The sequence below is a fragment of the Candoia aspera genome, chromosome 4 (assembly GCF_035149785.1).
Source record: "Candoia aspera isolate rCanAsp1 chromosome 4, rCanAsp1.hap2, whole genome shotgun sequence".
Classification (NCBI taxonomy): domain Eukaryota; kingdom Metazoa; phylum Chordata; class Lepidosauria; order Squamata; family Boidae; genus Candoia; species Candoia aspera.
In genome coordinates, this window is record NC_086156.1 from 119136971 (window position 1) to 119273184 (window position 136214).

The 136214-nt window shown below is 54.3% G+C and overlaps 10 protein-coding genes and 2 non-coding genes across 13 annotated transcripts; 6 read left to right on the forward strand and 6 right to left on the reverse strand.

The window, feature by feature from the left end:
• Positions 1 to 11526: 11526 nt before the first annotated feature.
• On the reverse strand, positions 11527 to 16018 carry NAT16 (N-acetyltransferase 16 (putative)). The gene is made up of 3 exons (XM_063301831.1): positions 15825 to 16018; positions 13321 to 13545; positions 11527 to 12108 (listed from the first exon to the last, which is right to left on the reverse strand). Exons 1-3 carry the CDS (start codon positions 16014 to 16016, stop codon positions 11554 to 11556), a joined length of 972 nt encoding a protein of 323 aa, XP_063157901.1. The 5' UTR covers positions 16017 to 16018; the 3' UTR covers positions 11527 to 11553.
• Positions 16019 to 32868: 16850 nt separating this feature from the next.
• TRNAW-CCA (transfer RNA tryptophan (anticodon CCA)) lies at positions 32869 to 32940 on the forward strand. Its single transcript has one exon. It is a non-coding gene; the product is annotated as a tRNA-Trp (tRNA).
• A 603-nt stretch (positions 32941 to 33543) lies between these two features.
• On the forward strand, positions 33544 to 33617 carry TRNAT-AGU (transfer RNA threonine (anticodon AGU)). Its single transcript has one exon. It is a non-coding gene; the product is annotated as a tRNA-Thr (tRNA).
• A 1018-nt stretch (positions 33618 to 34635) lies between these two features.
• MOGAT3 (monoacylglycerol O-acyltransferase 3) lies at positions 34636 to 38557 on the reverse strand. Its single transcript, XM_063301810.1, has 9 exons — positions 38431 to 38557; positions 38171 to 38300; positions 37858 to 37958; positions 37538 to 37645; positions 36857 to 36927; positions 36153 to 36357; positions 35458 to 35629; positions 35010 to 35212; positions 34636 to 34905 (listed from the first exon to the last, which is right to left on the reverse strand). Exons 1-9 carry the CDS (start codon positions 38459 to 38461, stop codon positions 34751 to 34753), a joined length of 1176 nt encoding a protein of 391 aa, XP_063157880.1. The 5' UTR covers positions 38462 to 38557; the 3' UTR covers positions 34636 to 34750.
• A 4324-nt stretch (positions 38558 to 42881) lies between these two features.
• Positions 42882 to 48159, reverse strand: LOC134496036 (2-acylglycerol O-acyltransferase 2-B-like). Its single transcript, XM_063301776.1, has 6 exons — positions 47983 to 48159; positions 47400 to 47578; positions 45101 to 45305; positions 44804 to 44978; positions 44456 to 44655; positions 42882 to 43465 (listed from the first exon to the last, which is right to left on the reverse strand). The coding sequence occupies exons 1-6, from the start codon at positions 48074 to 48076 to the stop codon at positions 43311 to 43313; spliced, it is 1008 nt and encodes a 335-aa protein (XP_063157846.1). The 5' UTR covers positions 48077 to 48159; the 3' UTR covers positions 42882 to 43310.
• Positions 48160 to 55673: 7514 nt separating this feature from the next.
• On the reverse strand, positions 55674 to 61885 carry TAF6 (TATA-box binding protein associated factor 6). Its single transcript, XM_063301777.1, has 14 exons — positions 61730 to 61885; positions 61566 to 61652; positions 61294 to 61447; positions 60286 to 60342; positions 60043 to 60162; positions 59291 to 59433; positions 58821 to 58898; positions 57693 to 57794; positions 57416 to 57598; positions 57258 to 57332; positions 57040 to 57165; positions 56662 to 56835; positions 56354 to 56560; positions 55674 to 56276 (listed from the first exon to the last, which is right to left on the reverse strand). The coding sequence occupies exons 1-14, from the start codon at positions 61883 to 61885 to the stop codon at positions 55896 to 55898; spliced, it is 2043 nt and encodes a 680-aa protein (XP_063157847.1). The 3' UTR covers positions 55674 to 55895.
• Positions 61886 to 62043: 158 nt separating this feature from the next.
• On the forward strand, positions 62044 to 62915 carry MBLAC1 (metallo-beta-lactamase domain containing 1). Its single transcript, XM_063301778.1, has one exon. The coding sequence runs from the start codon at positions 62224 to 62226 to the stop codon at positions 62905 to 62907; it is 684 nt and encodes a 227-aa protein (XP_063157848.1). The 5' UTR covers positions 62044 to 62223; the 3' UTR covers positions 62908 to 62915.
• A 1927-nt stretch (positions 62916 to 64842) lies between these two features.
• Positions 64843 to 70836, forward strand: LOC134497272 (uncharacterized). Its single transcript, XM_063302939.1, has 5 exons — positions 64843 to 64915; positions 68234 to 68458; positions 68547 to 68597; positions 69510 to 69701; positions 70555 to 70836. The coding sequence occupies exons 1-5, from the start codon at positions 64843 to 64845 to the stop codon at positions 70773 to 70775; spliced, it is 762 nt and encodes a 253-aa protein (XP_063159009.1). The 3' UTR covers positions 70776 to 70836.
• A 945-nt stretch (positions 70837 to 71781) lies between these two features.
• Positions 71782 to 73157, forward strand: LAMTOR4 (late endosomal/lysosomal adaptor, MAPK and MTOR activator 4). The gene is made up of 3 exons (XM_063301781.1): positions 71782 to 71858; positions 72153 to 72270; positions 72359 to 73157. Exons 1-3 carry the CDS (start codon positions 71856 to 71858, stop codon positions 72454 to 72456), a joined length of 219 nt encoding a protein of 72 aa, XP_063157851.1. The 5' UTR covers positions 71782 to 71855; the 3' UTR covers positions 72457 to 73157.
• A 221-nt stretch (positions 73158 to 73378) lies between these two features.
• TRAPPC14 (trafficking protein particle complex subunit 14) lies at positions 73379 to 82570 on the reverse strand. Of its 2 annotated transcripts, XM_063301779.1 has the most exons (11): positions 81927 to 82570; positions 81757 to 81852; positions 81541 to 81670; positions 81334 to 81420; positions 81051 to 81171; positions 80209 to 80356; positions 80005 to 80087; positions 75239 to 75402; positions 74864 to 75018; positions 74477 to 74670; positions 73379 to 74311 (listed from the first exon to the last, which is right to left on the reverse strand). In XM_063301779.1, the coding sequence occupies exons 1-11, from the start codon at positions 82332 to 82334 to the stop codon at positions 74158 to 74160; spliced, it is 1740 nt and encodes a 579-aa protein (XP_063157849.1). In that variant the 5' UTR covers positions 82335 to 82570; the 3' UTR covers positions 73379 to 74157. The 2 variants fall into 2 exon arrangements, with proteins under 2 accessions (XP_063157849.1, XP_063157850.1); XM_063301780.1 differs by lacking the exon at positions 80005 to 80087.
• Positions 82333 to 82932, forward strand: LOC134497273 (spidroin-1-like). Its single transcript, XM_063302941.1, has one exon. The coding sequence runs from the start codon at positions 82333 to 82335 to the stop codon at positions 82930 to 82932; it is 600 nt and encodes a 199-aa protein (XP_063159011.1).
• Positions 82933 to 96909: 13977 nt separating this feature from the next.
• On the reverse strand, positions 96910 to 100706 carry GAL3ST4 (galactose-3-O-sulfotransferase 4). The gene is made up of 3 exons (XM_063301782.1): positions 99997 to 100706; positions 99214 to 99538; positions 96910 to 98716 (listed from the first exon to the last, which is right to left on the reverse strand). Exons 1-3 carry the CDS (start codon positions 100131 to 100133, stop codon positions 97865 to 97867), a joined length of 1314 nt encoding a protein of 437 aa, XP_063157852.1. The 5' UTR covers positions 100134 to 100706; the 3' UTR covers positions 96910 to 97864.
• Positions 100707 to 136214: the final 35508 nt, after the last annotated feature.

A 136214-nucleotide genomic window follows, 5' to 3' on the forward strand; every position in this document is an offset into this window, starting at 1 on the left:
GACTGGTCAGCCACGCTTCTTTTCCTTGCAAAGGGATCACTGAGCTGGTGGATCCGAAAGATTCCACCAGGGCTTCCGTGAATCGTCAGATGAAGGGGTCACTAACGGGGGGGGGGGGACATACATTCCTTCCCCTTCTGAGCACTATGCTCTGGGTTCCCAGGACCTGTGCAACCAGATTGGTTAAGGGATCCACTTGTACATTGGTCAAACTGGGTCAGTTTTGATTCTACTTCTTGGCCTGTTGCCTGACTTAGCAGTGGGAATCCAACTTTGTCTTCTCTGCTTTTTGGAGAGGCCAGGCATACAGGCTTCCTCTACCTCACCCCCTCCCTTTCCCCAGTTTCAACCACGCCCACCCGTAGGCTAGGCCAAGAGAAGCAAGCCATGGCTGCTGCATATAAGCAGCTGCTGCAACCTGTTTTACAACCCGTTTTTGAGAACAACCTGGGAAATAAAGCTCCATTGTTAATACAATTTCCCAGGTGGGGAGCCAAGTTGAGAGAAAACCAGCCTCGACAACACACGCTGAGAGCTGTTGTCCTCAGTGAGTTGTCTTAAAGGACAACCATGTTGATGGCCGCCATGACAGTCAGTTCCATAGGTAAAGGCGATGCAGTGTAAGGAACCTCTTTATCTGCTTTGAATCCCCCCTTATGGAACACTTCTGTATTTGCAGTGTGTCTCTCTCCATCTCTTTGTAAATCCTTCCATCCTGACCCCCAACACTCACCTTGCTCATAAGCCCCTTCTAAGATTGCATCCATCACCCCTTCAAGGATGGGAACTGATCCCAGCTTGTCTGGATCTTATTCCTACCCAGATGGTTGCTTGGATGTATGAACTATAGGAATCTGGATCTTCCTTTGCATACAAACACAACCCTGCCTGCCGCCCCCACACATACACATAAAGATCGCTAGCTCCAGACGGCTTTTCTCCTTTCCAATCCCCTGCCTGCATGCTTGTGTGCATACTCTTAACCACATAAATTCTCTCCTGACAACCAGGTAAATGCTGGGGCATGCAGAGAGTGCTTATGTGGGTGTATATGCACAACCCTCATGACCCTTGGGGGGGTGTCCTAGCTTAAATGCTTTCAGCTTTTTGTCCCTCCCCTCCAATTTTGCCCAAAGGGCAGTCTTGGGCTGAGCTGCCCAGGTGCTCTCTTCACCTCCCACATAACCCTCATGGCACATCTGGAGTTATGATGCCCTCTTGGTGATTTTAGGAGGCTGTGTGGAAGCTGACTGTGGCTGTTTCACATATTTGGCCCTTTCTGCATGTCCTTCCAGCTCTGAAGGAAGCACTGGTATGCCCCCTCCTCAAGAAGCCATTGCTGGACCCAACAATTCTGGACGACATTCTCCCTTTTTAGGGAAGGTTGTTAAGAAAATGCTCAGGCAACAGCTCCAGAGGGTCCTGGAGGAAACAGATTATCTGGATCCATCCCACTTAGGTTTCAGGCCAGGATATAGTACTGAGATGGCATTGGTTACACTTGTTGATGATCTTTGCAGGGCCAGAATGGGAGTTGGTGCCTCTGTCCTTGACTTCTGAGTAACTGTCAGTATGACCAATCACAGCATCTTTCTGGACTGGTTGCAGGGACTGGGGGCACCATATTATTGTCATTCTCCTCTTTTATCTATGGCCAGTTTCAATCAGTTCTGATCAGGTGGTGGAGAAGAGGCCAAGTCCATGGCCTCTGACTTGTGGGGTGCCACAGGGCTCTATACTGTCCCCCTCCTGTTCAACATCTGCATGAAACCACTGGGTGAGGCTCAATCTGGCTATGGATCTTTGGAACCACTGGTCCTGGGGTGTTACCACCTGTAGCCTTCAATGGGGCAGCACTCCCCCATTCAAGGTGGGTGTGCAATCTGAGGAGTCATCTTGGACTCACAGTTCCTGCTCAAGGAGCAGGTGGCAGCTGTGGCTAGAAGGTGCACAGATCCATCTAGTGTGCCACTCGCACCCATTACTGGATTGGGAAGCCCTCCAGATAGTCATACATGCTCTAGTCACCTCATGAATGGACTATTGCATTGTATACTATATGGGGCTGCCCTCGAAAACCACTCAGGAGCTACAGCTGGTCCAGAATGTGGCATCACAGGCAGTAGCAGTCATGTCTTGATATGCCATTGTGATATTACTGCTCTGCAAGCTGGACAGGTTGCCAATTGGCTTCCGGGTGCAAGTCAAGGTGCTGCTTATCCCATATAAAGCCCTCCATGGTGTAAGGCCTAACCTGACCATTTGATGGACCACCTACTGTATCTCTGATCATTTCTGCCTGTCTGGTTAGATCGAGCCAAATGGGCACACTTTGGTCCCCTTGATCAAACAAGATAATCTATTGGGGCCTTGGAGGCATGTCGGAAACAGCCTCCCCCCAGAGATTGGTATAGCTCCCCCCACCCGGATGTTCCACAAGGTATTGAAAATGGGACAGGATGCGGGGGGCGGGGTGAGCCCCTGTAAGATTTTGCCTGGTATATTCTGGATCTGATTTATAGGGTTGTTCTGGAAGCTTATCGATTATGTTGCTTTTTCATTATGTAAAATTATCTGGAACTGGTCCCAGTTAAATTATGTAAATAACTAAAAGCCCTCTTTTCACAGGGGGGCTGGTGAGGGGAGCCTCTCCTCTTGGCTGCCTGGGATTAAGTGAAGGGGTCCCAGATGGACAGCCTGGCTCAGGAGCCTTCCTCCTAGGGCCCTCCAGGCTGGCCTTCTTGGCCTGGAGATTTCACAGCCAGCCCTTCCCCGGGGCCGGCTGTGTTAAGGGCAGTGAGGGCGTTCTGCAGAACCTTCGTTGAGCTGCTGGAGAGGAAGCCAGACAGATTGGGGGTGGTGGTGGCTGAGCTGGAGGCCTTGTCGAGAGAGGGTGGGAGGGAGGGTCTGGGGGGCCTGGAGTTGAACCATTTTTCAGGGGCTTTTGCAGGGTCCTCCAACACTAAGCCCTGAGAAGGCAGGTTTGCACTCTCCAGTTGCAGGCTCTGCAGTCCTGATATGCTGGAGAGATTTCCTTCCCATCAAGTGCTCACTTTGCGGTGCCAATTCCTTCGATGGGGTGGTGGGGAAGCTAATGCAAGGGGAGGCCCAAGAACAAACGCCCAGCCCATTCCTGCCCCCTCCCCTTGTTCACATTATTTTAAATGAAAGCTAGAGAGCTTAATCTCCTGCTCTCCTTGGGTGGGGGGAGCCTCTGTCCAAATTCTCAGGATGAGCTCCTGGACCCTAATCCTGGAATCTGGGTTCTGGAGCTTGGGAGGCCTCTGGAGCTACACTGCTGCATTCCCCTGACCAGTTCCAGGTGAAGGAAAGAGGGTTTGGCCAAGCCAGTCCTTCAAAGCAGAAGGAAAGCAGAGCCCCCACCCCACCCCCCTTTCTTCTGCTGGAATCTAAAACATCTTGAGATACCCTCCCAGAAAGGATCTTGAGCAGAGGGACACTCAATGTATCCCACTTGGCCAGCAGGTTGGGAGTTGCGGTGTTGCCGCTGCCTTGGAGCATTACGTGTCTTCTGAGCCTTCTCCCCAAGGAGCAGCCTCTGCAAAAGAAGGCCCAGGGAAGAAGCCTCACAGCCATGGACCAAGGGGTGCCTGCTGTGCAGGTTTTCAGGGAAAGTGGAGGAGAAGGGCAGGTGAGGTGACCACTGGCTGTGGCAGAGGGCTCCTCCTCCAGAGGCTCTCACAGGTGCACAAGCTTGCCCTTGCTAGGCACAAAGGCTGGGTGGTGGTGGTGGGGGCAGATCCCACCCTTGCTACCAGAGGCGTGCAGCAGGCCCTTGCCTATCAAGGCCCTCAAGCCCAGGCCTCTTGAACAAAGAATCCCGCTTTCAGGCTCTGCAGCTTCTAGTCCAGGCCTGCAAGGGGGGAATTTGGGGTGCAGCAATGAAGGGGTGGGGCATCTGCAATCCCAATTTTGGTCAGGGAAATGGTGCCAAATGTTCTGGACTGTAGAAATAAGTCTTCATTTGAGGCAGGAAACAGCCAAGGCAGGGGGGGTGAGATAGTTCTGCTTCGCGTTGAACTCCTTTGCTATGGAGCGATGAAACCTGGCCTGCCCCCCCTCCAGCCCCTGAAGAAAGCCCAAGCCAGAGCATGAGAGCCGGCAGTGGCCATGACCCCTGGCAGCATTTGTAAAGCTGGAGGCAAAAGGCTGCACTCAGTGTTACAGGAAAATGTTTCACTCCATCTATTTCCCCAAAATTTGTTTGAAATGGGGATCAGCACACAATTCCTTGGAAGCACAGACTGTTGATTCCAGTGCCAGAGGCAGCACAGGCCATCCTGGAGAGCGGGGATGCAACCCTCTGTGTGGAATTATGCACACTGAACACAGCAAAGAAATTGACTGGATATAGCAGCATCTCATGCATTTAATAAGGTGGATTCTATGAGCCAATGGGGTAGAATGACACTGAGAGAAGAAAGAGGCCGCGCTCTACAGACAAAGTTGTTTTCTCAGGAGCCACCTTTACCAGCTTACAGTACCTTATACCAGCTCAGCTTCCTGGAAACTGTGCTCACGCCCAGTTCTTTCTCCCAGCTTTGTCAACAGACCTGGCCTTTTAAAAGTGTTTTCTGGTTGGGCTGACAGGGTGCATTGTTCTCCAAGCCCTGGAAGGTGACTGGGGAGGAGGATGTTTGCTGTTCTGAGACCCCTTTCTCCGACAACATCTCCCCAGAGCCAGGGCAGTGCAGAGGCTCGAGGGCTTGGCTGGCCTGGAGTAGCCCCGGTTCCTCTCCCTCCCTCATCATGGGAGCTGGGGTCAGGCCCTCTCCCTTGGCCCAGGGAGGTGGGGCTCCTGAAGGAAAGGTGGGATTGAAATCTAAGCAAAGCGGATAAGTGCCTTCCGCCCAGTTCTGCCACCACAACAAATGCCTTCCAGCGTGAGGGTTACAGTGCGGGGCATCGGCCACAGAGACTCAGGTTCAGAAGGCCCTGCCCCCAGCTTGCTTTTGGGGTTTCTATGGAGAGAAGCCAGCAAGGAGGCCCTGGGCTAGCTCCCCGCTTCCCCTTTGAAGAATTATCCTGGGGGCAGAATGAGGGGGGAGAGGTTGCTTAGAGGGGAGCCCCCTGGCATCTCAAAATCCAAAGACCCTGGTTGAATCTTTGTTCAGAAAAATATCTCTTTCTTTCAAATACGTGGTTTCTGTGCATACATATGCATAGGAAATGAATGAGTCTAAAAGTAAGATTGATTTGATGATGATGAAACATTGAAAGTAGAATAGCTTCAGGAAGATGAAATATCAGTCCTAACCAAATAACTGTTAGAAGGTAGATTGATTTCTGAACAGAATGAGTGAAAGGAGGATATAAAGAAAAAGGATGTGGAACAGAATGAAAAGTATTACAGCACAAACTACCCAGAAAGGTGTGGAGTTATGCTAATAGGAAGTGCAAGAAAGAGGCCAGGAATGAGCAAAAATGCCCGTAAGAAAAGAGCTGCTACAGAAAACGAGAATGAGAAAAATATTGCACAATGAGAGCAAAAGATGTCTGCGAAGATTGTAGTCAGAAAGAGCAAAGAACAAGCGAGACAGAAAAATTTGAGATTGAAATAAAAGTTATTTTGGAAGTGGGCATAAGGGACTGAACAAGGAACCCAAAACTGTGAATGAAAGTCAAAGTGATGAAATTTGGAATAAAATTGAAGTGAGGGAATGCTGGAAGGAATATTTTAGAGGTTTGCATGGGAATGATGGTATGTGAAGGAGTGGAACTGGATTAATGTTAGCCAAATAAATAAATGGACAACCAACAATGCTGGCATCCAGCATTTTTAATATTATTAATGTTAGCTTCCAGCAAAAGAATAATGGAAATGAAGTCATAAATACTGTGAGAACGTTGGGAATGGTTAAGCCTGAGGTGTAGATGATGTAACTGGAGAAATGTTAAAATGGGGATGTGGTTTGCTTATGGCTGTGTGACTTGTTTAACACGTGTGCAAAGACTGCATCTGCACATGGTGATTGGAAGAATGAATGCCATGCTTGTTCTTTTACCAAAAGGAAAAGGTAACAACAGTCAGTGCAGAAATTTCAGGGGAGTTAGCTTAAGTGTACCTGGACAGGTGTTTGTAGAATTATGATAAAAAAGATACCAGAGGTGATCATGAAGAAATTTGGGAAGTGAGGTGTGCTTTTATGCAGGCAGGCTGTGTGTGTAGACCAGATTTTTGCTCTTCAGATCACTTAGAAAGTAAATGGTTTAGGGAAAATATATAATATAGTGTATTATGGAATGTTTTGCACAAATATGGCACTGATATTGGTTGCTGAATACAGTATATGGTGGAAGTGAAGTATGTCTGAGAATAAATGGTCTGCTGAGTGAATGTTTCAAGATTGAGCAGAGAGTGAACCAAGGAGACATGATGCCCTCTTGTATACATAGCACAGTTATGGATACCTGCATAAGGAATACCTGTGGTGATGCTTGAGGGGCACTGATTAGGGGTACGAATGTGCCTGAAGTTTTGTATGCAGAGCACAGAGTGACAGAATTTGAAGGCTGGACGGGAATCTGAGGGCTGGGGATGATCCGGCCCAACTCCTTGGCCAGGGCAGGAATCTGATATCCCTGACAGAGGCCATCCTGTTCCTCTTTAAACACCTCCACAAAGGAGATTCACCTGTTTCCAAGTGTTACTGTGTTGTTGGCAGACAATCTGTATTATTGTATTGTTGGCAAACAGACCTGACTGATTTGCAGTGCACGTTACATTGTAAAGCGTGAGGAGTATATTAATCTAAGACTTAACCTATCAAAGACTAAGATAGTTGTGTCTGACAGGAAAACTGAACAAATAATTGCAAATCATACATGAATGAAAAACGAGAATAGATTAAATTGTGTGCTTTGACAGAATGCTTACTAAAGGTGTCAAATGGAGAAATTTTAAGAGTAGCAAATGCTGATAGAAGGGTAGTTGGTGGTTGTTGCAAGGAAAGAATATTTGTTGAAAGAAGTTAAAGTGCCAGTGTATAAAAGTTTGTTTGCACCCACTATTATTTTGATGCGTCAGGAAAAGCACAGAAGCAAGTGGGAAGGCAGATCTAGTAAAACAAGAAGAGATAAAATCAAGGCGGTTGGGTCATACAGACAGAAGGAAAGAGGATCGCATCCCAACTAGACTGAAGAAGAGGGAAGAATTGGGTGGGGGGCAGGTGGGGAAGACTGAGAAAATCATGGTTGGATGGAGCTGATGAGCTCCTCAAAAAGAGGTTCGAAGAACAAAAGATAAATTATTAATTGGTGTGTGGATTTGGTGGAAACCAGGATGGTTCTCGAGGAGAGAAAGGTGAATGGGGTGGGTGTAAACTAGATTGAGCTATATTTCCCTTTTCTTTTTTCTTATGCCTTTAATTTCTTCCGGTGTTTCTTATGGCTTTTCTGCACTTTGCAAACACCTCAGAAGTTATTGCCTGTTCATGTATTTCAAACAAGCCAGCAACCACAACCCTTTCATCTTGATGGGGTATTTGGAGGTGGACCGTCAAGCAACCAGTAAGATATATAGTTTTTGTTCTATTTTGTGTCCTCAACAAAGTTGAGCAACAAGCAGGCTGGAAAAGGTCTGCAGATCCAGTTCACGGGCACTGTGAGAGTCTGCTCGCTTTTTCTGACAGTTTCCAGCTGAACAAGCCATGCTCAGCCCTGTGTCCTGCTGTCCCACAATGTCTCTGGCGCAGTGTTTCTCAACCTTGGCCATTTTAAGATATGTGGCTGGCTGGGGAATTCTGGGAGTTGAAGTCCACCTATCATAAAGTGGCCAAGGTAGAGAAACACTGCTCTGGAGGAAAACCAGCCCTGTGGTGCAGGCCCAGAATACTCCATCCTAGGGAATTAGATGGAGAGGCTGCACAAACTGAATTCGAAGGCACCTTCTCCCCTAAATGGCCTCCAGCATTATGTCAAGAAATGAACCAGGGACTCTGCAGTCATGAGGGAGGGGCATGCCCTCCCCACCCCCTCCTCCTCCCCAAGATGATTTAGTTGCAAACTAAACTCTTGCTTCATCTTGCCTTGGCGGTGGAATGGTCTGCCCCTCCCCAAATTAACACAAAGCTAAGAGGGGCGAGGAAAGGGAGGGGGTGCTGGGTGGTGGGTCAGGGGAGGGAGCGATACAGCACAGGTGGGGCCAAAAGGATTTGCACTGCATTTACAGGCTTCTCTTTGAACGTGACACTTGGGAAAACCGGGGAGGGGGCTCAGGAAGAGGGGACGTCCCTCCATAGGGCACAGTGACCTTGTGCCACCCCTCCCACCCTCCTCACACTGGCACATTAACCGTTGCCAGGAGCAGCCTTGCACGTCAGCCCGGTTGCCAGGCTCCCTCGCTGCAGCCATGCAGCCGTTGCCAAGGGGCTGTTGCCAGGGAGGGGTGCAGCAGAAGCAGCTGTGTCCCTTGGGGTCGCACCCCCAACCCTGATGCAGCCTTGGCCCCAGACCTGCGAAGCCACACCTGCTGCTTCCTCCTGAACCTGGAGGTAGATGATGCCCCCCCAGGGGTTGGTGGTGGACAAAGAGGCAGGCCCGGGGGTGGGGGGTTCTCGAAGCCCAGCTGTGTGAAGGTGTTGTCCTTTCAGGGCTGGGGGCAGGGCTGATCTATGCAAGACCTTTTTGTGACCTGGATCAAAGAGGTGGTGCATGTCTTTGTGTTAGGCTGGGCCCTGCTGCCCACCTGGATCCCTTCCTGGTCCCCTGGAGCTAGCAATGGAGATGGCAGTTGAGCCCCCCACCTTTGGTGCAAGCTCTATGCAGGGCGGCCTGAGCCCAGGGGTTCGTGGCTTCCCTGGGTGTCTCACAGGTAGCCTCAGCCCTGACCGGCATTGCCTCATTTCCCATCAGAGCAGTTGTCTTGTGATCTGGGTAAGGAGGGTGTCCATCACCCCTTTGTCATGGTCAGACTGTTTCCTGGTCCAGCAGTGACTGACGGCCACCCACCTGCAGGGTTTGGTTGTTTGTGTGATGAGCCCCAGACACCCATGGATCAGGATGGCTTCCAATGGGTGCTTGGGGACTTTCCCGGCAATCTGACAGGGAAGACCATCAAGGGCCCAGTTCACTGCTGGCAACAAGTGTGCCTGAGGCCCTTGACAAAATTCGTTCTGAATGGCCTCTCTCCATTGGCCAGTCCCGGGCAGCCCCTGGGTTTCTGGGGGGCCTCTGGAAAGGAAGTCATCAGCTGAGCACGGGTGTGTGGCCGGTTCCAGCCCCACTCAGTGGCAGGAAGGGAGGCAAGGCATTCTTACCTCTCCTCTCTTATTGAATCCGTGGGCTGCTGTCCGGCGACCTTGTTTAGGTTAGTCAATCCTTTTCTGTGAAGGCGCCTATTGCAAGAGCGCCCCTTTAGCCACTGTGACCAGCTAGCACGATGCTGTGCTGGCCAAGTCACTCACTTTCACTGGAGTCTTGGCTCCACTTGACCTGCCGGCCATCGGGGCTTCTTTTTGGCAGGTCACCTCTGAGGAAGTGGGCAGGGGGCTCTCTGGGATGTCCTCTGCTGCCTGCAGCTTGGATCCTCGCCCCTTGTGGCTTCTTTGGGTAGCTGAGGGAGCCTGTTCCCTCAGTCTGGGTGACTGTCAGCATCCCTTTGCAGAAGGGGCTATTTTTGGTGGCCTTGAAGGAACCTGTGGTGTGCCTCCTCCATTTCCTGGATCCAGAGAAGCTAGGTAACTGTTGCTTGGTCTCCTGTCTTCCTTTCCTAATTAAGGTGGTTGAAATGGTGGCAAACCACCATGTACAGAATGTCCTAGGTGAGACAGATTATCTGGATCCTTGTCAGGACTCAGACCTGAGCATGGGATGGAAGCAGCTTTGATTGCACTAATGGAGGACCCTTGTGGGGATCTGGATGGGAGTAGTGCACCCATCCTGTTTGCTTTAGCCCTCTCACCAGCGTTCAGTGCCATCCACACATGTCCTTACGGACTTACTTTGGAGTTGGGGGCACCACTCTGCAGAAGTTCTGCTCCTCAGTCGAAGGCCAGTTCCAGCCAGGGTGACAGGAGGGAAGAAGTTGGCTTGGTGGCTCCTCCCTCCCTTGCGGGGTGCCGCAGAGTTGGATCTCTCCCTTGCCCCTGTTTACCATCTACGTGAAACCACTGGGTGGGTGAGTTCTAGGTTGGTTTGGGGCTCAATAGCATCAGTATGCAGTATGATGTCCAGCTTTACATCTTTGCTGCAGGCTGTGCTGGTGGGGCTCTCAAGGTCTCCTCCCAGGGTCTGGTGCCTGTGAGGGTCTCGATGGGAAAGAACAGGCTAAAACCAAATTCTAGCAAGGAGGAGTTGCTACTTGTCTGTCAGGGTGCTCAGGAGGCCCCAGTAGCACGTCTTGGAGAACCCCTGCCTCTGGAGTAGCAGGCCTGTGACTTAGGGGTCCTCCTGGACTCACAGCTCCTGCTCAGACAGCAGGTGAAAACCACGACCAACGGGGCCTCTGGCTAGTGTGCCAGTTGCGGCCCTACTTGGGGCAAGAGGATTTGCTACAGAGAACGATGCCCTTGTCACCACCTGGTGAGATCAGTTTTATGAGCTGTACATGGGTCTGACTTTGAAGGTAACTCAGAAGCTTCATTTGGCCCTGGATGCAGTGCCCTGTGTATTATCCAGCGTTCACTGGTAGGAGCACATTATGCCTGTGCCGTTGGCTTCTTGGCTTCCAGGTGCTAACCTATGAAGTGCTACCTATAAAACCTTTTACGCCTGGGCACCCGGATACCTCCTGGGCTGTGTTCGCCCACTAGAATCAGCCCAATGTATTGAGACTTGCTGGCAAGGCAGCTGAGGTTTCTCCCTTGGAGGCCCTGGGGGGGAGGGGGGGCAAGACTCAGAGCTGCTGCTTTTCTGTCCTTGCGCTGGCCGTCTGGCCTGGCCTCCCACGAGATGGATAGCTCTGACTTTGGCCCCATTCTGGAAGCTGCTGAAGACAGAGCTGTTCTGGAGGGCTTTGGGACTTGACATCTGTTTGTTTTAAATTGTTTTTGGATTTTCTGATTTGAACATCTCAGGTGTTGTATGATTTTAACTGGATGTTAACCATGGATATTTTAATCCTTTTTTAACTCCTGTCAAGAGGCCAAGAGTCCTGTGGGACTGCAGTGGGGTATAAATGTAATAAATATGAGTAGCTAAATCATCTGCCATCAGCCGGAGGGCAAACTGGCAGGGCAGGAAGCCTCCCCAGAGCATTGCGTGGAAAGAGCAATGAGCAAATCTCAGCTGATGCTGCTTTATTGCCGAAAGCTCTGAGGGCGCTGTTTGGAGCTGCCCAGCTGGGGAGACTGCCTTTCCTACCCTTTCCTGGGGGTTGCCCCAGACCAGTGGCTTCCAAGAGGAAGACGGTAGCTACAGGCCTGGCCCCAGAGCCAACTTGGGCTGGGCCCCTTCCTGGGGGCTCTTGCCTCTGCCACCCACATTCCTAGACCCTTTGGGGTCTGTGGTGGCCCAGCCTGAGAGAACAGGCAAGGGGGAAGCCACGGTGAGGCAAGCAGGGCAGCGTTTCGGGGGGAGGGAGGCCCCTGTCCCTCAGATGTCTGCCTCCAGCAGACACTGCTCTGTGTAATCCTTGGCCAGCTCCAGGCCCAGGGCCCCCTGGCAGAAGGCAGCCATCTCCAGCCACAGGCAGGGCTCCAGGAAGAGCTGGCACATGACGCTGCCCTGCAGGGCTGGCACCTGGAGGCGCAGGTGGTGGATCAGCTGGCTCTTGAGGTGGGCCAGGTTGCAGCCAAAGGCATCGATGTTCAGGTAGTGCCAGTCTTTGCCCAGCGGGATGGAGAAGGGCTGGGTGCTCAGGGTGGCCACGGTGGGATGGGCCTTCTGATCCACCACCCAGCAGAGGCTCTTCTTCTTCAGGAGGCTGAGGTTGCTCTCGGTGGCCTTGAAGGGCTGCCAGTCCTGGATTATGGTCTGGTTGGGCAGGACCTCTCTCCGAAAGGCCTCCTTCAGGATGACCTGTGGCACCTCATTCTCCAAGAGCACCTCCGAAGGCTCTGGGCTGAAGCCACCCTCCGCCAGCACCAGCATGGCGACCTCCAGCCGGGAGAGCAGCTCCTGGGCCTGGAAGCGCACCAGAAGGATCCCCTGGAAGGGAGGAGGGTTTCAAGGGGGCAGAAAGGGCCTGGGCAGGTCAGCACTGCGCCCCCACAGTGGCACTGCCTGCAAAGGAGCATCCCTGGCAGGGTTAGGGTTAGGGTTGCTGGCCTCCTGCCTGAGGAGACCCTGGGGCTGGGGTGGGAGCAGCCCTGCTTCCTCTGGCCATGTGGGGCCCTTGGGCAGGTCCCCTCCAAGAGACACTCGGCCAGCCGCTTCTCCTCCCTGAAGCGGTTCTGGCTGGCTTGACCCCATGACTTCTGTGCCTCCAGGCAGCTTAGAAAGGGGGAGCCAGGTCCGCAGGCATGGCTGATGGGGAGGGAAGGCAACCGGGGTGGGGGTGGGGCTTCCCAGGCAGGTTGCAGAGAGAAGACTGCCCCCCCTGAGTGATCTCTGGGGCCTTGTCAAGAGGAATGGAAAGAAGGGAGCAGAGAGAAATGGGCCTGGCCATAAGGGGCGAGGCCTCTGCAGGAAAGGTGGTCCTGGAGGCAGGTTTGGCCAGCAGCTGCAGCCAGCCCCTCCTGGGCCCCGCTTGGCCCTGCATCTCGGAAGGGGTCCAGACTCAGCAGAGGCACCCCTGGACTCCTGTGAGAAGCCCTCTATTTCTGAGGTGCTGAAGGATTTTCCTGCGAGGATTATGCCCATTTGAAGGAAGTCTAAACAGGGCTGGCATCGTTCCTGGAAAAGCAGTCCTGGTACCAGTCCCCTGAGGCCTCCCCTGCCTCGTACTCAACTCAGGGTGGCTGCAGTGGTTTCTGAGACTCAGTCATAATCAGCAGTGGTTCTATCAACTGCTCCCTGGGCAGCAGCTGTCCCCTCTGCCCCAGGGGTGGCCTCCCCCCATCTCCTCCTCCTTGTTTACAGCCCAACAGAGACCTCAGCCTCCTCCCCAAATAGCTGAGGGGGCCAGCAACATCAGGTGGCAGCTCAGCCCTCCCTCATGTGAGCTTGTGAGCATGCCAGCTGGCAGTGCCCCTGGGCCTGGGCTGAAGGGTCCAGTCCTTGCCTTTGTCTTGCCAGGCAGCCCAAGGTCTTGAGCCCTGAGCAAGCACGCTCTCTCCCAAGGGTCCGGAATCCATCCATCATATGTCCAGGGCAAACAGTGTAGCAGGTCCAGGCAGAGAGCCCCAAACACCTCATCCTGCCCCCCACCTCTGCCCCCCCATGGAAGGGACAGGCCTTTCCAGAGCAAGGGTCCTTCACCTGTTTGGCAATGATGCGATACTTCCTCAAATCCTTGGGACCCAGCTGGTCATCCCGGGTCAAGCGTGACACTTTGACTTCTGGGTGCTTCTCCTTCACCATGGCTGAGCAGAAGCGCTGCAAGACCCCAGCCACGCCTTTGCCACGCTCCCAGGGCGCCACGCGCAGTCCCTCCACCAGTGCGGTCTCTCCTGCGTCAATGATGTAGACGGACTGGAGCCCAATCTGGGGGCAGATCGGCAGGGGCAGCGGGGGGAAAGAAAAGCAGAGAGGTAACTTTCAAGGGGTTGAATGGGCAGAGCAGGCAGGCATCGCACCGGTTGCACCGGAGGGGCCCTGGTCCCACACAGACCATTACTTTGTGTGCTGAGGTTTTGGGATCCACACCCCAGCAGACCCAGCATATTCCTCCAAGGAAGCCCCTCAGGTTCCTTGAGGGGGCCCGAGCACTACCAGACACCTACATGAATAATCCAGGGAAAATCTAACTGCAGCTTGCCTTGAGGGAGGAGGAGGAGGAGGAAGCATGAAGCAAGAAAGCTGGAGACCCCAAATTCTGCACAATCCCAAGTGGGGGGGACTGGAGTTGGGTGGCATGAGGTGGCAATGCCTCCTCCCTCTAGAGGACAGGGGTGCCCTGGAGGCAACCCGTTTCCATTCATACTGGACCCTGACATGTTGGGATTTCACCCCAGCCCAGGGGGTTCTTTCTGCAAGGACAGGAGCTCCTCGAGGCCACCAGCTGGACGTCAGCTGGCCACAGCTCGGACCAAAGGGCTGACTACCTCCAAACAGACGTGATCCCAGACCCACACTGCAGGAATCTGGCAGGGCTCCCTTGTGCCCTCCACAGCGGGCAAAGCTAGGAAGGGAACTGGAGGAACCCCCAGCCCACTGCACTCAACCAGGCTGTGACACCCCTTGCCAAGTCCAATAAAAGCTGTGAATTGTGGCACGGGCCTCTGTTTCAGGGGATTCAGTGCTGGTCCTTGGGACAGAGTGTGACACTGGAACCATCGCCTGATTGCATTAGGTTCTCCAAAGTTTGGCCCAGGCTGTTTTTAAGTACACGGGCTTCCTCATTCTCAAAAGATCACAGGAATGGGGACCTCTGGGGGCAAACACAGACTGGTTCCAGCATTAGAGTTTCAACCTTCTGCTTCAGAGCCCCCCCCCCCCCATCCCTGCTGCACCCTTGATCAAATGCAAGGGGGAAAAGAAAGGAATGCAAAAAAGGACGCAGGGGAGCATGATAAATGACCCCGCCCCTCCCAGAAGGGAGGCAGCACCAAGGGGTCTCATTCTGCAGGGGATGTTACCCAAGAGAGAGGGAGGGGCTCCTGAGACAGTAGCCATCAGACGTGGGTCCTTCTTTCCCTGGGTGAGATGCAACTGGACCATGCCCAGCAATCGTGCTGCTTTCTCCAAAGATCGAGGGGCCACCTTCTCCCTTAACCTCCAACAGCTGTGCTCACCAGCAAGCCACCTCAGAGGGAGGGAACAGCCTTTGCCTGGAGAAGCTGCTGGGGGGTTGGTATTGCAGGATGCATCTGCCAGTCCTGCAGGAGGCATTGATCCAACTGCTTCTACTGGCACGAATCAGGCAGAGACTGACAGCCTGCAAGGGGCTTCCTGCCCCCCCGCCCCCTGTCCGGGCTGCCCTGGCTGGTCTGCAAGGAAGGGCAAAGACTCCATGAAAGAGGGCTGGTGGCCCTTTCGATTGGGGGTCCTTCCTCTCCAGCTTCTGAACTGCCTTGGCCTGAGGTGGGTCCCTGCCTTGGCCTAAGCCATCCTCCCCGAAGGCCTCTGGGGGTCCCGAGCAGGGCACATTTACCGAAGTTAGGGTGAGAAGCCCACACTGGATGTTCAGAAACATTTTGAGCTCTTGTTTCAGAAATGTCTCTTCTTCCATTCTGAAGAGCCCAGAACTGACTGCAGGACTAGCCCCATCTGGGGTTTTGTTAACTTTCTCAAACTCACAGCCTGCCTGCCTTCCTTCCTCTCACAGCCTGACAAAAGGAACTGGGGAGCGTTGCTGGATACGAGAATAAGAATGGGCCAACCCATTTGCTCCCCTTTCGCTTAGGAGTTGCCTCCCACACATTAACTTCCATTCTCGGGGCAGATTCTTTGTCTGGACGCCAAGCGCAGCTGCAGGAAGATGCACCAACAACTCTGCAAACCCCTCTTAAGAATAACTGGCAAGCCACAACCCTGTACAACACCGGCGCTCTTGGAAACAGATGGAGGTGACAAAGTGCACCTTGAACATTCGGAGGCTGGGCGCTCTGGACCGTCCCCTTCAACAGACAATAGTGGGGCCGGCAAGCAACTGCCAGATGTCCTCTTCACTCAGACAGAAGTGCAGCCCCTCTGTTTCAGGGAGGGGGAGTCCACGCCAGCCTTCCCCAAGGCCCCTCCCTCCCGGGCGGCAAAGGCCTCTCCCCACAGCCTCCCACTGCCCGGCTTCAGTTCCAGCCAGCCCGCGTCCCCCTGGCCCTTACCACCACACCATTCTTCTTGGCCAGCACGACGGTGCGGTTTGGCTCATGGATCCAGGCATGGTAGCGGCTTGGGAGGTAGTCGAGGCCCCCGTAGATGCCCTTGGAGATGGCCAACATAGCCTCAAAATCTCTCTCTGTGGCAACGGCGAACTCCAGCGGCGAGTCGGCTGCACTGGGGCTTTCCAGTTTCATGGCTCACAGGGGAAACTGCTGCTGTGGGGACACGGACTTCCATGAAAACGCCAGGGAGGGTCATGTGACGGGAGTCACGGCAGGGGGGTGGGGCTGGTTCTCAAGCCCTCCGCAAGCAATCAAGTTAGCCTCCCGTAGTGTGCAGGAGATGACGACGGCCTGTGGCAGTGCTATCTGGGGTGGGCTGGGGTGGAGAATGAGGGGTGGACAGGGACACTTGCTGATCAAGAGGAATCGGGGATGGGCATGAGCCTGGCCAGAGAAGATGCTTCCATGATCCTGTGAGTCACTTGGTCATCTCCATCCAGCTGCTCTTCCCTGCTTCCCTTACTCAGCGGAAGCCCTGCCTGGCACCCTACAGGCCAGGTGGGGACGGAGGCAAGTTGGAGATGGCTTGTTGGGCGCCCAGGCTTTGGAGCCCACTACTCTGGGGTGTCTGTTCAACTCCTCACCCCCCAGCCCATGCACCGTCCCTCTCCATCTGGCCCAGAAAAATCCTTCTGGTTAAGAGGCTCTCAAGGTTGGTGCGAGGACATTAGTTTGTGGCCCCCTCTCTTAGTCGCCTTGATTTGTAGGAGCAACAGCAGTAGTAATAGCAACAACAACAGCAGCAAGAGCAACAACCAGGGCTTAGCCCGGTAGGATTACTGGAAGAACAACCACAGAAAAGACAAAAGTACACACTGTGTTTGAACACCATGCCATTGTGGCCTGCTATTATAAATTGGAACCAACAAAGCGGGGCTACTTAAAGTGATTGTTTGAACCACGGAAAGGCATTTATCTAGACTCAGATGTCACTGAACAACAATTAGTAGTTCAAAGGAGATTCATTACCAGAAATAAAATATTCAGGGATGTAGAACCAGAAGAGATTCAGAAAAATTGTGAAAATGGAAGACCCCAAAACAATAATAGAAAAGTAGAAGAAACTCAGATAACAACAATTGGAAATATAGAGGAAACAGCTGATATGAACCACAGAAATGATGACTTAGAAGTATTAACAACAGAACCAGTACAGGTTGGCATTGAAACAACCTATGAACTGACCCCCTGACAAGAAGAATTAAAAGAGAAAATTATGGCATATGCACAATTACCAGCAGAAAGACAAAGACTGCCAGCACTGAAAGAAGTGCCCCAAAAAGTCCTGGCACCTCTAACGAAGGGTGTGAACAAGGCGCTTGCAAGGATTAAAGTAACATCTACCAAACAGACTGGAGGCCACTTGCCTGCAGTACAGCGTGGTGGTTACAGAAGAACTGGGTATTGAAATTAGAAAACCAAAAGCAAAATCATATTCAATCCGAAAGTGGACGATCAGACAGGAGGCCAAGTTAAAGAAATTAAGAGCAGATGCGAGTAATTTAAAGAACACAAAAGCGCAAAACTGGAAGAATGTAAGGTTCAAGACAAGGCTAATGAAAAAATACTGGCTCCGCACCAGAAAAAGCTGTCAGGATGAAGCCTACAAGTATTGGGGCATTTTACAGTTGGATAACAGTAAGCATGGACAAGTTAAAATGTGATCAGTAAAAAACACATTCAAAAAGTGAGAAAATTGCTAAAGACAAAATTGAATGGTGGAAACACCATCAAAGCCATCAATACCTGGCCCATACCTGTGATACGATACACTGCTGGAATGGTTAACTGGACACAAGCTGAACTGGACAGTTTGGACCGAAAAACAAGACAACTCATGACTATTCACTATGCATTACATCCCTGTAGTGATATTGATAGATCATACCTGCCCCGCAAAAATGAAGGCAGGGATTTACTTTGAGTCAAACAAACTGTTGAAGACAAAGAAAAGCATGCATTGGCCGATGGTGTAAAAGACAGCCAAGGACAACCGCCAATTTTGAACGCAGGGCTCCTGGGGCTGGGTGGCTGCTGACAAACAACCCCAGCAGTGGACCCTGCTCTGTGCTGAGCAAGGGTTAGGGTTAGCCCAGAAGAACTTCAGTTGGGCCCTTCCCAACTACAATTCCAAGGGAGACAAGGTCACACTGTAGGATCTAGAGAAACAAAAAGCCAATGGTCTAAAATGGGCATTTCAGAGATTCCCTACATCCCTGCAGCTTCTCATATATTGGCTAGATCCAGAGCCCTTCGGTGATGGGGTTGGGGAGGGAACCAAATGGCTGGCTCAGAAAGAGGGGGGTCATAGCCATTGCCCAACATCTGGGTTTCCATTTGACTCAAGTGTGGCTCCATGAAAGAAACACAATGCACACGGAGCACTCTGCTTCATTCCTCCCCATTTGCCATGGTGCTCCCTGATGGTTACCTGAAGCTGGGGGGTGGGGGAGGAAGGGGTCCACACCATGGGAAGCAGCAGAGAAATGTGAGTTGAAATAGGTAAGGAATGAACGAGCGAACACCTGGCTGCTTTGAATGAATTCAGTTTTCTGAGAGCAGACGGGTTACATCCTGGGGTATTAAAGGACCTGGTGGGTTGATCTCAGAACCCCTGACTGTAATCTTTGAGAACTCCCGGAGCATAGGAGGAATTTGGAGAAGAGTTAATGTTGTTCTGATCTTTCAAAAAGGGAAACAGTGGACCCAGAAAATTACAGATCAAAGAGCCTGACATTGGCACTTGGGAAAATCCTAGGCAAGGTAATCAAGCAGTGGGTTTGCAAGCATTTAGAAAGGACGGAGGTGGTTACTTACACGACTCTGTTAAAAACAGCTGATGCCAAAGGAATCAGATTGCTTTTCTTGATTAGGCGGATGCTGTGGCTGAACACCCTCTCTCCTTCAGCGACAGCAACCCATTCCTTAAATCAGAAGCGAAATGGTTGCTCAGCAAACACATGATATGAGAGAGAGAGAGAGAGAGAGAGAGAGAGAGAGAGAGAGAGAGAGAGAGAGAGAGAGAGAGAGAGTTGCTGCAAAGGCTGCTGGTTGCTGCCATCTCATTCAAAGTTCTCTTGTGCAGCCATACCACTGTTGCTCCCACTCCAATGTGCATCGCTGTCAGGTGCAGAAATTTGGTCCTAAGTGTGTGCATTGGTCAGAAAATTATTTTTTAAAATTACTGTCGTATTTGCTAAACAAGATCGCCACTAAACAAGGAGTGGCTATAGTGTATTTGGTCATTAGTGAGGCATTTGATAAGATTGGCAGCAGCCTCATTCTTGACGAAATGGAACCATGTGGGATGGGCGGTCTCACTACCGGATGGAAACTCGGCTGGCTGAACCCCCGCAGCCAATGCGTGGTCCTTCACGGCTCTACGGCCACATGGAGGGAGGGATGCCGTGGGGAGCCTCAGGGATCTTCCTGGGCCAGAACTCTTCGACCTCTTCATAAATGGCCCAGATGAGGGAATAGTGTTGGCATTTCTTTGTTTTTGCTCGGACCAAGCCACTGGGTTACCATGGTAATTGAGTACTTCCTTAAGTATCAGCAGGGTGAAGAGGTTGAACTTAATTGTCCTCAGTTTGGGTATTAATAGCTGCATTGCCTGGGGGAGGGCAGCTTGCTTGTTACTTGTTTAGTTTTGCTTTTGCAGCCCCTCAGCTCAGTGCTCTCTGAGCGCGTGTGAATGCACAGCTTGTAAAGTATGTTTTTGTGCTTTCTGTAAATACATTTATTTTTATAGAAATGCCTGGTGTGTGATTTTTCTGATCTCTTGGGCCAAACGCTTTCCAGCACACTCTGACAAATAGAAGGGCAAAAACACGGCACAAAAGCAAAAGGGGGCAGGGGGAGATTGTTACCACCTCAGAAAAGAGGCTCAAGGTTCGAGAGGATCTTGATGGACTTGAACACTAGGCCTGATCCAACAAAATGTTCAGTGGTGAGAAATGAAAGTTTCCGCACTTAGGCAGGAAAAACCACATGCTCAGGTACAAGACAGGTGGCACCTGGCTCAGTGGTAGCACTTGAGAGAAGGATCCAGGTGTCTTGGTAGAGCACGGATTAATTATGAGCTCACAATGTGCCGCAGCTGCCAAAAGAGCCAATGCGATTTTGGGCTGCATCAACCGAGACTTGGTGTCAGGATCCTGGGAAGTGACGGTCCCGCTCTACACTGCATTGGTCAGACTGGAGCAGCCATACTGGGTCCAGTTCTGGTCACCTCAGTACAAGGAGGACACTGGGGAACTGGACAGAGGACAGAGGATAGCAATGAAGATGGGGATGGGCTCCGGGGCTGAATCCTACAAAGTATGGTTAAAAGACTGGGATGCGTTTAGCCTAAAAGAGAGAAGGAACGTAAATGCTGTTTTCCAATCCTTGAAGGACTGTCCCAGGAAAGAGAGGGTGGATTTATTCCCCACAGTGCCCAGACAAGAACCAGTGGGTAAAACCTTAACAGAGAGCCAAAGTTGAAATGAGGAATTTCCCGGCTATGAGTACTGTTAGGTGGTGGAACAGCTCCCCTCCTTCTGAATCATTCTAACCACGCAAATCTTTGCATTGGTGGGAGGTGGCACCATCAGTCACAGGGGCCTGGGGGCACCATGCACCCTTGAGCCAGCACTGCTGGGGAGGTTCTGATGGCTCAGAAGATCCCCCCACTCTGCCCGTGCTCCCTCTTACCTTCACTCCTCCCTCCCACCTCCCTTTCTCACAGCAACCGGTGTTTGCAAGACATTCCATGGCCGGCCTGCTTCCTTGGCGGGTGCTCTACAATCTCTCCCTCACTTGTGGGTTGGAAATTGGCCTCTGGCTTCATTCAGGATGATACCACTTTGATGGCTGAAAGTGAAGAGGAACTGAGGAGCCTTATGATGAAGGTGAAAGAAGAAAGTGCAAAAGCTGGCTTGCAGCTAAATCTCAAAAAAACCAAGATTATGGCAACCGGCTTGATTGATAACTGGCAAATAGAGGGAGAAAATGTAGAAGCAGTGAAAGACTTTGTATTCCTAGGTGCAAAGATTACTGCAGATGCTGACTGCAGTCAGGAAATCAGAAGACGCTTAATCCTTGGAAGAAGAGCAATGACAAATCTCGATAAAATAGTGAAGAGCAGAGACATCACACTGACAACAAAGGCCCGCATAGTTAAAGCAATGGTGTTCCCTGTAGTAACATATGGCTGCGAGAGCTGGACCATAAGGAAGGCTGAGCGAAGGAAGATCGATGCTTTTGAACTGTGGTGTTGGAGGAAAATTCTGAGAGTGCCTTGGACTGCAAGAAGATCAAACCAGTCCATCCTCCAGGAAATAAAGCCAGACTGCTCACTTGAGGGAATGATATTAAAGGCAAAACTGAAATACTTTGGCCACATAATGAGAAGACAGGACACCCTGGAGAAGATGCTGATGCTAGGGAGAGTGGAGGGCAAAAGGAAGAGGGGCCGACCAAGGGCAAGATGGATGGATGATATTCTAGAGGTGACGGACTCGTCCCTGGGGGAGCTGGGGGTGTTGACAACCGACAGGAAGCTCTGGCGTGGGCTGGTCCATGAAGTCACGAAGAGTCGGAAGCGACTAAACGAATAAACAACAACAAGTCAGGAGTTCTCCAATTTAGCCCATTGGAAAGAGGGGAGAGGCGCAGGCGAGGGAAACAGAAGGCTTTATTTTTATGCCTACTTAAAACAGGAAAATTCTTCCCTCCAGACTTGCTCCTGCCACCACCACCACCTTTCCTCTTTCTGCTACAGACTCACCAGGGATCTTGGGCAAATCAAAGGAGACGGGGAGCTGTTGGGGACAATCTGATGCCACTTAAGGCTACTGTCATCTTGGAGAGGGAATCCCCAGCACTTCCAAGTGGGGCCAAGAAGAGTCACAATAGAGGAGGGCCCGGTGAGAAAAGGGAGCAAAGACCGGGCAGGATGTGGCCACTGTGGTCAGCCCTTCTCTGCCAGCCCCTCTGCCAGCCTCTGCAAGGGCAGCATTGCTTTTCGCTGGGCGATGCCATTAATATTTCACAGGATGGAAGGAGGCCAGCAAAAGTGGCTCACAAACATGAAACCATCCAGAAACAGGAGAGGCCAGGATTTTCCATTCCAGCGCCAGCCGAAGGGAGTCTGCAATGTCTGCGGGCCTGTAGCTGTGGCCCCTGGATGGCTTCCTTTGAGGTGGGGCCCCACTTCTCTTCCATGAACACAGGCCTACTTTGATGGCAGATCAAGCGTGGTCTGCTCCTGTGGCTGCCTTACCCTCCCAGCCCATAGGAGAAACGGGCAGCTTCCCGGCTGGCAGAGAAAAGTGCCGGCCTCAGAGACCAGCCCCAGCAGCCTCCTTTGAGCAGGATCACTTCTGGGTGGGATGGCAAACCTTTGAGCATGTGGGAGGCACCATGGGGCACTGGGGCAGATCAGCTGGTTCAGAGGCTTCCTGCCCCACCAGCTGCCTGCAGACAACGTGGGAAGCAAGAGGAAGCAAAGGCAGAACTGACAGGGCTGCCAGTGGGAACAACATCTTATTGTGCTGATGTTGTTGCTGATGATGCATTATGCTCAGTACCTCCCGCCTCCCGCCTGGGCCCGGTGTGAGTCCGGTAGGGCCAGGAAAAAAACGAAGCCTTCTTGCTTGGGGAAAAAGGAGGGGTCCGATAGCAACCACAGAGGACTATGGCTGAGATGGGGGTGGGGTGGGTGGGGGGCTGCATTCTGGGTCAAAGGAGCTGCCAGGGTGGGGGAGGGAAGGCTGAATGGAGATTCTCTGGAAGCAGCCATTCCCCCGGGGCAGCAGTGGGAGTTTCTGAGGGCTGGGGAAGCAGCACAGCTGGGCCCAGCCCTTTTGCCTGTGGATCTCTTTCTCCCAAACAGCTCCACCACTGCTTTCCAGCCCCCACCCCTCTCTGGTGTCCCCTTTCTGAAAGGGCATTTGTGCCCCAGATGGCTGCCGAAGGCTAGGGGAAGAGAGTGTTTGAAAAATTCCAGGAAGGTTCCAACCAGCTTCTGCCTAAGAAGGAAGCAGGGCAAAGCAACAGGAGATCAGCCACAGGACCTCATGGGCATTGCCAGCCTCTGGGCCTCAGAGAGCACACTTCAGACTGGAGAGAAGCCCCCAAAGCAGAGGGCAGGGAAAAGAGCTTCTGGGACCCTGGGGAGGCTCTAGCCACTAGGTGGACTGTTGGGGGAGGCAACTACAGTAAGGCAATCTCTGCTCCTTGCAAGGAAATTGGGAGAGGGGACATGAGCAGGCTTTGGGAGGACTGTGGATGTGGTCAAGCTTGACAGCTGTCAGAACTGCAAAGTTCCCTCCCACCATTCATGGTTCACCTGTCAGTCCTAAATGCTGCCCCTTCTGGGCCTGAACAGCACTGGTTCAGCAGCTTCCCTCCCCCCCCCCCCCCGCCCCTGCCCCTCCCATGTTGAAAGAGAGGGGCCACAGCAAAGATGAATCTTCTTTGGGATGTTGACAATGGGAGGGGAAGCAGGAAGCAAGGCAGATCCACAGTACAGGCTGTGCCCTGGGGAACTCACAGCCTCATGATCTGGATGAAGCAAGGTTATCCATTCTTACAACCAGTCAGATCCAGGGAATCTCTGATAGTCAAAGATTCAGCAAAAATTCTTTTTCGTTAACCATGCAGCCACCACCTCAAACTGATACCAAGAACCAAGGGCAGATGGGTGTCTTGCAGGTGGGAGTCTCAGACAGACCTGTGGAAGACCCGCCTGGGGAGGGTTGAGCAAAATGCCAGGATGGAGTCGGGAGACCCACCTGGTGGGCTGAAGGGGACCGGATTGGCCACGGATAGACGCCAACCAAAGCACCCTCTTCCCACCACAGGGCTGGGATGGGCCGGCAGCCCAATGCCCTTGGGTTGACCTCTGCCCTCCCATTTCCCCACCACTTTCTCCTGAGAGCAGGAGCCCCTCAGTCAAAACTCAGTCAAGACTGGAGTGGAAATTGAGCCTTGCCTTCCCAAGCCCAGGTTCCATTCCCCTGCACTTGGATGCGATGAAGAGGCCCAGAAAATCCTTAAGGCCTGACTGGCAAAAGCGGGACGGGGGTGGGGGCGTACCAAGCTCTCCCCTCTCCCATCTCCCTGCATTCTCTCTCTCTCTCTCTCTCTCATTCCCCCCACCCCTCGTTCCCGCTGGTCACATGGCGAGCCCTATAAACAGAAGAGGCACGAAGAGGGGCGGACGCAGCTTTCATCCCTTCCTTGGGAAACCCTGCAGGACGGGGCTGAGAGCCAAAGGGACCCCCGGACCAGACGCCGCTCCAGCCACCAATCCTGTCCCTGGCAAAGTCTTCTGCCCGGCTCTTCGCAGGAGAACGAGCCCTTCGGGGAAGGGGCCGGGCGGAAACGAGTCCTCCCTTTCCCCGGAAAGCTGATGAGAATGAAGTGGAAGCGAGGAGAAAGCCATCGGGGAGAGCCCCCCCACCGGCCTTTCTTGGTTGGAGAAGAGCTGCCGGCTGCAAGTGAACTTCCCCTCGGCCTCGGCGGCAGACAGGCATTCTGCTGAGCGGAGGGAGCGGGACGCTGGCGCCCCGGTCCCTCATGCCGAATCCCTCTAGCAGCCCGCAACCGCCCCCCCCCCCACCACGGATTCCTGCAGGCCGATGCAGGGGAGGTGTCGCCAGTACCTGCTGAAGCCGAGGACAGAGCGAGCGCCGAGCCGGCGGTGCACCTGCTAGGGATCTCTGGGCCCGCGGTCTCGCCTTAGCCGCTCACGCGTCGGCGGGCCGGTCCCTTTTCTAGGTTGCGCGCCTAAAGACCTTCTTCTTGTCCCCCCAGTAAGGATGGAGACAAGCTCCCCCACATCCCTATGCCCCGCCCACGAACGGCTGGGGGGCGCCTACTCCCTCTTGCGCGCGCGCTTCCACGTCAGCGTCGGGGAGGAAAGGGCACAAGGGAACAGCGTGGGAGGTGGGTCAAGGAAGATGCTCCCCTCCCCGCCCGCAGGTGCCAAGGCACCCGCTGGATTCGATGCTCCGGAGGAACCGCGGGATCCCGCACCAGGGCTAGGGCGCGCGCCGCAGCGCAGCGCCTCCCGCTCTGCCAGAGCCAGGGGCAACGCGCGCCCAGCTCTGCGAATGCGAGGCGGCCGCCCTGGCTCCAGTGAGCCCACCTGGGCTAGGACCTTGGGCTGTCCTTCTCCCCCCAGCCCCAAAAGAGCCGGAAGTTCGCAGAACGGAGATATCCTCCTGATTGGCGACTGTGATCCGGCGCCGAGTGCAAGGATGGGGGACCGACCGGGCCTGCGCGCGAGCGAGGAGAAGTTGCTTTCTCCAAGTCCTGGACAGGGGCCAGGGGAACCTGAGTGGAAGAAGGTGCATTTTCACAGAGAACCCAAATGTAGCCATTCATCTTTAAAGGGGCGGGCGGGGGGGAGGGGAGAGCTACATTTGGGTTTATTTGCTTGCTTATTATTGTTACAATTTTGCCAATGACTCTGGGTGGCTTACAGATGGTTAAAACAAATAATAGCAATCAAAACTACAGTAAAAAAGGGAAGTGCAGATTCCAAGTGAAGCTAAAGAAGAAAGCCAATCAGTTTCCACGATATGATCTTGAACATATACCCAGCATTTTCAAGGAGAACATCAGGAATCGCGTTAAGTCCTTAAACTCATTGACAGAGAACCAGAGGAATGAACGAATGACCCTAAAGAAGTCCTTAAGGAAAAGAAAGGAAAGGAAAAGAGACCGCCAAAAATGGAGAGAGAGAAGAGAGCAAACCGGATGTCAGAACAAACCGTGGAAATTGTCAGGGAGAGAAGAGAAGCCAAAGCCAAGAAAGACAAAACTCTCAGGAAGGAACAGAGAGTGTCAGAGAGCTGTTAGAAGAGACGAGAAACAGCATTACAGCAACATCTGCAAAGACACTGCAGGTGGAAACAGACATGGGAAAACAAGGAAAGTCTGTCGAAAGATCTCTGAGCTCGGAAGGAGGCTCCAGCCTCGAACTGGCATGCTAAATGATGCCAATGGACAGAGAGTAACTGGTTCAAAGGAGATCAAAGGAAGATGGAAGGAGTCTACAGTAGCAGCGCCAGCATCCAAGACACCTTAGAAGGCATTCCCTACTTACAAGCAACTCTAGTCCTAGAAGACGAAGTCAGATCAGCCCTTGGTCAGATTACCAAGTCAGAAGGCTACAGGAGCTGATGTAAGACCCACAGAAATAGGGCAAGTAACCGAAGGAGGATCAGTCAAGGTTCTAACCAAGCTATGCCAGCAAATCTGGAGACAAACCTAGTGGTCAACCAATCGGAAGTGGTCAATCTGCATTCCAGTACCAAAAAAAGGAGACTCAACAGAGTGGGCACACTATTGCACAATACAGGTAGTTCTTGGGTTACAACCACACATTCAGCAACTGTTCAAAGTTATGAAGGTGCCGAATGAGGGAGATGCATGATGGGTCCTCAGAGTTCTGAATGTCGTGGTGTCCCTGCAGTCAAGTGATCCTGATTTCCAACAAACCCCGCTGGCTTGCCACAAGCACAGTCAACGGGGACGTTGGCAGGAAGTCAGAAGTCATGCTGACAAACTGCCCCTGCTCCTGGCTGCCTTTTCACTCACCCACCCACGCTCTGTGGTGTTGGCAGTTTGCTAGGAAAGCATTTGGCCTAGGAGAGATCAGAAAAGTCACACACCAGGCATTTCTATAAAAATAATTTTATTTACAGAAAACAAACATATTTAAAAGCTGTTTGCTGAGAGGAGAGATTTCTCAGCTGCATACTCTCTGCAAGCCTACACAGAAGGGAAACTGAAACTAAAACAAGTTCAGGCAAGTTCCTCCCTTAGGCAATGCAACCATTAACACATGAAAAGGGGACAATTAAATTCAACCTCTTCACCTGGCCAAAATGATTAGTTACCATAGTAACCTTAATCTGTAGTAGAAAACAATATATTAACACTCCCCTTTTTAATACTACAGAATAAGACACAAACCAATTTTCTTTGACAACTCTGTATGTCTTTCCATTCACAATATTTGAACATTATTTCCCCTTTGGTTTAACAGAAAGCTACCATTCTTCTCCCTGTGTATTTCCAAACCTAGGTAATTTGTTACAGTTCCAAGGCTTTTTAATGTGAAATGGCTTTTCATGCAGGCTTCAGAATCAAGCCTTTGTTTTTCTGTTGGTGTGAACAGCAGCAAATCATCAACATAAATGCACAGATACATACAGCCTTGTTTGTCCTTCTTCATATATACACAGGGATCTGCTTTTCCTTTTTCAAAACCAAAATTCTGCAGTTTTTCATCTAATTTTTGGATCCAGGATCTAGCAGCTTGTTTTAACCCATAGATTGACTTCTGCAGTTCACAGACTAGATTCTCCCCTTTTTCATAGCCAGGGGGTTGCTGCATGTATAATCTGTGATCTAAATCACCATAGAGAAATGCAGTCTGAATGTCATAGTGGTTAACTGATATTCCTTTCAGTGCAGCAACTTTTAACAGTAATCTAATTGATTCACCTTTAGTAACTGGTGCAAATGTCTTGTCAAAGTCTAAATCTTTCCTTTGAGTGAACCCTTTTGCAACTAACCTTGCTTTATATTTTTGGATTTTGCCATCAGCATCCCTTTTCAGTTTGAAAACCCACCTGCAACCTAGACAGTGTTCATTGGGAGGTAGATTTACAAGTTTCCATGTTTTATTTTCTTTCAAGGATGCTAATTGCTGTTGCATGGCAGAATGCCAATTTTGTGCAATCTCAGGTGGTAAAGCATTCACTTGTTCTAAAGACTCAGGTTCTGTGGATATGTGAAAAGCCTTTACTGTTTCAGCCTGAAAACGTGATGGAGGAACGCCTTTATTACTCCTCTGAGATCTGCGAGGTAATACAGGGCTTAAATTTTGACTCCTATCACTTTCCTGAGAAGCATCTGTCTCATCAGACAGATCTTCAGTTTGCTTTTCTGGTTTAATGTCCTCATCAGGCAAAAGATCACCATCAGCAAGTCCTTGCTGTTCTCTTGTGGTGGTCAGATCAACTGGAGAGCTAGAATTTAATCTCCCCCAGTTTTGTTCAGCAAAAGAAGCGCTTTTGCTAATTATTAATTTCTCTCCCATTATGAACCTGTAGCTCCTTTGGCTTTGTTCATAGCCAACAAAGATGGCTTTCTTTGTTGTGGGGCCTCCTTTCCTTCTCTGTTGTTTTGGAATATGAACCCAAGCAGTGCTACCAAACACTCTAAGATGGTTTACCTTTGGTTTCACACCATAAAGCAAATGGAATGGAGTGTCCTGAATCACAGAGCTATACAATCTGTTTTGTACATAACAGGCCATAGATATTGCCTCTCCCCAGTGCTTAAAAGATAAAGGTGAAACTTTAAGCATGCATTCCGTTGCATTTTGCAAGGTTCTGCCCTTTCTTTCAGCAACACCATTTTGCTGAGGGGTGTAAGGCGTTAGAAAGAATTTGTTCTATCCCTTTTTCCGCTAGGAACCTTTTGAATTTGTGAGAAAGGTACTCTCCTCCTCTATCACATTGGAGTGCAGATACAGGCCTAGGGAATTTTCCATTTGCTCATGTCACAAAACCTTTAAATTTCTCAAATGCCTCATCTTTATGTTTTAAGATGTAGATAAATGTGTATCTTGAGAAATCATCAATGATGGTCATTGCATACCTTGCTTGTCCAAGACTTGGAGCAAAAGGACCAATAATGTCAGAGTGTACAATTTCCAAAGGTCTAGTTGTAACTCTGTCACTGTGCTTACTCACAGGAGCTTTTAGTGTTTTGCATTCTTTGCAAACTACACAATCTAAGTATTTGTCACAGGGTTTTATCTTTAGTCAGCACACAGCTGTGGCATTTGTGCTATACACTTGAAATTAGCATTACCAAAACTCCTATGCATCAGGTGTACACATTGGTCATGATATGGAGTGTTGCCAACTGCAGCCTTGCAGCTTGGCTTCCTTGCATTTTGGACCATGTACAAGGAGTCTTTTAATATACCAGTAGCACACAATTTTCCATGTTTACGTATCTCACAACCATTTTTCTTAAATGTTATGACATACCCTGTTGCAGCCAATTGTGCCACAGATAAAAGGTTTGATTGTAAATTTGGCACATACAACACACCTTTTACAGTTTCTCCTAAGCAGGATAAATACAAGTCACCTTGTCCCATAATTTTGGTCACAGACCCATCAGCCAAAGATACACTTTGTCTTTCAGTTTTAGTCAGTGACACAAAAGAGCTTTTACAATTACATAAATGACAGTTGGCCCCAGAATCTAACACCCATACATCAGAATTACCCTTCTCAGCAACCTGTGCAATTTGGGTTGTCTGAAGAACCTTCTTCTGTGTTGCCCTTGTGTTCTTCTTTTCTGTCTTTCTACTCTTGGGTCTCAAGGCACAGTCTCTTTGCAAATGTCCAGCTGAACCACAAGTGAAGCATCGCTGGCTGGCTAGTGCTGTGGCCTCAGCTTCCTTTCCCTTCTTTTCCCTTGTTTTCTGGTACTGCAGCTTTCCAGAAGAGATGGGGGGGGGGGATCTTTCCTCTCTCTTCTCCCATTCAGCGAGTAAGCGCTGTGTAACGTACAATGGGGTGAGGTCTGCTTCAGGCATAGCTGTTGGCAGAATGCTGGGAAAGCCTTTAGCCCAGGAGAGGTCAAAAAAGTCACACACCAAGCATTTCTATAAAAATAATTTATTTACAGAAAGCAAAACAAAAGCAAAACGTATTTAAAGGACTTAGCTCCCCTTTGGAGCAAGCCTTGCTTGGCTACATTGCCGGCAGAGAATAAAGAGGAAGTAAGAAACAAGTCCGGGCAGGATCCTCCCCCCAGGCAATTTGCATGAAGCACGTGCGAGGAGACAATCAAATACAACCTCTTCACTGGGCCTAAATGATTAGGTACAATAGCAGTCTTAATCGTTAGTAGGAAAACATCAACAATAGCCTCCAGGGTACAAATCAGCGTGTCCCACGTTTCATTCATTCAGGATATAGGATTTTGTGAGAGGTGTAAATTCCATTCCTCTCTCCTGTAACTCAACAAACAGCTGCTGAATATGATGCAGGTGCTCAGGAAGGCTATCTCCTTCTGCAAGGTAGGCTTTGTACAGCTTTTTTGTCAGGGTAACTTTACTCCCTGCTGTTGCCTTTACATACAAGTCTCTCAAAGCATCACAAAGTTGCTTTGCAGACTGCATACCTCGCACGTGGACTAGCTGATTGTCCTCAACTCCCAGGATAACGGTGGCTCTAGCCCGCTCATCCTGTCTCAGCCATTCAGCACTGGGATTTGGGGGGGGTTGCTCACCAATTGGCAGCCAAAGATTCTCTCTGCGAAGATACATCTCCATCTTCAGGGCCCAATTCAAATAGTTGGTCTCTGATAGGTGCTCCAGAGGCATTGCTGAGGGCTGGGAGGTAGCCATGGCTTCTTCCTTCTTTTGCAAGTCTCCTCAGCTGGCTTCTTTGTCCTGTAGACCGGCAGTTGCTGGAAAATCTCCAGGTGGCTCCAACTGGGTCCATAACCTGTTAGCAGATTGCTAGGAAAGCCTTTGGCCCAGGAGAGATCAGAAAAGTCACACACCAGGCATTTCTATAAACATAATTTTATTTACAGAAAACAAACATATTTAAAGGCTGTTTGCTGAGAGGAGAGATTTCTCTCAGCTGCATACTCTCTGCAAACCTACACAGAAGGGAAACTGAAACTAAAACAAGTTCAGGCAAGTTCCTCCCTTAGGCAATGCAACCATTAACACGTGAAAAGGGGACAATTAAATTCAACCTCTTCACCTGGCCAAAATGGTTAGTTACCATAGTAACCTTAATCTGTAGTAGAAAACAATATATTGACATGTGGCACCCGCCCACGCTCTGTTTCACCTGCCCACAGCACTGGACTGCCTGCTTGTGGCACCCATGCACCACCTGTGCTCCATAGCGCCCACCCATGGCACCCACCCACCATGCTCTGTGGCACCCACTGATCTTTGAAGGTGTAGACATATCACCGCATTTGAATACCTTTTCCAAGGCCTTAATGGATGCTCAGTAGTGCGAGTCTGTGGCGTATTTCTTGACTGCTTGCTCCTTTATTGATGGTTGATCCTAATCCTCCTCCTCCTCCTCCACATCATCATCATCGTTTTATCCCACCTTTTTTCATGTGTCTTCATTGTCAGTTCTAAAGCTGGTTGTTGTACCTGTTGTCATTAGTCTGGTCTTTATGTTTAATTTTAGTCCCATTTTCCACTGTGCTCCTTGACTTTTATTACTGGAGCTTGCAGAGCCTTTGCCTTTTCAGCTCTCAGGGTCGTGTCACCAGCCTAGCACAGGTTACTGATGGTTCCTCTTCCAGTCTTCAAACCATGCTTCCAATCCAGCTCCCCTTCATATACATTCAGCCTGTAGATTGACTAAACAAGGGGGGAGTGTGCAGCCTTGCCTCACTCCTTTGCCCACAGAGCCAGTCTGCTTTGCCAGTTACTCTGGTGACACTCTGGAAGTGAAGGTTGGACTTTGAAGAAGCAAGATGGGAGGATCATTAATGCTTTTCAGTGTTGGTGTTGGAGAAGATGGCTGAGATGACCAGGGACAGCCAAGTAAACAGGCCCGTGGACCATCGAACCAACCAACCCACAGTTCTCCCTCCAGGCCCAAATGACCAGGCTCAGATTCACCTACTCCGGGAACGTTATGCGAAGACCCAGCGCTCTGGAGAAGACCGGAGCGCTGGGAAAGGCGGAAGGAAAGGGAAGCGGAGGGCAGCCAGCAGCAAGGGGGAGGGACTCTGTTACAGTGGCCAGGGGGGCGCCGTCGGACAGACCAAGCTGGGGACAGACGCCCCGGAGAAGGCCTGTCTACCTGGCCCCTGAGAGCCGCTAATGGCACATAACAGGTCAGTCAATCAATCAAAAAACGGCCGCGCTGTATGGAGCGGCTGCAGCTTTCCCGGGAGCCGCACGGAGAGCCCCTTATAACAACCCTCACTCGCCTGACGGAGGGTGGAGCGGCTGGGTCGGGGAGCAGCGCCTCCAACGTGCGGGAGAGGCTCCTCGGGGACCGTGGCTGGCTCCTCTTTGAGGGGCCCCAGGCCTCCGCTTCGCGGCTGGGGGAACGAAACGCGGACCTAGGAGGGGCCCGGCTCTGTCTCGCTGGCGGGGCTGTTTTTGAATTCCCTCCGTTCTCCTTCAGGCCAATAAGGAGCAACTTGAAAGCCGGGGGCTCCGCGGATGATTAACTCCGAGACCCCGGATGGGACAGAATCGATCCGACCTCTTCGGAGGTTGAACTCGGCTGCCGCGGGACTGCTGCCTCCTTCCATCGGGGACCCACCCCTCCCACAGCCCGAAACCACGGACTCCGCCCTGATAGGCTCAGAAGCCCCTCCGCAGCCCCCCCCGTCGCTGCTTCTCCGCGGGCAGGGGCCCAAGGCAGAGAAGCACCGCCCACACGGGACGCCCCGCCCTCCGAAAGCCCAATGCAGGTGCCGGGCGACCTCCCCCTTTGGAATAGACTGGGGGGCGGCAAGAGCGAGGGACCAAGCGGCTCCCGGCTCCGCTTCACGAACCGGGAGCGCCTCCCCTGGGTCTGCCCGTGGCCCACCGGGAGCTCGTCGCCAGCGCGTTGGGGAGTGCGCGTCGACTGCCGGCCCCGCCGCCTCCTTCCCACGTGTCGGAGCGACGGGGAGGCAAAGGCCCCCTTTGGGCAGCCTCCCCTAACTAACCCCACCCCGCTACCCCCGCGGAAGGCGCCTGGCGAGACCCGCCCCAAGCCTCCTCCGCCTCCTGCTGGCCGGTCCCTTTTCCTGCACCCGGGACCACGCAGGGGGAGGGTCCCGCCGGAGATGGTGGGCGGGCTCCCTCGGCTCGAGGCCAGCGCAGACTCCCAGCCTGGTGCCCGGTGATCGTCCCCTCGGCCGGCGGGGAGGTTCCCGGGGCGCAGATGCGAGGGCCCGGGGAAGCCCCGCCGCCGACCTCGTGGCGCAACGGTAGCGCGTCTGACTCCAGATCAGAAGGCTGCGTGTTCGAATCACGTCGGGGTCAGGCGCCGTCCTTTTCCTCCCGGGCACGCTGCTTTTCTGCGCCGGGCCGGGCCGTGCCAAGCCGCGGCGGCGCCCCCCGCCCGGGCAAGTGCCCACCCCCTCCAGTGGGAAAGATGGAGCGGGCGAGCCGACGGCCCCTGGGCATCGCCGCGGGGCCGGGAAGCCGGCTCCGCTTCACGACCCGCTCCCCTTCGGCAGTCACAAAAGACCCCCCGCTCCCGCGGACCCTGAAGCCCCACCGAGGGATTGGCGCCTGCCCGGGGCAGGGATTGCTGCTCTGGGGGGGCCCTCTCCGGCGGGGGGCTGCTGGGAGTTGAAGTCCATCTGGGATCCGCCCGGCCCCAGCTGTGCAGCACGCGGACCCGCGTCTCTCCGCGGCGCCACCCCTAATCCCGCCGGCCCTCGGAGGTGCCTCCACCGCCCACTCCTCCGCCCCGCTCCCGTTTTCTGCTCGCCCGGCCCGCCTCCTGTGTTCGAAACCTCTGCGCCGGGATTGGTCCGTCGCCGTCCCGTCCTGCAGCGCAACTCCTGCCCGGGTGTTGCGACGCGCTCTACGCCGGCTTGCACTGAACAGCCCGGGCCGCCGAAGAAAAAGCCAGCGAGCGGCGCCGTGGCTTAGTTGGTTAAAGCGCCTGTCTAGTAAACAGGAGATCCTGGGTTCGAATCCCAGCGGTGCCTCAGTGGCGCTCAGCCTCCTTTTTTGCGCGCGGAGCAGAGCAGGGCGGCGGCGCCCGCTGCCAGTGAGCCGGACCCGCTCTGCAAAGCCCCGGGGCGCGCTGGGGAACGGCGACGCAGGAGGGCCTGGGTTCCCCGGCTCCGCCGGCCCGAGTGCCGGAATCCCCACCCCGGACGCAGCGCCCCCTTCCCCTCACAAGGCGGTCCTGCAGGACAGGCCATTTCCATTTTCCGACGCCCCCTTGTATGTTACTCCTTCCCTGCTGGTGAGAAAGAGCCCCCCGCCCCCCAGTCGATTTTACCCGCCCCGAGATTCGTTGGTGGGCTCGTTGGAAAGGGCAGGGACCCACCGGTCCTCCACGGGCAGGTCCCGCTGCCTCGCGGTTGGCGCCCTGGGCGAGGAGCGGGGTGCGGAGAGCGCCCGCCCCACCGACCCCAGCCGTGTCCGGGCAGCAGAAAACCGCTGGGGAGGGCGGTGGGGCGGGCAGACAAGGCGCAGATTAGAGCCCAGCAGAGAAGCCGCGTGGCCGGGCAGCGCCAGTGGGGAATGACCGCGCCGAGGGTGGCTCCCATTGGTCCTCGCGGTCAGCAGTCATAGAGGAGACCGCAGATGCCCCCCCCCCGGCTGCCATCTAGGGGTCATCGAGAGTGGGCGTGTGGCAGGCAGAGCCCCTCCGGGGGAGGTTTGCCGATCCCCACCCCACCCACTGCGCCGCTCTCCTGGATGCAGGGGGGGGGGCGGCACTGGTCCCTCAAACTGGGGAGGCAGCTGCCTCGTTGGGGGGGACAACACTTGGGATGGGGCCGGGCTATCATGCAGCCTGCCCCCCACAAATCAACAGGAGGCTCCCAGCTAGGAAAGTCTCCAGGCCATAGGAGGGGCATCTTGCCAGCTGTGCTCTTCCTCCATAGTCTCCTTTGGTCTAACCCCCCCCCCCCTCTTCTGACAACCAGCTCACCCCTGGGTTCTAGAGCAGCCCCTGCCTTGGGAGGAGGCGGCTCAGGTGCAGAAAGCAGGCGCTGATGCCAGAAAATATGACACTCTTTATTGGGGGTGGGGAACAGAAGAGGGGACCCTGCCAGATTGGATTGGGCAGCAGAGGCAGGCACCTGTCTCCCTGGCTAGGGAGGGGCCCCTAGGCAATGAGGAGCTGCTGCGAGGCGGGGAGGCCACAGTTGCCCTTGTGCTGGTCAAAAAGCTGCCGGAGTGCCTGGACGTAGAGATCGTGGTAGTGATCCACCTCCTCCAGGGTGGGGCGTGGACACAAAGGGACCTGGATCGGCTTCCCCACTGTGAGGGGGAGGGAGAGAGAGAAGTTGAGCTGAAGGGCTGCTCCCCCCGCTCAGTCAGCACAGCCTGCCCTCCTGTGGCCCGAGAAGAAGACCCAGGCTCACCCACAACCGTGATGGGGTAGGGCTGGGGCAGGAGCCCCCAGCAGTGGCTGAAGAAGAGGCTCCGCCCCACAAAGAGGCATGGAGAGAAGCCCGCCAGCCGCTTAAAGTGAAGCTGGAGACGGCGGAGGGCGCTGCCCTCGGGAAACCGCAGCTGCCGGAAGATGTCATTCTCTCCAAAGGAGAAAACTGGGACGAGGTCCGCCCTGGAAACAGAAGTGGGGAGAGTGCACACGGGATAAGAGAGCCCCCCCTGGCATTAACCCATCCTGTGTGACATCTACGCTTAGGGCCATCTCAGCCTAGAGGTGGAGCAGAGCGTTGGCGGAGGGCTTCTGACAGCTCTTCCCCAACAGGCAAGGGAGCTGGGGATCCCTGAAAGGGTGCCCCCTCGTCCCCCATTCCAGAACTCTGCCCCTCAGTCCCGCCGGGTCTGTGAGGAGAGCCTCACCCGTGCTGTAGCGCCAGACGCACGAAGCCTCTCCTGCCCGAGAGGTGGAGGCGCTGCTCGCCAGGGTTGCAGTCCAGGGACTCTGTGGCCCCACCCACCACAATGACCACCGCATGGCCAGGCCCTGACCGGAGCAGGAAGTCCAGGGACTGCTTGCTGACTGGCACCATCCCTGGAATGGGACAAGGAACGCGGGAGGAAGAACACCAGAGTCTGAGGGTGGAACACCCCCTCTCTGTTCCATACCTCTGGTGTGCCTTCACACGTTGGCTGGGTCCCCTTGCCCCCAGCCTGGCCATGGCATCTGGAGGACAGGAAGCAGGGCACGCGGAGCCTTCCTTTGCCCCTCCTCTGCCCCCCCCCCCCCAGCTCAGGGTGCTGTTGCCATGTTCCCCCTCTGCTCCCCCCCCCCCCCGGAGATCCCCTTAGTCAGTCTTCCTCTTCCCAAGGACTGACATCCTGGTCAAAAGTGGAAAGGTCCAAGGGGGAAGACAGAGGCTTCTCTTAGCTCAGGGCCATGTTCCAAACGCTCCCAACCTTCCTGCCAGAAGGGTACCCCATGGGTTCTGAGGCTTACAAAGGGCTCTTCCAGGGACTCATCCTTGGATGTTCTGCTCCTGCCCAGGTTCCTCCTGGTCCTGGCTTAGGAAACCAGTGCAGGGGCCTTGGGGCCTGGGGAGGGAAGGGCTTCCCACCTGAGCTCATCATGTACTCGCGGTACACAGGCAGGTAGAAGAGGCCAGCGAGGAGGGCGAGGCTGGAGGTCAGGCCAGGGAAGGCCTGGGAGAAGCCACAGGCTTCTGTGCAGAAGGCAGAAAAGGCTCCGGCGCAGATGATGCCGTGTGGGTGGGAGCCCAGGACATAGTTCCTTGTGGGCGGCAGTTCAGCCGTCTTCACCAGCTGTGGAGAAGAGAGTGGGTGGACAGAGAGGGATTAAGGTTAGGGCTGCTGGCCCAGCCGCCTTTATCTTTCCTGCCCCGGCTGGCCAGGCACTGGCAGAGCATGTGTAATTCAGGGCTCGGTAAGTGGCAGTGGGTTCCAAGGGTTAACCACTCCTGCCCAAAGAGGTCCTTGGCCTTAATCTGCTCCCCATTTTCCAAGACACGAAGGAGAAGCCGGGCCCATGGCCATTTTCTCCACCCAGGCCTAAGCCGCTGGCTGGGGTGGGGTTTCAGCTCTGGCTTTCCTGGTGCTCTCCTATTCCTGCCCCGCCAGAGCAACCCTGCTGGGTGTTTCGGACATAAGCCAAGGGCACCTGGGCCTGAAGGTCAATGTCAGCCCCTTAAGCTAAGCCCAGCGAGCGACAGGAAGCAGCACAGCTTTTTCAGGATGGGCATCATGGGGCCGCATCCCTTCGCAGCAGACCAGCCGCCACACCTCCCCACTAGGCCTCCCCTACCTTGATGGGGAAATAGTCCCTGTGTAGCTCCCAGATCTTCCAGTGCCTGATCCAGTTGCTGCGGCGGCCACCTGCCAGGAGAAGCACAGGTGGGGCTGGGGAGGGGCTGGTCCTCCAAGGAGAACACTGGGCCTGTCCCCCCACAAATCCTGCCTTTCCATGTTGCCCTTGCGATGGATGAAGGATGTTGGGCTCTGCTGGACTGGCAAGGGGGTGCTCAGTCTCCTCCTGACCACTGGCTGACCTTGGGCCAGATTCCCCAACTTCCCCGGAGGGTCTTGTGCAGCTGCAATAGGAGCAGACAGGGAAGCAGCCGCGAGTCCCTTGCAGGACGGGCGAGGGAGCGCCAAAGCTAGTAGTTCTTGTCGTTCCTGGCCGGCTTTCCCTCCCCTGCCCAGCCCCAGGACCACTCCCCAAAGGAAAGAGGATCTTGGGCCAGAGCCCCAGCTATGCCTGAGGCCAGCATGGCCCAAGTTGGCTGAACGGCCACCAGCCTGGCGAGACACAGTGAGGGCACCTTCCCTGCTGCAGGGGAGCCCAGAGGACGCCAAGTCGCTTGAAGGACAGGGAGAGAGTTGCGGGGCTGCAACTCCTCCAAGCTGGCTTGGGCAGGGGAAGACAGCAGGGACCTGGGGTGGGGCCGGCTGCAGGGGGTGGATGGGGGGCTGGGGAGCTAGGCACCTTGCACGGGAGTGTCCCAGTCTGCAATCCACCAGATGAAGTAGAGCACGCTCAGGGGCCAGAAGGAAGTGAAGAGCAGGTAGGCAAGGAGCAGGACAAAGAAGAGGCCTGTGGGGAGAGCAGGGCTTCACCCGAGGCCCCTGCCCCCGCCCCAACCTCCCAGAGATGAGGCTGAGAAGTGGGTGAGGGCACTCCTGGCCCCAGCTGGAGATCTTCTGCGCAGTCGCCAGAGAGCAGAACACCCTGGGCCTGCTTGCTTTGCCCGTGAGGGACCACCCCCTCTCCCCGCCTGTGCCTGCAGAGACCCCCATCCCACGTACCGAAGAAGAGGAAGGTCAGCACCCATTGGAAGACGCTGAGGGCCTCCAGCTGCTTCCGCAGGCTCATCTTCGGGGTGGGGGGGGCGGGCAAGCTGGCTGACCTGCAGCAACACAAAAAGGGCTGTGAGTCCAGGGGTGGCACAGAAGTGCCCCTCAATCCGGACGGGCCGGACACTGGAACAAGCAGAAGCTGTGCCAGGGTAGGCAGGGCAGTCTTGCCTCTGAGACGGGGTTTTGATGCCCCCCCGCCCTGCCGAAGTCAGTCTGCTCCCTTCAGCCTCACACCAGGGCAGGGAGAGAGGGCCTCACGCACTGGGGGAACGAAGGAAAGCAGCGTCCCTGGGCTCTGGCAGACACGCTGTCACCCGACCAGCTGGAGCTGTACTTTGGCCTCCGGGCAGGCAGGCCAGCCTGGAGAGCAGGTACCGTGGCTGCTGCTGCCGCTGCCACAGATAAGGAAAGAGGCTGTCAGGCCAGGCCCGAGGCACGCCTCCCCCGCCCCCTGGGCCCTCCTTGGAGCTCCGGCATCCCGGCGTGGCCAGGTTGCGGGCACCCCCGCACACCTCTGCTCACTGCAGAGACAAGGCGGCCTGCTGGTGCTCATCTGTCACTCTTCGAGGCACCTGGATTCCTCCCAACAACCCTTCAAGGTGGGCTGGGCTTGGGCGATAGGTCAAAGGTCGGCTAGGAAGGCTCTTAGCTGGGTGGAGACAGGAAGAGCTTCGGCCCCACGTCCTTCTACCTCTAGGCAGGGGGAGAGAAACGCAGACTCGTCGCTTGTCAAAGACGGCCTTTCCAATCTGGCCTGGTCTGAGATAGCGACTGGGGTCCCCCCTCCCCAGACTTCCACATCCTGCTCTTCTCCCATTTAATTTCTACAACCCAAGATGACCAAGCTGTATGGGGCTGGGGTTGGGGTGCATGCTGCACATGCTCAGAGGCTCTCTCACCTTCCTTTGGTACCCCTGGACCTCAGTTTCTGTGGGGCGAGGCTGATTTTCAGCCGGGGAGGAAGCAGCCAGCCCGGGCCCTGTAGGCAGAGGCGGTGGGTAGGGGCAAAATCCCCAAGGCCTCTCTCAGCCTGCCTGGTCTCCCTGTAGCAGAGAAAATAAATCTGACAAGCAAAATGGAGAGCAGCCCCTGCCACCCACCTGTCCTTTGGAGCTGAGCAGGGCCAGCCCAGGTCCTCCCTCTGCCCAGTCCCCTCAGACCCAAACTGACCCCCCTCCCCAGACAAAGCCCCCCTGTATCCCATCTGAACCCAAGCACAGAGGCCTCCTCACCAGCTCACAGCCAGCCCAGGGGCAACCCTACCTGCAACCCGGCCTCCCAGCCTCCCTCTGGGATGACCTCAGTGCCCCACCTCCTACCCAGGCCTGCTGCCCAGGCCCATTTTGCCCGACAGTGAGACTCACCCCAAGTATGCTGGCCAGGACCTGCCTGGCTTCCCCAAACTGGCCGGCCAATCAGGTCCCTGGGATTTCAGATCCTAGGAAATCCCGGAGATTTTGACTCATGTGGTAACTAGGAGGTGAAAAGAACTTGATGGCATGTACTTGTAACCAGGATTTCCCGCCTTGTAACCCTCAACATCTATAAAATGGTGGGATGTAACACCAACAGCTTTTGAGATCTCTCAGCTATATTTATACTTAAATTTAATTTTTTGGTATTGCTTTTATTGATGATTGTTTTTATTAACGTTAGCCACCCAGAGTCACTGGTTTGAGATGGGAGGCTATATAAATGGAATTAATAAAATAAATAAATAATAAATTAAAAACCTTGCTTTCCCATTGTTTGGGGTCCCTCTTCCTTATAAAGCAGGCCCCCGACGGTCATTGTAATAAACGTGGCTCTCCTCCTTAGCATTGTGCTCCTTACCTTGGCAAATTCCACAGTATCCCTCCAACCACCCTTCCAAGGGAGCCTGCAGGCAGAGCAGCTGGGGCAACGTGCCAAGGAAGAAACGGGTCCAGCCCAGAGGAGCAGCCAGACCAGACCAGACCAGCTGCCACTGCATGCCCTTTTGGAAGTGGTGGCGGCCCCGGCTCTGATCCAGCACCTGCTTCCACAATGCCAGCTTCCCTAGAGGCGAAGCCCCCAAGCAGGCTGACACCCGAGCAGCGCCCTGCTTCTCTGCCCAGCCAACCCAGGGCTGGCTCCGTTGCCCTCGCCGCAGGGAGCACGCACTGGCGCCCCAAAGAGCAGCAGCTGTGCAGGGGACGAGGCACTCCTGCAGCCTGGCTGCCTAGGTATCTTGGCAACACCCCTGAAGAGGCATGGGTCCTTATGGGGGCGGGGGACCATAACGCTCCACCCTGGCTTTTTGCTCCCCAGACCCAGAGAGCCCTTGATGCTTCCGTCCCTGCAGGAGACCCAGGGCTGACTTCCAAGGCCGACCGGGGAGCAGCTGGCTCCCCAAAGGGTAAAGGCAATTCGGAAGGCCTGGGGTGCAAATCAAGATGTGGCAGACTGGAGGGAGGGAGGGAGCAGCAGCAGCACCAGCAGGTGGCTCTGGGGGTGCCGGCCTGCAGTCACCTCTGGCTGCCCACGGAGAGGGCTCAAGGCAGCTGCTGCGTGGAGCTCACAGAAGGGGAGACCAGGGGCCAGAAGCACTCCGAGCAACCTGTTCCAGGCATGGCAAAATGCAGAGGAGCACTGCTTTTTAGACAGGCTAATGCTGGACGGTGTGGCCCAGGACGCCTGCATGTTGCCAACAAACTGCAGCTGTGGCAGCCACAACAGGACGATCTGGACCCCAACGCCTCACCTTTGCATCAAAGGGGGAGGGTTGCTGCCCTGGATCAAGGCCACAGGCCTGCAGGAGCAGCACAATTCTCCCCAACTTGCACTGCAGCCCCCCAGGGTGCCCACAGAGGCACAGAACAGGAAAAAGGGGTCCCCCCCCCATTTGCGAGTTGGCCTGCACTGGAACAGCCCTGCAGCTCTACCCACCTGCCCAGCCCAGCCCAGCCCAGCCCAGCCCAGCCCAGCCCAGCCCAGCCCAGCCCAGCCCAGCCCAGCCCAGCCTAGCCTGTTGCCCCCCTCCACAACTGCAAGGCCATTCCTCAGTGGGATATGATAGGAGCAACATTCCCAAAATCTGGGGACACCAAGGGGGAGCTTCCATCTCCTGTGAAGCCCCAGCCCTAAGACCACACAGACCCACGCCCTCCACATGGGCGAGCCTCTCCCACAGGGGATCCCCATGGTGCTCTGTGCCCCCAACTCCCTCCCCCCTCCAACTTGGGCCTAGTCTGGCACACCAAGGAAGCTCTGTGCCAGTGCAGGAACTACCCCACCCCCCCATGAGCAGCACAGCCTCAGGCACCCACTTCAAGCCCCCAAAGACCAGACTTCTGGGCTGGCCCCTAGGAAAGGGCCCCCTCGCATCTGGCAACCCTCTTCCATGAGGGCCAAGACAGAGCCCCCAGCCTCCAGCCCCACTCCCGTGACCTCCTGGCTTCCCGGATCAAGCAGGGCCCTCTCTCCTCCTGGCAGACGGAGGCCTGTTGAGAGCCGAGCAGAGACCAGCTCAGTCTGGCAACTGCTCCGTGCATGTGCATGTGCATGCACATGCACACACACACGCACAGAGGAAGGAACTTCCCCACGTTCGGTCTTTGGAGAGGTCAACAGCCTGTCCTGCTCTGTTGCGGGACAGACCTGGGGGCTGCAGCGGCTGCCATTGCCACCTCTCTCTGCTCCTGGTGCAAATCCTGCCCTCCCCCGTGTTCTGCTTCACAGGAACTTCTCTGCCCACAGCCCCAACAGGCCCCTCAGCACCCCTTGCAACCCTGCTTTGCACACCCGCCCCCCCCCCCAATTATTTCCTGCAGCCCCTGCAGGCTAAGTGCCACAGCAGATCCTCCAGCCTCACTGGCCAAAGGGGAGATCGGCCTCCTTGGACTGCAAGCGATGGGCTCCCCCAGAGGCAAGCGCTCTCCTGTGACTTGCCCTAAGCAGGGAGCTTCTGAGCTGAGCCCCCTGGCAGCCGGCTGTGGGGCTGGTCTCCTCCTCCTCCTGTTGCAAGGACCCCGAAAAGAGAGGAAGGCAGGCAGGCACTGAGCCGTTTTGGCAGGCCTTGGGGCACCCACTGTGGGGCTGGCCCTGCTGCCAAGTCAGGATCCCAGGATGCCACTCCCCACCGAGAATGTGGAGAGGGGCAGCGAGATGCAAATCCCCCTTCCCCGCTGTCTAACCCACCAGGCCAGACAGAGAGCACAGCTAATTCATTTCTCCAGTCGGCTCCCTGGTTGCAGGACCCCATTTTACAGCCCCGGTGCTTCCCTCCAAACAGCACCCCCTTCCCAATTCTCCATCATGGCCCTTTTGGAAAGCTGAGGTGCTCAATCCCCGAGAGGTGGCCTGGCTGGAAGCCACAGGCAAGAGACCTCAGGGACCCCTCTGCGCAGGCCCAGGAGGCTGAGCTCGTTGACGCCCTCCCCACTTTGCTGCCTCTCCGGCACTCCTCGGCAGGCACTGCTTCCCCTGCCACTCCTGCCAGATGCCCAAGGCAGGCCTGCCAGCAGCCCAACAAATTCTCCTGCACGGTGTGATGGGAGGGCTCCAGAGGAGCCAGCAGCAGCAGCAGCAAACCCCAAACCCAACCCATAAAAATCTCCACCCGGCGGCCCAACTGGTTCGTCTTGGGCTAGGAAGCCTTGCTCTTTCCTCTTCCCTGTGAACGGCCTCAGCAGGCGCTGGCCTCTGCCACCCAGAATGGCTCTGAGCACCACTTGTCAGAGCCTGCCGCTGCCATTCACAGCTCCGGCTCCCCCTCCGGCAAGGCTCCAGAGGCTGGGCTCCAGCTCAGAAGCTGCCAGTCATCCCAGCCCCGTGCCGGGCAGAGCAGCTCTCTTCCCCCCACATGCGCCTCCGGACCCCCTCCAGCATTGACTCCGGCAGCCTGGAGCGCAGGAAGAAGGAAGGCCAAACGTTCCTCGGGAAAGAGATGTGGCGGTGGCAGCTGGGCTTCTGCCCCCGCAGGGGCTCCCCCCTCCAAAGCGTGCAGCGCTCCGCTTCATTTCTTCCCAAATGAAGTGTCACAGTTTTGTACCTGGCACGGCAGGGTTGTTTATGCAGCAGGGGGAGCACAGCCCAGGAATCTTTCTTACCACCCCTCCCCCTGCCCGAAGAGTCCCCAGTGCAAAGCTGCCGTTAAGGCAGGCCCTTGCCCGCCCCCAGCTGCTTTGGGATCAGCACCGGTGTCTGCCCAGCTCCACACGGCTGCGAGCTATTCCTGGCATCCTCCACAGAGGCTTGCCTGGCAGGCCGGACACAACTCTCACGCTGGCTCAGAGTGACAGCAGCTTTAATCCAATGTGCCCAGAACATGTCTGGCGAAAGCCGTCCCAAGAGAGTGTGCCAGGCCCTCCTGCTCCTGTGCGGTCCTTTTGCCCAGCCAAGGTGCATCCTCGCTGTCTGGGCTGCCCTCTGTTCCCACCCTCCTAGGTCAGCGTCAGGTGCTTGTCCTGGGGCAGCCCATACTGGGTCTTGTGCTCCTCAAAGAGCTGGGTGAGCTTCTCCAGGTAGGTCTCGTGCAGCTTGTCGATGGCTTCCCGTGACGGATGGGGTGTCCTGGGCACCAGAATCGGAGCTCCCACTGAGGAGGGGGAGCAGGCAAGATGTGAGCCCTCCAACTGCCCCCAGACAGCTCCTTTTTAGCCACCAAGGACACCCCTTAGCAAGACATGGGGCTGAGGGGTGGCAGAGGCCCCGGAGTCTGACTTCTTGCAGCCTTGTGGACTGAACCAGCCCCAGGGCTTGCTCCCTCCTCCCGGCAGTGGCAGCAGCAGCAGCCGCCCCCTCCCCCCCCCAGCCCAGTGGCTCAGAGGCCCTGGGGAGGCGCAGACTTTGCTTGGGGCACGACTGCCGGGAGCACTGGGGAAGACCTCTTCAGCACGGTCACCTTGGGAGGACAGCAGCAGCAGCAGGAGGGTTGCACCCCATCAGGAGAACCCACTCTCCTTGCAGGGTGTCAGAGCCTCAGCCCCGGATCTCCTAGGCAAGGTGAGGACTGAATCCTGAGGGGCAGTGGAGAGTGCTGCATGGCCCGGGATGGCTCCCTATCCCCAACCTCTGTGGGAACTAGCGCCAAGGCAAGGGGCAGAGCATCTGTTGAAGACTGCCAGGCAGCCAGCCACATCAGCACACCCTCTTTGTTTGGCCAAGTGTTCGAGCAGCCCTGCCACACTGCACTGCAACAGGGAGGGAGCACCAATCTTCAGCCTCCCCGTTGACCAAATTCCAAGGCTACTGCCCCACTGAGGGGCCAGCTCAGAGGGGGTTGCAACACGCAGGCCCGGAGCCAAGCATCAGGAGCCAAGCACCAGCAGCTGGCCGTTGCATCAGCCAGAGGGAGGTCAATTTGGCTGACCTCCAAACTGGGAGAAATGCTGGCCTAACTGGGGGAAAGTGCTGGGAGACAGCCAGCCTCAGCCTAGACAGGCATTTGCCCAAGACGGGCATGGCCCTCCCCAGAGGGCTCGTTTCTGCGAAGGACAGCCACGGCCTACAGGACCCTACAGTTCCCCGACAACCGGGCACTGCGGTGCCCTCCCTGTCTGGGAGCCAACAGCAGCAGCGCTCTCACCGACGGTGTAGATGGGTCTCCGGAAGGGCAGCAGGCCAAAGTTGTACTGGAAAACACCTCGAGCATGGAAGAGGGGCAGGGCCAGCCCCATGACCTTCTGAAGCCATTCCTGCAGTGTGCGGATGAAGGACCCCTGGGGGTTGGGCACTTGGTGGAAGAGCTCGTTCTCCCCGAAGGAGAAAACCGGGACCAAGGCCACTCTGAAGGGAGAGGAAAGAGCCTCTGTCAGAGGGAAAACACACAGCACCCAAGTCCCCCCCCCCGGCTTTCGGAAACCATTCCTTGCCATGCCCACCCGGCCAGCAGGGCGGTCCCTCTGCACTGGCTCCAGAGGCCCCTGCCCCTCACCCGTGCCGCAGGGCCATCTTGATGAAGCCTTTGCGGTTGCGCAGCTGCAGGGTCAGGGCCCCCGGGTGAGCATCCAGCGACTCGGGCGGGCCCCCCACGGCAACGACAGCCACTTGCCCACCCCCTTCATGGCTGAGGAGGTAGGACATGCTGGCCTTTTCTGAAGAGACCAGTCCTAGAACAAGAGAGCAGAAGGGGCTCGGAGCAAGGCTCTGCCCTGGCCATCCTCGCGGCCCAGCAGACGAGCAACCCCACGGCCCGGGGGCCTTCCTGCCTAGATGCCCCTGAGGAGCTCACCCCCACTCATGAGGTAGTCTCGGAAGAAGGGAACCTTGAACCAGAAGGGCAGCATCAGGAGGTGGGGGGTGAGTCCTGGGAAGAGCTGGGAGAACCCCGTAGCCTCCGTGCAGAAGTTCCCGAAGGCACCGGCCACCAGGACCCCATGGGGGTGGAAGCCGAATAGGTAATTGCAGGAGGGGTCCAGCTCTGACGTCTTCACCAGCTGCAGGGGAGGAAAAGCAGAGCAGAAAGAGTCATCTAGAAAGGAGAGTTCCAATCGCTGGAGGATTAATGGATCAGGAATCCAGGCAGTGGCCCTCTGGCAACAGACCCAGCAGCTGTCCACACTCAGCTGCTTTGGCCCATGGAGGGCTGACCTGGCTGCCGGCACCCTTCCAAGCCAACGAGGCTGAAAGGAAAGAGGTTCCCCAAGCAGGGAGGCTGCCAAGACCCCAGCCCGGCACAACACGGGTACCTTTATCGGTGCCAAGCTTCCCCCTCAAAGAGGTCCTGCAGCGGGCCAGGAAGGAGACTGCTGCTTCTGCCTTGGCCAGCAACCTTCTCTTGATGCCATTCATCTTGGCATGTGGACAGGGTGGGTGACTGGGGAACGCAGCGTACCGATGAAGCCTGAACCAAGCTTTCGCTTTAAGGATCAGGGAAACAAAGGATCTGGAAGCCACAACCTTGACCCAAACAGGCCTCAGAGAGACGAGTTGTGGACTCAGAACACTTGCTGGGATCCAGCTCCAGTCAGAGGTTATTTTCCAGACTGCGCCTTGGGGGCTCTCTCTCTGGGAGCCTTGGAATGCACCTGAAGCTCACAAAAGGGCTTTGTGGACAAGAAATCCCAGGTGCACTATCTGCCTGGTAATAGGTAAAGGTAACACACCTGTAATTCCTCACCATTAAAATGAGCAATTAAAGCCATGTAGTTTACCTCTGTTTACAGCAAATACACCCTTCTGACTACCGAAAAGAGAACATGTTAGAAATCAACAGAAAAAAGTGTTCAGAATCTGGCTTGCAGTTAACAAATGCAACCTGACCCAGCCAAACAAACAGGAGGCATGTCCATGCCAGGAAAACACTTGGAGACAGCACATTCACGATGCAGTTACAGACAGGACAGTCTAGATCTGTGAGAACCAGTGCAGAAGCAGAGGGTCAAGGAAATGGGTAAATGAGTTGATTTAACAACACAGCAGCACAGTTGCCTCATGCCCACTGCCTCTTAGTTACATCTCAGGGCCTGCCAATTAAAAGTGACTGTAATGATTTTAAAATATTTATAAACAAAACAATATTTATTTATACAGTACACTAGGGCAGTTTATAAATATTGCAAAACAAGCAGTTTCAACTTTAATTGGAGACCTGAGAGGAAACCAACAGCCAAAGAGAATGCAAAAGAGCAGCGAACAATAATGTTCAAGGGTGACTCAATTAGTTTAGTCAATTAAGCCACAATCCAACTGCTTCATGGGATTCATCATTTTATTCTACTGTAATTGATGCCCAAATTATGAAATCAATCGATCATTTTATATTATATTTTCACTGTTTATCACTTGTTCCCAGTCTATTATATCAATACATTTTAAACTTCTTTCATGATTAACCCCCTTCATTGCGGGGGGGGGGGGGGAGGCTCCATTAGCTCAGTGGAGCAGCCCCAGATGCAGCAGGGGCAGGCACCAACCTGGGGAGGAAGGACACAGCAGCTGATCCTTCCTCACCAGGTGCACCAACTGGGCGATGCCAGCTCCCCTCCTGCCCCCCCTCCCCCTTCTCCCAGCCCAGGCTCCCAACTAGCCCAGCTGTTCAGGGATGGAGGGGCACCTGCCTCTGGCAGCACACAGGCTGCAAAGCTCTAGCTCCTCCACTGCCCACAGGGGTTATGCCTTCTGATAACACGTACTCGTCTGAAAAGGGCTACCGGGCTCTTTTGACCGAGGGGGGTCAAAAGGGATGGCAGCTGGGGAGGTGAAGCCAGGGGGTCGGGCCAGCCAGGAGCACCACCGGCTTGGCAACGGCGGAGGAGCCGGAGTTTTAGGGAGCCGCGACTCAGGCAGCGCCGTTCATGACCCAGAGAAGGAAAAGCCTCTCCAAGAGAGCGACCCCGCGTCACTCGGATGCTTTTCCCCAAGCAGCCCCGGGCATCGCTTCCAGCCCCGAGTTCCTGCGGCCCCGAGCAGTTTGTTGCCAAGGCCGGTGTGGGCCGGGCCGGGCCGGCGCCCTCCGGTGGGCAAGAGCGGGCTGCACTGCGAGGCCCGCGCCCCCCAAACTCAGGGAGCCCCCCCGCTCCTCTCCTCACCGTGATGGGGAAATAGTCCCGGAAGTACCGCCAGACGCCCCAGCCGCGCACCCAGGCGGAGCGGCGCCCCCCGCGAGACGGCGTCTCCCAGTCCAGGTACAGCCAGGCCGCGTAGCCGAGCGCGAGCAGCCAGCCTTCCCCCAGCAGCAGCAGCAGGTACAGCGCCAGGCAGCACTGGGCTGCGGAGAGAGGCAGAGCTGCGTGACCCCCTCCGCTCCGCCGGCCCCACCCAACGGGCGGCTGCTCAGCACTCCAGACGTGCTCCGGAACACGCTGCTCCGGCGGGGACATCGCGCCGAGGGGCTGAAACCACGCCCCCCCGCGAGCTGGGAAGGCGCAGGAGAAGCTGCCCGCTGGGAGCGTCAGCAGCCAGCTAGAGCCGGGTCGGGGGCGGCAGGCCCGAGCGATCCCGCCACGGCCCCGACCGCGCCCGCCTCAGCTTCCCTCCCGGAGGATCGGCCCCGTTGCCACGGCTCGTCAGCACCCCCGGCAAGCGCGGCCTCCCCTGCCACCTCCCCAAGTTTGTTGCCGGCGCTTGACGGAGGAGGACCCTTGTCCGGCCGCCGCCACTGCCCGTCCTCACCCAGCGCCAGGAAGGAGAAGACCCACTGCAGGACGGCGGCCGTTTGGAGGCGCCGCCGGAGCGGCAGACGGAGCGGGGCGAACTGAAGCCGCATGGCAAGCGCGACGGGGCAGGCGGGCACCTACAGGTTGCTGGCCGCGCCGAGCCGCGGCTTATCACGGGAGATCAACCTCCCCCCTCCCCCCACTCCACAAGGCCCGCCCCGGCCGCCCGAGAGGCGAGGCGAGGGGAGAGGCGGCTCCGCTGCTGCGGCGGGGGGGGGGACGCCTCCCCGACGGCGGCTGCGGGGGCGTGTTCTGGACGAATCGGGGCCGCGAGAAGGCGGCGGCGCAGGGAGGGGCGGCGCCCGCTGCTCCTCCCCTGACAGCCGCCCCAAGCCCCACGGGAACTGGTCCTAGCAAGCCGCTGACCTTCGCAAGGCCTCCGGCCAGCTCCGCACGCATGGCGAGCTGAGCGCCAAGCCGGGGATGGGTCGGAGCGCCAACTGCAGCTATTTCTGGCTTCTCCCTCCCCAGGAATGGAGGGCAGCGGCATCTTCCTTCCTCTCTCTCCGGTTTTGGGGGGCTTCTCCTGGCTGCTCAGGAGGATAGGCACACACGTGCCGCCCCCCAGCCCCCATTCATCTGGGCAGCCTGCTTTTCTGCTGGGCCTTGTGCTCCCAGCTGCTGGTTCCTTTCCCAGACTTCCTGTGGCTGTTTTCAGGGGGGAGGGGGAACTCTGCCAGGGAGGACTGGATCTCACTGCTCTATGCCACGGAATGCAGAGGATGGCACAGGTGGGTGCTGGGCCTCTTCAAAGGTAACAGTTGGCCTTTGTCCCCCAGGAAGCCACTGGGAGAGCAGATGTAATGTTTCCAGGCCATGAAACCCCTGTCTCATATCTGTGCCTCATATTTTCACCCCTAAATATAATATCTTATATTTCTCCTTGTTGAAAGAAGGGCATTACCCTTTTCTTTCCACCTGTCTGGATGAGACCACAATCCCACACTGCCTGCCTGGGTGCTAGGCAGATTTCCCAATGTTTGGCCATCTGCAGATGTGATCCACAAGGCTTCTGTAACCTTTTCTCTGGGCAAGGCTGGCCACCAGCCCAGCCCTGCCTGTGCTGTGGGCAGAGGGTTCCCATCACTGGGCAGAGGAGGTGCTGGATGGTGGGGTTGGAGCTCCTGAGGAAGGAGTAGAGAAAGGACTTGGAGAAAGTCAGAGGTTCCCCTGCAGAGGCTTGTCCGGGAGTCCCTTGGTGGCCAGCTCATGTCCTTCATGGCTTGCAGCCAGGAGTCAGCATTGCTAACTCAGGGCTGGCCCACAAGGATCCTGTTTCCTTAACCTCCCTGGATCTCTCTGTTAACCTTTGTGGCCCCTGGCAAGACCCTGCTTTGAAAGAGTTTGGTCCTGAGAGATCCGGGGAGGGAGGGAGGGAGGGAGAGCCTCTTTCTCTTCCGGGAGCAGCTCCAGTTTAGTGTGAATCTCCCCTAAATTTGGGCCAGGAGCTGCAGCCTCTCCTGTGAATGGGATGAACCTGGGGGTGGCGGGGGCTCCCTTGAAGGAATTGAAGCAGCCCCAGGTACCATGCATGGACTGCTGTCTGCTGCCATGCCAAGGGGCAACTCCTCTGGGCTGAAAATCTTTGAGGCCTGCTGGTGGCAACAGGAAAGGGCTGGGCACAAGTTGCAGTGGCTGACAAGTATGCGGGAAGCAGGCCAGCCTGGGACATTGCGCCAAGGCCTGGCTCTAGGAACCTGAGGAGGAGGAAGTGGGCCTGCAGAGGGAGAACCATGTTGTGCAAGAGGAAGTGGTGGCCCAGGCTGGCCCCACCACTTGGCGAGGGGAGGGAAGTGCCTTAGCTGCTTGTACACGTTATCTGCTTCCCACAGTTTTGGGGGAACAGCACTCCTCTGCCACTCCCATCACTGGTGGCAGCTGCTGCTGGGCTGGAGAGAGGCATCCCTGCGGAGTGTACTGTGAGGATCCCTCATGTACTCGGTGTATTGTAATGCTGTTACCATGTTGGGTCATGAAACGTTTGCAAGCCAACCATTCAGCTCAGAGAGCAACAAGGGCTCCCCACTTCAACCCTGAGCTACAGAGATCCTCTTCCATTGGAAGCATCCCAGTTTGGTTCTGACACATGGGAGGAGGATACCTTGCCCTTTGCCTGGGGCACCTCTGCTGCAGGGGGCATCTTTGAAAGCAACGGAAATCATGGCTGCTGGGCAGAATGACTCTATGTTCCCTCCAGGACCAAAGGCCTGGGGAGCAGCTGCTTGGGAATAGGAGTCCTGGGGCCCTGTGGGAAGCATGGCCCCAGCATGGCCCATTTGGGAAGAAGAGGCTGGACCAGGCACTTTGGCAGCTCCTGCATTGACGGCAGTGACAGGCTCTTTCTCTGTGCCCAAGCAATGGCACTTTGGTCTCCCGGACCAGAACATGGGCACGTATCAGGGAGTGAAGTTGGGAAAAGAAGCTGCAGACAGGCAGAAATGCTTCTCGCTCCATTTCCCTCATGCATGCATTCATTCATTAACTCGCAACTTTACTCACAAGCATCCAAGTCGGAGTTCCAGCTGCCTGTGATAATTGAGCCACACCCTGGCGTTTTCAAGGGCCTGCCTTCCAGAGGCAGCCTCACCCCACCCAGGTTCTTGGTTTACAAAAGCAAATGCTAAGACAGAGTGGGGAAGGGTGTGTATAGGAAGAAAGGTGATAAGCAAACCAAGGGCATACAGACAGGGAAGGGGAGGCGACGTCTGGAAATTGGCAGCTACTACCAGCAGGCAAGAGTGATGGAGTTTTTAAATGTTAATAAAAGAACTCCAAGCAGCAAACAGCAATCTTGCAGAGTAGAAGCGTGAACCAAAAAAGGAATTTGCTCATTAAGCTTAATTACATTCAGAAAATAAATTCAGTCTTCACATGGTAGGTAGATGAAGAAAATAGAGATAGCTTACTTTTATTCAGTAGATCTGGATACAGGTAGGTTCATAGTAGAAAGCACTTAATCATCACAGGTTCTTTGTAGACACTTTCTATGTGGAATAAAAAGTCTGTGTGCAAGGGAGATGTAAGGGATGAGAGCTGCATTCTGCAGCTCTCCTGCTTGCAGGTGTGCCCAAGAGGTAATGGAGATTGTTAATCCCCAAACCCAAGGAGGAGGAGGAAGTGGAAATCAGGTGACCCATGTGACATCCCACAAGCACAATAGAGGTGTTTGCTAGAGAGACCCCCTTATACTTATGAAACAATGCTGAGTTGACCCCTGATAATTCCAACAAAGAGGACTATTAGTCAACTGCCCAGACCACATGCTACAGTGAGCAGCATATCCTGGTGGGAGTCCTGCCAGGAGCTCTGCTGAGAGCTCATTAACACACTGAAGCAGCACCTCATCCTAACAAGAGTAAGAACATTTGGGAGGAGGTGAAGGTTGTTTGCCACTTTATAGACTTAAAGACTTTTGCTTGGACTAAGCATTAAAGGACTGAGTATTAAAGATGTGTGTACATGGCAACATCACCTTGCAGGTCCTAGATGGGTGGAGAGCAATAGTCTGTGGTTGGGGAAGATGTGTGCCGCAATAAAGCATCGCGTACAGGTTTGCTATGCTGTGGTGCGTCCAGTCCTTGGAAAGCAAAGAATCCTCACAGCAGGACCCTCTCCCACCAGAGACCTTGCGAGAGACAACAGAAGATGTCTTCTGCTGTGGCAGCTGGAGATGGACACCCCCAGAAGGCCACTGCCAAGGGACCCGAGAGCAGTTTCCCAAGCCAGAGAGTGGGCCGGGGGCGGGGGTGCAGAAAGAGGCCACAAGTGCCCGAGGAGCCTCTCTGGCTGTTGTGCCTTTCCCGGTGCACCCTTCAGGGCTTTGCCCTCGTTCCTTTCCCAGCTGGGTTGAAAGTTCGAGAACAGTCTGTGGCGGCTCTGCTCTGGCATTTGAAGCAGCAGCAGCAGCAGCAGCACCATGGTGGAGGGCTGAAGGAGAGGCTTTTTCAGCAAAATCAGCAGAAATTGCTTGCAAAAACTTGTGATTAATTTTATTGAAAATAAGTAGAATACCCCAGACTGCAGTTTAGCAAAATTGTAAAGCAAAGTCTGTATTGTTTGGAAAAAGCCAGAAGAAGATGATGTGCATCTGCCCCCCAGTAGTAGCTTTTGTGGGACCTCCCCTCCCTCTTCTGCAGCTTGCCTGTGGCAGGGCTCCAGCTCAGCCTTGCTGGAGGAGGGGGCCAGCCCCGTGGCCCTCCGGACCTGGATGGAGATGATGAGCCGGGAGGAGCAGGGAGCTCATCGTGGTTGATTTCTCTGGGCGGGGAGGAAAGAAGGCATGGTGGTGCTGCCTATGCTAGAGCAGCACAGTCTGTATTTCAGCTTGGCAGCTTGGGAGAGGCAGTGGTGAGGCTTGGTCCGGGCACAGCTCTCTTGACGCTGGAGCACTCCTGAGGAGCCTCTCTCCCAGGATCCATATTCCCCTCCCCACCCGAAACATTGTCCCAGGGCTCAGCCCCCTGGCTTGTGGGGAAGGTAGGTGAGGCCCAGCGCAGTGGAGCAGGATGCCTACTGTAGATCCTCAGAGGAAACTTGTCCTGCTGGCCCAGGGCAAAGGTGGTGGGCATCAGGGCATGGCACCCACTGTCAGTTCCACACAGAGCAAGAGGCTGTGGGAATTGATGAAGGTGGAGCCAGTGGCTTGCCGTGGGATGCGATGCAGGTGCCGGTTTCGATTCTGCTCAGCCCGAGGGACTAACAACCTGTCCAGATGGAAACCCCCAAGAAGAGCAGCTGAAGCCACCTCCTTCGCTGGGGAGCCCAGTGCTTACCAAGAGGCCCTGCAGCGCCGGATACAGGCAGTCCTCGGATTACAATGACAATTGGAAATGGGATTGCTGTTGCTAAGCGATGCGGTCATAAAATGCGACGTCACGTAACTACATCACTTTGTGGTGACAATCTCAGCAGTCCTGACTGCTGTCATAACCCCAAGATGTGTGGGCTGTTAAGTAGGGAGTGGCGGAGTCCCAGGTAAGGAGCGTGGGGGGGCCGCGGGGATTGGGGGTGGGGGAGGCCTTGGCAGGGCCGGCGCAGGCGGCATGTGAGTTGGGGAAGGCCGGGGGAGGGCTTGGATTCACTCACCAGGGAATGCTTTGTGTTTGCGTCCCTGTCTTCTCCAGCAGCAGCTGACAGTGAAGAGCAGCCCTCCCACCTTCTACTTTTCTCTGTAACCCCCCTTGGGATAGGATGGGCTATGCCAGAGTGACAGCCCAAAGTCACCCTGGGGGCTGCTCTGGCTGAGCGGTCTCCCAGCCTCAGTCTCACACCGCCCCAGCCTTGTAGCCGATGCTACCGCCAGCAGCCAACCTCTTGCCGAGTGTTTCCCCAGCCCGAGCAGGGATTCGGAAGGCTCTCACACGGAAGAGTTCAAAGCCCATGGGAAGGCTGTAGCGCCCCGCCCCCGCGCCGGATCCCCACAACTGGCTTGCGTCCTTCTGTTTCAGGGAGATCGGGATGAAATCCTGCACCCTTGGGACCTCGGAGGAAAATTAAAAGCAGGAGAAGAGGATAGTCTGTCACCCAGCTGGCTGAAAGCTCAAGCAGGGCCTTTCTGGATCAGAAATCACCTGCACCAGGCTGACAAAACTGGAAGAGCTTCTTGGCTAAAGAGAACGGATTTCCAAATCGTCAAAAGTGTGGAATGTTGTAGAGCTAGTTGGCTTCATAAAAGGGACAAGGGCATATATTAGGGAGGGTCTCAGCCTGGGCGGCATGACCTGGGGCAGGGGCTGTCACGAAGGCGGCCCTGGCCAGGATCAGAAGAGCCCTCTGACCCCGAATCGCAGATCAGCAGGGATCGTTTGTCCTCGGGAACGCAGCAACTCCTCCAGACAACTCGCAGCCGTTCCCGCGAAGCATGCAGTGGGGACTCTGGCGGCTGGGCCGCGTTTCTTGGGCCCCCTTGCCCTGTGAGCTCACTCGGCCTCACAATGCCGCCTTCTTCCCGCCCACCCCCCCGCGGCTCTCCAGCCCCGCTAGAGAGCGGGGATCGCAATCATGTCCTGGCAGCAAAGCGCCTGCCAGGAGGTCGGCAACGCGGTGGCTCGGCTCTTGGCCGGCGCGGTCCTGCTCTGCGTGGCCAGCAACGCTGTCTTCCTGGTGAGGAGGGGCGTGGGCGCGCGGGAAGCAAGGGACGCAGGCCGGGGGATCCCCCCTCCCGCTCGCCCGGCCGCCTTCTGTCTGCCACGAGCCCCTTTCGAACGGGGAAGGCCCCTCTGTCTCGGCGGAAGGAACCGGAGAGCGCGCTTGCTGCCCAGGCCCGACGCGCCGCTCTCTTCCCAGTTCTATCTGCCCTCCAGGCGAAGTCGGGGTCCGGACGGCCGGGGCCAGGCTCAGCGGAGCGAGCGTCGTCAGCCCGCAAGTAGCCGAGGTCTGGAAGCCGGGCCTTTGTAAGGGGTAAACGTGCGGCTCGGGGGACGGCGGGGAGAAAACGGGAGGCGGCAGCTGTAGCCTTGCCCGCGGAGAGGACAGCGCCGACGCTGGAGCCAGCCGAGGGGGCGGACTTTGGCGCGCCTCCTGGCCCGCCGGCACCCTGGCATCTTTCCCTCCCCAGAAGGCGGTCAGGCCGCCCAGCGCACCTCATCTGCCGGGAAACAGCGCGAAGCCCCCTTGACGGACCACAGGCGACCGACGGCGGGGCGGAGAAGCGGCAGCAGCCCCAGCTGCCGGTTAGGCACCGCCGCCACCCTGGCGGAGCAGAGACGAAGGCCGATGATTCTCCACGTCCCCGAGCAGCCTCACGGTTGTTCGACTTCTCAGCGAGGCGGCAGCCTTTGGCCTCCGGCCCCCGTTAAGCCGGGGCGACTCATCGCTGGCACCCGCTGTTTGCACAACGCGGGAATTCGGGAAAGCGGGTCCCCGCCGGAGCAGAGGGCGCGTATCGCTCAGTTCCCCTGCAGGCAGTAAAGGCGCCACCTTTAACTGCCCAGCCTGCGTCTCTCTCTGCATACCTGGGGGGAGGGACAGGGCAGGCTTAGAATAGAGCTGCCCTATCTGCCCACCCCACGCAATTTGTGCTACTTGTCCAGAACCAACACCCCACCCCCCATGGCTCCACCGCACCTGTTCCAGGCTTTGCCCTCCTCCAGAGCCAATGCTGGGGGGTTTGCCCGCTTCTTCCATGGGGAACTTTGACTCCCAGGCCCCAAGGTGTGGACTGCACCCTCCCAACTCACGAGGTTGGTGTTTTGCCTTCAGTAGCAGGGAACAAGAGGCCCATTACTGCTGCAGCAGCAGCTGGATCCCCACTGGCTGAACTGCTCGGAATGCAACAGGAAGAGGGAGGCAGCCCCCCCACTGCAGCCTACAGGTGACTGGACTGGCAGAACTGATTGGAATGGATGGGGATTCTTGCCTCGGCAGAAGCTGCCTGTCCCTTATCCAGCAAGTGTGAAGCTCCCCACACCCTTCAAATTTGCCAGCCTGCCCCATCCTGAAACTGGGGTTGATCTCACACCAGTCGATGATGGAGCAAAGACCTCGCGAGGCATATGGGGCTTCAGGATTGGGATCCTGGAACCCTCTCCTGCCACTCTGGTTATACAACTGGCTAGTCACCAAACAAGGGCCTCTCGGACACGACCTACACGCCACCATGCGTGCTGTTGAGCAGGCATGTTTATTAGATCCCAAGTATTTACATCAAAGTATTTTATCAAAGGCACTGGAGGGAGTACTCATGCAATTGGGAACCCCATTGCCCCAATTCTCTCTAATATCAAATTGGCAGGCAGGACGAAGGGTAAGTCCTGAATGGGGCGCAAGCTTGGTCCGTGGAGTCATCCTCCTAGAGCCCTGAGGGGTGGGACAGGGGAATGGAACACCAGACTATCACCAGCCCACCCCATAGATGGCAGAGTGTGAATTCTATATGGGGGGCTGTGGAGACTCGGGCACCAGGCCCTGTCCCCCATTACTGGCTTTGGTGAGGAAGGCGGTGGCACTGGTGGTGCTGCTGGCACTGCCTGGCAGCTGGGGGCTGTTGCTGCGTTCCTGCTTGAGGCTTCCACTGGAGAGTGCCAGGCTGGGTGGAGCAGAGGAGGAGGGGGAGAGTTGGGAGCCCCCCCCTTTGCCTTCTGTGGCAGGCGGCAGAGAAACCACAATGTACTTCTGGACGCTGCCTGAGATGGGGGGGCTGGGGGCTGCCTGCCCTCCAGAAACCAACTTCACAAGGGGTTGCGTGCTGGGCACTGTGCTGGTGACGGGGGAAGTGGAGGTGCTGGCAGGGCCACCGCTGAGTGTGATCACCTGTGAGGGGAGAGAGGATGTCAGCAAAGAGCCTGTTCGCCTGCCCCCTCCCCCATTGTGCCCCTCCCCTCCCGTACCTGCTGGGAGGTGGAAGTGCCAGAGGCAGAGGACATAACAATGAACTTGGTGGGTGGAGGCGAAGGCTGCGTTGGGGTGGCTGGCCGGGTCGAGACAAGGGTCTGCACCGGGAGGGTGATGGAGCCGGGCATCTTGATGATGCTGGGTGCCCGGGTGGTGCTGCTGCCTCCCTGGGCTGCCTGGGAGAGCGTCAGTGTTGGACGGGGCTGTACAGGAGAGGAAAGCCAAGCGGTGGGCAGGGCCCCCTGATCAGACGTGCCTGCTGCCACACTTGGGGAAGCTGGGGGGGGGGAGGGTCTTCGCATACCTGGGTGATGGTCAGTGTGGTGCGATTCACCTGCTGAGCCTGCACGGCTGCCTGGGCCCGTGCCTTCACAACATTGGTGCAGAGGAGGGGACCCAGGGCGCCATACTCTGCTCGATAGGCCTCTTGGTTGTCTGGCGGGGGACGGAGCTTGGCCAGGACTGGAGCGCAATGCTTCTGTGTGTGGGGGCAGGGGGGGAGGAGAACAGAAAGTAGATGTAGCAAGACTCCCATGGAAAGACCACCCCCTGGCGCATATGGGGCAGACCCTTGCCCCCAGAGGGCAAGAAGACCCCCTCAGGATGAGATCCCCTCAGCCCTCTTGCCTCTTCATGCTGCCTGCAATATGGGCTGCTTGGGGAAGGGGCACCCTTCTCTTACCAGCAGGAGACTCTGGACATGGTCAGCCCCGATCTTGTCAATATTGCTGACCACAGGGCCCTCCAGGACCGTGCGGACACGCTCCCCCTCCACCTGCAGCCGCGGCAGGATGAGCGTCTTGATCACCTGGGGAGAAGCATCATTGGGAGCAGAGTCTGGGTCCTGGCCAAACTGGCCTGAGAGAAACCCCTCCTGGCTCAACCCTGGGCTCCACTCACGTCAGGCCCCAACTCCGCCAAGCCAGCAATGGATCCGTACCGCGTGGTCCAGGGCGTTTTCTCGTCCACCCAGCTCTGGTGAGCAAAGGAAAGGAAAGCATGAAGAGGGGCAGGAAGGGCAGGGCTGCTGAATGCCCCGGACTTCTCCAGACCCTCACCTTGGTAAAGGTTTTGGTGATCCGTGACTGGATGTTGTTGGTGGTGGTGCTGAAATTCTTGCAGATTTGGGCAATGAGGCGAGCAGCAAAATCCCGCAGGGCCCAGTGGTTGTCAACATCTGGCCTGAGGCAGAGCTGGCGGCTGACAATGCAGGTCATGACTGCCGGGATGATCTCGTGCAGCTGCAGCAGAGAATGGGACCGCAGAGGCCCATCAGCACCACCCCTCCTCTCCCGTCCTGCCCCCTGCCCAAACGCCAGGTAAGTCTCTGCTCACGTATTTCTCCAAATACAGTGTTGGGTTGTCCATCAGGGCCTTGACCATCCGCATGAGGTAGATCAGAAGAGCCAGATTGTTCTGCACCACATTGACCCGCACCTGGAGGGGCAGGAAGTTGATCACAAGGTCAATCTCCTGGCAGATGCTGCTCTGTGTCCACTTTCCCCAAGCAAAGGTCTTTCATCTGAGCAATTGTGTGAAACGTGCAAATGGAGGAGACTGAAGAGGTGGCCTCAAGGGGCCAGCAAGGAAATGCTGCCCTGGCAGCTCACAGGTGCGCTGTCTTTTAAGACGGCTTGCAGCTGCAACAGCGGTGCTAAGACAGGCTGTTCTCCTGGGACAGAGTCCGCTGGCCAAAAGCCAGGCTGACTTAAACCAGGGCAGTTTCCAAGGCACCATTATCTGGTGGATAATCCCTTTTACATGGTCTAAACCATCCAACCACTTGACAGGGTTATATTGACTGGACAGAAGATTGTGTGAAGAATTCTGAATATGAAGACCCAGCTATGAATACAAACTGACCCCCCTTGCCTGGGGGTGCTTGGAGCCACACTTCCCAACTAGGTGGCCCCACATTACAGCCAAGCTACATCGCAGAGCCAGAATGCTGACCCATTGGGCACACAGTGGGGTGTCAGGCTGCACACCAATTTTTCCCCAATTCTGTGGGTTAGGTTTAGGGTTAATCCTAACTCTCTAAAGCTTGGGGCAATGCTGTGAAGGAAGCAGCTCAGGGGATCAGGGACTCTGCTCCAGGCCTGCTGTCCTGCCTCTCCAGGCTGTTCCAGGGTTTGCTTCTAAACATGTTCAAACTCGGCATGGGCAGAAAGGGCAGATACTCGGGATCCTCCAAGAATCCGGAGGGGGTGATTTATTGCAAAGAACTTAACAGAGTGCAGAACTATCCTCTCCCAGGAACTGCCCAAGGTAACACGTAAGCAGGCTGACTTAGTGCAACTCTTCCTCCTTCAGAGAAATTAGGACAGCTGCTCCTTGTAAGCAGTTCTGGGCACAGAAGGCCCTGACTGGAAGGATGCGCGAGGGCGAGGTGCCTCATCCCTCAAACACCACCTGTGGCCTGGAAGAGGCAGCAAGGACCTGGACCAGGAGCCCTCCCCTTACCCCTTCCGAGATGAATGTGCTGAATCGGGGCAACATCTGGTACAAGCCAGGGTCCGTGGCAATGCTCTGGAGGGCTTCCTGGGGAGAGAAAAGTGGGGTGTAAGAACTGAAGGGGGGCTCTTCTGCAGACCCAGACTCTCCCTTCAAAAGGCAGCATTCACAGGAAGGCTGGCGGCAGTTCCCCAGCAGTTCCAGGGGACATGCTCAGATGCTACTTGTCAGGCAGAGAAGGGCGATTCCACGCATCTGCGTTAGCCACAGAGGTGAGGGCCGAGAGGTGAGGAACTGGGGCCAAGGGACCTCTGCCTCCTGGCAGGGGCGGTCTCCAGAATGCGGCCCAGAAGTGGCCCCCTGACCCCTCTCCTTGCGGAGGCGTGTGGCCGCCCTCTCTCCTCTGGTGTGCTGCCTGTCCTGGGGGCGGAGGGCGCTGTCTGCAGGCGACTGGGCACCCAGTGGCCCTGGCTCCTCACCGCTCGCTTCGCCTCGCAGGACCCCACGCAGGCCTCGGTGATCTCCTTGTAGTACAGCTGCTGCTCCACGGAGAGCTCGTGGATGCTGCGCGGCTTCAGCTTCAGTGGGGCTGCTTCCAGGAGGGGCCCCTTCTTCTCTTTGCCTGGCAGGCGGGGAGGGGTAAAGGCTCAGATGGGCCCGGCCTGGCGTCACCCTCACCTCCCCAGGTATTCTGAGCAGTGCTGCCCCAGCAGGGTCCCACTGTGAAGGCACACATCCTTGGCCCACGAAGCACGGCTGAGGGAAGCAGCTGCACATGGCCCCAAGTCAAGGCAGGAAGACGCAGCGAGGACCATGGTGCCCAATGCCCCTGTGACAGTCCAGGGCTCCTCCTGGGTGGGGGAGGAGGAGGAGGAGGGCTGGCGCTGACCTCAAGTGACCTGGGCGAGGTGCCCGCCTGCTCCCTTCACTACGGAAGACATCCTGACTGGCAGCCACTGCTGCTCCTCCATGGAGCACACTGACCATCAATGCCAACGTGGGTGGCTGGGTGCCTCGCAAATCCAGGCTTCTTTGCTGATAGTTTAGAGGCACTGGCTGGAACGGTCGAGGATGACCACCATCCCTTTCGGAAGAGCAGGGGAGGAAAAGACTGCCCCACCCCTCCCACTTTGCCCAGGATGGCCAGATCTCCACAGGGGCTGAGCAAAGGGCCTGTCTTTGCCCCTCGCTCCCCATGCACCCTGCCTTCCCCAGCTGCGCTTGGCCTGACCTTTGCCATCAGGTGGGGTGGCGCTCTGTCCTTTGCCCTTGAGGGCACCATCTTCCTCCTGGCCAGGCTTGCTTGCCTTCAGAGGCTCGGTAGCCTCGGCTTTCTGCTGCTCCTTGGGGGCTGTGGAGAGAGGACACAGATCAGGGTTGAGACTGAGCTACAACGGCTGCCAGACAGACTTTCTGGCTTGAGGTGGGAAGCTGCCTGCCCTGCTGCGCCTTCCTGCCAGCGCTGGCCACTCACCAGGGGGTGGATTTTCTGGGATCGCAGGTTGAACTCCCTCAATGCTCAGCCAGTGTGCTATCAGAAAAAGGGAGAAGCTTCAAAGAGAGGGAGATAAGCAGTGTGCAGAGTCCCGGCTTGGCCTCTCCTTCTCAGTATTGCAGAGCCAAGCGGGAAGACAGATCAGGGAGGACAAATCTTAACAGCTCAGCACTAAGCATAAAACAGCGCAGACCTCAGGATATTTCAGTTCCTCCTGGTTTGGCTGCTTCTGATCTTTCAGTCCCACAACTCAGCAGCGTGATACGCCTAGATGAGTGTGCCCACAGACCCTGTGGATCAATCTGGTCATCTGCCCTCTTGCTGGGGCCACAAGGAAGGTGGGGGGGCACCACCAAGACAGCAGAGAGCAGGAAGGCACAGGAGAGGCTCTGCTGCAAGCATGCTCTGACTGCTCCCATCGGGCACCCTCCTTTAATTCCATGGACAGTTGCCCAAGTACATCTATGTGGGCGCAGGGGACTGCTTAAACTGTGTGTCTGCCAGGCAGTTTCCTCAAAGAGAGAAGTCCTACCTTCCCAGGAAGGCACACAGGGGAAGCCAGCTTGCTTGATGGCTCTGGCCCCTCTGCAGCTTATTCCCGTGCCCTCCAAGACTGCTTAGGACCCCACCCGGGGGAAAGAGAATATGGAGTATGTGAGCAGCTTGGCTCCAGAGGGAGATGCTGTGCTTCCTCCCCTGGCATGGGGTACCTATCCTGAGAGAAAGCATCCCTCTGCCCCGTTTTGAGCTGTCAGGATGTTAAAAGCAAAGCAAAACCTCCCATCATCCTCAGGAATTGACACTGGAAATCTGGAGCCCTTCAGGTTGGGGGGAAACCTCTGCCACAACCACCCGCTATTGTTGCATCTGGTCCTGAAAGCTGCTGCCCCAATCTGCATGCGCCCCCAAAGACCACTTCCAGCTGGAGGTGGAGGAGGCGGTCATGCCATAAGGGGGTGCTGCGGGAGCCCCCACGTGCCCCTTCACCCTTGAGGCAGACGTCGAGGGGGACGCGGGGCAAGGGCGTGTTGATGATGTCGCTCAGGTCCATCTCCTTCTCTTCGTAGAAGTAGAGTTCGCGGCCGCCCCCGCTGGCGTAGCGGAACGGGATGAACTCCTGGGTGTGGAACCCGTAGAGCGGCTGAACCGAGCAGGGGAGGAAGAGGAGAGCCCGGTGAGTGAGGGAGGGAGGGAGGGCGGGCGCCCCACAGCCCCTGCCCACCCCGCGCGGCCGAGACCCGGGCAGACACCCGGCGCACCTCCACGTTCTTCAGCTTGAGGGCCAGATCGACGTCGCCCATCGTCAGGAGCTGCCGCTTGCCCATCCGCATGAACTTCAGCGCGTCCTGCGAAGAGGGAGTCGGTGGGCGGGGGGGGGACCGCCCGCCCCTCCTCCTCCTCCTCCTCCTCCTCCTCCTCCTACCTGCGCGATCTCTTTGATGCGGTAGCTGACCTCGTCCGCCAGCAGCTGGCACGTCTCCTCGGGCACCTGCCCGATGCCCACCGACTCGGCCATCACCTTCATGGACTCAGTGGGCAGCTGCGCACTGCCGAGCTTCGGCTTCTTCTCCTCCGCCATCGCCGGCGGGGCCAGGCACGGCGCTCCCGGACCGAGGCCGGGGACTGGCGATCCGAGCGCAGCGACGCAGCCCGCCGCGACGCCGTGCGGACGTCACTACCCGCCGCCGGGCTCGGGCGGGGCATGCGCAGTCCGTCCGGGCAGTCCTAGCGGCGCGCCGGCCCGGCGGGGCGGGGCGACGGGAGCTTCGCGCGCCGCCGAGGGAGGGGAGGCAGCCCCCAGCGCGCCGCTCCCCCTCCGAGGCCGGTTCCCCCGGTGGCGGGCGCCTGCTAACTCGTCTCCCCTCCGCGTCTCCCGCAAGGTCCGGCAGCGGTGCGCGAGGCGGAAGGCCCGGCGGCATGGCCCGGCGGCGGCGGGCCCCGCTCGCCCTCCCCGGCTCCCCGTACTCGGTGGTGGTGGTGCAGGAGGGCTACTCCCGGGCGCAGCCGGACGGCTCCACCCTCGCGGACGGGACGGTGTCGCTGGTCCTGGGGCCGCGCCTCACCTTGGTGGACACGGGCGGGCCGTGGGGCCGGGAGCGGTTGCTGGCGGGCCTGGCGGCGCAAGGGGTATCACCGGGCGACGTGCGCCACGTGGTGTGCACCCACGGCCACTCGGACCACGCCGGCAACCTCAACCTCTTCCCTGCGGCGGAGCTGATCGTGGGCACGGACGTCTGCCAGCCGGGGGGGCGCTACCTTCCCACGGGGCTGCGCCGCGGAGCTCCCTACCCTCTCCACGCCGGGCATCTGGAAGTGCTGCCCACTCCCGGCCACACGGGGAGCGACGTCAGCCTGCTGGTGCTGGGCACCGCCTTGGGGAACGTGGTGGTGGCTGGAGACCTTTTCGAGCACCAAGACGACGAGGGGGAGTGGGCGGCTCTGAGCGAAGATCCTGCCCGGCAGGCGGAGAGCCGGGCCCGTGTCCTGGGCATCGCTGACGTCATTGTCCCTGGCCACGGGGCTCCGTTCCAGGTCTTCAGGGAGGGCACAGATGCAGGGCGGAAGGTGCCCCATCCCTCGGCTGATGGGAATGCTGAATAAAGGGTTGATTCGAGGAGAGTGGTGGCTCGTTCCTGGCTAAGCGGCTGGTCCCGGGGAGATCCAATACTAACCCTCCTGCCCGTGGGGTGGTTATTGATCCCAGAAGGCAACGTGGGGTGGGAGGAGGATGCTGCCTCCTCCTCCCCTTCCTTCCCTACAGACATCTACATCCTGGGCAGGAAGGTGTGCCTTTGGGGAAGATGAGGCTGACTGTTTTGCCACTGGTCCTGGTAGCTTGTTACTGTAGGTTGATGTGACCATCTTGGCAGCACTTTGTCTTAGAATCTCTTAATCTCACCAGTCCCGTTTGGGGTTTGTTCCCAAGTGAATTTCCAGAGGCCTTGGTACAGCAAGGCAGCGGCCTTGGCGTTTGTTCTGCGGCTCCATGCAGACAGGAGAGGCCAGGCAGGGAAGCATGGATACGCCCCTCCAATGGCCTGCCCTTTCCTCCTCTCTGCCGACAGAAGACCCTGGGAGGCCTCCTCCCCGCTGCTGCCCATGCCTCATGTTCGCTGATGGCATGGGAGGGGTTTGCCTTCTGAAGGGGCCAGGTGGAGAAAACCGTCAGAGAGCCTTGCCTCCTGCCTCCTACCCGTGCCTCCCAGTTTGGGGGGGGGGAGGGTGTCATTGCCTCCTTCCTTGGCCAGGCAAGCCATCCCTTGCCTGCTGTGACCCACTCAGTACTTCCGTGGCCATCACTTTGGCTTCTGGATCGCCTCAATTGTGGCAGTGTTTTGGCCTTTGAAGAACAGAGGATCCCATTTCAGCCAGAACTGGGGCAGCTGTTCGAAGTGGGGGCTCCTCCATGACAGACTTATGGTTAAGGATGTGGCAGAGTGGGGCTGGTGGACCGGAAGCAGGGATCCTGCCAGATGTGGGGGCCGGGCAGACATTTCAAAACAGCCCTGTGGGTCATTCTGTCTCCAGCATACTTGGTCAACTGGCCCTAGAAGAGGATTTCCAGTACTGAAATTGCAGTACTGTACTTGGATTTTATTTGCCAGCAACTTTGGAAGGTGAGAAATTTCCCCCACCTGCACTAGGAATGCTGCAAAGTGGCTCCTCTGATTGGGTGCTGGCACAGATTACAAATAGTTGAAAGGAGAACTAGATCAGCTGTGGATTCAGAGGGCAGGTGGTTGGTGGGTTATGGCTGCTTGGCCTGGCAAGGGCAGGGTGGACCAGCTCTTGGTCTGTGCAGGTTCTGGTCCCTGCCACCCGCCAGGCAGTGGGTGCTCTGGGTTCTCATGGCTGGGCTCCTTGTCCTTGCTGCAGGAACTAGCGGGGAGGAGAGAAGTGCAACATGGCACCTGCCAGGGAATCCCCGTGTCTTGCCATTCCTCTTGGTTCCTGCAAAGGCCCCTCTTCCTGCCCCCCGCCCTTCCAGGGGACAAATGCAAGGGTGCCCCAAGCCCAAATCTTTCTCGGTAACTCTGGGCAGCTCGCTAGCTTGGTCCCTGGTTTCCCCTCCCACTCTCCTGCTACTGGCTGTTGGGGGCATAGGGTCTTAGTGTTGGCCTTTGTCAGGATCTGAAAGGAGGGGGTGGCACATTCAGTTATTTAGGAGGGTGGACTTTGAGTGTGGTTTTGGAAGGTCTCCTTGCTGAAAGGGCACTGTTTTCTAAGTGCAGAGTTGCTGGGGCAGTGCCCAGAGAGTCCTGCCAGTATTCTGAAATTGTGGCCAAGGTTCAGATACTCCAGGGAGCCATCAGCTGTGCTTGGGGAGGGGAGAAGAGAGAGTAAGAAGATGACTGCCATTGTGCCATTGGGAGGCTGCAGAGATGAGCCTGAAGGAATGTCACTGCTTCCCCCTTCCAGGTATCCGGTAGGGTCAGAGTGTTTTTATAAGTCATTAATTCAGTCATCCGGAGGCTAGGCAGGAGGGTCTGTGTGCCTGGGGAGCATCTTGGGGTATGCACCCAGCCCAGATCCATTATGTCCCTCAACCATGCTTGGGAGCCTTCCCTGTTCAATGTGCTGCTTCATCCCAGCCTCCTGCCTGGCACAGGTGAGCATCTGCTTCACCCCCAGGCTCACTGGGCTATTCTGCTGTAGCAGTGACAGAAGAAGAGAGTGGCTCCTGGCTCTCTTCCCCCTCCCCCTGGATCTCAACATAGCTTTATGGATCTCAATGTAGCTTTACGTTGGATAACTCTCTCACCAACTTAACAACTTGGGAATCTCCTCCTTCCCTAAAGAGTTTAAACAATTCTTCCATCATTCCTTTTGCAGTTTCTTTGGGCTGGGTCTGCACCAACATCTAAGGAACTCATAATTAGTCCTTGGAGTTTAAGATCACTGGTTGCCCAGTTTGCATAGGCTTCTGAATCGAAACCAGGAGGACCTTCCTTCAAAATATACGGATTCAGAATCTGCTTCCCTCTCCACCCAAATTTTCCAGGGATAAAACTCTCTGGGTTGAGTTTAAAAATCACTGTAAGGCAGTACACTAGCCATCTTTTATTGATTGATTTATATTTATTTATTTATTCGATTTCTATAGCTGCCCATCTCAACAAGTGACTCTGGGTGGCTCTTGTCTAAGCAAAAGATTTAAAAGTCACTCCAAAAGAAAAAAAATTATTCCTTTTATGCTTAAGGCTATTTCCTGTGTGCAAGATAACCTCAGCAGCTAGACTGAGTATTCTCTCAAAAAACAACAATGCTTATGCAGAAACAAAACAAGCCCAAAAAGAATTTTTTCTCTTTCTCTCCCCAGGGCAGAAGACTAGATCATATTTCTCTGAGGGGCAAGGGAGTAGTCTCTGCCCCCTGGCCAGGAGTGGGGGGGCACTGAACTTCATCCAGACTCCCTGCCTACAGGGTTTGTCTGCAATGGAAGGTTGTTTCTGGGCAAGCCAAACAGAGCGTAAAGCTCCCCTTGGTTTCATGGTGGTTGGACCTGAGCAGTACTTCTGAGCACCTCCAGAAGGCTGTTGCAGGACAGCTGGGCAGCCAAGCACCAGCTGGCACAGAGCCAAGACAGAACCAAGCCCCATTCAGTGCTTGGAGGACTGCGCCAGAGAGAAGACCTGGGTGCTCTCCAGGGAGACCCTAGTGTTACAGCGCATTTCACAAGAAGCTGCCTTCCTGCAGCAGCTGGGTGGTGCTTGCTTCGGGGCACGGGGTGTAGTGAACCCAGGCCGAATGGCTGGCTCACTGCACACCATGCTGGGCTAATGCAGAAAATGAGTTGCAGCCAAGCCTTGACTTAGGGGACCAGAAAACTGCCTCGCGCTCACCTGGCCAATGTTTGTACCATACTTGAAGTTTGCTGAACTGAGCATAGTCAAGTCAAGGGTTGACTGTGATTCACTGGCCAGGCGGCCTGCGTTGTCTGCCTCACGCTGCCTCAGTTGTAGCTTTGTTTTGCAGGGTTGTGGGCAAGGCTACAGAGCTGCCCCTCTTCCTGGGACTTCGTGAAGGGTCTCCCGGGCTGGGGAAAGAGCCAGCAGAGCGGGAGGGGTGGCCCCTCCCTCGGCCACCGTGGCCTCAGCACAGCCCAGCCTTCTGGCCAGGAGGGCTTGGCTCCCCTGCAGGCAGGGCGGAGCTGGGGGGGGGGCAGCAGCAGCAGCGGCGGCAACGGCAGGAAGTGAGGAGTCAGCTGCTCCTTGGTGGGTTGGAGAGGAAGAGTGAGGTGGCACCAGAGTATTTGCTTGCCCATCTCTGTCCTCTCCCCACTGAATGAGGCTCCTCTGACTCAGGTAAATAGTCCTGGGCACCTTCTGTCTCCCAGCCCCCATGATCCCCCTCCCCACCAGTGAGGGCGTGGGTCCAACGTCTGCGTTGGCTTGGGGCTGAGGGGAGGGAGGGAGGGTCTCACGGCCAAACTGTAGCAGGAGAACCTCAGTTCAGCCACCCACCATGTTGTGGTTGCACTGGTAGCCAATCTCCCACCCCCCAGTCTACCCCGTTTTTACCTCTTTTATCCATTGTTCGGTATCGTTGAGCAGAGGAGGGAATACCTGCCCATTGAGGAGGTGGGCATGGCCTGGCCTTGGCTGCTTCTTAAGGACTGGCTGTGTGTGCCACTCAGCGGGGGCAGCCAAAGCCACGTCAAATGCATGTAGAGCATTGCCCTCAAAGTTGCCCAGGAGCCCGCAAGATGGAGTTGGGGAGGGCAGGAAGAACACTGATGCCTCTGGGGTGGGAGGAGTTGAAGGCATTCCTGTGTAGGGGACTCTCCTGGCCCCACTGACCCCCCAGTGGCTTTGGACTAGGTAAGTGCTTCTGGTCAGGTCAGCTGGGGCCATTTGGGGTGGGAGACCTGGCTCTGGTGGCAAATAAACACACATGGGAAAAGTTAAATGTAAAATTAAAGATAAAAAGAAATATCAATGTGATAATTAAAAGCCTGGGAAAGGAACTACATCTATAGACCCTAATTGCTGAGAGTGCAGGGGGTCCAGTGTAACCTTCCCTGGGGGGACGCATTTCATGGCCTGGCAACGGTTCCACAAAGGGCCTCTCTCCTGTGCCAGGAAGACAGTCTCTGGCCACGGGGCATCTTCCAAGGGCTGCACAAGTTGGAGACAGTTCGAGCTGGAGCCAGCTAGGGTTCTGAGGCCAGTAAATGCCGCCTCCTGATAAACCCCAGCTCCTGGCACCTGCAAGGATGCATCCTGGCTGTTGTCTTGGGAACCAGGCAGAACTGGTCTGCTGCCACCTGGGGCCCTGACAGACAACCCTGGGATTTCCTGGTGGTCTCCCATTCCAGCCCTGGCAAAGTGATCCCGCTGGGTGTTTTGGACATCGGCTGAGGGCACCTGGGCCTAAAGGTCAACGCCTGCCCCTTAAACGGAGCCCAGCGAGCAACTGAGTAGCTGCGCAGCTCCTTCAGGGTGGGTGTCGTGAGGCCCCTTATCCCAGCTACTGCATGTTGCACAAAAGTGGCTTCTGCACCCTTTTCAAGGGAAGCCCTACATGAGGGCAGAAGACAATCCGATTAATTTGGGAGGGATTGCAGAGCCGTCTTGCCAATCCAGCAAGTGCTGCAGGTCAAGGGGGACTCCTGATGACGGAGCAGGGCCACCCAAAACAGGCCGAACCTCGCTCCCCAAGCCCGGCTTCCTACTTTTTGAGAGCTGCTCCGTTATGCCTTGGCTTGCTGTCTCTCACCCATTTCTGAGCCTGGGCTGCAGCCGGCCCTCTCATCCTGTCACCTGAGGGAGGGGCGAGGGTGGGAAGAGGTGACCTGCCCCACCCACCCACCCACCCAAAGCAGTCTGTTGCTTTCCACTTTCCTCCCCTGCTCGTGCCCCCCCCACATCCTCCCTGAAAGGAGGGAGGGGCCCAACCCGGCACACCCTCCCCCGCCTGCCCCAAGGTTCTGCTCAAGCGGTAATTGCCGGCGGGTGGGCCACACCCGGGTCAGGAGGCCATAAAGAGGCAAATGCCGCCGAAGATGCCGGGTGGACGCGGAAGGACAGTCACTGCTCTCGGTTCTCCCCCGTTGACACCCACAGCGCCATGGCCGAGGAGGAGTCACGGGCTGAGATGCCTCTCCTTAGGGCTGCCGAAGAGCCCTCCTCTGCACGTTACCTCCTGATGGGTAGGCTGTCCTCCTGCACCCGCGTTTTGCTTTGGGGCCCTTTTCCGCTCTCCCACCTCTACAGTGGCCTGACCCCTTCCTCTTCCAGTCCTAGGAAAGCTTCTCTTTGCTGCGCTGCCCGTGGCAGGAATTGTCATTGGTGAGTACAACCCCTGCAGGCTCCCCACCCCTTAATGTCCCCCGGCCATGGGGTGGGGGATAAGCTTGCTGGGCCCCTCCGGAGCCTCTGCCTTTAGCCCCCCCACCCCCACCCCCACCCCCACCCCACAGGTGCTTCTTGGAAGAGTGCAGAGGCAGCTCCGCAGCTTCCCTGTCCCGAAGGGGCTTGGTAGTCTGCGTTGTAGTCTTTGCTAAGCCATAATTACTTCAGTCGTAGTTTGTTGAAGAAACCGAGGAGCTATAGCAGGTATGGCTGGTACAACCCAACGTGTGACTTACGAAGCACAAGTGGCATTGTGCCTTGATGTGTTCCACAAATCAGGCCTGTGAGGTGCAGTGCTTGGAAGGGCAGGCTGGGGCTGCTCCCCTGAAGATGCCGGCGTGGCCCCAGGCGTGACATCTGCCTCTGCCTTAAGCTGTGTGCCCCTTAACCTCCCCCCGCCCACCGGGGCCTGGAGCTGCTTGGGCACAGGGACTTGGGCCTAGAGGCGGCTTTGCGGGCCATCCTTGCTGCTGGATCGTGGAAGTAGGTTGCATCTGAACTGGGCAATGGAAACTGCCGGCTGCTTTTCTCCTGAGCCCACGTGCCACCTGTACCTGTGCTTGGCACCTCTTGATGGACGTAGCGAGAGCCTATCTTGCTGGGTTGGGCTACAGGTGCCAGTCGGAGCTGTGGCCAGCTTGGACTCTTTAGCTGGGAGGTGGCAAGGCTGCCAAGCCGCCTTCCCAACCTTCATCTTCTACTCAACCCACGTGGGCTCCCTCTTGATACAGGGAAGTACTAGGGGCTGGGGCCAGTGGGAGGGATCTGCGCTCTAGGCACCTGGGGGTTGTGGTGCTGCTGGAAGCTCCAGGAATCTGTAGTGCTAATCTGTTGCTCCTCCATCCCCAGGAGCAGTCTATCTTGGCCAGTGTCCCCGGCAGCCTCTCCTTCCCTTTTACTTGATCATCCTGAGCACTGTCACACTCCTGCTCCTGTTCCTGAGCTGTATTCCCTGCGGGGATGGCACCAATCAACCAAGTACCCTACTCAGCTGTTTGCGGGGCGCTGGCTTCCTCTTCCTCTGTGCCTGGTTCATCGCAGGTGAGCGGGAACCTGAAAGGGAGCTTTCCAGCCTGGGGTCCCCCTCCTCCCAGTGAGCTGCACGGAGCTGCAGCCTTCAGTTAGCAGAGCAGCCCAGCTGCGGTGGCCAGCGGGTTCGCTCTACAGGTCAGGGTCGCTTGTTGGACGGAAGGCCGCTAACTGGGTTTGGGTCATCCCCAGCATCGCTTCCGAATGCATTGGGGCTGGAGGAAGGCAGCCTACCCTGCCTGCAGCAGCAGCGTGTGCTGGGAACAGCTGTTGCCTCCACCCCACTTCTTGTCTGGCTACAGGGACCTGCGCTGAGAGAGGTTAGAGGCTGCCGAGTCTCATCCCTGTCTTCAGGAATGTCTCTCTCGGCCCAGTTGGCTCCTTTACAATACAGGGAAGTACTGGAGGAACTGGGGCTCCCTAAAGCAGGTTGTCCCAAGGTGCAGTACCCTAAACTCAGATCGGTAAAGCTTCTGGGTGGGAGACAAGCACATATACAGAGATAAAACGACTCTTCCAAACCTAAACTAAACCAGAATTTTTACTGCAAGCAGTGAGAAACTCTTGGATACTCTGGCTGGAGTCTGACTGTGCACCTTATGATTATATAATTTACATTCACGAAATAAGCATTTTCAACCCAAATATAATTTAAAAACTTGATGCATAAGTGTGCTGCAGAAATGTGTGAAAGGTCCTCTGCAGAGAAGAGTTGGGTTGAGTGCCCAGCACCTCTGGGAGCCCCACCTGAACTCCAACAGCTCTTTCTGAGCCCAGATTAAGCAATGGCGCTGAGCGTGGGGTGTCAAAGGAGTGTGTGGGCCGGTAGCCACTGCTGACCACTCCCCTTGCTCTCCTCCAACAGGCAACGTGTGGGTCTACTCCATCTACCCCCCAGACTACGAGGCCTTTGGCCAGCCCAAATTCTGCCAGCAGACTCTCTTCCTCTTTGCCTTTGGGGTCACCACCGCCGTCCACGTGGCCTTGGTGGTGCTGCTGCTGCTGGCTCTGTGCATCCTTGCAGGCTTCCTCATCTTGAATGCTGTTCGGCCCTACAGCGGGCATGGCTATCGTGGGGGTCCGTAGCAGCTGTGGGATGTCTTTGTTCTTAGGGGACCTTTTTGTTAATAAATCTCGATGTTGCTAAGCTTGTTGTTCTCCCATTTGGATTTGGGCTGAAGTGTTACTGTGGGGGCTTTGGGGAAGGTTGGACTCCACAAGGTTCCTGGGAGCTAGGCTCAGCAGGGCGACAGGACTGATCTGCTGAGCTGGTTCTCTGGCCAGCCGGGCTCTTCTCCAGCGGCCGGCTGGTGGCAGAGAACCGGATGAGCAGTCTCTCTCACCAGAACCCTGCCCAGCAAAGGAAGACCGGGGTGACTGGAGGCAGGGGCCTCTCTCTCCCCTCCCACTCGTTCGCAGCACCCCTGCACGTTTCCCCCCTTCGAGAGGAAGGCGCCATTGACTCACTCGGGGCTGGCACGAGCCTGCTGCGGGCTTCACAAGGCACCATTAACCTCGTTCTGCAACGTTAACCACCCGGCCACCGCCTCGCCTTGCCTGGCGCAAAAGGCAGCAGGGAGAGCCTCCCGCGAGGAGCGCCGACTGGCCCCTCGCTCAAGCTGGCCAAGCGGCAGAGTCTGCGCGCACCGTCAGGATTTAGCCGGGACGGCGAGGACGCCGAAGGAAAAGGCAGCTCGCTGGAAGCGCAAATAAACCGCGCGCGAACAGGGCCGGCGCAGCGCCTGCAGAACGGCCGCTGCGGGAGGGACCGGAACAGGGAGGGCAGGCGGGAGACCCGCTCCCTTCCGGCGGCGCGGCGGCGCCTCCCCGGCCTGGCGGAGGCCGCCGGGGTCCGGACTAACGAAAGAGGGCGCGGCCGGGGGCGGGGCCGCAAGGCGCGAGGAGGAAGGAAAAGGAAAGGCGCAGGCCGCGCCACGCGGCGTCCCGGGAGACGCGGAGAACCGGGGGTGCCGCCCCGCGTCTCGCGCGACTGACCGGGCTGAACCTCCTTCCGCCCGAACGTTCCTCATCGGAAGGAGGTGCCTGTGCGGACGCCACTTTCCGCTGGTGAGGAGCGGCCCCTTCCGTTTCCGCAGGAAGTCAGTGGGCGGTGCCGCGGCTGGCTTGGTTCGGTGTCTGCCGCTGTTCCGCGGCTCGGGGCCCGGCATGGTGAGCGTCGGCGGCGCGGGGCGGCGCGGGGCGGCGCGGGGCGGCGCGGGGCGGCGCGGGGCGGGGCGGGGCGGGGGGGCGCCCACCCTCACCGAGCGCCTGCTTTCTCGACAGGCGGCGGCGGCGGCGGCGGCGGCGGCGGCCCTCACGCAGGGCCTGGAGCGCATCCCGGACCAGACCGGCTACCTGGTCATCTGCGACGGCGCCGTCCTGGCGGTGAGCGGGGCGGCGGGCGGCGGGGGCGGCGGCGCGCTCGCGTCCGGGCGACTGAGACTGACGTACCTCTCCCCGCAGTCGGCCGGCGACCTGGAGAACGACGAGCGCACGGCGGGCGCGATCGCGGAGCTGGTGAGCACGGCCTGCGCCTTCCGGCTGCCGCGCGCCCCGGAGGTGCCCTTCCGCCGCGTCTCAGGTGAGCCGAGCGAGCGAGAGGGCTGCGGCGGGCGGGAAGGGGGCGTCCGGGCCGCTGGGCCCTGCTGACGGCCGCGCTGCTCCCGCAGTGGTCTTCGGGGAACACTCCTACCTGGCGACCGTCTCCGGGCAGAAGCTCTTCGTGGTGAAGCGGCTCAACAGCGTCCCGGAGCCCGTGATTGTGTGAACGGGCCGACGGGCCACTTCGTGTCCGGGGCGAGGGCGTGGCGCCGAATGGCGGACAATAAAGCCGATTTGAAAATGTGGCCGGGAGCCTGACCTGCAGCTGCTGCTTTGCCACTCTCCGGCTTCCGGAGGGCTTGTCACACTGCAAGGCCGGAGGCCGAGCAGCCCCCACCTCCCTCCTCGGAAGGTCCTGGGCCCGGTCTGTGGCCAGGACCTTCTTCCTTTCTCCCTCCTCCCTCAACCCTCCAATAACTGCCTCCTTCCAGAGCAACCACAAAATCAAGTGCAGGCACATTAGTTAAGCAGTACCTGTTCCCCCCGCCCCCCCCCCCAAGAAAAAGCAGGAAGGGGAGTGATGGAAATCCCAAGTTCACAAGCTCAGGATGAGGTGGCCTTACAGTTGCACACTTTTCATTTCCAGAAAACACGTCAATATGCTTTATCATTCCTGGCCAGAAAAGCCTGATGCAGCCATGATTACCTCCCAGGCCACCCCTTCCCTGCTGCTTGTTCCCACTTTGGGGGAGTCGGCCCAGTCCTGCACAAATGCCTGGCCTGTTGTCGAAAGATGCTAAAGTATTTCACACTCTCTGATCATCCCGACAAGATGCTTCAATAGGAATTGGCTTGTGGAGGAGCATCTGCCAAACATTTCACATGCCGCTTGCTGTTCCAAGGGGGAGCAAAGCTGCAATGAAACCAGCTTCCTCAATGTATGTTTGTTAGTTGCTTTTGGATGGCTGGAACTAATGTGAGATCTAGGCAACTGATAGTAGTCCAGTGCTGACAATTATATCTGACCACATCTGGAAGGTCAGGTGAATTCATGTTCTGTTTGGAAGTAGAAGAAAAATGGAGGATGTCTGTTTAGGTTGCTGCCAGAGGACATCCCTTACTCCTCACCAAAGAGATCCATAAACATGTTGTTTGCCGGCCAGCCAGTGCAGTTTATTTGCAAGCACGTACGTACACAATTGGAGTTGCTTCTGAGCAAATAAAAAAATATAAATAACAAAAATTAAATAAAGTGCAATGGAAGGGCACCTGGGCCTGAGATGAGGTAGGGGGAGGGCTACAGACGTGCCTTCCCCCATCTAAGAATACAGCAGATACCGGGAGAGAAGGAAGATGGCAGAGCTCCTTTGGAAAGGAGCCATCTTCCAAGTCACACCCTGTGGCCTAATCCAGTCTGGAAAGGAAAAATCGGCTTGGGAATGTCTGGCAGTTAAAGTACCCTTCTACCAACAGAGGCTGGAGTTGTGCTGCCTTTTAATTGTGACATCCGCTGTACCTTGGTTTTGTTGTGGGGGAGGGACTGCTCCCTTCTCTCCTGGCTTTCAGGCTGCTCCCACACAGGAGAGTGAAACACACTCATTGCTGCCTAGCTGAAGGAGTGTGAAGAAAGCAGGGTGGGTGAGGAGGGCAGCAGTCCCTGGAAATGTGGATGGTGGCACAACCAGGGAAGACTCTTGGCAAGGGGTCTTGGCAGCTTAAGAGTCCTGTCTAAGGAGACGGGGATGACTGTGAGAAGGGGGGTGGCTGTGAAGTGCAGGTGTTGGGGGCAGAACTTTTTCTGAGCGCATGGCCTGGAGTGACTGGGTGGCACATACTGTGGGTTGGTTCCAGGGGGAGTCTGAATGCAGCCAGAGCTGCCCTTTCTGGGAAGGGGGCAGGAATGGGAGGGAGAAGGACCCCCCCTCTGTCATGTGACAGGCGCTAGCACCAGCACCTTGCACTCTCGTTTGGCAATTTTGTCAAGGGAAAGAGCAGCCTTGTCTGGGGGCAAGTAAAGGGGGCGGCCCACTGGAGAGCCGACGGGGGGAGTGATGGCCCGGCGCTCCATGACACTTCCTGACCTATTAGAAGGGGTGGAGAAAGAGAGAGAGAAGGACATCAGGAAGGTGAAGCAAGAGCCCATTGCTTTTTCTCCCCAACCTGCCTGAGGTTTGCAATGCTCAGTGTTGGGTCTCTCCAGCCACTTCCTCCCCCGTCCCAGGAAGAGCTTCCTCCATAGTACCCACCTCAGGAGGTGTCCCCGTGCTGGCTGTTGGTGTGAGAAGCTCTGGGAGCGCCCAAGGCTGGCTTGATGACGCCCCACCAGCTCCCGGACTGCTGGGCTCCCTGGGCTGCTTTTGCGGGAGACTGGCCGGGCCTCGGGGGGTGGATTGGAAACGCTTGCAGTGAACTGGAGTTTCAGTTTCATGTGCTGAGACAACTGGGGTGGGGATGGGGGAGAAGAAGAGGACAGTCAGCTTGGCTTGGCTTGGCTGGTGTGTGTGTTCTGCAATGCAGTGCTGAAATTGGACTTAACTAAGATACAACATCTCACAGATGGCAGGAGGATCCTGGCTTGTTAAGCCAGCTGATGTCATGTCTACGTTTGTGCAGCATGGGGGGGGAGCATTTACCTCGAACAAGCCAGCACGTAGGGCCTGGAATGTGACGCAGAAAGTGCGGGCGCTGCCTTTGCGGGAGAATCCCAGGTTGTTGAGAGGGGTGTGGCACACAATTGAGTCTTGAGTGTCTTGCGTGGCATGGCATTCGCCACAGGCCAGTTTCTTCCCTAAGGGTCCAGGGACAGCAGGGAGAGTTAGGAGACAGGCGTGGCTTTGTCCAGAGATCCAGCATGCTCCCAAACCAAGCCAATGCCTCAGGGGACCCTGTGCAGCCCCCATGCAGCCAGTACCTGCAATTCAGCCAAACTTCCCTAGAACAGCCGCTCATCTTATCTGCCTGAAGAGTCACTTGCCCCCTCCTCGTAACCGTCCTGCCCCGCCACTCACCTGCAGCAGCACTTTCTGGTGTCCACACCAAGCGCACTGCCAGAAAGTCCTGCAGGTTGTTGATGAGAGTGTACGTGACTACAAAGCGCCGATGCAAGGCAACTGGTGACTCGCATTCTGCAGTCATCACAAACCTGGGACGGGCAAGACGGATGCTCGGCAGCCTAGGGGAAAAAGCGAGAGAACGTGTGTCTTCAGAGCCAGCATGCCCTCTGCTTTGAAGCCACTCTGCCATGGAGTTCTTGGATTTCAGTCCTGCCTTTCCTTTGGTATCTTAAGGGGGTGAAAGTGGCGCGCTCTCCTGTAGCTTTTTTCTCCCTACGGTAAGAGATTGTTGGGCTGACACAGAACATCAGGCCCCAAATCGCTCACTGAGCTTTCGCTGCCCAAGGTGGGCCAGAGAACCCTTGTAGTCTTTTTTACTCTACACCTCCATGATTCCAGGTCTCCCCAGTCTCAAGCCTCCCCCATCTTCTAAAAGCCACATCCCCTATCTGTAGGAGAAGGCAATGTGTACGTGCAGGAATACATTAAAAAGATGACCTATATACTTTTAAACCAGGCTTTGAACTCTTCTCCAGGATTTCTTTTGTTCAGTGCTGCAAGTAAAAATGGCCACTGTAGGTTATCAAAAGCTTTTTCTTCATCTAGGAAGATTAGAACAGGATGACAATTCTCTGCCCTCAAAACCCATGGAGAGGAATGCAAGCTTAAATGTTATGCAGATGATATAGTACAACATGCAATATGACGAAAATAATCCAAGGCTTTAGAGAATTCTCCAGATACAATAAATGTTGAAGCAGCAAAGATAATTACAAGATACTTTATGCAAGATTTCCTGTGGAAGGAATCTGGCTGCCAGATAATAGATTCAGTGAAGTATCTGGCTTTGTATCTGACAGGCAACAATCAAGAAATATATAAAAACAATTATGTTAAACTATAGAGGGAAAAAATTAAAAGAGGTGAAAAAAATTTAAAGCTGTCTTGCTTAGAATCAACTGCGACTATTAAGGTGAATGTATTACCCAAGATAAGCCATTTCTTTCAAATGGTGCCAGTTCTGTCCCAGAAAAAAACATTACAAGAATGGCAAAAAACTGTTAATAAATGTATACGTACTTAAAAATTGTTGGAAGAATAAAAACTGACCTAAAAGATGGAGGCTTCTAAGAAAAGTGACAGAATTTGAAATACTCATACAGAATCAAGGCTACCTGCTAAGGCATATATATAAACTCTTACTAAGATATATATAGACACAGAACAAAAAATTGCATGATAAAATAGATGCAAAACTATAACAATGGAAATTTGGAACAAATCTATAAAATTCACCTCAAGCTACAAACTAAGAGAAAACTGGTATAAAATGTTTTATAGAGAGAGCGTTTGGTGTAGGGATTAAGGCACTGGGCTAGAAAGGGTTAGGGTTAAGGTTAGGAGACTGTGAGTTCTAGTCCTGCCTGAAGGACAAAGCCAGCTGGGTGACCTTGGGCCAGTCACTCTCTCTTAGCCCTAGGAAGAAGGCAGTGGCAAACCACTTCTGAAAAACCTTACCAAGAAAACTGCAGGGGCTTGTCCAGGCAGTCTCCGAGAATCAAACATGACTGAACAGATTTTAAAAAAATGGTAAAAAGGTAATGGATGGGGATTACAAGACCACACTTGGGGGAATTGCAAACATATCCTGAAGTGTGACTCATCTATCACAGCCCTCTCTAGATACATATCTGAGAAGGTGATTGTTGGAAGTTCTGGCAAATCCAGCATGCCTTGTTTTCATGTTAATTAACATGTAAATTGAGTTGTCCCACAGTGCAACTCTGAGGAAGCTGTTTGTTGCCACTCCCACTTCCTTTCCCTCTCTTCTCCATCAGAAGCAAGCACATGGATGTGTGCTGCTCTCCTCCATTCTGGGCACCATGTGGTAGACCTGGAATTCCCCTTTCTTCCATGCAGCTCTTGGCAGCTGTAGGGCTGAGAGTTTAGTGCAAAACTAAGTATTTAGAAAGAAAAGAACAAAGGAGCCTCATCTTTTCCACCAAGATGGATGTAACAAGAGCAACAATAAAGTCAGTAAGAAATTCTCTTATTTCTTAACCTAATATGTCCAAGCATGTGATTCCTTATGCTTAGGAGGGCTGAACGTGTAAGATCAATAACCTGTGTTTCTCTGGCATGCTCATTTAAGCTATTTTAAAGATAATCTTTTTCTGTGTCAGCTTCTCAGCTGTCTATGAGCTCTGCTCCATTTCAGTGGTTCTAGCAGGCCACTAAATTGGCTTCAGTGATAACGGTTGAAGCAAGTACCAATTGTCCAATTTTATTTTTCATTAAATTCATTTCTGAAAAAGCTGGCTCCTGGCATGCTGCATTATTAAAAAGATGCAGAAACACTGTCCCTGAGCTGTGCAGTGATTCCCTGATGTTTCTTGGCCTCATGAGGCCACTGGGAAAGGTTATCTATTAGTTTGGAGTGAAGGATCATCAATGTGCTGATGTTCCTTAGTTGCACCACCACCCAGAGTTGAGCAGGAGATACTGTAGAGGCTATCCTGTGTCTGGAGTCTGTAAGGCTGAGGTTCAGTCCTAGTAAGACAGCCAGGACTGAACCTCAATCCTGGGTGGCTCTGGAAGGAGTGAGTTTCCCCAGGATGACAGGTCTGCAACCCAAGAGTGCTCCCGTGTTCACGGCTCCACCCAGATCAGCAGCCAGGAATGCACAAGGCCAACTTTGCAGCCCTCGTTCAAGCAGCCGCCACTTAGGCCTTCATCATCCCTGGATCTCCCCCAAGCCGGGGGAGATCCAGCCAGTCCGGCCGTTCTGCTGGGAAAAGGGTGCACCGGGGCCCCTTGGTTTGCGGCATGAAACAGGATGGGCTCCCAGCTGCAAAGCTTCTCCTAGAAAATCTGGCAAGCTGCTGCACTGATCTTCACTGAAAAGGAGCGAAGGTGCCAGCTTCTCCAAGAGCAGTATCTGTGTTTGGCTGGCTTCCAAGCCATGGTGGGGACTATTTCACTGAGTTTAAAGAGGTGTGATGTTTATGGGTTCTACAATTTGATTTGTAAACTGCCTTGAGATGTGTTAACTGTGGCAATATAGAAATACTGACAATAAAAATATCCAACATATTTATGCAAAATTTCCTGACAGGAAGAGCTGTTCATTCCTGAAACTGACTTCCTCGGGTCCTGGTGCTCTCACTTTCCCCTGGAGGGGTTTAAACAGGCTGGATGCCCCCCCCCTTGGGGACACAGTAGCACTGGACTCCTGTCCAGGGTGTGTGCGTGGACTAAACGGCCCTAGAGGTATCTTGCAACCCTCACATTCCATGTGTCTCCTTGTGCTCACAGCTGCATGACATTGAAACATCAGCCTTTAGCAGAGCAGTTCCCAACCAGTTTTTTATGCTGGCTGTTCCATCATCTCTGAATGATTGCTGCACAGGACTGCTGCACAGGCGAGGAGTTGGCAGTGGGGCAGCCCCTAAACGGTGTTCATAGAACATCAAAGTTAAATAAAAGCTATTTTTAAAATAAACTATCCAGTATTTCCACAAGGTTTGTTTGTGTTCCTATAAAAAACCATAACAGGTTTTGGATAAGAAAACCAAGAGGCTTTGATACTTGTTGCTTCCCTCAATATTTGTCTATTTGGTCATCCCCACTAGGAACCCTCTGTACCACCCTGCAGATCTCCTGTGTCCCTGGACCAGAGTTGTGCTCCATTGCTTTAATAACAACACAAAACAAAACAAAAAATCCCTCGTGACAGTGCAAGGGGGTGGGGGGGGCATCCAGGCACTTGCAGCAGCCGGCCCCCGCTTGTCCGCATTGTCATAATGCAATGGGTCTAGGCTGACTGAATCTGCCAACTACTGTGGCTGTTTTTACCTGGATGATGCAGACATTTTGTCAACACCACAGTGAAGCACGCAACTAAAAATTCCCCATTTTAGGCTTCAAACTGTTGCCCTGTCAATTAAGAGAGCCTGGCTGGGTTCTCACAACATGGTAACCCAGGTAGACATTAGCTGGGGATAGCGTGACCTGCACTGATACACCACAGTAGATCTTCTGTGGTGAAGGCCTCACGGGCACACCCTGCTAAGACAACAGCTGGGTTCCTGCCACACACTGCCCAACTTTTCCGCCCAGCAGCCTGGCCTCCAAGTCTCAGCCATTTGCAGGGTCCCTCCCTGAAGCTCTGTGGTGAAACCCTCGTGGCCTGAAGGGTTAACGGTGTGTGACAGAGCTGCCCTCTGGCCCCTCAGGTGTTCAAACGGGGCTGACCACCGACTCTGGGACTACTTCCTGACAGCAGCAGCCTGGAGGAAAAGGAGAGGGTGGAGGAAGTCTGGCAAGCAGAGGCAGCAGGGGGCACCTGGCCACAGGAGACCAGGGAGACTTGGTCTAGTTTGCGACCATGGAGAGGCGGGAGCAGACGTGTGGGGAGCACGAGGCTCCTGCCCTCTTCTTCTCTGGCTCCAGCTGGTCTCTGCTTATGCTAAGGCTTGGGCAGGCTTTTCCTGCAGAGCCCTGAGGCTTCAGAGGGACTCGGGGGCTCTTCCTTCCAAGCCGGGCAGACCCTCTCCTGCTCTGTTGCCAAGGGCCCTCCCTCCTCTCCTGGGCCAGCCAGAACCTGCTCCAAGGCGCTCCAGGGCTGGCCACATCCTTCTTGTGCCTGAAAGGAAGCCTCTGAAGAGAAGGACCAATTCTTGACATGGGCCTTGGCGGAGGAGGCAGGACGGGCTGCTCACCTGTAGTGCGTGTAGATGCTGCTGGTGAAGGGCAGCTTGGGGGTCGACCACTGCACCACCGCGATGAGGGGAACCTCAAGGCCCTGCAAGGGTCAGGCGAGAGTGACTGGCAGGCCCCTGCCTCCCTCCCCCTCCTGCTGCATGTGCCGGGGCAAGGTGGGCCTCCCTGGCTCCACGGAACGAGGCCCTGGGGTGGAAGCTCACCTCTTTGGTGCTGTCGGGCGGCTGCTCCGGGGCCTGCAGCTGGAAAAGGAAGTTTTGTTCCTCCAGTGCGCGGAGGGAGCATGGCCAGGCGGAGGTGGCAGAGGGCACCTGGCAAAAGGAGGCCATGGAGACTTCGCCGGACTGGTGGCTGTGGAGAGGTGGGAGCAGAGGCATGGGGGGCACAAACCTGCAACTGTTCCCTGCCTTCCAAGACCTGCACCTGCTTTCCTGGCAAACACCAATTTGAGGTGTTAAGATTCCGGGGTGGGTGGGTGAGCATTGCCGTTGCCCACAGCCCACCATGGCTGGGAGAAGAGTTAATGCCAGGTTGTTCTGCCTTGCACGAAGCTCCCTTCAGAGCTCATGGAGGAGTGCAGGTGGCACACCTTGAGGCAAATGCAGGGCATGAGGGCCTGGCATCTGCCTTCCTGGCAGCTTCTCCTCAGCCCCTGACTCGGGAGCTCTCAGGAGCAGCCCCAGGTGACCCCCCAGGAACAAGAACCTTCAAAGGGCTGTGGTGTTCTCCTGTTTTGGGGAATGGACTACCGTTGGCAAAGCGGCCTACCTCTCTCCTGCTCCCCAGGAGCAAAATCTCCCGATGTGGAAGGCAAGGGAGGAGGACCTGCTGCGGCTCAGCCAACACCGGTCCCTGGACTGGCATTCAGAGAAAGTTGGGCTTGGGGAATGGGCACGCTGAGATTTGATTTGGACTATTCAGAAGCAAACATCTGCAGGCGTGTCTGGAGCATTCAGAGGAGTGGGGAATGGGGGTTAAGTGCACTCTGTCCCAGGCTCCCTCTCCTCCCTCCTCACGCCCCTCCCCACAGAGCTTGCCCTCTTACCAGATATCATCAACTAGCAAGACGGAGCCATCTGGCATCATGGGCAGGTAACTGGCATTGAAGTTGGGCAGGATCCGCACGTCCCACACCGAGAGCTCGTCCTGGGAGGCAGCGTTCAGAACTGCGGGCACGGCAAAGATTGGGACAGTGAGCTCACAAGGAATGGCAGGCCAATTCCAGTGCCTGGAGGAGAGGTAGGCAGCCCCTGCCAGGGCAAGACCTCCCTGCATACTCCTCTCCTGCAGAGCACCCCCCCCCCCCCACCCCGCAACACAGCACACACCTTTTAGCACTGTCAAGTGCTTCCCGGACACGTTGAGCTGCTGGCACTTCAGCTCCGGAGGGGGCAGCACGGTCAGCATTGTGCTCACTGCAAATGAAGGGCAGAGATTTGCAGGCATCGGCTCCGGCGGAGAAGGCCGCTCGCAGAGGGGGCGGGGCGGCCGGGCGGGGGTGTGTGTGTGTGTGTCGGCGGCGCGTTCAGGCTCACCCTGCGCCTTGAAGGCTCCCTGCTCTTCGCGGAAGGTCTGCGAAGGGGCCCGATCCTGCAGGATGCTTAGGTAGCCGCGCTCCCGGACCTCGCCTCTCTCTTGGTCGCGTCTCCAGACGGTCGCCACAATCTGCGGAAGAGCGGGCGGGCATCACCGCTGGGCAACCCGCCTGGAGGGGACGGGACGGGGCGGGGCGGGGCAGGACAGGGGCTTACTTTGGCTTTGAGGGTGCTGGGGGGCAGCCTGTCCAGGGAAATCGTCAGCGGAAAGATCACTTCGTCGGTGGACACGATGGGCTCCTCGGGGGGGACCTGCATGAGGGAGCGAGGGTCAGAACGCCGCCTGGTGCGCAGCAACCCCGCCGCTGCCCGGGTCCCGGCCTTACAGCCACCGCCGTCGTTCCCGGGGCGCCTTGGCCGTGGGTCAGGAGCGCCCGGCACTCCCGGAAGACGCTTCCGCCGGCGGTCGCCTCTCCGGCTCCAGCCGCGCCCTCCTCCTCCTCCGCTTCACCAGGGAGGGCCTCGTCTCCTGCGCCGCCGCCGCCGCCGCCGCCAGCCGGGCTGACGCTGGCCAGGGCCGAGAGCGAGCCCGCCAGTTCCCCCCAGGGCGGCCGGGGAGCGCCGCCGACTCCCGAACGGCACCGCAGGACCAGCAGGAAACGGACCGTCTCGCCCAGATAAAGGTGGTTCCTCCGCGGCAGGGCCCGGTACCGGCCTGGCTCCCCCAGGAGCACCTCGCGGGCCGGGAAGGGCACGGCCGGGAAGTACATGAAGTAGTCGCACTGGGACTCCATGCGGGCTGGCGGGGCGCGCGGCGGGCGAGCTCCCAGCCGGGCCGAGAGCGGCGGCGGCGGCTGCTGCGGTGACTGCTGCTGCGGCTGCTGGCGGGGCGCGCGGCGGCGGGGCCAGGGCGGCACGGCATCGGCGGCTGGCGGGCACCCTGGGCCGGGCTCCGGGGAGGAGGGTGCCAAAGGAGGGGAAGGCCAGGCCAGGCAGGGCGCGCGGGAGGCGGGCTCGGGTCCGGGGGTCCGGGGGGGCAGGGCGGCGAGGGAGGCGGAGGGAGGCGGCCGCAGCGCGGCGGGCGGGGCGGGGCGGGGCGAGGCGGCAGTCGCCGTCGCCCTGCTGACTGCCCGCCCCTTCCTCGACGGCGGCGCGCTTCGGGTTCGGGGGGCGCGCGGCGGGAGGCTTGTAGTCTTGCCGCCGGTCCTTCGGAGGCTCCCCGCAACCGCCCGAGGCCGCGGGGCTGCGCGCTCCGCAGGCCGGGCTCCTTCAAGCCGGAGTGGTGCGGGTGCTGCCCGAGACTTTCCTGACCTTGGTTTGGAACACTTCGGCGTTGGCAGCGGGCAGCCGGGGGAGGGTAGCGGAGGGACGGAAGGAGAGGCCCGAGGCTGACCTGGCGGGGATCCCTGCCCCGGGCCGAAGAATTGGGTAGTCATGATGGTCTTACAGTTTTTGCGTTAAGAAATGTGGTTTTGCGCACGTCACTGTGCATTGAAATTCTGTGTTAACGTGATTAAATAATCTACAAATGGGGTACAATTTAATATGGTGGACCTTAAAAGTTTGTGAATCCTTTTGAATTTTCAACATTTCTGCATAAATATGACCCAAAACGCAATCTTTTCTCCACACAAGTCCTAAAACCAGATAAAACCAATTAAACAAATGAGTCAAAAACATCATGCTTGTTCATTGACTTACTGAGGAAAATGATCCAAAATGACTATTTGTGTGTGGCAAAACTCTGTGAAGCTTTGCTTTCAGTAATTGTTGGGCAGCGATACCCCCAACTAAATGTTGCTGTTAAATGTTGGTCATTCCTGCAGGTCCGCTTGGAGGAATTTTACCCCCTTCCTCCTTAAAGGACTGCTTCAACTCGGGGATGCTGGTGGGCGTCCTCACATGAACTGCCTGCTTACGGTCCTTCTGCAAAATTTGCGTAGGATTAAGGTCAGGACTTTGACGGCCTTTCCAAAACTTTAACTTTCTTCTGCTTTAACCATTCTTTGATTGTACGGCTTGTGTGTTTTGGGTCATTGTCTTGCTGCGTGACCCACTTTCTCTTGAATTTCAGTTCATGGTCAGATACTCTGATATTTTCCTGTAGAATTTACTGGCACAATTCAGAATTCATAGTCCCATCAATGATGGCAAGCCGTCCTGGTCCAGAGGCAGCAAAACAGGCCCAAACCATGATCCTGTCACCAACACGTTTCACAGATGGAATAAGGTTCTTATGCTGGAATTTAATGTTTGTCTTTCACCAAACATAATGCTTTTCATTCAAGCCAAAAAGTTCCATTTTGGTTTCATCCATCCACAGAATATTCTTCCAGAAGCCTTCTGGCTTATCCATGTGGTCTTCCGCACACTGCAGAGGGGAAGCAATGTTCCTTTTGGAGAATCGTGGCTTTCTCGTTGCAACTCTGCCACGTACACCGTTGTTGTTCAGTGTTCTCCTGATGGTGGCCTCATGACCACTGACATCCACCAGTGCAAGAGGCCTTTAGTTCACTGGACGTTACCTGGGTGTTCTTTGAGACCTCCCGGAGTATTACATGCCTTGCTCTTGTGTGATCTTGGCTGACCACTCCTGGGAAGGGTAACAGTGGTGTTGAATTGCCTCCGGTTGTGCACAGTCTGCCTGACGGTGGACTGGTGGAGTCCAAACTCTTTGAAAATAGTTTTGTGACCTTTTCCAACCTGATGAACATCAACAGTTTTTAGAGGTCCTCAGAAATCTCCTTTGTTCGAGCCATGACATGCTTCCACATACCTGTGTTGTGAAGACCAGACTTCAAAAGTGAATACCCAGATTTCTGTTTTTTAAATAAGGCAGGACCTCCCACACTCACACCTGATTATCATCCCATTGATTGAAACACCTGGCTCTAATTTCCCCTTCAAATGAACTGGCAATCCTAGAGGTTCACCTACTTTTGCCTCACACAAATATGTAGTTTTGGATCATTTTCCTTAATAAAGAAATAAGCAGGTATAATGTTTTTGACTCATTTGTTTAATTTGTTTATGTGCCATCAAGTCATTTTCAACTCCTAGCGACCACATAGATAGATTTTCTTCATGACGATCTATCCCTAACCGGTTCTTCTAAGTCTCCCAACAGTGCACTCATTGCCACTGTATGTCATGTTCGCCGTTTCAATGTCTTTGATACATCGTAACGTTTCGCATGTCATTAGCTGGATGCGTGTTTCATCTTTCTCGGGAGGATGGGAGTAGTTATCTTTTGGCTTTGCTCTGGAATGTATTTGCATTATCTACTGCGCTCAAGGTTACTTTCCCAGGCTAGCAACTCTGACGATTGCTAGCACCTGTGCCGGGCGGGGCTGTTACGAGGGAGGCGGGATACATTGGTACCAAGGGTTTAAGTTTGTATTTGGCACGCTTTTGCTCATTCTCAGCTTTCTCTGTATTTGCCTTTAGTAAAGGTAAAGGTTTCCCTTGACGTAAAGTCCAGTCGTGTCCGACTCTAGGGGGCGGTGCTCATCTCCGTTTCAAAGCCTTGGAGCCGGCGTTGTCCATAGGACACTTCCGGGTCATGTGGCCAGTATGACTCACGGAACGCCGTTACCTTCCCGCCGAAGCGGTACCAATTAATCTACTCACATTTGCATGTTTTCGAACTGCTTGGTGTGCAGAAGCTGGGACGAGCAACGGGAGCTCACCCCGCCGCGCGGTTTCGAACCGCCGACCTTCCGATCGACAGCTCAGCGGTTTAACCCGCAGCGCCACCGCGTCCCTGTATTTGCCTTTAGTTCCTTAATAAATCAGATTTCATATAGCAGCCTCTTGTGAGTCTGAGTATTTGGGCTAGGGCAATCATTACATAAAGCTGAGAATCTAAGATCCCAATCCCGCTGGCCCCTGTCCAGGAAAAGACCAGTGTCTAACCCTGTGAGGGAGAGCGCCAGCGATGACCGAACCCGACATCATGATGATGGAAGAAGGGGAACCGGACTCGACCGTGAGGCAGCCCGACCGACCGTCCCAGGGGGGGGAGCTGTCAGCCATCCTAGAAGAGGCGAGCTCCGAGTCGGAGGGTGAAGCCGGGGGTCTGAAAACCGCCCCGGAGACTACCGTAAATTCTCAGGGCGAGCTGGTCAGCTGGGATGAGACCCAAGGGAATGTCACGGTGGTGGGGGGCCCATCCTGGAGGCAGAGATACCCATTATCCCCCACCGTGGTGCAGGTGCAGCCAACGGAGGGCTCCCCCACCCCGGATCGTATCCGAGTGCTGGAGTCAAAAATGGACTCGTTAGAAACTATACTGAAGCAGCTGAGCCTAGATGTGACCTCGTTGAGAGAAACCCGGGAAGGATCAAGCCAGCGGCATTCAACCCCTTCGTCCCATGGGCAGTCCCCGGAGCAGTGACGGCCGGCGCGGAGGCACGAGGGGGACCAGTCGGTCCAGATGGAAATAGCAGCATCGCCGGTGCGGCCGCCCCCGGGCCCCGTGCCGCCGCGAGCCCGGGAAGTACCAACCCCTGTAGCCCCGGTGGCGGGGCGCAGCCCGGCGGGGGGCGGGATGAGAGACTTCCCTGTCAAGTTTGATGGGGACCCAACCAAACTCTCATTTTTCCTGACGAATGCTAAAGCCTACATGGAGGAATGGGGGTCGCTTTTTCAATCGGAAAAGGCAAAGATCATCACCATTGCCACCAAACTGAAAGGGAGGGCGGCAGACTGGTATGTCCAGATGTGCCAGTCGGAAGCGCCTGAACTGGAGAAATTCAATGAGTTTCTCTGGGCATTGAGACAACACTTCGAGGATCCCTTGGCGAAAGAGAGGGCAAAGCGAGCTCTGAAGGAACTTAAGCAGGGGTCAAGATCCGTGGCTGATTATGCACTAGAGTTTAAAGCGCTTGCTGGGAAGGTGGATGACTGGTCCCAAGCCACCATTATCGAGTTATTCAAGGATGGCCTGAATACAGAGGTGCTGCGCTGGTCCTTGGGGAGGGACGACCCATATACGCTGTACGAATGGATCCAGCTGGCGGGGAGGGCTGAGCATGCCCATGAGATCTTCGCCCATCGAAAGACCGCCAAATCGGGGCGGGAGGTGAAGCCCAGTCGCCCATCGAGCACCGGGGGGAGACCAGGACAACGACCCTGGGATGAGGAGCGAGAGAAGCGGTATGCCAAAGGCCTGTGTCTGAGATGTGGTAAGGAGGGGCATCGAGTGGTGGCGTGCCCGAAGGCAAAGGGAGAGGAACGGCTCGGCAAGCCGCCGACAAAGTCCCCTGCCCTGCCGAGGAAGCAGAAAGCCGCGGTGGCTGAAACCGAGGGAGACGATGTGATGTTCTACGAGGATGAGGGTGAGCCCGAAATCCTGCAGCCGGCGGGAAACACCAGCCACCTGCTTTAAAGGGCGCTGCAGGGCAGGTGGTGGAAGAAGGGCGCGAGCCTTCATCGGTGAGTGGCAGTTACCGCATTCTCACGGTGAAGTTGAAGTTGGGCTCCCAATCCAAGACTGTAGAAGTATGGGCCATGATTGATTCGGGGTGTTCCTGGTGTCTAATGCACCCCGATGTGGTAGTGGCTCTGGAGCTACCTACTTTCCCTTTACAGCGACCCATCGCCTTTACACAGCTGGATGGGTCCATGGCAGGGGGCAAACCGGTCACCCATTTCACAGGGCGGGTAGCTTTGCAGCTGGGCAGCCATCGGGAAGGTTTGTCTTTTGTCGTGGCTCCAGTAGGGGGTCCATTGGTGGTGTTGGGGGTGCCCTGGTTGGTTCAGCAAAATCCCCAAATCAACTGGGTTTACCGGACTATCACGTTTAGGGATGGGTTCTACCAAGCGACTGAGGGGAAGGGTGCCCCAGAGGAGATGGTGGGGGTTGCGGCAGCTGCGACTCCGCATTTCCCGGCCCCTCCTCTGGAAGGCTTGCCGGTTGAGTACCGGATGTTTGCTGATGTGTTTGGTGAAAAGGAAGCCGACCAATTGCCCCCCCATCGAAAGACGGACTGTGCCATTGAGCTGGTGCCCAACACCCAATTGCCCAAGCCAAAGATTTATTCCATGACACAAAAGGAACTGACTCTGTTGAGAGACTTTGTGGACAAAAATTTGGCGCGCGGATTCATTGAGCCGGCGAATTCACCGGTGGGGGCACCGGTTCTCTTTCGCCCAAAAAAGGATGGGACATTGAGACTTTGTACCGATTTCCGCGGATTAAATGCCGTCTCAATTTCCAATAAATATCCCTTGCCATTGATCAAGGACATGTTGTCACATCTGGCTAAGGGAAAGATCTTCTCTAAACTTTATTTAAGAGAAGCCTACTATCGTGTACGAATCAAGGAGGGCGATGAGTGGAAAACTGCCTTCAATTGCCCGTTGGGAGCCTTCCAGTATAAGGTGTTACCTTTTGGTTTGGCTGGGGCCCCTGGGGTATTTATGCAATTGATCAATGAAGTACTGCATGAACATCTGTTTAAAGGGGTATTGGTGTATTTGGATGATGTATTGATTTATACTGAAACCATGGAAGAGCATGTGTCTCTGGTAAAAAGAGTGCTGAGTAAACTCAGATCAGCAGAATTGTATGCCAAACTGTCTAAATGTGCATTTCACCAGACACAAATTGACTATTTGGGGTATAGAATTTCAGATAAAGGCATAGAAATGGACCCTGCCAAGGTGCAGGCCATCATGGACTGGGAAAGCCCCCGCACCCGCAGGCAACTTCAAAGTTTCCTGGGGTTCAGTAACTACTACAGATTATTCATAAGGGGATTCGCTGAAATTGCCTTGCCACTAACCGAACTGCTCCGAACCAAGGGTGTGGGAGATACTCGGAGAGTAAAGAATCCAGGGGCGCTGTTGCGCTGGACGCCTGCTTGTCAAACGGCGTTTGAGCGGCTTAAAGCAGCTTTTATCAAAGAGCCCATTTTGCAACACCCTGATCCCTCCAAACCTTTTGTGGTGCAGGCGGATGCCTCCGATTATTCCATTGGGGCATTGTTGATGCAACAAGATGGGACAGGATGCCTCAAGCCATGTGCCTACTTGTCCCGCAAGTTCTCCGAGACTGAGCGACATTGGCATGTATGGGAGAAGGAGGCATTCGCAGTAAAAGCCGCGTTAGAAGCCTGGCGGCATCTGTTAGAGGGGGCGAATCATCCCTTTGAAGTGTGGACCGACCATAAAAACTTGGAGGCTCTTAAACTGAGCCCGAAACAAGTCCGTTGGGCTCAATTTTTTAATCGGTTCAATTTTCAATTGAAGTTTATTCCGGGGAAAAGGAATTTCCTGGCTGATGCGTTGTCAAGGCAACCTCAGGACTCTGGGGCAGCGCCAGAAGTGGTTAGCACCCTGTGGACAGCGCCCCAATTGGGTATGCAAGCTGTGACGCGTAGCCAAACGTGCGCGCAGCAGCCACCCGCTGCAGATGCCGCCCAGCCGAGCGCCTTGTCAATTCCTTCCCAGTTGCAACAAAAGTTTCTAAAAGAGCTGAAAACGGATACTTGGTTGCTTGCAAATAAAAACAATGTTACTTTTGACCGAGGCTTCGCTTGGAAATCTAACCGCCTCTACGTCCCCGAAAGCCTCAGAAAAGAGGTGTTACTACGTTCACACGATGACAAACTGGCGGGTCACTTCGGGTTTGTTAAAACCTTGCACCTGGTTCGGAGGCAGTTCTGGTGGCCCACATTACGCAAAGATGTCAAAGACTATATTGCCTCCTGCACTGTTTGTGCGATGTCTAAGCGCAAGGTGGGGAAGCCTCAAGGACTGCTGCAGCCGGTGGCTGCCCCTTCTTGCCCCTGGGATGAAATCTCCATGGACTTTATTGTTGAATTACCACCCAGTCAACGCAAGACTGTCATTTGGGTGGTCAAAGACTATTTCTCAAAACAAGCCCACTTCATCCCTTGCGTGTCCATTCCGTCGGCACGTCAATTGGCCCGCCTATTTCTGGTAGACGTGTACAGGCTACACGGATGTCCCTCCCACTTGATTTCGGACAGGGGCACACAATTTACCTCACAATTTTGGCGGGCGTTCCTCAAATTGTTAGGAACGAAGCAAGCCCTGTCCACGGCTTGGCACCCCCAGACGGACGGGGCCACAGAGGCTTTAAATTCTACTCTGGAGCAGTACCTTCGAGCTTTTGTGAATTACCAGCAGGACAATTGGGTAGACCTCCTCCCTTTTGCCGAAGTGGCTTACAACAATGCGGTGCATCAAAGCACCGGCCAAACCCCATTTCGTGTGGCCCAAGGCAAAGACTTCGTACCTATCCCTGATCTACCGCAGCCTCCAGGCGGATCGGCCACTCCGGGTGATTGGGCGTCGCAACTGGCAGACTCCTGGCCAATGATTCAAAAGGCACTAGCTGAGGCACAATTGGATTACAAACAGTATGCTGATCGGAAGCGTGCCCCTCAGCCGGCGTTTCAAGTAGGGGACTCGGTTTACCTTTCCACCAAGTTCATAAAGTCCTCACAACCTTCAAAGAAACTGGCCCCTAAATTTGTGGGTCCTTTCCCAATTACCGCTCAAATTAACCCTGTGACTTTTAAACTTGACTTGCCTCATAACCTCAAACGCTTACACCCTGTTTTTCATTGCAGTTTGCTCAAACCGACTATTCCTTCTGACCGCTGGCATCGCCAACCTCCACCTCCAACCCCCATCATGATTGACGGTCAACAACACTTTGAAGTTAAAGAAATTTTGGACTCTAGACGCCTTCGCAATACTCTGCAATATTTAGTTCGTTGGAAACATTTCCCTCATCCAGAGTGGGTCGCTGCATCAGATGTGGCTTCTCCTGTCCTAGTTGCCCGTTTCCACTCTGCTTATCCCACTAAGCCGGGTCCCTAAGGATATTTTTAGGGGGGCGGTATGTCATGTTCGCCGTTTCAATGTCTTTGATACATCGTAACGTTTCGCATGTCATTAGCTGGATGCGTGTTTCATCTTTCTCGGGAGGATGGGAGTAGTTATCTTTTGGCTTTGCTCTGGAATGTATTTGCATTATCTACTGCGCTCAAGGTTACTTTCCCAGGCTAGCAACTCTGACGATTGCTAGCACCTGTGCCGGGTGGGGTTGTTACGAGGGAGGCGGGATACATTGGTACCAAGGGTTTAAGTTTGTATTTGGCACGCTTTTGCTCATTCTCAGCTTTCTCTGTATTTGCCTTTAGTTCCTTAATAAATCAGATTTCATATAGCAGCCTCTTGTGAGTCTTGAGTATTTGGGCTAGGGCAATCATTACACTGTAATGGAGTCCCTCCGCCTTGCTGCTGGCCGTCCTCTTCTTCTGTTTCCTTCCAACTTTCCCTGCATTAGAGCCTTTTCTAGAGAGCTGGGTCTTCGCATCATGTGTCTGAAGTAGGGTAATCCAAGCCTGGTCATCTGTGCCTCGAGTGAGAACTCTGGGCTGATTTGTTCAGTGATCCATTGGTTTGTTTTCTTGGCTGTCCACAGTATTTGCAGGCGTCATCTTCAACACCAAAGTTGAGAGCCATCAATAAATTCAAACCGGTTCACACACTGTAAGCACTGCTGTAGATACCCATTCGTGACCTTGGGAGGCATTACTGAGCCATGAAGGGAACTGAAATCCCATTCATTTCAAAGAATGAATTTTCCAGTCTCCCATTTTGTCTCTGAGCTAAGGAGGCCTTGCAATCCTAGAAGTGAATTGCAGAATCAAAGGGTTGGAATAGGCTTTAGAGGTCTTCTAGTCCAACGGCTGCTCACTGCAGAACTCATCACAACTCTGACAGATGCCCATCCATTCTCTTGGTGTGGCAGTCTTTTCCCCTGGCTAACAGATGGCAGCTTCAGCAAAGGACTGTTACCTTGTCATGGTGCTGGAGCTTGAGCACCTCAATGATGCCATGAGCTAACGGTGAAGGACCACCCAAGACAGGAAGGTCATGACAGAGAGGTCAGACTAAATGCGATCCCTGGGGAAGGTAATGGCAACCCACCCCAGTATTCCTGCCGTGAAAACTAAATGGATCAGTACAACCAGAGATATGTCGGTATACCATCGGAAGATGAGACCCCCAAGTCGGAAGATGGTCAAAATGCTACTGGGGAGGAACAGAGGATGAGCTCAACTAGCCCCAGACGTGATGACGCACGTCTAGCGGCTGACGGTGCTGGTGGTGAACGGCGAATCCGATGTTCTAAGGATCAACACACCATTGGAACCTGGAATGTAAGATCGATGAGCCAGGGCAAATTGGATGTGGTTATCGGTGAGATGTCAAGATTAAAGATAGACATTTTGGGCGTCAGTGAACTGAAATGGACTGGAATGGGCCACTTCACATCAAATGACCACCAGATCTACTACTGTGGACAAGAGGACCACAGAAGAAATGGCGTAGCCTTCATAATTAATAGTGAAGTGGCTAAAGCAGTGCTTGGATACAACCCAAAAAACGACAGAATGATCTCAATTCGAATTCAGGGCAAGCCATCTAACATCACAGTGAACCAAATATACGCCCCAACCACAGATGCTGAAGAAGCTGAAGTAGATCAGTTCTGTGAGGATCTGCAGCACCTACTGGACAACATGCCTAAAAGAGATGTTATTTTCATCACGGGAGACTGGAATGCTAAGGTGGGCAGTCAAATGACACATGGAATTACAGGTAAGCATGGCCTGGGAGAACAAAACGAAGCAGGACATAGGCTGATAGAATTTTGCCAAGACAACTCACTCTGCATAACAAACACTCTCTTCCAACAACCTAAGAGACGGCTTTATACATGGACTTCACCAGATGGACAACACCGAAATCAGATTGACTACATCCTTTGCAGCCAAAGGTGGCGGACATCTATACAGTCGGTAAAAACAAGACCTGGTGCTGACTGTAGTTCAGATCACGAACTTCTTATTGCACAATTTAGGATCAGACTAAAGAGATTAGGGAAGACCCACAGATCAGCTAGATATGAGCTCACTAATATTCCTAAGGAATATGCAGTGGAGGTGAAGAATCGATTTAAGGGACTGGACTTAGTAGATAGGGTCCCGGAAGAACTATGGACAGAAGTCCGCAACATTGTTCAAGAGGCGGCAACAAAATACATCCCAAAGAAAGAGAAAACCAAGAAGACAAAATGGCTGTCTGCTGAGACACTACAAGTAGCCCAAGAAAGAAGGAAAGCAAAAGGCAACAGTGATAGGGGGAGATATGCCCAATTAAATGCAAAATTCCAGAGGTTAGCCAGAAGAGATAAGGAATTATTTTTAAACAAGCAATGTGTGGAAGTGGAAGAAGACAATAAAATAGGAAGGACAAGAGACCTCTTCCAGAAAATTAGAAACATCGGAGGTAAATTCCAGACAAAAATGGGTATGATCAAAAATAAAGATGGCAAGGACCTAACAGAAGAAGAAGAAGAGATCAAGAAAAGGTGGCAAGAATATACAGAAGACCTGTATAGGAAGGATAACAATATCGGGGATAGCTTTGACGGTGTGGTCAGTGAGCTAGAGCCAGACATCCTGAAGAGTGAGGTTGAATGGGCCTTAAGAAGCATTGCTAATAACAAGGCAGCAGGAGACGACGGCATCCCAGCTGAACTGTTCAAAATCTTGCAAGATGATGCTGTCAAGGTAATGCATGCTATATGCCAGCAAATTTGGAAAACACAAGAATGGCTATCAGACTGGAAAAAATCAACTTATATCCCCATACCAAAAAAGGGAAACACTAAAGAATGTTCAAACTATTGAACAGTGGCACTCATTTCACATGCCAGTAAGGTAATGCTCAAGGTCCTGCAAGGTAGACTTCAGCAATTCATGGAGTGAGAATTGCCAGATGTACAAGCTGGGTTTAGAAAAGGCAGAGGAACTAGGGACCAAATTGCCAATATCCGATGGATAATGGAAAAAGCCAGGGAGTTTCAGAAAAACATCTATTTCTGTTTTATTGACTATTCTAAAGCCTTGGACTGTGTGGACCATAACAAATTGTGGCAAGTTCTTAGTGGTATGGGGATACCAAGTCATCTTGTATGCCTCCTGAAGAAGCTGTATAACGACCAAGTAGCAACAGTAAGAACAGACCACGGAACAACGGACTGGTTTAAGATTGGGAAAGGAGTACAGCAGGGCTGTATACTCTCACCCTACCTATTCAACTTGTATGCAGAACACATCATGCGACGTGCTGGGCTTGAGGAATCCAAGGCTGGAGTTAAAATCACTGGAAGAAACATTAACAATCTCAGATATGCAGGTGATACCACTTTGATGGCTGAAAGCGAAGAGGAACTGAGGAGCCTTATGATGAAGGTGAAAGAAGAAAGTGCAAAAGCTGGCTTGCAGCTAAACCTCAAAAAAACCAAGATTATGGCAACCAGCTTGATTGATAACTGGCAAATAGAGGGAGAAAATGTAGAAGCAGTGAAACACTTTGTATTTCTAGGTGCGAAGATTACTGCAGATGCCGACTGCAGTCGAAATCAGAAGACGCTTAATCTTTGGGAGAAGAGCAATGACAAATCTCGATAAAATAGTTAAGAGCAGAGACATCACACTGACAACAAAGGTCCGCATAGTTAAAACAATGGTGTTCCCTGTAGTAACATATGGCTGCGAGAGCTGGACCATAAGGAAGGCTGAGAGAAGGAAGATAGATGCTTTTGAACTGTGGTGTTGGAGGAAAATTCTGAGAGTGCCTTGGACTGCAAGAAGATCAAACCAGTCAGGAAATAAAGCCGAACTGCTCACTTGAGGGAATGATATTAAAGGCAAAACTGAAATACTTTGGCCACATAATGAGAAGACAGGACAGCCTGGAGAAGATGTTGATGCTAGGGAGAGTGGAGGGCAAAAGGAAGAGGGGCCGACCAAGGGCAAGGTGGATGGATGATATTCTAGAGGTGACGGACTCGTCCCTGGGGGAGCTGGGGGTGTTGACTACCGACAGGAAGCTCTGGCGTGGGCTGGTCCATGAAGTCACGAAGAGTTGGAAGAGACTAAATGAATAAACAAGAACAACAACAGATGGCAGGGTCAAGAAATTCCTCCTGTTGTCTAGCCTGAACCTCCTTCCTTGCAGTTTCTGAACTTTTGTAGTAACAGAGTTGATGACTTTGAGGTTCTTGCTTTCTCACTGGTTCTAGAGCAGTCTAGATTTGTCAGGATTTGTGCAGTCTTCTGGATGGGGCAGTGAAGGCTGTCCACCTTCCAGACAGTATTTGAACAGTGCTATCATATCTCCCCTGAGACCCCTCACCATCTTGGTAGCCCTCCTGTCATGTCCCCAGATCAAACGTTCCCAAAACATCTGATCCGACTCACATGTGTGAATGGAATCAACACGGGTTGAGACTTGCGAGTCAGTAGAAGTGGGAGGGGCAACAAGCCAGGAGAGTGAAAGCATCTTGTTTGGACTATCTCTGGCATCCAAGGTCAACCAGCTGAGCCGTTGCAGGCATCTGCACAGAACTGAATGGACTGGTATGAAAAGGGGGGCTGCATACCGAAGAAGGGGGAGGGGGCTGAGTTCATTGGGCTGCTTAACTTGGGGAATGCGCGGGAACTTCTATTCGCAACTTTTTCTTTGTACTGCACACTACACTCCATTAAAGAGATTTCTATTTTATCACGTATGAATTTAATTTAATGATAAGCTGAGTAGGCAGTCATCACACCCCCAGCTGCTCCTTGGCTGGATGGGATTTTTAAGTTAATCACCTCAGGAGACAGGGCTGTGGTTTTCAGGCCACCCGCCCAAAGCTATGCCTCAGATTTTAATTTTCCTTGTTCATTGTTGTCACCATCGTCATTGTGCCCAGGTTAGCAATGTTCAGGTTGTGAGAGCACTACCCACTGCCTGCAAACTGGAGGAGGAGCCTGGTCAGTGCATTTCCTTCCTTGGGAAGAAGGGTGGTGGCAACTAGCCCCTAACCCAAGTACCAGCTAGCCCCTAACCCAAAGCTGTGCCATGCGCCTGGGCAGGAGGAAGGCAAGGCTGAAGGAGACCTGTCCTGCCGCCAGTGTCACTCCTCTGCCCACTGGCGTTTCTTAAAAGCAGAATTCATTCTTGAGAAACGTCCCTCTCTGGAGAGTAGGATCTTGCTTTCTAAGGATAAAAGGTGCATTAGGAACACAAAGCAAGTAAGACTCAGACTATACCAATCAATTAATGTGTTTTAATTTTTTAAACTGATATTCTTTTTTTTTAAGTTAACACAGTAACAAGATTGTACAAGGAAAAAATCTAAACTGTGTCACTGCCCAAAATGCTGGAAGGAGCCATTGCAATTTGAGAGTTCCACAGTGTGAGCACAGATTGAACCAAAGGGGGCTGGTGCTGACTTGGCTTTTAGGTTGACCTGGCTATTGGGAGCAACAAAAATCAAAGGGCCCAGGGCAAGCTGTGAATCTGAGCTATGGTAGCAGCAGAGTTGATGACCTTGAGGTTCTTGTTTTCTCAGTGGTGCCAGAGAGGAGTCTGGATTTATCAGCATCTGGGTAATTTTCTGGATGACCCCAAAGATGGTCCAGCTTCCTGCCCCAGCCATGGGCCTGCCTCCCCATCCAGCAAGAAGACAAAGAGATGACACAGTACTTCTGTGGCTTCTGCAGCTGGAGAGTTATGCATACATGTGATTCTTTCTCCAGAAGACTTAGGCATGCGAAACTTAACGGTGTGCAGACCAGGCCTCCTTCCAGCACTCCATGCCACAGTCCTGCGACCTGTTGAGGGGAGTGGTGATGGGTGAGGATGAGTCAGCCCTTGCAGCATGGAAAGAGTCTGGAAATGGGAGCTTCTGAAGCTTCACACCAGCAGCCAGACTCTGCCAATGGTTACTGTGAACTCCCATGGCTTGCTTCCCAGGATTATGTGGGATGACAGCTATTTTTTTGCCCCACCCTTCTGCATAGCTGAACCCTGCTCTTCAGGGGCAGCAAAATCTTGGTTTTTCTTTTCGCCAAGTGGCAGCCAGACTCCTGAAGTTTATGCCAAGGGACAGCTCGGTCACACTGCCTCCCCACCCCCCTGGGACAAGGCGGCGAGGGGGACGGCTGTGGGCTTTCCCTGGAGGATCTTCTGTTCAGGCTAAAAAGAGAAACAGCCCTGGGATGGATAGGTCAAAGCCTGTCTAATCCCTGCACCCCTGACTTGGCCTTGATGCCCCAGCAGGATTAAGCCCATAAGCTGGTCATCTGTGCCGCCACACCTGCCCTTTCACGCCTACTCACGGGTGTCTGGCCCTGGAGCCACTCCTTGGGCTGTCAGGCAGGACTGTCGGCTTGGCTGAGGTGGAGCCGGATTTAGGCAAAGCTAAACAAGCTGCAGGGCTTCACAGTCTGAAGAGGCCTAAAACCTCAGGATGCTTTTTGTTACAGTTTATTATTTTGTATATGAAACTCTCCATAAGTTAAATCCTCCTGATTGGCTCACATGACTCTCAAGAGTCGACTAATTATTGAAAAAGTGGTTGCTTCCTCACCTTTTGTTCAAAGAGGGCCCCTTCCTTCCCATCACGGGTTGGTTGTGCATCTTGCTGGCCTCGTCCTCGAGTTCTGTTGTTGTACAGCTTCATTCTCTCCTAGCATTGGCCAGCAGAGCCTCCACAGCCCCTGCAGCTCTGGGCCTCCCTCTGACCCTGGGCTCAGGGTTCCAGAAAATGGCCCTGCTGCCCAGGAGGCCTGCTGCTGGGCCTCTCTGCCTGGAAGTCTCTGGTGCAGACACCTTTTCCTGAGCAGAAAAGGACATGGCCATCAGAGAGAAGAGCCAGGGAAGGTCCATGAGCAGCTCTGATTCCCCTGGCCTTCCTGGCATGAACCCTGTTGCTGCCTCTGCAGGTGAGACAGTGGGTGGGGGGAGAAGCTCTCCACAGTCAAAGGATGGAACTAGGCAATCTAGGGGTTCTTTGCACACCAACTGCTTCACCCTAAGAGTGCTAGGCTGCCAGGAAGATGTTTTGTTGGGGGGAGAACTGAGTGAAGGGCCAGAGATTGTTAGCCAAGGCGGGAGCATTCCTGCTTCGCCTGGCCCAGTTAGAAGAAATCCTCCAACCAATCCTCCCTGGACATCTCCAATTATGGGAGCTCCTGTCACAGTCAAGCTGCTAGGCATGCCTGGTTTTAGGGAGGGTACATAGACCCCTACATACGTCTTGGAGTCTTAAACAGTCCCAAGGCATTTGAAAGAATTGATAGCCTTTTGCATTTCAAAACACGGAAATCTTCATGACTTTTGATTGGTCTGGCATCACATGTCTCTGCAGTTCCCATATGGTCCCTCTGCCTGTTGCATCCTGGGTTGGTGGGGGAGTCTGGCAGAGCATGAGGGCCATTCAGTTGGATGGCTGCTGCCTAGAGTTGTTGTGGGCTGCCTCCCCTCCCTGTCTGAGATCCATTGCCTTGTAGGTGTGGGGAAACTGCTTGGCATCCAGGAGGTCCTTGTACTGGAGTTCAGGAGTGACCATCCGCTGACACACTACCTGGAGGCCAGATGCCAGGCTGGGTTGTAGAACATAACCCAGGATTGGCACCTGCCCAAACTGGAAGGGGCGGATGCGCTCATCAGCAATGCGGCCTGGCTCCAGTGGCCCCCCGCCCTGTAAACAGTGCTGAGTCAACTCTGCCCGTTGCTTCCGGAGAATAGCCACTTCCCTTGCCATGCGGGCACTGCCAAAGTGTTTCACACGTGCCCAGAAAGTGCGATTGAAATGAGTGTAGAGGTGCCAGTCCAGATGATTCCAAGCCCGGAGCCGAGCTGCGTCAGCAGGCCCTAGCTGGTGAACTGCCTCTGGGTTGCGCAGATTGTGCTGGAAAGCCACCACGTCCCTAAAACTCCAGCAGAGGGCATCGCGCAGGAGGACCAGTGACTCATCCATATATTCTGTTAGCAGCACAAGGTGGAAAATGCCGTCCAGTCCCAGCAGGGCAGCATGGATTGCAGCTAATCCAGGGCTTGCTGGTGGATCAAGGCCAAAATCAAACCATAGCAGGTTGCGGGCATAGTGGCTGCCACGCTCACCAGGCCGGTAGAAGTTCTGTGGAGAAGCCAGGAACTCCGGCAGTGAACGAGCCCGGCGGAAGGCAGGGACCACACCCCGGTAATAGGAGAAAGCTGACTCAGCCAAGGAAGCTGGATCCCTCACGATGGAGAAATAGAAACTGTCTGGGGGCATCACCTTCTGGACCTGGAAGGGAACAGGTGGTTGTTAGTGCAAATGCCAGCCACAGACAGTGGCTATGGAAAAAATGGGCTTCAGCCTGCCTCATTTGTGGAAGGGGGGAAGTTGGAGCACGGGCCCAGCCTGTGGGCATCAACTAAGGAAGTTGCTGTGGGCTCAGCCAACTTCCTTCAGGGCCACTCACTCTCCTTGCACCCATCACCTCCATGGGCAGGGTGTTGATGCTGGCCACAGGAAAAGCACCTTTTGCCTGCTCCAGAGTTCTGTCCCTTCATATCTCCCCATGCTAATCTTCCTTTCTGGATGAGCCTCAGCCAGCAGCCTCTTGGGAGGTGTGACTCCTCTGTCCTGGGCTACTGTAACAGCCCGCAAAAGCCTCTGGGTGGAAGAAGCAGGAGGCCTAAAACCTTGGCGTGTGCCACCCCCCCTTCTCACATCCCTCCTCCTTAGGCAGTGCCGCTCCTGAATTCAGCCCCGCTGCTTTTGACCTCCTCCACACACACCTCCAGCAGGTTGAAGCGCATGTGGTGGCAAAGGATGTCGAACGGGCCCCCCCCGGGGTGCCACCCTTTTACGTGCCACGCCTGGAAAAGTTTGGGATAGTTGAACTGGTAGCCAGCAGGCAGGGCAAAACGCAGCGATCTTGCATCCCCAAAGCGGTGCAGAATGTTGATGAGGGTGCTGCTTGCAGTCTTATGGGTCTTCAGGAAGACCACGTGTTGCCGTGGCTGGCAGGAGAGAAGGCGGCCAACGGGCTCTTCCTTCCCTGTCCCCTCAGTTTCTGCTGAGGGGCCCCGAGGCGTGGGGAGCAGTGGAGCCAGGAAAACCCTGCCGGAAGAGTTTGGAGAAGGATGAGCCAACTGACAAAAGCACCAGGTGGTTTCTGAGGCAGGGAACAGCTCAACTCATGCAGATTTCTTGGCAGCAGGATGAAAGGTACTTGCCCATGCCTCCTTGGTGGATGCTTTCCATTTTCATTCTGGCCTGCAGCCCTGGGGTTCCCCAGCAGTCTCCCACCCAAGTCCCGACTGGGCCTGATCCCGCTTAGCTCCCGAAAGGACACACGGCAATCCTGTGCTGACACAGTGTGCTGTGCCCACCCCACACACTGGGTGGGTTTCCATGCTGCGTGGCTACCTTTTCCCCCATCAGGTGGATGCCTTCTAGCTCACTCTCGCAAGCTGCCTGAGCCTGGCCCCTGCATGGCCCTGTTCGGCCTTCAGCCCCAGAAGGGCTCTGGGCGGGAGAGCCTGAGGTGGCTGATGGAGCAGGAGGGAAGGTGTTACCTCTTTGGAAACGAGACCCCCAGGAGCTGGACGGTGAAGCCAACTGCCATGGAGATAGCCAGAGCGATCCAGAGCAGGGGCGGCCGACAGCAGCAGCAGCAGCACCACCACCGCTGCCACCTAGAGAGGGTCCTCATCCTTCACCTTGGAGGGGCAGAGAGACAGCAGAGGTGGGAGAGCGCCTGTGCTTGGCAATGCCCAGAGGTCTGACCCTGCCCCTCTTCCCAGGGGCAAGCAGGGGCCCTGCCCAGTCCTTGCACACGCCCCCTTCTGCTCCCAGTCACTTGCACACAGAGCAGATCCTCTGGCATTACCTGCAGGGGAGGAAGTTCCTCAGCTGCCCTTTGGGTCTGCACCTGTCTTGCAGCAGTCACCTGGCTGTGGCGGAGTGCAGGGAGCAGCTGCCCGACCAGCTCAAATTCTCCCCAGCCACTGCAAGCCCAGCCTGGCCAATCCTCACCCTCTGATCCCCTGCCTGGAGCTCCCCACACCCCATGCACAGCCGGCCTAGGCCCAAATTGTGATTGATAATGATGGACAACTTGACACGGAAGACAGACAGACAGCAAAGGACCATCCAGATGCTTCTCTGGTCACTCCAAGACTGTGGGGGAGGGGAACGGGTGGAGGCTGTGGGGAATACAGGGCCTCACCAGGGGCAAAAGGAATGGTCCCTAGGGTGTTCTAAAGGAGTGCCCCCCTCCCCGCAGTAGTCAAGCTGAGCCAAATGGTGCTGACTGGACAGGAAGCCTGCGGAGGGTCCCCCTCCAACCCCAAGGCCCACTGGGCCCGTTCCTCCCCCTCCACTCCTCCCTATCATTCACATCCAACTCAGCAGCAGGCAGAAGAGAGGGCTAAGACTCATGCCCTTGGGTGGGGTCTCATGTGGGGTTGAGCCAACGCTGGCCTCTCTGAGCCCCCCACCAACAGCCCTGGCAGTGGAGAGCTGCAGTCCCTTCTTATGGTGACTTTTCGGAGGGCGGGACTGGACGGGAGGCAGGAGTGGAGGGCATTGCCTTCGCAGGACAACTGGAGCGCAGCAGCCTCCAAGGCCACGGCTGCACTGCACCCCCAGTCAACCCGGCAGCTGCATGTTCTGGACTGGCACAAAGCACTTAAGAATAATCGAGCCGAAACCATGAAAAAAGAACCTGGGAGAAGACTAGCCAAGCTTAGATCGTATGCGAATGTAGTCACCGGGCTTTTAACCGGTGGGGTTTGGCCTGCCATAGGAGACGGGGCGGGGGCCTTGACGGGTTGTGGGACTCCTCAGCCGCCTGCAGCTTGCTAAGCCAGAGGCTCCCCGCCCGGCCACCCACCAGGCCAGGGGCCCGATGAACGCAGGACTGGCTTGGCTCCCAGAGTGCGCACCCCGGCTGCCCCTAAAGAGCCTCCCGTGCGCGGCTCATTCCGCAGCCAAGGCCGGCCGCTTTCTTCATGGGTCCGTCCCGCAGCTCCTGGCATCCAGAGACTACTTCTGCCGGCCAGCCGTTCGCCAGCGCAGACCGGCGGGGAGGAGGCCGACTTCGCGCCCAGTTTGGACGCCCGCACCCACCAGCCGCCAAACCGGGCCCTTCGTGGGACTCGTTCAGAGGCCAGAGCTCTGAAGCCTGAAATCCAACGCCTCCAGAACATGTGCAGAGGGCTTCCCCGGAGTAGTCCCAGCCCGGCCACCCCCGCCCACTCCCGCGAGGACTTCGCAGGAGGATGGAGATCCCCGGTGCGCGTGCCCGGCCACAAGCCGCAGCGCTTGGAGGGGAGCGAAAGGGCTCGCTGCCTCCGCCCGCCCGCAGATCCTTCGGCGCCGCGGAAGTTTTCCCCGCCTGCCTTACCGGGAAAGAGCTGGAGTCTAAACCCGATCCCTGCCCTCCCCGCGGCTGCGCGGGCTCCCCAGTTCACCCATTCGGGGAAGGGCGAGGGAGTGGGCGCAACTAGCGCCGCGGCGCCGACCGACGACCGCAGTTCGGAGCGGCAAGGCCGCTTCCGCCGCTCGCTCTGCCCGACCCCTCCTCTCCTCCTTTCTTCTGGCGGCCTCCCTCCCTCCGCCCCTTCTCTCTCAAACTTTTCTGGTTACTCGCGCTTTCTGCCCGCCCCGCGGCTTTCCGTGGGTCTCCGGCTCCCCAGTCACACTCGCCCCGCCCAGCGTGCCTCTCTTTGTCCCCCGCTCCGTAACCCCCCCGCCCGGCCTAAGGAAGCAGGCGGAAGGACAGGCGAAGCCGAGGCTTTCCGCTAACCTCGTCCATCCGTCCGCCCGTCTAGCCCGGCGTCTCGGACGCGAAACGTGCGCCAGTCGCTACCGGCGCGTCCGGGGCTTCCCCTCCCCGGCCTCCCCTCGCCGAAGCAGGGGCCTGCTCACTCTCCTGCCCAGATACGCTGCCCCGATAAGCTTCCTGCGAGCCCTCTGTGGGGTGCCATAAAGCCCTCATTTTGCTCCTGGACAAGGAACCCGTTGTTATCGCTGCCTCGCCTGTTTCAGGGCTGACAATGGAGTCTGGAAACAGCTGCTGAGGGTCGGGAGCGGGGCTGGAAGGTGAACGCACGTTCTGCCAGCCGCACCGATTTTTTTCTCCGGAACATGGTCTCATCTCCCTTTCCACCCCCATCAAGCATCAGAGAAGATTTGTAGGCATTCCCAGCTTAGCTTGGGTACTGAAAGAAACCCATTTTCTGGGTCTGCACAATCCCTTGTCCCAAACTAAGCAAAGGGGATAAATGTGTAGGGCGTATGCCCCTCCCCCAGCAACTAATCAAGTGCTTGAGATCAGTGGTCAAAGGGGGGGGGGGCGTCTCTCTTTTCTGTGGCTCACATTAGTCTTCTGAGCACTGCTGAGCACCCCACCCTCCATTTTCTCTGCATGCAACCTGCAAGTAGCAGATGATGAGAGGGAGGCCTCCAGGGGCCCCGGGGGTGCTGAGCAGGACTTTGGCTCAGCCCTCCAGCACTGGTACCATTGGTGCTTGCCTTACCAATGCCCAGCTGCTCTGGTCAGAGGTAGAGGACCCTTGAGAGCCATTCCACACCAGCCTGATGCTGCACAAATGTGTGAAGCGGGGAGGGAAGCTGTGGTGCAGGTACAAGCTGATGGCATTTCGGTAAGTGAGGCTGTGGAAGCCAGTCAGGGCTGGGCACCCCTCCCCCAAGACAGAGGGTTATGCTGCCTGGGCTGCGGCACAATATTTGGGGCTTTGTATCCTAGGGCCAAAAATAACCAGCAGGAGTAGGACATGAGCTGGCCATGCTAAGCTTATTTATTATGAACAGACTCATAAATCACCACCATCTACACAACTCTGAAATGTAGATCTAAGCAAATTGATTATTCAGGATGAATATCTATGCCTATAAAACTGACAGCTGAAAATTAGAATAGGAAACAATTGCAGCCCTAAAGATAGGTTTTTCCAGATATTTGCCAGAACACTATAAAGCCCAAAGACCTATTAGAATAAAATGCTCTTGAGGGCAGAAGCAGCTCCTGTCTCTTTGGTTGAAGGGAAGGGCTCTTGGGCATCTTCCCACATTCTTCTTTGTGACTGTACCCCAGATCCCATTCCACCCGCTTGCCCCTTGAAGGCTCTGGGCTGGGAGGATTGCACTGCCTGAGTGCTGGAGGTATTGTGGGGGGAGTAGCCACCCCTTGGCTCTCCTTTGCTCAGGGCTTGATCTGGCCTTGTGCTGCCCAGATTCCAGCCTTACACAGTATATTTAATTTATTCAACTTAGACACTGCCCAACTCCAATCAACTCTGGGCAGCTGAGAGCATAAAAACAAAACAACAAACATACAATCAAAAAATGAACATAAAGCCATAAACAAGATGACAAATCTTGCCAACAAAAACCAACATATCATGCACCCAACAACAAGCTTCATGCACCCCAGCCCAGGGCCTGGGAGAAGAGCCAGGTCCAGAATGCCACCAGGGTGGGAGCCATCCAAAACTTTGGTGGAACTGCATTCCAGAAGGTAGGTGCTGAGACAGAGAAGGCACACTTCTGTGGTCCCAATGGATGGTACCACTTGATCAAAGGAAACGGAGTGCGCCAACCCTATTGGGTTGAACACTACCGGAGACAGGTAGTTGCTCAAGTAAGCAAACCCTACGCCATGTAGGGCTTTATGACCTATATGGGCAAAACAGCATCATGAATTGCATCTGGAAGCAAACTGGCAATCAGTGCAGCTCATGAAGCAGGGGTGTCCCCCAGCAACTACTCAAGTGCTTGAAATCAGTGGTCAAGTGGGGGGAGTGTCTCTCTTTTCTGTGGCTGGACCGGTTGATGCTTCTGAGTGGTCTTAAAGGGCAGCCCCATGGAGAGTGTGCCACAGTAGCTGAGCTGTGAAGTGACTAGGGCTTGAGTGACTGTTTGAAGGGCCTCCTGATAGAAAGAAACTAGTGCAACTGGTGCTTCAAAGGAAGCTGTGCAAAGGCCTTCCTGGCCATAGCTGCCACCTGCCCTTTGGGCAGGAGTTGTGAGTCCAGAAAGGCCCCCAGGTTGCACATCACCCTTGAATGGGAAATGTCACCCCATCCAAGATCAGAGATAGAATATCCCTGGAATCAGGTGGTCCCAAAAACCATAGCTACTCAATCTTGGAAGGACTGAGTCAGAGACACTTGAGGAGGATGTGATTGATTGGTTGGTTGGTTGGTTGGTTGATTTGATTTATTTGGCCATCCATCCATAACAGTGACTCTGCGTGGCATATACACAAACCACAACATGTAACCCATGGCATCCAAGGTTAAAACGATAACCCCAATCACAGAAAAGCATGTCAGCCATAGCAGAGCTCACCTAGCCTCACCTAGAGAGCATAGGGAATTGCACTGAAGGACAGGAAGAAGAGCTGCTGCCAAGGCAATGGTCAGAAAAGCAGGGCTTGAGCCTGGGCCAAGAAAGTAACTTGAGAAAATGTTCCAGACAAGCCCCTCCCTAGTTCACATGAAGATAAAGGGAGGGAGGGGGAAGCACATTCAGACTTGCCTACAGTATATGGCGTTGGTATCTTACTCTGATCCACACTGTTGGGCTGACACCTCCTCGCTCAAATGCCTGGAGAAACAGCACGTTGTGAAAGGCTAACAGGGTTGGCACCATCTAGATCTCCACAGGGATGCTGCTCCATAGGGAGGTGCTGCCACAAAGAAGGCACAAGACAGGGTCCAACAAGATGACATTTTTGATGGAAAGGAACCGGAGCCTGCCCTCTCTGCTAGATCTCATGGGATAAGCAGAGACAATGGGAGAGAGATGGTCCTGCAAATGCTGTGGCCCTATGCTATGTGGGGCTTTATAGGTGATAGCCAGCACTTTACAGGGCAGTGGTGTTATACGGGTGCAATGAAAAATGCTAAGGACTGCCCACTCTGCTGTGTTCTGGAGTGAATGCTCTTTAAGGCAGTCTCCGGTAAGGAACATTACAGTAATCCAGATGGGAGGGGACTAAGGCATGGGTCACAATGAGCAAGGCTTCCTGGTCCCAGAATGAGCAGAACTGGGACACACGGTGAACCTGTGCAAAGGCCCCACCACCATGGAGCCATGAATCCAGAAGGACGCCAAAATGTGCACTGTCTCTGACTAGGGAAGTGCCTCACCAGGCAGAGCTAAATATGGAACATCTCAAGAACTGTGTGTGTGTTGGGGGTAGGTGGGTTAAAATGCACAGTGACTCAGTCTTGCCAGGGCTGACCTAAAGCCTGTTCTCCCCCATCCGGACCCTCACAATCTTCAGGGACTGGAAAAGGATCTTGATGGCATTGCTTGGTTGGCCCAGGGTGGAGATGCACAGCAGGGTATCATCAGCATGGTGATGATACCACATCCCTCCCAGTGGATGACCTTGCCATGCAACTTTATGTAGATACTAAATAGGAGCTGAGAGAGGGTAGAGCCCTGAGGCACCATGCAAAGCCAGGGCCTTGGGCTCAGCATCTTCTCCCCTACCAACACCATCTAGAACCAGCCACAGAGAAAGGAAAAGAACCACCATAATACAATTCCTCCTACTCCCAGTCCCCTAAGATGGTCCAGAAGGAAACCATGATTGATGGTGTTGAAAGCCACTGAGAGATCAGAGTGTCAGGATGGATGCACCACCCCATCTCAAGCCTGCCAGAGGTAATCAACAAGTGTGATCAAAGCTATCGTGGCACTATATCCCAGTCTGAAACCCAAGGGCAATGGATCCAGATAATCCACTTCTTCCAGGGTCCTCTGGAGCTATAAGTGAGCTACCTCATCAACAGATTTCCCTAAAAAGGGGAGGTTGGAGACTGGATGAAAATTGTCCAGATCTATTGCATCCAGTGATGGTCTCTTAAGAAGAGAGCAGACAACCACCTCCTTCAAGGCAGACAGGACCACCCCTTCCCACAGAAAAGCATTCACCACCCATGTTGCACAGAGGCCCAAATACTCCACCTGCTTTCTGCCCTAAGAAGCAAGTCCTTTTTGGGAGAAGGAATGATGCAGTTTGGAGAGATATTTATGAGATTAAGCAGGATGTGAGAATAATCTAGGTTGGTCACGTGCTGGTCTGTTAAGTTCCCTGGGCCAATTGATCTTGTGCAGCTTAAGCACAAGAGTCCTATGCAGTGCTAAAATATTTCCCACCAACTGAATATGGCAAACCATGGTATCATTTCAAACCAAGCCTGGTTTAAACTGGAATATGGTGCAGTGGACAATACTGTGTTTGGTTTTGCTCACTTCTTTTTCACTGGACAGGGCGCTCATAACAGAGTGGTCCCTCTTGGACAGCACCTGGAAAAGGCTGCTGAGAATTATTCTGGTCTGAGGGTGCATGACAGACGTGCCGTTCTCAAAGGCTGCATAGCAGCTTAGTAGAATCAGGCATGAATGAGGTGCAGTTTTAGCTCAACTGAGGATAAAGGCTCATGAAGAACTTGGGAAAAAATAGACACTTCCATGGCTACTTTAGCATCTACATCTGTAAAAACAGATGTTGTTGCCCGCTTCTGTATTCTTCAACAACTATAGGTCTTTGTTCTGTGTTCCTCTGTGTACACTGAAAGAAACTAGGAGCGGAATGCTGAATTAAAGAAATTGTCAGACACTCACTGGGTATATCAGATTGCATCAGGCTTAGTTGTTACATCAACACTTCCAGTATTTTTATTGCTTCTGAATAGTCAGCAATGGATTAAATTCTTCAGTAAGTGTAGACTCAATGGCGTTTTAAGCCAGATAAAACATTTGTTTAGTATTTTGTCTGAATCTTTTTAATGAAGGGTTTCTTGAACTTAAAGTGGTATCAGATTACTTGCAGAAGTTGGAGCTGGATGAGGCTCAGACAAGTTTCTTTATTAACTCTTAAACTGCAAGATGTGAGGGAACAGGAGTTAAAACTCACCCAAATAATGACTAGTTTAAAGGTTGTTGTAGAAAAAAATTCCATCAAAATGAATGCTAAAGAAATGTGAATTTGCTGTATGCCCCCCCACCCCCAGTTTCAAAGCAATGTTATTACTGACCCCAATGCAGCAGAAGGTATGCTCCCGAAAACTGAGCATGGCTGTGACCACCTGTGAGGAATGCCTAAGACTAAATAAAAGACACAGACTCTAAAGCAAGTTTAAGTTCTGGCTTTTATTCAGAATAGAATGCACACCAGTAGAAAGCTGAGAGTGAGGGAAGCGCGCCAAAAGTTGAATTAAATAGTCTCGCACCAAACAGCGCTCCACCCCCACACTGCCCAGGTGTGCCCCACGAGTTCTCCGGAGTGACAGGCCATCCATAGGTGAGAGGTCGTCCAGCCCCATTCACCTCGGGCATTGCCCCGTTTATCCTTTTGCGGAGTAATGGTCCATTACCGGGCGATTAGGCTTCGGAATTCCTCGAAAGCGCCCGGACACGCCCTTCCGAACCTCACCCTGATCATTTCCTTGATACTGGTGTTAATGGTTGATTACCGGGCGATGAGAGCTTGTAGATTTCCCAAACCCATTATCTTCTTTGTCTTTGTTTATCGCCCGTCCCTCTCCAGTCATTCACAAGCCTCTGCGCTTTGTCATGCGAGCCGTTGCGATGTCGCAAACATTGCAACAGCGATCATGACATACTGCCCCTCTAAAGAAAATCAAGCCGAGGGCTTGGAGGGATATGCCATATGGAAGTTGCGGATTAGCTCGGGGGCCTGAATGTCACGGGCAGCGACCCACTCAGGGTGGGGGAAGTGTTTCCAGTGCACTAAGTATTGGAGGGAGCTACGAAGCTTGCGGGAGTCGAGAACCTCCTTGACTTCGAAGTGCTGCTGTCCGTCGATCATGATGGGTGGGTGGGGGGGTGCGTGGATGCCACCGGGAGGGGTCACTGGCCGGCTTGAGTAAGCTGCAGTGGAACACAGGGTGCAGCCGCTTCAAATTATGAGGTAGATCCAAATGCACCGTGACTGGGTTCACAATTTGTGTAACCTGAAAGGGGCCAATAAATTTGGGGGCCAGTTTCTTGGACAGCTGAGGTGACTTGATAAATTTAGTGGAGAGTTAAATCATGTCCCCTACTTGAAAAGGCGGCTGTTGATGCCTGTGCCTGTCAGCCTGAAGTTTGTATGCGGTCTGTACCTCCTTGAGAGTGTCCTTAATGACTGGCCAGGAGTCTGCGACTTTAGGACCCCAGTCACAGGCCACCACTGTTGGAGATGGGGGCTGTGGAAGCTCGGGAATGGGGACAAAGTCCTGACCCGACACCACCCCGAAGGGGGTTTGTCCCGTGCTTTGATGCACAGCGTTGTTGTATGCAACCTCCGCAAAAGGGAGCAAATCCACCCAGTCGTCCTGGTGGTAGTTGATGTATGAGCAGAGGAATTGTTCCAGGGTGGCATTGAGGATCTCAGTAGATCCGTCCATCTGGGGATGCCAGGAGGTTGACAATGCTTGCTCAGTGCCGATTAATTTCAAAAAAGCCCGCCAAAACCGTGAGGTAAATTGTGTGCCCCTATTGGTCACCAAGCGAGAGGGGCAGCCGTGAAGGCAGTACATGTGCACCAAAAAGAGCTTCGCCAGCTGTTGTGCCGACCGGATAGAGGCACAGGGGACAAAATGAGCTTGTTTGGAAAAGTAGTCTTTGACTACCCAAATGACTGTTTTCTTTTGACTGGGTGGTAAATCCATGATGAAATCCATAGAGATTTCATCCCAAGGGTGTGAAGGGTTAGCCACAGGCTGCAGCAGCCCCTGGGGTTTACCGGACGGTCGTTTAGATATTGCGCAGACAGGGCAGGATGCCACATACGTTTTGACATCCTTCCTCAGCGTCGGGTCAAGTGGAGGGATTTGAGGAATCCAAAATGATCAGCCTGTTTGCTGTCATGGGACCGGCTGAGGATAGTTGACCATTGCGAATCAGGGACATATAACCAACCCTCCACCCAGGTGAGATCTTGTTCCATGGAGACCTTGTCAGGGTTAGCAAGGAGCCAGGGATCAAATTTTAAGGCGAGTGCAAAATCTGCACACAACCCACCCGGCATCTACGGTTGCCGGTGGTCCGGGGCGGGCTGTGCTGGAGTCGTTCGCAAGGGGGGGGGGAGGGCTGTTCCCGAGCGCGGCTCCGGGTGACAGCGGCCAAACCCAATTGAGATTCAGAGAGCACAGTCCCTACAACGTCGGAGGCAGGTTCCGCATCCTGGGGCAGTCAGGAAAGTGCATCTGCCAAAAAGTTCTTCTTCCCTGGGATAAACTTCAGCTGAAAGTTAAAACGGCTGAAAAATTGAGCCCAGTGAATCTGCTTAGGGCTGAGGTGCCTGGGCATGCAAAGCGCCTCGAGGTTGCGGTGGTCTGTCCAGACCTCAAAAGGGAAAGTCGCCCCTTCTAACAGGTGATGCCAAGCCTCCAGTGCCGCTTTTACTGCAAATGCCTCTTTTTCCCAGACATGCCAGCGCCTTTCCGTCTCAGAAAATTTTTGGGAGAGATAGGCACAGGGCTTCAAGAGTCCGGCAGGATCCTTTTGCAATAGGATAGCCCCAATGGAAAAATCAGAGGCATCAGCCTGCATGACAAAAGGCCGTTCTGGGTCGGAATGGGATAGAATTGGCTCCGCTGTAAAGAGAGCTTTCAACCGGTTGAAAGCAGCCTGACAGGCGGGAGTCCAATTGAGCACGGCTCCTGGGTTTTTTACCTTGCGCATCTCCCCGACGCCTTTGGTCCGCAACAAGTCAGTCAAGGGCAGGGCAATTTCTGCGAACCCTTTTGCGAAGGATCTGTAGAAATTTGCGAATCCCAGGAAACTTTGGAATTGGCGCCGGGTGCGTGGGCGCTCCCAGCTCAAAACAGCCTGGACCTTAGCGGGATCCATTTCGATGCCCTTATCTGAAATCCTGTAGCCTAAGTAATCCAGGCGCGACTTGTGGAATTCGCACTTGGAGAGCTTAGCATAAAGTTTAGCGTGCCGGAGCTTGGTGAGAACCTGTCTTACCAATCTTTTGTGTTCTTTCTCAGTTTTGGAGTATATCAGGACATTGTCCAGATAAACCAGTACCCCTTTAAACAAATGGTCATGCAGAACCTCATTAATTAGTTGCATGAAAACCCCCGGGGCCCCCGCAAGACCAAACGGCAGTACCTTATACTGGAAGGAGCCCAAGGGACAGTTAAAAGCTGTTTTCCATTCGTCCCCCTCCCTGATGCAAATGTGATAATACGCCTCGCGGAGGTCAAGTTTGGAAAAGACCTTTCCAGTCAACAAGTGTGCCAGCATGTCTTTCACGAGGGGGAGGGGGTACTTGTTTGACAAGGAAGCTGAATTTAACCCGCAATAGTCTGTACACAGTCTTAGGGTACCATCCTTCTTTTCGCGGAACAGAATGGGCGCTCCAACCGGCGAGTTTGCCGGTTCGATGAAGACCTATGCGAGGTTTTTATCGAGGAAGTCCCGCAATGCCGCCAACTCCTTTGGTGTCATTGGGTAAATCTTTGGCTTGGGCAACGGGACATGAGGGAGTAGTTCGATGGCACAGTCCGTCTTGCGATGGGGGGGTAACTGGTCCGCCTCCTCCTCCCCGAAGACGTCCTCGAAGTCCGCATATTGTTCCGGCAACCCCTCCATGGGGGAAGCGTGAACCTGAGGGTTGACAATCTCTGCCCTCCCTACCGTCAAAGTGAGGGGTTTCCCCTTGTCAGGTGCTTGGTAGAACCCATCCTCAAATGTTATCGTACAGGTCCTCCAGTTAATGTAGGGATTGTGGTGAGTTAGCCAGGGGATTCCCAGAACCACTATAGGCTTGCCCACCGGGGTGACCATGAATTCTATGGTTTCCCTGTGCGTGCCCATTTGTAGGGTAACGTTCCCTGTACCCTGGGTGGCCGGCCCACGCTCTGCCATGGAACCATCAAGTTGCTGGAAGAGCAGTGGCTTCGGGAACGGGAAACAGGGTAACTTTAGTGCAGTGACTAGGTTGGGGTGGATCAGGTATCTGGAACACCCGGAGTCCACCCAAGCCCCGACTTCGATGGTCTTGGAGCAGTAGCTCAGTTCAATTGCTACGGCCAGGATGGGACAATCAGCACTCACCCTGGTGTCATCGCGCCCATTCTCCACCACCTGTCCAGTGGCGCTGTTTAGGACAGGTGGAAGGTGTTTTCCGCCAGCTGCTTCAGGGTGGCCAACTCATCCTCTGCGAGGTAGACGTCCTCTTCTTCATCCTGGGTCGCTAGTGCTGCTGTCAGCCATCGGGGGGGGGGGGTTAGGCGGTTTCTGTGGAGCCTTCTGCGTCGGTCTAGATGGGCGATCCGCCGTCCTAGCCTTGTGGCATTCCGCCGCTGAGTGACCCACCTTCCCGCACCTGATGCATTGTCCATGGGCAAAGCGACGTTGTCTTTTGGCATCCCATGTTGGGCCCGACTGTGGCGCTGGTCCTTTCCCGCTGGGAGGAAGCCTGTCCCTCTTAGCCGCCAGCATGAAGGTGCGCTGGGCGTGTTCAGCCTTCCCGGCAAGACAGATCCAGTCATGTAGTGAATCTGGATCGTCTCTGTACAGCGCCCATTGTAACACCTCTCGATTGAGGCCATCTTTAAACATGTCAATCAGGGTGGCCTCCGACCATTCAGGGATCTTCCCTGCTAAGACCTTAAATTCTAGGGCGTAATCTGCGACCGATTTCTGTCCCTGGTTAAGTTATTTCAGTGCGCTTTTAGCCCTCTCCTTTGCCAAGGGGTCTTCAAAGTACCGCTTCAAGGTGGCCAGGAAGGTGTGGAAGGTAGCTAGGGCTGGGGCTCCAGACTCTGACATTTGAACGTACCAGTCCGTGGCTCTGCCCTTCAGTTTAGTGGCAATAGTCGAGATTTTAGCCCCTTCTGACGCGAAACAATGTCCGTATAGTTGGATGTAGTTTGTCGCGTTTGTTAAGAAGAATGACAGGTTTGTGGGGTCGCCATCAAATTTGACTGGAAAGTCTTTAGCAACCCCACCAACTGGAGAAACCCCCATGTGCATGTGAGTAGGGGTGACCCCCACTGGAATAAAACCACGGGGCCCTGAGAGTAAGTCCTGCGTCTGGCCCCTTCCTCTCGGGGTCGGCGATAGGGTGGGTGGGGTGCCGAGACCCCTCCCTGCGCCCTGCACGGCCGTACTCTTCGTGAGTTCACTCACTGCAGTTGACAGGGATTGCAGCAGGTGCTCTAATGATAGCACCCTGGATTCCAGAGCCCTGATCCTGTCTGGTGTGACCGGATCGTCCATCCTCGGTACTGCTGGTTGTGGTCTGATCGGCGGTCCTGCGAATTCCCTCTTGGGCGTCTGGGGGTATTGAAGCCTCCAGGTGGTGTGGGATGTCCCCGGCTAGGGGTCCGCGACGATGTCCCACCTGAAGTGTTGTTGACTCATGCCTCCCTCTTCCATCGGGGCCCTCCACCCAAAGGCAACCCACACCTCCACGGCACAATTAACAAGGCATTCAGGTGCAGGGACAATGCAGCCATCCTGGAAGACTTTTATGGGGTTCCCTCACCAACCTTTGCCCAGACTGAAGAAGCTGCCTGGACAAGCAGTGAAGCATTTCTACCAAAAAGAAAGAAATCCAGTTACCATGATTCAACCTACAGACAACCAGAAGGATTTATTTCAGAGAACCTAAGTTTAGGATGAAAGTGATGATGCCCCCTCTCTGCCTCCCATACATATGCTGAACTGGCAGAAGGGAGAGAAGCTGATCTCCACATGCTCTTTCGAGCCAAGGTGGGGTAAGTGCAGGTGGCAGGCTGGGGCCTGTAGTGGCTCTAGAGCCCTGAGCTAGCATTTTAACCCACAGCTGCTGAGGGAGGGGGAGGGGAGGAAGCGTTCCTCTGCTGCTCCAGGAAGGTGAGGCCTGCTTGTTTGTGCTGGGGGATTCAGAAGGAGTGGCCTGGCCTGGGGGGTGATTCGGACTCTTCTGGGACAGGGGCACTTTTTCTGCAAGAGTGGGGAACTCCCTGGACTCCCCCGCTACCAGGTGAGGCTTCCTCACTGCAGCCTGTCTGGCTCCCTCCCCCAATCCTTACAAGCCCTGTGTCAATGAAGCTCCCCTGGTGCTTTACTCCTCTTGGCAGCATCTCTGGGGTTCAATGGCCCAGTAGCTGGCATGGAGATCCAGGACAGGGTCTGTTGTCTGCCTCTGCCAGGAAATGGGATCCCAGTGGCACAAGACTCCCTCAGGGTTAGGAGGGACATCAGCGGATGAGGGTGCAGAAATGCCATGGCTCAGTGGCAACCGGAGGATCCTGCCCAGCATGGAGCTTTAAGGGAAGACATTGTGCCTGCTTGACCCCTCACGCAGGCATGTGGTATCTTATGTACATGGACACAGAAACCAGGGCTAGGCTTAGCTGCCAAAGCTTTGCTGAGACCCTTTTTCCCACAGGGAGACAAAGCACTTGGACTTCCACCCCAAATAACTCATCTCAGTGACTGGCAAGTTTGTTTCTCCTTTGTAATCCTTTGGTCCCATTTTACAGAGGGATAATTGAGAATAATTTTCCAAGGCCAGCCAAAGGATGTGTCCAAGGACAGGGACCTTTGGGGTTCTTTGTGGTGGGAAAGGAGAAAAGGGGAAGGAAATAGGAGGTCCCAGACAGCTAATCCCCTGTGGCCTGGCCACCCTCACTTCTGGTGGCTGGGGGTGGGGGTGGGGCGTGTGTATGCGTATGGCAGTGTCTCAGTCCCAGCCAGGTTCTGAAGTTTGGTACCTCCCTCGCTTGACACTTTGGGAAATTGCAGCATCTGCCCCTTGGGGTGGCTGAAGGGGAGAAGATTCCAGAGCCACCTCTGTGTTCTCAGTCTTTCCCTGCACCGTCCTCTGGAAGAGGCTCAGGAGATCTCTCTGGGGCTGGACTAGCACCAGTTCCCCCTGCTGACCTTCTGGGCAAAGGGGGAAGCTTGCAGCCCCAGGGGTCCCTGAGGAGGTGTGCCTCAGGGAGGGAACTCTGCCCCCCCGCCCCCCGAAGCTGGTCTGCTAGAGCACAGAGGGAGCAGGCTTGGCTTAGAAATAGCTGCCCTTCTCCTGCAGGCATTCTGCCCAGAGCGTGGGATAATCTCTCAATGCTAGGAAACAAGGTAGAAAAGAGGCCATTGAGCCTGGGACGTTCGCAGCCCCTGAGTCTGTTGGGAGCCCCAGCGGCCCTTCTCAGAACTGAAGGGTATGATCGGTGGCTTATTTCCCCATCATTTTGAGGTCGGAACCACATACAAAACAGTTTGGAATAGATTTTACATTAATCAAAGTGAAAATTTGTAGCTCAGGGTTGAACTGTGGAGTCCTCGGTGCTCTCTGAGCCTTGCTGTTTTCTTGCAGATGTTTCATTGCCAGGCTAGGCAACATCTTCAGTGCAAACGTTCAGATGTTCAGTTCGCACTGAAGATGTTGCCTGGTCTGGCAATGAAACGTCTGCAAGAAAACAAGGCTCAGAGAGCACCGAGGACACCACAGACTTTTCATCATTTAAAAAAAGAAAAAGAAAATGGCTAACCACTCTCCCTGCATCAGCATGAAATGGACAACCCCAGCCTTCTGAAGGTTGGTGACATGCCTGTGCTCAGCTTGCACAGTATTTTGGTACTGTTGGAAGAAATTAAGATCTCTCCCTGCCCTCCACATTCTCCCCCCAGGACACTTCTTCCTGCAATAGTGCCCTCTCCTTGAGCAAGGTAAAAGGTTAAAAGTTGCAAAATAGACTGGGTTCCAAAATGGGATGCCAGAGATTAAAATGTAAAAGGAAGCCCAACTGTTTAAATAAAGGATTCCCTTCCAACTTAATCAGAAACTGTCATGTTCACCGTTTCGGTGTTCTGTTAACATCGTAACGTTTCACATGTCAAACCGTCGATCCGTGTATTACATAATCGAACGCTTCCTGGTATTTTCCATTATTGCTGTGCTCTTTATTTTGCTACTTTGGAATGTATGTTTGGGTTTGCAACTCTGTTCAAGGTTACTTTCCCAGGCACATGTAATGGTTGCTAGCACCTGGGTGGGGGTGGTTGCTAACGAGAGCTCGGGGCGGGACTGGGTTGGAAGCAAGGCTTTTAAGTTTGTATTTGGTGCGCTTTGGCTCATTCTCAGCTTTCTCTGTATTTGCATACTATTCCTTTAATAAATCAGTTATCTTTAAGCCCGAGCTTGTGAGACTGAGTATTTGGGATTAGGCAACCATTACATAAAGCTGAGAATCATTTATATCATCTTCCGCTAGCCCCATCCAAGTTTGGGTAAAGGGGAGTGCTAGCGATGATAGAACCTCAACTACGCGAAAGTGATGGGAGCGAAGAGGAGCTGGACTCGACAAAGACCCTGGTGGCTCTGAGTTCGCGAGCCCAAAGGGCAGCGCGCCGAGAGAAGCGGGATGCCCAATTGGATGATCTATTGTTGGTGGTGCAGGGTGCTACAAGGGGTGAACTCCAGCCTGAGGTGGAAGCAAGAACGGGGAGGGATTCACCACAGCCATCCTGGGAACCTGAACTCCCATTATCACCGAGGGTGGTAGTGACCACTAGACCCTTAGAGGAGCCTGTCACCCCTGCCCGCATGAAAGCAATAGAGGATAAAATGGATATGATAGTGGCCCTCCTGAAGGATATCCCCAGAGGGTCGGTGTCCCTGCAGGAAGATTGGGAGGAAGACCCCACACAACTGGCTTACCCAAGAGAGAGGTCCCCGTCACTCAGGGGAAGAAGCAGGACTCGAGCTTCCCGACAATCGAAGGGAAGGGAGTCGAGAGCAACCAGGGATCGGCCACCACTGGGGGCTTGACGTGCGTTGACGTTTGCGGAGCCACCACAGCCGGCGGAGCCGATAAGAACCTTTCCACTGTTTGGGGTAAAGTTTGATGGTGACCCTACCAAGCTATCCTTTTTCATTACCAATGCTAGACATTATATGGACGATTGGGGGCGAAGTTTTTGTTTGGAACAGGGTAAAATTAATATTATTGCTAACAAGCTAAAGGGGCGGGCAGCGGATTGGTATGTGCAGTTATGCCAAACAGAAGCTACGGAGTTAGAGGACTTTGATGAGTTTCTGTGGGCACTAAAACAGCATTTTGAAGACCCCTTGGCCCAAGAGAGAGCGAAAAGGGCACTGAAAATTTATCAGGGAACCCTCTCCATCGCAGACTACGCTTTGGAATTTAAAGCCCTGGCGGGGAAGGTGGAGGATTGGTCCCAGTCAACTTTAGTGGAAATGTTTAAACAAGGACTGGAGACGGAAGTCCTCCGGTGGGCTTTGTGTCGGCATGATCCCAAAACGTTGTATGGGTGGATACAGTTGGCGGGCAGCGTGGAAAACACTCTAGAAACATTCGCCCATAGCAAGGAACTGAAGCAGGGCAGAGCAAGTAGAGGGGCTCGCACCATGGGATTTTCAACCCGCCCTAAAACGAAAAGTTGGGAGGAAGAAAGAGAATGACGATTTGCAAAAGGTCAATGCCTGAGATGCGGGAAGGAAGGGCATCGTGCCACTTCGTGCCCGAGACGCAGACTGGAGGAGCGGCCAGGAAAACCGTCGGGAAAATCGCCATCATTACCGTGTAAGATGAGGGCTGCCTGCGCAGAAGTCGACCCTTCAGACCTCCCATTTGGGGAAGAGGAGGAGGAATTACAGTTCGACCAGCCGGCGGGAAAAGGTTACCACCTGCTCTGAAGGGCGCCGTTGGGCAGGTGGAAGAAACCGGGCGTGACCACGATTCGGTGAGTGGGAATTTTCCTACACTGACTGTCAAATTGAAATTGGGATCTAGAACCAAAATTGTGGAAGTCTGGGCTATGCTAGATTCAGGTTGTTCACGTTCGCTAATGCATCCTGATGTTGTAGCTGCCTTAGAACTGCCCACGTTCCCTTTGCAACGGCCAATGATCTTCACACAATTGGACGGAACTATGGCTGGGGGAAAAGCGGTCACCCACTCCACAGGACTAGTGGCTTTACAAATGGGTACCCATTGGGAGAAATTACCTTTTGTCATAGCTCCAGTGGGGGGTCCTTTAGTCATTTTGGGAATGCCTTGGTTCGTACAACAAAATCCTTTTATCAACTGGCTGCATAGAACTGTAACGTTTGCTGATGGATTTTATAAAGCACCAGAAAAAGACTTATTGGAGGACATTGAGGGTGGACGGGTGGCTACCACCACTATACAAACCCTTGAACCCCTAGAAGGACTGCCCAGGCAATACCAAGATTTTGCAGATGTGTTTGGAGAGAAGGAAGCAGATCGGTTACCGCCTCACCGAAAGACAGACTGTGCCATTGAATTTCTGCCCAATGCGAAATTACCTGTAATGATTGCCTATTCCAATAAAAGGAGTCTCATCAGTAATTACTAGAGAAAACTAATTTATTGAATGAATAGTATGCAAAGTACGAAGAAAGCTGAGAATGAGCAAAAGCGCGCCAAATACAAACTTAAAAAGCCTTGCTCCCGTTGCGAACCCTCCCCTCAGGCTAGCATAGCAACCACCCACCCCAGATGCTAGCAACCGTTAGAATCGGCCTGAGAAAGTAACCTTGAACAGCAGAGATAACCCAAACATACATTCCAGAAGATCACAAGTCAGCACAAAGGAAATTTACCAGCGTGGCCAGGCAGGCACGCAACTGCAGATATGACATGTGAAACGTTACGAGGAACCATAAACATCGGAACGGGAACATGACATTACCTCACCCAAAAATCTATGCCATTACAGAAACCTTGGAACACAAAAGGTCACTCATTCACAGAATTTAGCAGAGCTCATTCAGGTGAACAGCCAAATGGGTCTCCATCATCCAATCACAAAAAATCCTTCCAAGGTGGACAGTCCAGGCTAGTAGACAAAGCCACAGCCCTGCAGGGAACTCAACCACCAGAGCGGAGACACAAACAGCAGGGGGCCTGACCACAGAGCGCCTCCTCTCTGAAATCCGGTAAACTACACTTCTCTCAAGTTCCTAGAGGGTGGGAACACCTTTGCATAGCAACAGCCAAGCTCTCCTATAATAAGAGCTTGTGGGGGAAATACAAGTGTGGCCACCTTCCAACCAGCATACTCTGTACATGTGTCATGCGCTGCCTACCGCTGAGTGAAACACAGACACTGATTCAGGGAAGAGCAGGTTCAGGTTTATTTCAGCATAGTGCTAAACGAGAAAAAAGCTGAGAGTAAAGGGAGCGCGCCGGTGCGGGGTTTAAATAGCCCGCGCCGGTCAGCGCCCCCCCCACTTTGGGTTGCGTCATCCCCCCTTTGTCCTGCATGCTTCCGTGCCGGTAGGTGAAGGGTTGCAGGGCCCCTGCTGGTGCCCCGGGCTTCGCCCATAATCGGTTTCTTTCTCCGGCCGGTGATTGCTGTCAGCTGGGCGATCTCCGTTGCGCTTTGCTGACAGCTTCAGGTGAGCCTCGTGATCCGCCCTGTCTTTGTCTTTCCTTCTTCCTCTTTTGTGTCCTGATGGCTGGGTCATCCGGCCGGGGTCATTCCCTTCTCCTCGGGGTCTGTGTCTGTTGTTGTGCGTGCTTTGCTTATCTTAAATCCCTTCCTCGGCAATGCGTGATTTAAAAGAAGGGGGAGTGTGTGGAAAATTTAATCTGTCAAATTGTTGCATTGAAATAGATGAAAGTGGAAAAGTGGTACAAGAAATCACAGACAGAATGGTGAAACTAGCCCACGTGCCTGTACAGACCTGGAAGGGACTGCATTTGGGAGATGTTTTGGGGGAATGGTTCCCAAAGCTACCAGGACTCCAGGCTATCGTAGCCCTAATTGGATTGATCGCTGCGGGGTGTGTGATACTGCCCTGTGCGATCACCAACAGTATCTCACTATTGGCAAAAAGGAGGCTACCTCACAGGTCCTGGCCATGTGGGAATATCAGTCTATCCCCGATGATAACCTTAGTGAAAGTAATCTGCCCTGAAAAGGCTGAATACTTTCAAAGGGGGGAATGAGGTGGAATTGGAATTAGGGTCAAGGAAACAACAGAGAACTAAAGCCCTTTCATCAGGCAATTGCTTATTGCAAGTAAGCTATCTGTTGCAAGTGTGGAATGTGGGGAAGAGCCTGACGGGCAGATAAGAAACAGGAATGTATGTGTATTCTGTAGCAGCTAATTGAGCAAAGATAAGGGACGGGAGGGAAGCTCTCCAGCTCCCTCCAGGCTTTTCTCACCCAGCTTGCTTTTAAAGTTGTATCATATATCTCGAAGTTGACACTTAGTCTAGGCTGTATAATCATTAAGGAGGGGGTATAAAAGAGGTAGGACCCCGAACCTTCGGGGTTCAGAATTTGAAGCTTGAGCTTGTCTGAACCTATGCGCATATTAAACTCTTTTCCTGGATGAAGACCCGAGCGTCCTAGTCTTCATTTCTACAACAATCTGACCTGCCCACTGAATGTGTGATGACCAGAAAACAACAGTTCGCAATAGTCAAAATAGGGAAAGGAGCGCACCAAGGCCGTATAGCCTGTATTTATTTAAGTTATATGCAGAATGTATCATGAGAAATGCTGGACTAGGAGAAATAGAAGTTGGAATTAATTAAGTGCTGAGAGAAACACCCACAAACTCAGATATGGTGATGATGCCACCAACAGTTGAGCATTTCAGTCAAGTAGGTCAGAACAATTTTATTTATTTTATTTATTTATATTTCAAATTTCTATCACCACCCATCTCTCCCGAAAAGGGGACTCTTTTACAAATGCAGTTTTAGTGAAGAACCTGGCTATTGATGATATATTTGGTGGGGTGTTCTGGGTGGGAACTGGAAGCATACTGTCAGCCCAACAATGTAGACCAGACTAGGAAACCAATGCCATATAAGTCAGGGCTACTTTTATTGTAACAGCTATAGCAACAGAATCTTGCAAGTCTGAATGTGCTTTCCCCTCCCTCACTTCATTTTCATTTATTTTTATTTTCATGTGAACTAGGGAGGGGCTTGTCTGAGATGTTTTCTCATGTTATTTTCTTGGCCCAAGAATGGTCCTTAAAGGCCATTCTCTCTCTATACCTATAAGAACGCATGGTGATCTGTAGGTTTCCTGTATAACATGGGGTTTATGTGTCCATTGTATAGTTTTACCATGACCTCCAGGAAGTGGACTTATTCTGTAAATAAGCTGAGGCAGAGGTTGATGGTCAGGTGTAAGTTGTTGAAGTCATGATGTAATCTGATGAGACATTTATTTATTTATTTAATTTAATTACCGCCCATCTCCCCCAAAAGAGGGACCTAAAAGAGACATTCATTTCCATGGGTCCAGATGATGAAAATGTCATCAGTGAATCTTGTGTAAAGGAGTGGTTTCAAGGGGTAACAGTTAAGAAAGCATCGTTCTAGGTCAGCCACTAAGATATTTGCATATTGAGGAGCCATACGTGTGCCCATGGCTCTGCCACTGATTTTCAGGTACATATTATTGCCAATATATGTATTTATACCTATGTACTTATGGATATGTAAGCATATATACAATATCTGCTTAGAGACCCAGTTTGGTGTAGGGGTTAAGGCACCAGGCTAGAAACTGGGAGACCATTGAGTTCTAGTCCTGCCTTAGGCAGAAAGCCAACTGGATGACCTTGGGCCAGTCACTCTCTCTCAACCCTAGGAAGGAGGCAATGGCAAGCCACTTCTGAAAAAACTTGCCAAGAAAACTGCAGGGGCTTGTCCAGGCAGTCTCCAAGAATCAGATGTGACTGAATGGATTAAAAAAAATATTGCCAAAGGTGAATTAGTTATGGGTGAGTACAAAGTCGCACAATCTGGTGGCAAGGCATCCTGTTTTGGCATCAGTGATAAAACTCTAGGTGGTTTGAAGTCTATCTTTCTGGGGAATGTTCAATCTCCTTAGGAAGTCTCTGGTGCCTTATGCATCTGGGAGTGCTGGTGACATAAGTTTTGTGTACAGAGTCCATGGAACCTGATATTCCAGTTGTGGTAGTTGCAGTGCTTCAGACAATGGGACATCCAAGGTTGCGTGGTTCGTGTATTTTGGGAAGGCAGAAGATGCCTAGTGGGGGCTCCTGGGGTGTCTCCATGTGATTGAAGAAAATTAAAAGTGATGTTTTAAGTTTAATGTTTTATTCTCAGATTATGATTCATTCCTGATGCCCTCACATTTTTTTGAGAAATTATTTGCTCCTTTGCCCCATAGAATTCTGTACTCTTGATAATGACATTAATGGCCACCGAAATAACAGTGTCTGTAGAAGCCACAGAAAACCATGGAGACAGACTGGTTAGTGCATCTGACTGAGCAAATTCTTTGTTTAGCACAAAACCATTGCTAAGGAGGCTGTAATTTAAAGTGGACCGAGTGTGCCAAAAGCAAGTAAAACTGAGCTCACATTCTCAAGCACAGAGCAAGGCAGATGTTTCAGTCCAAGTTGTAAATGTAAATAAAGGTGACTGGAAATTCACATTACCATGCTGAGAACTTGTAAATCACTCTGAATGAAATTGGTAAGACAGACGGTCCTCCACTGATAGAATAGGCGAGGGTTCAAATTATACATAGTCAACAAACTTTAAATGTTTAAACTTCACCAACAAGGACTAGGGGTTGTAAAGCTCTGTGCAAGTCAGAAGTTTGCAGAACTCTATTGCTATATTTACTTGCAATTGTATTAGGTACTAATTTGTTTCTGAAACCAAATGGCAGCTGGGGTGACTACTCTGCTACTTCGCTACCTCATCAGCAGGGAAGGCTTTACTCTCATGGCAGGAAAGCTCCCTGCTGACGAAGGCAGGACAGGCCATGGCTGCAAAATGCCCAAACAGGCAGCAGCCCTTTTGCCACTCAGGATCGAAGCCTGAAAGCGGCTCAGGCCACTGTCCACACAGTCACTAGGTCAGGGGGGATGGGGTGGAGAGCTGGCCACAGCCTCCCTGTTGCCCCATGGAGTGAGCAGAGGAAACCCCCTTTCCTCTGACAGGTCCATTCCTCGCTCTCCCCTCTCTCAGGGAGGGCCTGGGGCTGCTGCCTCCTGTTTTTCTTGACCAGAAAAGACCTGGACGAGCACAAGTGGCCAGGAGGGCTGGGGCTGCTGGCCTGCTGGCCTCCAGGCTGATGCCAGCCCCTTGCAAGTGCAGGACAGACTGTCATTTGACCAGTGAAGCCCTTCCTTGCCTGGACCTGAGGCCCTCAGGGACCGAGGGTCCCCAGTCTGCTGCTTGTTGAGTGACTTGGGTCTTCTTCTGTCAGGATCTCTGCCATGCTGGGTGTCCTGTTGCCAGGAGGGCACCTGGAAGGGCTCCTGGTACTCTCCCTTTGTGGCTTCTGCCTTCAGTTGACTGTCTGGGGTGGGCAGGAAGGGAGCTGGAGCCCTTAAGGGAGAGTCCCTTCCCTTCTGCTGCTCAGCCCCTGGTCCAGCTGCTGCTTTGGTCTCTGAGGCTGGAAAGCTGGTGAAGGATGGGAGAGGCAAGGAAGGTAGGCAAATTGCAGCTGCCGAAGGGGGGGGAGTGACTAAAAATGGGGAAACTGGCAAATGGTCAAGAAAAGCCCAGTTCGGCATTTCTCATTATTTTATGGACACCTCAAGGAGAAGGAGCGGGCTCCGGCACCTAAAGGCAAAAGTCTCCCTTGATGCCATTTGAGGATAGGACTGACGTGGAATGGCACAAATGCGCCCCTCTTCTTCCCCAGAGGAAAGGGTGGTGGTCTTTCTGTTCTGTGTCCTGTTAGATGAGGACCGTCATCCTCTTTGGGAAGCCAGGGTAATGAGGAGGGCAGGTCTCTGAAGAGGCACAGCTATTAAGCATGGGCAGGACAGTGCTCCAAGCCCACTGGATGCGTTGCCCATCTGTGTCTTCCTGGGGACTGATCCGCAGCGGCTTTTCTTCCATCTCTTTGGCTGCAGCCGCAGTGCTCGTGGGTGCATGGGGAGGGGGGCAGAGATCCACCTCTAGGCATGCCTGCAGAAGGGATCCTGTGAGCTGTTTCTGCTGCTCTCATGTGCAGCAGCCCAAAGTACCCATATCTTCATTGCCACAAGGGTGCCTTCAAACGGGCCCTTTGGGATTGGGGTTCTGGTGGAGACTTGAGGTACACTGCAGCACTCCAGAGTTTTAGCATGGTGTATTTTATCTTTCTAGACTGAGAAACTTGTGAGATTGCAACTACCCAGCTTAGGAAACGGCAATGTACAGTATTCTCCCCCATCCCCATCCCCCAGTTAGGAAATAAGATTGCTTGTTAAGATAGTTTTACTCAGGTGTCTTATATCAAAGAGGGAGGAAGAGCCAAAGAGGGAGGAAGAGCCCACAGTGATAACTTTGAAGCTACAATGGGCAGATTGAAATTCTAAGAAATAGAGAATTTGTGCCACACAAAACAGATTTGTTCTGCTTCCTCTGTAATTGCAGTATTAATTACAGCAAGGACCTTCCATGCACCTCCCTTCGTTCAGTGGAGACACAAGGGCCTCTCCTCCTTCTGCCCTTCCAAACAAAACCATATTGTCCAAGAATCCTGAGAAAGGCATTTGTCCTTACCTTTTGGGAAGGATCCAGCCTGGTGGCGCTGCCCCCTGCTGCCCTGGAGAGGGCTGGTGCTGCAAACACTGCCTGTGGGGATTGTGCAGTCTGACCTCTTTCCTTTGGATGCAGAAGAAGGAAGTAAATATAGCCACAGATATACTAGGAGCAGCCCAGCCTTCCGTCTGAAGGCCCCTGGAAACTGACCTGGCTGTAGTGCAACTCACATGACTGACAGTAAGGATCCTGACCCCAGCCAGAGCTACCAGCAGGCCTTGCCTTGGCTTCTTTGGTCTTCATGGAAGTGGGGGTGGGGGGTGGGTCCTCAGCAGCCAGGCAAGATCTGGCCAATATCTGGTTACTGTAAAAAAGATCTAGTTGTTACACCACTACCCTTCACTGTTTCTCTTCGCACATTTGAGCCTTCCTTTCATCATCCACATCAGCCCTCTCACTCTCTATCCATGCATTTCTTCTGCAATACAATCCTCCTTCCTCCTCTCTGTAGGAGCAAACCACTCAACCCATTCCTTTCTCCCGTTCACATTCAGTCCACTTTTGTTCAGCACCCACTCTTTCCTTGCCCTATCTCTTCTTATATCATCATTCAGCCTCCTAAGTACCCCCTCCCACTGCATTCAGTTTACCTTTATGTATCTCCCGACATACTCAACTTTCCCATCAATATGACACAGAAGCAAGCTTTTACATACAGGTAGTCTTCGTTGAAAAACCTCTTGTTCAGCAACTGTTCGAAGTTACAATGGGGGACTTAAAATGGGTCCTCATAGTTATGGCTGTCGCAATGTCCCCAAGGTCATGTGCTGGCAATTTGGGAGCTTGGCAACCAGCTTGTAATTATGATGGTCACAGTGTCCTGCGGTCATATGATTGCCATTTGCAACCTTCACTGCTGGCTTCCAACAAGCAAAGTCAATAGGGAAGCCAGCAGGAGGTCACAAATAGTGATCATGTGACAATGGGATGCCTAACAACAGCAACTGGGACTGCCACAACTGCCGTCATAAGTTGGCGCAGTCACGTGCCATCACGCTTTATGACTGTGTTGCTTAGCAATGGGGTCGCCGGTCCCAATTACCATTGTTAAGCAAGGACTACCTGTACAGCCATTTTTGCTTATTTTGACAAGCATTCATTGCTCCCAGTTGATCTTATGTTGCTTTCTACTTTTCTTCCAGCATTCATACATCTTAAAATTTCTCCATCCATTTCCCCATTTTTAGTAAACATCCCACCAACATTCACAAATCCATTGACCTGCTCTAGCTTTTCACCATTTATGTCTAATACTGTATGCCATTATTCATTCTGTTTGTAACGATGGTACAATCAATTTTTCTGTGGGGAGGCAACTGGTCTGACTCTTTCTCATCAAAGACATCTGAAAAGTTTCTATACTGGCTGGGGATCAAGGACTCAGTCTCTGCGATTAGTGCCGGGCTCTGCTTGATCCAAATTCTGGCAAACTTCGCCATTCACCACTCGGGGGGTGGGGGGGCAATTTCTAACCTGCCCGAACCCCTACCCGAGCCTTGGCTTGCTGGTTGAGTTTTTTTTTGGGGGGGCGAATGTAATAATTTGAGCCCAATTTTGTTGGGGGGTTGGGTGAAAATCCCCCTGGAAAGAACAGTAGGAAGCAGCGGGCTTTAATGGGCCTTGCTGATGCAGTGGTCTCTTACCGGAGCCAGGGCGGGAGTGGTTCCTTTCTCCTCCATGGAAGCCCTGTCTTTGCCTTTGCCTTTACCTTTGCCTCTGCCTCTGCCGGAGCCCCAGATGAAGCAGGGGGTGATAACACTCTTTGTTGGTGGCAAGGCTCTGTGGTTCCTGGCGCAGCAGCAAACTCCTGCATGTTAGTCCGGCCTTGGCAGTGCGGCAGACCCTGGTGGCACGACGGGCCTTGGAGGTGGGAGGAGCTTAGTAGCAACAGATTGGCCTCAGCATCTCAGTTGGCCTGGGGGGTGAGCCGGCCTTGGCAGCGTGGCTTGTGACATGAGACAACGGATAAGTGACCGGGTTGCAAGGATGCGAAGGACTTTTGTTGCACCGAGGAATCGCAGCATGACAGGGCAACCCAGACAGTTTCTGGGCCGGATGACTGGTGCAGTGCTACAAAGGACTTGGACAGTGCAGTGGACTTGGAGGAGACTTAGGGACAGGACCTTAGGGGAGTGGCGGCCTGAGTGGCATAGTGGACCTTGGAGGACTGTTGGGGTCCCCGGACACGGGCACCACCTAAGGTTTTAATACTTGCTTCTGGTGGACTTTAGAGCAACTGGACAGAGACCAGAGTGAAATTAACTGACCATACCTTCCTAGCTGTCCTAAAATACAATCAGGCTATTGGGGATTCCTGAAGGGTGAAGGGTGGGCCCCCTCTCAAGTGTGAGAGACGTGAGAGGGTGCACAGGTTTCCATGGGGAGTGAGAACACTCACCTGAGAGGCAGGAGGTGAGGGGTAGTGGGTGGGGTGTCCCCTGCTGACCAGTGGGAGAAGTCGAGGGGGGCACAGTGAGTGAGTGTGTGGGCAGCAGTTGGGCTCTGCCAGTGCTAAGAGCATGAGCTGGTGCACTGTGGGGGGTGGGGGGGCTCCATCGCCCTGTGATTGATTGGGTTGGAGTGTGGTTGTGTGAATGAATGGAGGGGTCCCTATTTTTAACCAGCAATCTTAGGAGTCCAGGAGTGGGGGCTAATGGATTTTGAGATTCTGAGGGTTGTAGGGTGGGACAGGCTATTGAGGTGGTGACAGGTAGGGGACAGTATGATGGGAGCCAGAGGACGGGTCATCTTAGAGGAAGACGCCCCTGGTGTTTGTTACCTGTGGTGTGTTCCGGCCCTCTGTGCTCGAACCCAGGCCCTGGACAGCAGACTCGTGGTTGCCCTGACTTTCGGCTGCTGTTTTGTAATGCCAGGTCAATAAATAACAAGGCCTCCCTCATATGTGATTTGCTCTGGGGGGGGGGCAGACCTGGCGTGCATTACCGAAACCCGGCTGGGCATGGAAGGAGGTGTTGCTCTTTCAGAGATATGCCCAGCTGGGTTTCGAGTTTGGCACCAGCCAAGACCTCAGGGCAGGGGATGAGGGGTGGCTGTTGTCATCTGAGAATCCCTCGTGGCTGTCAGGGGCCCTGCTCCGCAAGTGGCTGGGTGTGAGACCCTGTTCTTCAAGTTAGGTTCCCGAGAACAGTTGGGAGTGTTGCTACTGTACCAGCCTCCCTGCTGCGTAGCAACCTCCCTGCCTGAGCTGCTGGAGGCCATTTCAGGTTTGGCAGTGGAGTTCCCCAGACTTATGTTTTTGGGGGAAATCTGCCTTTCCTGGGGCAGGCCTTGGAAGCAGCTTGGGAGTTCATGGCCACCATGGTGGCCATGGGCCTGTCCCAGATTATTCGGGACCCCACTCGAGACAGTGGCCTCACCCTGGACTTGGTTTTCTTGTTGGAGCAGTGGCAATGTGATCTGAGGGGAGAGTTAGATCTCTCCCCTTTGTCATGGTCAGATCACACCCTGGTGGCCCTGAGATTCTCTTATGCCACCCCCCTCCACAGGGAGGCCAGACCCATTAGATTGGTCTGCCCCGGCGACTGATGGACCTGGTGGGGTTTCAGAGGGAGTTGGGGGTTATACCTGAGGATCTGCTGCACGGTCCAGCAGAGGCCCTGGCTGCTGCCTGGAATAGAGAAGTGGCCGGGGCCTTGGACAGGATTGTGCCTGTGCGGCCTCTCTTGTCCACCCAAACCTGGCACTCCCCGTGGTTCACGGAGGAGCTGAGGGTTTTGAAGAGGGTTAAGAGATGCCTAGAGCACCGCTGGAGGAAGACAAAGACTGAACCCGACCGAATACAAGCTAGAGCCGCGATTAAGGCCTACCTTGTGGTGATAAGAGCGGTGAAGCATCAATACTTCTCTGCTCTTTTTGCATCCTCAGAATGCCACCCGATGGCCCTGTGTCAGGCTCTGCCTGCCATCCAGTAAAGACACAGACGCTAGCGTAGGCTTAGGTTCTGGCTTTATTGAAGAACAGAGTGCATGCCTTTAAAAAGCTCAGAGTGAGGGGAGCGCGCCGGAACGGGATTTAAATAGCCCGCGCCGGTCAGCGCTCCACCCCACCTTATCCCAGGTGTGTCCCATGAGTCCCACCGGTTTCGTCCCTGTCAGGTGAGAGGTCGTTCAGCCCCCCTGCGCCCCGGGCGTCGCCTCGATCGCCTTCCTGAACGGTAATGATCCATTGCCGGGCAATCAGGCTCTTAATCCTTTGACAGCTCGGGCGCGCCTCTCTTGTTGTTAGTCAATTGCTTGTTGGCAACTTTGTATCGCTGTCTTCCGCGCTGCTGGTCTCGGTTGTTACTTAGTTTCCTGCACCTGTTGCTTTCCTTTGTGTTTCATAGTTGCCTTTGCCTTAATCCTCCAGGGACCCATTTCCCTGTATTGTCATGCGAGCCGTTGTGATGTCACAAGCATCTCAACGGTGATCATGACATACTGCCCCCCTTTAGGAAATCACCGAGGGTTTGGAGGGATAGGCGGTATGGAAGGTGCGGATCAGGTCGGGAGCCTGGATGTCGTGGGCAGCGACCCACTCAGAGTGTGGGAAGTGTTTCCATTTGACTAGGTACTGGAGGGAGCCCTGCAGCTTGCGGGAGTCTAGTACCTCCTTGTAATGGTTGCCTACTCCAAAATACTCAGTCTCACAAGCCAGAGCTTCAAGATAACTGATTTATTATAGGAATAGTGTGCAAATACAGAGAAAGCTGAGAATGAGCAAAAGCGCGCAAAATACAAACTAAAACCCTTGCTTTCAAACCAGTCCTGCCCTTACCCCCTCTTAGCAACCCCCCCCAGGTGCTAGTAACCGTTACCCACGTCGGCCTGAGAAAGTAATCTTGAACAGAGTTACAAACCCAAACATACATTCCTAAGCAACAAAATAAAACAAAGTGAAACGGAAAAATACCAATAAGCTGGCAAGCCTGCAATACACGGATCAGAGGCATGACATGTGAAACGTTACGATGTTAACAGAATGTTGAAATGGTGAACATGACATATCGCCCCCCCCCCCCAAAAAAAATGCTAAGGAGCCGGCTTGGCTGGATAGGCAGCATGAAATCTAGCAACAAGGTCTGGAGAGCAGACATTGTGAGCGGCAACCCACTCAGGATGTGGAAAATGCTTCCAACGAATGAGATATTGTAAGGTAGACTGCTGGCGACGAGAATCAAGTACCTCCTTGACCTCAAAGTGTTGTTGGCTATCAATCATAATGGGTGGGGGAAGCGATGGTTGAGGATGCCATCGATCGGACAGGAGAAACGGCTTGAGTAAGCTGCAATGAAAAACAGGATGCAAACGTTTAAGATTATGTGGCAGATCCAATTTAAAGGTCACAGGGTTTATTTGTGCAACAATAGGAAAAGGACCCACAAATTTAGGACCAAGTTTCTTAGACGGTTGTGGTGATTTGATGAACTTTGTGGAAAGATAGACTTTATCCCCCACTTTAAATGTAGGCTGCGGGGAGCGCTTTGCATCCGCATGTTTTTTATAAGAGGATTGGGCATGTTGCAGTGCTTGTTGGATTTTCTGCCAAGAGTCTGTCAGAGTCTGTGCCCAATCGGTTAGAGATGAAGGCAGAGATTGCGGGTGTGGGAGTTCCGGTATCGGGACGAAATCATGGCCGAACACAGTTTTAAAAGGAACTTGGCCAGTGCTTTGATGTACGGCGTTGTTATAAGCAACTTCAGCAAAGGGAAGAAGATCCACCCAGTTGTCTTGTTGATAATTAACAAACGCACGTAGATATTGTTCCAATGTGGAATTAACAGCCTCAGTAGATCCATCTGTCTCAGGATGCCATGCCGTAGAGAGGGCTTGTTTGGTACCAACCAGTTTCATAAATGCGCACCAAAATCGTGACGTAAATTGTGAGCCCCTGTCACTCACCAAATGGGAGGGGCTCCCGTGAAGGCGGTACACGTGTACGAGAAATAGGCGGGCCAGCTGTTGTGCGGTGGGAATGGAAGCGCAGGAGATGAAATGCGCTTGTTTGGAGAAGAAGTCTTTGACTACCCAAATCACCATTTTACGTTGACTGGGGGGTAGGTCAACTATAAAGTCCATGGAGATTTCTTGCCAAGGATAGGAAGGGTTAGCCACAGGTTGCAGAAAGCCTTGGGGTTTTCCAGTCTTGCGCTTAGTCGCCGTGCAAACAGGACAAGCAGCTACATAAGCTTTAATATCCCTCAGGAGAGCTGGCCACCAAAACTGATGTCTGATGAGATGGAGGGTCTTAAGGTACCCAAAATAGCCAGCTTCAGTTCCTTGTTATGTGCGAAAGTCTCTAGGGCGTTTTCAGCACTGCCTGCCAGCTGAATCCACCCATACAACGTTTTCGGATCGTCACGTCCCAAAGCCCATCGGAGGACCTCCGTCTCCAGTCCCTGTTTGAACATTTCTACTAGAGTTGACTGGGACCGATCCTCTACCTTTCCAGCCAGGGCTTTAAACTCCAAGGCGTAGTCTGCAACGAAGAGAGATCCCTGGGAAAGTTTCCTCAGTGCCCGTTTCGCTTGTTCCTGAGCCAAGGGGTCTTCAAAGTGTTGTTTTAACGCCCACAGGAACTCCTCAAACTCTTCTAATTCCATGGCTTCGGCTTGGCATAACTGTACATACCAATCCGCTGCCCTCCCCTTTAGTTTGTTGGCAATGGCATTAATTTTGCCATGTTCTGAGCGAAAGCTTCGCCCCCAGTCCTCCATATAGTTCCTGGCATTGGTAATAAAGAAGGACAACTTTGTGGGATCGCCATCAAACTTTACCATGAAAGGCGGAGGGGTTCTTGTTGACTCTTTCGGCTCAAGTGGTTCCGCGAATGCCAACGAACACCTGCCCACCGTCTGCGACCCTTCCCTGGTCACTCCCGACTCTTTTCCCTTCAATTGCCGGAAAACCCGAGTCCTACTTCTTCCCCTGGGCGATGGGGACCTCGCCACTGGATTGGGCTGTCAGGTTGGAATTTCCTCCGGACCCTCTCACAGGGACCCCGACCCTCTGGGGTTTTCCTTTAGCAGGGCAACTAGAGATTCGATTTTTTCCTCTAGTGCTTTTATGCGTGCGGGGGTAACAGGTTCTTCCAATGGCCCCATGGTCACCACCACCGTAGGCGACAATGGGATCTCTGGTTCCCAGGACGCTTGCGGCGATTCGACCTCGGAGTCTCCTTCCTCCCTGGTTCGATAGTCATCCCCTGTAGCGCTGCTCACTTCAGACGGTAAACCCCAGTCTTCCATCTGGGTACCCCGCTTATCCCGGCGGGCTGCCCTCTGAGCTCGGGAGCTCGGGACCACAAGCACCCTTGTGGTGTCTGGTTCTTCTTCGCCCCCTTCGTTCTCTTGCAGCCTGGGTTCTGACATCGCTAGCGCTCCCCTTCACCAAAGACTTGGATGGGGCTAGCGGAAAATTGAATTATGATTCTCAGCTTTATGTAATGGTTGCCTACTCCAAAATACTCAGTCTCACAAGCCAGAGCTTCAAGATAACTGATTTATTATAGGAATAGTGTGCAAATACAGAGAAAGCTGAGAATGAGCAAAAGCGTGCAAAATACAAACTAAAACCCTTGCTTTCAAACTAGTCCCGCCCTTATCCCCTCTTAGCAACCCCCCCCAGGTGCTAGTAACCGTTACCCACGTCGGCCTGAGAAAGTAACCTTGAACAGAGTTACAAACCCAAACATACATTCCTAAGCAACAAAATAAAACAAAGTGAAACGGAAAAATACCAATAAGCTGGCAAGCCTGCAATACACGGATCAGAGGCATGACATGTGAAACGTTACAATGTTAACAGAACGTTGAAACGGTGAACATGACACTTCTTGACCTCGAAGTGTTGCTGTCCGTCTATCATCACTGGTGGGGGGGGGGGTGCGTAGGTGCCACCGGGAGGGGTTGCTTGCCGGCTTAAGTAAGCTGCAGTGGAACACCGGGTGCAGCCGCTTTAAATTATGGGGCAGGTTGAAGCGCACCGTGACTGGGTTCACGATTTGTGTCACCTGGAATGGTCCAATAAACTTGGGGGGCAGCTTCTTAGATGGTTGCGGTGATTTGATGAATTTGGTGGATAGGTAGACCAGGTCCCCTACCTGAAACGTTGGTTGTTGGCACTGGTGTTTGTCTGCTTGCAGTTTGTATGTGGTTTGCGCCTCTTTAAGTGCGTCCTTGATGACCGGCCAGGAATCTGCGAGTTTCGCACCCCAATCACAGGCAGCCACTGCTGGGGATGGGGGCTGAGGTAGCTCAGGGATGGGGACAAAGTCCCGACCCGACACCACCCCAAAGGGGGTTTGTCCCGTGCTTTGATGTATCGCGTTGTTGTATGCAACCTCTGCAAATAGGAGTAGGTCCACCCAGTCGTCCTGGTGGTAGTTTATATAGGAGCGGAGGAATTGCTCCAGTGTGGCATTAAGGATCTCTGTAGATCCGTCCGTCTGGGGATGCCAGGAGGTTGACAGGGCTTGCTGGGTGCCTATCAGTTTCAAAAAAGCCCACCAAAACCTTGAGGTAAATTGTGTGCCCCTATTGGTCACCAAGCGGGAGGGGCAGCCGTGGAGGCAGTACACGTGTACCGGGAAAAGTTTTTCCAGCTGTTGTGCCGACGGGATCAAGGTGCAGGGGATGAAATGGGCTTGTTTTGAGAAGTAGTCTTTGACTACCCAAATGACCGTTTTCTTTTGGCTAGGCGGTAAGTCCACAATGAAATCCATTGAGATTTCATCCCAAGGGCAGGAGGGTTCAGCTACGGGTTGCAGCAGCCCCTGGGGTTTACCAACTGGTCGCTTGGCCATCGCATACACCAGGCAGGATGCCACATACATTTTGATGTCCTTCCTCATCGAGGGCCACCAAAACCATTGCCGAGTTAGGTGTAGGGTTTTCAGGAACCCGAAGTGACCAGCCTGTTTGCTGTCATGCGATCTGCTAAGGATCGTCGGTCTTTGTGAGTCAGGGACATATAACCTTCCCTCCGCCCATGCGAGGTCCTGTTCCATAGTTAGGGTTGGCGAGGAGCCAGGGGTCAGATTTCATTGCTGCTATAAAATCTGCCCGTAGCCCACCTGGCATCTGTGGTTGCGTGTGCCTTGAGGCGGGTTGCGCCGGAGTTGCTTGCAAGGGAGGGGCAGGCTGTCCCCAAGTGCGTCCCCGGGTGACAGCTGCCAGACCCAGCTGGGAGTCAGAGAGCACAGTCCTGACGATGTTGGAGATAGGCTCCACATCCTGGGGTAGTCAGGAGAGTGTGTCTGCCAGGAAATTCTTTTTTCCTGGGATGAACTTCAGCTGGAATTTGAACCGGCTGAAGAACTGAGCCCAGCGTATCTGTTTGGAACTGAGGCGCCGGGGCGTACGGAGTGCCTCGAGATTGCGGTGGTCTGTCCAGACCTCAAATGGGCAAGTCGCCCCTTCCAAAAGGTGATGCCAAGCCTCCAGTGCTGCTTTAACTGCAAAGGCTTCCTTTTCCCACATGTGCCAGCACCTCTCTGTCTCTGAAAATTTTCTAGAGAGATAGGCGCATGGCTTCAGGATTCCAGCGGAATCCTTTTGCAGTAGGATGGCCCCAACTGAGAAGTCAGAGGCGTCCACTTGCACCACAAAAGGCTGTTCGGGGTCCAGGTGGGACAGGATTGGCTCCGCTGTGAACAGCGCTTTTAGCCTGTCAAAAGCGGTTTGAGAGTCGGGAGTCCAATTAAGCATGGCCCCTGGGTTTTTGACCTTGCGCATCTCCCCGACGCCTTTGGTCTTTAGTAAATCGGTTAAGGGCAGGGCAATTTCCGCAAACCCCCTCACGAAGGACCTATAGAAGATCACGAACCCAAGGAAGCTTTGAAGCTGGCGCCTGGTGCATGGGCATTCCCAGCTCAAAACTGCCTGAACCTTCGTGGGGTCCATCTCTATGCCCTTGTCAGAGATTCTGTACCCTAAGTAGTCCAAGCGCACCTTGTGGAATTCGCACTTGGACAGCTTAGCGTAGAGTTTGGCTTTCCGGAGCTTAGTGAGAACTTGTCTCTCTAATCTCTCGTGTTCCCTCTGAGTCCTTGTGTAGATTAGGACATCGTCTAGGTAAACTAGTACGCCCTTGAACAGATGTTCATGCAGCACCTCGTTGATGAGTTGCATGAAGACCCCCGGGGCCCCCGCAAGACCAAAAGGCAGTGCCTTGTACTGGAAGGAGCCCAAGGGACAGTTGAACGCCGTTTTCCACTCGTCCCCCTCCCTGATGCGAATTCGGTAGTACGCTTCGTGAAGGTCAAGTTTGGAAAACACCCTTCCCTTTGACAAGTGTGCCAGCATGTCTTTTACAAGGGGAAGGGGGTATTTGTTGGATAGGGAGGTGGAATTTAATCCACGGTAATCTGTGCATAGTCTCAGGGTGCCGTCCTTCTTTTCTCGGAATAGGACGGGGGCTCCAACCGGTGAGTTTGCCGGTTCAATGAAGCCCCTGGAGAGGTTTTTGTCCAAAAATTCTCGCAGCGCCGCCAATTCCCTCTGGGTCATGGGGTAGATTTTGGGCTTGGGTAATGGGATGTCCGGGAGCAGTTCGATTACACAGTCCATCTTGCGATGGGGGGGGGGTAATTGGTCCACCTCCTCTTCCCCGAAGACATCTGCGAAGTCCGAGTATTGCTCCAGCAGTCCTTCTGGGGGGGTGTGGGTGTGGGTTTGGTCGACGATCTCTGCCCTCCCCACAGTCAGAGCGGAGGATTTCTTCTTTGTTGGTGCTTGGTAGACCCCGTCCTCGAACGTTATAGAGTGGGTCCTCCAATTTATGCAGGGGTTGTGGCGTGCTAGCCAGGGGATCCCCAGCACCACTATGGGCTTCCCCACCAGGGTTACCACAAAGTCTATGGACTCCCTGTGGGTGCCCATTTTCAGGGTGACCTTTCTTGTACCCTGGGTGGCCGGTCCCCCCCCGCTGTAGAGCCGTCGAGTTGTTGGAACACCAGTGGTTTAGGGAGGGGGGAGCAGGGCAGTTTTAGTGCGGTGACAATGTCTGGGTGGATTAGGTTTCTGGAGCACCCAGAGTCCACCAGAGCTTCGACCGCGATGGCCCTAGAGCTGTAAGTCAGTTCGATTTTCCCTGCCAGGATGGAGCAATCTTCACTCACCCTGGGGTTGTTGCACCCCTCCTTTACCACCTGCCTGGTGACGCTGCTTAGGGCAGGTGGGAGGCGTTTCCCGCCAGCTGCTCCTGGGCGTCAACCACATCCCCTGTGAGGTAGGCGTCTACTTCCTCGTCCGAGGTTGCTAGCGCTCCTGTCAGCCATCTGGGAGGGTTGGGCGGCTTGTGCAGCACCTTCTGTGTTGGTCTGGGCGGGCGATCCGTCATCCAGTCCTTGAAGCATTCAGCTGCCCGGTGGCCCATCCTCCCACACCTGGCACATTGCCTGCGGGCAAACCGCCATTGTTGCTCTGCGTCCCAGGTCGGGCCTGACTGTGGGACTGGTCCTCTCCCGCTGGGAGGGGTTCTGTCGTTCGTGGTTGCTAGCATGAAGGTGCGCTGGGCGTGCTCAGCCTTTCCGGCCAGACAAATCCACCCGTGTAGGGAGTCTGGGTCATCCCTATAGAGTGCCCATTATAGCACCTGATGGTTGAGGCCATCCTTGAACATGTCGATCAATGTGGCCTCAGACCATTCCAGGATTTTACCCGCTAGGACCTTGAACTCAAGAGCGTAGTCTGCCACCGCTTTTTCCCCTTGGCGAAGTCCTTTAAGGGTACTCTTGGCCCTTTCCTTTGCCAGGGGGTCTTCGAAGTATTGTTTGAGCACAGCTAGGAAGTTGTGAAAAGTGGCCAGGGCTGGGGCTCTGGACTCTGACATCTGGACGTACCAGTCCACAGCCCTGCCTTTGAGTTTCGTGGCCACTGCCGAGATTTTGGACGCTTCCGTCTTGAAGCAATGTCCATACTCGACCATGTAGTTCCTGGCGTTCATCAGGAAGAATGACAGGTTCGTGGGGTCTCTGTCAAATTTCACAGGGAAGTCCTTGGCGAATCCCCCAACTTGTGAGACCCCCACCTGTGGGTGGTTAGAGATGACCCCCACTGGGCTGGGACCACGAAGCCCTGCAAAAGAGTCCCGTTCTTGGCCCCTTCCTCTTGTGGTTGTCGATGGGGTGGGTAGGGTGCCCCGATCCCCTCCTGCCCCCTGTGCAGCAGCAGTCTTTGTGAGCTCACTCACCACTGATGCCATGGACTGGAG

Bases quoted from the DNA above. Each gene is read 5' to 3' on its own strand.
- NAT16 (XM_063301831.1), bottom strand. From the start codon at position 16,016: ATGAAACTGGAAAGCCCCAGTGCAGCCGACTCGCCGCTGGAGTTCGCC. The intron at 13,546-15,824 runs GTAAGGGCCAGG...ATCTGCCCCCAG, and splicing joins CCAAGAAGAATGGTGTGGTG to ATTGGGCTCCAGTCCGTCTA. The intron at 12,109-13,320 runs GTGAAGGACCCT...CCTCCCTTCCAG, and splicing joins ATCGCATCATTGCCAAACAG to GGGATCCTTCTGGTGCGCTT.
- MOGAT3 (XM_063301810.1), bottom strand. From the start codon at position 38,461: ATGAGCACCAGCAGGCCGCCTTGTCTCTGCA. The intron at 38,301-38,430 runs GTGAGCAGAGGT...TATCTGTGGCAG, and splicing joins CAGGCCGCCTTGTCTCTGCA to CGGCAGCAGCAGCCACGGTA. The intron at 35,213-35,457 runs GTGAGGCTCTCC...TTCTGTTTCCAG, and splicing joins CGTCTGGCGCTACAGCACGG to GGCGGACCTCGTCCCAGTTT.
- LOC134496036 (XM_063301776.1), bottom strand. From the start codon at position 48,076: ATGCGGCTTCAGTTCGCCCCGCTCCGTCTGCCGCTCCGGCGGCGCCTC. The intron at 45,306-47,399 runs GTGAGGAGAGGA...CCTCCCCTGCAG, and splicing joins GGGACTATTTCCCCATCACG to CTGGTGAAGACGTCAGAGCT. The intron at 44,979-45,100 runs GTGAGCTCCTCA...CTCTTGTTCTAG, and splicing joins AGACTACCTCATGAGTGGGG to GACTGGTCTCTTCAGAAAAG.
- TAF6 (XM_063301777.1), bottom strand. From the start codon at position 61,885: ATGGCGGAGGAGAAGAAGCCGAAGCTCGGCAGTGCGCAGCTGCCCACT. The intron at 59,434-60,042 runs GTCAGGCCAAGC...CCCGCCTGCCAG, and splicing joins CACCCCACCTGATGGCAAAG to GCAAAGAGAAGAAGGGGCCC. The intron at 58,899-59,290 runs GTGAGGAGCCAG...TTCTCTCCCCAG, and splicing joins CCTGCGAGGCGAAGCGAGCG to GAAGCCCTCCAGAGCATTGC.
- MBLAC1 (XM_063301778.1), top strand. From the start codon at position 62,224: ATGGCCCGGCGGCGGCGGGCCCCGCTCGCCCTCCCCGGCTCCCCGTAC.
- LOC134497272 (XM_063302939.1), top strand. From the start codon at position 64,843: ATGTCCCTCAACCATGCTTGGGAGCCTTCCCTGTTCAATGTGCTGCTT. The intron at 68,459-68,546 runs GTAGGCTGTCCT...TTCCTCTTCCAG, and splicing joins TGCACGTTACCTCCTGATGG to TCCTAGGAAAGCTTCTCTTT. The intron at 68,598-69,509 runs GTGAGTACAACC...CTCCATCCCCAG, and splicing joins CGTGGCAGGAATTGTCATTG to GAGCAGTCTATCTTGGCCAG.
- LAMTOR4 (XM_063301781.1), top strand. The intron at 72,271-72,358 runs GTGAGCCGAGCG...CTGCTCCCGCAG, and splicing joins GCCCTTCCGCCGCGTCTCAG to TGGTCTTCGGGGAACACTCC.
- LOC134497273 (XM_063302941.1), top strand. From the start codon at position 82,333: ATGCGGGCTGGCGGGGCGCGCGGCGGGCGAGCTCCCAGCCGGGCCGAG.
- TRAPPC14 (XM_063301779.1), bottom strand. From the start codon at position 82,334: ATGGAGTCCCAGTGCGACTACTTCATGTACTTCCCGGCCGTGCCCTTC. The intron at 81,671-81,756 runs GTAAGCCCCTGT...GCTCTTCCGCAG, and splicing joins CCAGCACCCTCAAAGCCAAA to ATTGTGGCGACCGTCTGGAG. The intron at 81,421-81,540 runs GTGAGCCTGAAC...CTTCATTTGCAG, and splicing joins GGGAGCCTTCAAGGCGCAGG to TGAGCACAATGCTGACCGTG.
- GAL3ST4 (XM_063301782.1), bottom strand. From the start codon at position 100,133: ATGAGGACCCTCTCTAGGTGGCAGCGGTGGTGGTGCTGCTGCTGCTGC. The intron at 99,539-99,996 runs GTAACACCTTCC...CTCTTCCGGCAG, and splicing joins GGGGTCTCGTTTCCAAAGAG to GGTTTTCCTGGCTCCACTGC. The intron at 98,717-99,213 runs GTGTGTGTGGAG...GTTCCCTTCCAG, and splicing joins TGCGCTTCAACCTGCTGGAG to GTCCAGAAGGTGATGCCCCC.